Source organism: Microcebus murinus, chromosome 17, assembly GCF_040939455.1.
Source record: "Microcebus murinus isolate Inina chromosome 17, M.murinus_Inina_mat1.0, whole genome shotgun sequence".
NCBI lineage: Eukaryota > Metazoa > Chordata > Mammalia > Primates > Cheirogaleidae > Microcebus > Microcebus murinus.
This window is the reverse complement of record NC_134120.1, coordinates 39,301,369-39,445,547: the sequence shown is the minus strand read 5'-3', so window position 1 is coordinate 39,445,547 and position 144,179 is coordinate 39,301,369.

Below are 144,179 nucleotides of genomic sequence, written 5' to 3'. Positions count from 1 at the left end.
ATGTGTAGAAAAAGATATAACTGCAAATACTAAAAACAGCTAGAGATTGGCTACATTAATATTAGGAAAAGCAGATTTCCATACAAAGAGTTTTGGAGAGATAATGAGAAATATCTTATAGTAGTATTTTAATTTTTAAATATATTTTGTTTTTATCATATTTTCCCATTTCTTGGTAGAGTTATGTAAATAATTTTGACAGTTAAATGCTAGAGTCAGTGGACACCGAATATCATTTCTTATGTTATTTCAAAAAGAATAGAAATGAGCATACACATTTATTCTCTTTCATTACACAACAAGAGAAATAAAATCGATTTTATAAACATGTTTTTTTATATTTATAAACATGACAAGGATTGTCAACACTAATAAACAGGGAATATTTGGTCATTACTTTATTTCATTCCTGTGCAGTTATTCTATTTTTTCTTTGTCAACTTTTTATAATTATTATTTAAAAAATTAGGAGGTGTAAGTGTTTCTTTTTTATTTATTTGTTTTTAATATGGACAAATTATTATATATCATGCTGAAGTCAGGGCTTTCAGTGTACTCATCACCAGTATAGGGTACATTGTACTCCATGGGTAAATTTCTATCCCTCATCCTCCTCCCACCCTGCCCCCTTTTTAGTTTCCAGTGTCCATTACAACTCCTTATGTCCATATATATCCTTTGTTTAGCTCCCACTTATAAGTGAGGACATGTGGTATTTTAAAATATATTACAATACTATAAGTACCTAAACACGTCATTTAAATACATAACAGAAATTGGCCAAACTAAAGGGAGGAAAAAGCAAATCCACAATGAAAATGTCTTCCAGCAATTAAAAAACAAGTGAATAGAAATATCAGAAAAGATGTTGAATATCAACTTTCTTTTGATATTTGGAATTTCTGAAATATTTTGCCCAATATTTGCAGAATACAACTATTTTTAAGTGTAAATGAAACCTTCACCAAGTAGCATTAAATAACTAAATTTTTATAAAGTACATGCTCTGATCACAATGATATTAAATTAGAAAACAACAACAGTGATGATCTAGAAAAACTCTAAATATTTTTAAATTAAATAACACAAATCTAAGCAGACCACATTTTAAAGAAAAATAATAAAATAGTTCAAATCGAAATATAATTTTAAAAAATTACTAAAATGTGTAAAATGCAGCAAGAGTTGTTCTCAGGTAGAAATATTAGCTTTAAATGTATATATTAGAAAATGAGAAAATCTGAAATCCATATCTATGCTTTCACCTTAGAAATCTAAAAAATGAAGAACAAACTAAACCTAAAGCAAGCAGAAGAAAGGATATAATAATAATTAGAGAGGAAATAAATGAAATGAAAAACATAAAAACAAGAAATCAAAAAAGCAAAAGTTGATTTTTTTAAAAGATCAACAAAATTTACAAGTCTTTATCTAGATCAACTAAGAAAAGAAGATGGAAAACTCGGATCAACAACTGGGCAGTCTCACAATGTACATAATAACCTGGGTAAATCTCATAAAAATGTTGATTAAAAGAAGTTAGATACAAAATAAAAAATATAAAAGATATTAGATACACAATACATATTATGATTCCAACTATATATATATATTTTTTTTCCTTTCATAAAACTAAACTATTGTCTCAAAGATGCATGTTCAGGAGTTCTGTGGTCTAAATGCTTGCATCCCCCTCAAAATTCATATGCTGAAATTTTAAACCCAAAAGTGATGGTATTAGCAGATGGGGAAGTTTAAAAACTTTAAAGTCATGAGGGCTCCTTGAATGGGATCAATGCCCTTTTATAAAAGCCCCTTGAGAGCATGTTTGCCCTCCCACCACTGTGAGGTTACAGTGAGTAGATAAGATAACGGGCCCTCAGTAGACACTGAATCTTGAGGGTACCTTGATGGCCTTCCCAGACTCCAGAACTGAGAGAAAATAAATTTCTGTGTTTATAAGCCACATAGTCTGTAGAATTTTTGTTATAGCAGCCTAAATGCACTTAGACAAGAGGATAACTCTATAAGGAAATACAATGGAGAATAGTGGTTATCTGCATGGGAGGGAACAAGGAGTGACTAAGGATGGTGCCTGAGTGGCTGATAATGTTCTGTTGTTGTTTTGGCTTGTGGTTATATGGGTAATCTTTTTGTAAAAAAAAAAAAAAAATCACTGAGCTGTACATTTAAAAATGTTTTTATCTACATTTATCATATTTCACAATAAAAGACATTTAAAACAAAGTTAATGGTTCTTATTGAATAAATACAAGTGGTCGTCTAAAGTAAATACCCCTAAACAGACTCTACATTTGGAAAAACAATAAAAGTGTATATACATTGACTCCAAACATTAACCTCTTCAGATATAGCCACATTTACAATAACACCTTCAGCCCTAATGTCAACAAACATAAGGCATTTGATGAAAATTAAGACACATAAGTGGATATGTGTGCCAGTGTTGAGAACACATTCATGGTTTAATGCTATTTTCTAAACTAATTACTATAAAGCATTTGGCCATTTGGAAAATGCTTTAATAAATGAATTTTAACCAAAACTATAATTATGTAGATGTATTAACTGTAGTAAGGCGTGTATGTGTGTGTACATGTGAATAAATCATCTCTCAAAACCCCAACAAAGTCTAAAGAGCCAAAATCTGCTTCTTAATACTTTAGAGTTATGGGATGACAATTTAAAACAAATGAAAAAAAACTGTTTACATTAAAGGATAAACATGATTGATATTGCTGGAAATGTCTGAACATTAGCTGAGTGCATACCTTTCAGATCAGTATGGAAAGAAAACCAGATTAAGTGAATAAATCCTGTAATTCCCACACATTTTAATGTCTTTAGAGCTTCCAGATGTTGTATATTAGATATTATTATTGGTGTTTTATAGTCACTCTTCCTCAAACTTAAAATTTCAGAGAGGCCCAGGGACAGTGACTCATGTGTGTAGTCCCAGCTCCTCAGGAGGCTGAGGCAGGAGGATTGCTTGAGCCCAGGAGTTTGAGGTTGCTGTGTGCTGTGATGACACTACTGCACTCTAGTCCAGGCAACAGAGCAAGACCCTGTCTCAAAAAAAAAAAAAAAAAAAAAAAAAAAAAAAATCACAAGAGAATATGTAATCTTCCTTTAGAATTAAGGAAATAAAGGCTCATGGGGGAAAATTACCAAACCTGGATTCAGATACGTAAACTGGCAGGACAGAGCTTTGAATCTAAGTCTGTCTACTTCCAAAGGCTTTCTACTATCTATACCACTTTTATTATCATTCTCAATAGTAATTTTTTCATGTGTCTAGAAAAATAAAGATATATATATAAAATTATAGATTAGATATAGATATAGCTATATTTGAGGCATCTTTACCCTTTTAACTGAATACTATTTTGTAATTTTATAGAAAATAAAAATCCACATCAATCTACAAGATCCCAAATATGTACTCAAGTTGTTCTCCATCCAGAAATAATTTGAATAAAGAAGTATTTCTCTCCCTCTTGACTATCCAATGGAGCAAATTTACTTGCCCAGCTACATCAGAACAATTTGATGTTATTTTTTGTAGTAGTATCTTTATCATACTTCACTTGCATACTCAAAATCAATAGAGATTTGTGAGGCTTTATATCCATTCTAGTACCTCTACTTTAATGGTTGAATTGTCAATTGGGTAAATCACTCTTAGTTTTCACAAAGACAAAAGAAAAGAGTGTTTGCTCAAAAAGCTCACAGCCTCCCTTGTGGTTTTATGTAGATGCTCTGCAGAATATAATACCTGGAATGGAGAAAATTACAACTTATTTCTCAATGAGCTTCCTCTTTGTGAAAGAAGATGTCAATAGGAATGATCCATTCGGTGTTATTTTTTAAATCACTTTTCATAAAATCTAAGAAATGTACATCCAGATAGATCTCATGTGGTGTACCACAAGTCTTATGGTTCAGTTATACCTGAAAAATATTAATGACTATCATGATAGAAAATTCTCCAACTCACTGACTTATTTCTTACTTTAGTAAAGACTCGAAGTCATGCTCAAGAGTGTAGTAAGGGATAGCTTAGTTACGCTCTTTACTGATTGTCTTTCCATATATATTATAACGTGTTTATTATAGTAGGGGCAGTTTTCTTTTGTTCTAGTTGCTTGCCTAAATACCCTAAAGGTGACTCTGTCCTTCATAGCTCTTAGCTGAGGTGCCGTCCTGGGAAGTTTTATACATTGTTCCCTAACGTGGCCCCGGATACTCGCATCAAAAGAAATGACATTTGACTTAGGGGACCCAATCATAAATCCATTGTGCACCAAAGAAATGGTTGATGTGAGACCTTTTCCAGACAATTCTGATTCACTTGATGAGTCTGAATGAAAGATAAACTACATGACATTAGGAATAAAAACAGAAAGTCACTCAGAAAGAGAAAAAAAAAATGGAATTGACAGCTGAGCCACATTAACAGACAAATGTTAATGTTGGAATAAAGATATTAAAAAATTTGGACAATTCTACAATTAGAATATTGGTTAATTCATGAATTACTGCTAAGCTACCTGATCATTTAATAAATCCAAAAAGATATACTGGATTTCATGAGGTCTCTTCCCATAAATATATATGATCATGTCAGGTAATGTTCAGTGTGATGAAAGAATTGTCAAGGGTCGAGAGTGAGTAACTAGAAGGCTGAGGAGTGGACTACTTTTGATACAATGGCCAGGAAAGCCTCTCTGAGGAATAAGCACAAAGGCCTTGGGATTTGAAAGGGCTTCACATACATAAGGAACAATACAAGAAAGCAATTTGTCTAGAGAGCGATAATCAAGAGAGACAGTAATATCAATATCAAAGGAGTTTGAAGAGGTATTCAGAGGCTAAATAATTCTGAGTCCAGTAGTCCATGCTGATAGGTTTTTATTTTACTTTAAGAACAATGGGAAGCCACTGAAGGATTTTAAGGAGGAAAATGTAGTGAAAGCCTGTCTGGCTTCTATTTACATGCTTAAAGCATATTTCATATTTATGTAGCTTCATTTCTATACCTAAATTGGCAATATTTATAAATAATCCATGTGCAAAATAACTGTGGTATTATTCTCTAATTTATCGGGGTATCCATACAATTATTAGCTGGAAGAGGCTGAGAAATATCTCTGTTCAGGTTCTGGGAAGGATTGTTACTGTATTCAAAACAGCTTTTTGTTTTGTTTATTTTTAATTATTGTAGATTCACATTAGCTCTACGTATTTATGGTACACACATGATATTTTGATACAAATCTACAATGTGTAATAATCAAATCAGAGTAATTGGGGCATCTATAACCTCAAATATTTATCATTTCCTTGTGTTAGGAACACTTCAATTCCATGCTTTTACTTATTTTGAAATATATAATAAATTATTGTTAAATATAGTAGCACCATTGTGCTACTGAACACTAACTCTTATTTCTTCTAACTATATTTTAATTGACGTAAGCCAGGCACAGAAAGACAAATATCCCACTTGCATGTGGCAGCTAAAAAAAAAATGAACTCATGGAGATAGAGAGTAGAATGATGGTTAGCAAAGGCTGGGAGGAATAGTAAGAACGAGGATTAAAAGGGGATAGTTAATGGGTACAAAACTGCTTTTAACTTCCATTATTCTATGCCCAATCCTGTTCCTACCATGCCCACATTATTTTACTGGTCATATTCTTGCAAAGAGTCTGCTGGTGAAGAATTATCAATGTGTTTGTACATTTTCAAAGTTTGGTTGTTAAGTTTTAATCAATTTATTTATAATGCTTAAATATTTACTTTTCTATTTTCTTCGTAAAATTGTGAAATTGTGAAAATTTAGATATGAAATTTGTCTAACTCAAAAGCTTTGTTCTACTATCCTCTGCAAAATTTTGGTATGGAAAGCTTTACATATTAGATAAATTAAAATCATTCTGTCAACTCCAATCAAAACTTCTAGGAATTTTTATAATAATATGGAAAAATCATGTTTAAAGGTTGTCTAGATGAACAAGCAAACAAAGATTGCAAGAATAATTTAAAAAGTATATCATTCTAATGGAATTGAAAGAATATATCCCCACAAAAATTAATAATTAAAATATAGTTGAATATTTGTCAGATTCAGAGATGGGTAAGATGAAATGTTTTATTAATACAAGTAGCAAAAGAAGCCACAGTACAGAAGAATTGAAACAAACAAAATTTAATAACCATCCAACAAATATTTATTTATCAACATTTATATGTTGTTCTGAATGTTTTATATTCATCAAGAAATAAACTAGACAATGATCATTGCCTGTAAGGAACTTTGATTCTGGTAGGTGTGAAGAGAGATAATACTTAATGTACATATAATTATGTAAATTATTTAGCATTTTAGATAATGATAATTACTATAGAGAAAAAAGAAGAGAATGGTAAGGGGGTAAGTTATATCACAATACAAAGTAGTTAATGGTAGTTAAGCTTCAATGAATAAAAATGAGATTTGAGTTTGGAATGGACAAAATATATATTTAAAATGCTTAATATCAAAATTCAAATGAGCCTCTAGGAAAAGAAGTCATAAATAAGGCAGATACTTGGTTATTATAAAATAACATAATTCAAGAAGATGGAAGCTCTCAAAATATTTTCATAAATGTATACTGAAATAATGAATCTTTTAACCTATAAATTTGGCAAAGATTTAAAACTTGACAAAATGGACATTCAATACTCTGATATATTTTTTCACTCACTTGAAGGAAATGCACATTGTAACGTCTTTTCTGGCAAATAAGTAGTCATAATATGCCAACAGATTAAAAATATCAATTCTCTTTTACCAATAAAATAACTGATAGGAGTTTAATACTAAGAAAATAATCAAAGAGATTGTCAAAGGTTTATTTATATAGAGAATTGATTCAGTTTTAAGATAATAATAGAGGAAATCTGAAAATAATAAAAACCTCTAAGAGCAAAGAAGTAATAAAATATTTTTGGAATATAATTTCATTCTAACTTTCTGTAATTAACCACTACTTCAGGGATTCACTACCACCATCACTCTACTCTATTGCCATCATTGGATGATAGGTAATAATCCCCTGAGTTTTTTCTTCACATGTGTTTTGCAACAAACTCTTTGACCAATACATTCTCAACAGGGAGCCAGAGAGATTGTCACAAAATTAAATCCAACATACTCACACCCTTGCTTAAAATACTAGTAAGAGCTTTGCGTTGCTGTCCAATAAAGAACAAAGTTGTTAATACATCCTAGAGAATCCTTAATATATCCTATAATTCCTTTAAGGGTTGGGTCCTGACCAACTACTCAAACTTAATTTCACAACCATGTTTCCTCCTCCTCATCTGAATCTGATCATCCTCACTTTATTCCAGCTTCTTTAAAGTACTATACATATTCCTGTAACATGGTCTTTGCATATGCTGTTCACTCTGGCATGTAACAGGCACTCAAATACTTGGTGGTTGAAAAATGAACAAACTAATGAATGAATGACTGAAAAATGAATGGAAACTTTAGTGTCTGATTATAGTAGAATGCAATATAGAGAATGTAATCCCATATTTTAAACCATAATGTTTGGGATAATATAACTGACTACTCAAAAGAATATATCCAGTAATAAGAAGTAAATATCATGAGAAGTTATAGACATGTTGAAATAGATGATTCAATATGCACCAATTTACCAGGTAATTGGAATAAAATAATCAAGATTCAGGTATAGGTCTCTGTATGGAGATGTCAGGGTCCTCTGCTCTGATGGGACTATTTAACTTGTCAGCATTTAGCTCAAAAAGTCTTTTTTATTTATTGATTAAATTGAAAGCATTTTATTCAGTTATGGGGAAATAAAGCTGAAGAAGGCACATTTCTTGCCCTAATATATTTTAGTCTAATAATGAGGTTGTATCATAAAAACAATTTTAGAATATAGAAAATGAAGGCAGTACATGACTACAGCAACAAGGCTTCTGAAAAGAGAAACTGTTATAAAAATAGACATATAGAAATATGGATTTACTTTCCTGATTTAGGTATACTCATTTCACAGAAATCCTGCTGAATATAAGCAATTTCTACCATATGGGAAAAGCAAATTATAAAGACTGAATATATAGCCAGCCCTTCACTTGCTATGAAATGTCAAAAAGAAGTGATGTGATTTGATCATAGAATATATATATTTTTTTGCTTTCTCCATATATCTAGTCATTGGGGAGACTTTATTAAGTGTGGAATACAAAGGCAAATTGAAAGCTAAGAAGTACCAAAGAAATCCTCTCTGCTTTATGTCAGGAAACTTACTGATCCTTCTCCTGCAATGAATATTTTGACACATTTCAGGTGAAACTCTTGAAGTCTAGGACTGCAAATGAAGAAGAATGTGAAAATACCTTTAAGGCAAGATCAATCTATCATATATTTGACACCATTTTGTAACTATGCATCATTATCTGAAGCAATGATCTCAGGAAAAATCCATGGATCACTAAACTAGTCAGTAAATGTGAACAGATTCACAGAGACATGCTGAGTGACCTTGTGCCAACTGCTACGCCTCTCTGTGCCTCTGTCAGTCAGCTGTGAAAAGCCATTTCTACTAAATGACTCTGGAAATTCCTCCCAGCTCTAGTAAAGAATATTAAAAAAAAAAAAAGCTGACAGTAATGATTCAACAAACTAGAATAGCCTGTTTTTTTTTTTTTAAAAAAAAAACATCTAAGTAATTATTAAGACAGGAGTGGGAACCTGCAGCCTTAAAGCCACATGTGGCCTTCTAGGTCCTTAAATGTGGTCTTTTGACTGAATCCAAATTTTACTGAACAAATCCTTTTATTTTTATTAATACACTGTTGTTCATCTTTTATATTTTGATTTATTTTTAAAACAAATGTATTTAAAATGCTAAAGAATAAAATAAGTAAAGATGAAATAATCCTCCCAGATTGACCAGCATAATAAGAACATTAGTCAGCCATAAGGGTAAGTTGACAACTGCTATGCTCATGATTTAGTTCTAACTTCCCCTGCCAGACTGGCGTCACTACTGCATAAGGCTGGTTAGCAAGAGTTTATGGTGGTCAAGTCCCCCAGTCTATTGTCAGCTTTTGACAAGGGTGCACTATGTTCCTGTTTGAAGTGGAATTTGTGAATAGTCACACAGCTTGACAGTGCTTTTTAATTCTGTCTGCTTTTAATTCATGTCAAAGAAGACCAAGAGAATGCTGAAGGAAGAAAACAGATTTTTTAATGAGGATTGGGAATTGCAATATTATCTTGTTTCTGCTGAAGATAAGATGATTTGCTTGCTTTGTGATATTGGAATATCAACATTAGAGAAATTCAACGCTCATTAGCATTATAACACTCATAAGGACCGCAAATTTTAAATTAGAGGGGGAGGCGCAAAAGGTTGTGTTGCAGGAATTAAAAAATGAAAAGCAAAAGCAAAGGCAATTTTTTAAAGCACCAATAAGACCTGGAAATAAAGCCACTGAAGCAACTCATAAAGTAACTTACATACTCAGGAAAAAGGGAAAACCATTCAGTTATGTAGAAATTGTGAAAGAATGCATTGTCAAAGTTGTAGGATGTTGATCTTGTGTCACCTCACTTTGGATTGGTACTGACTGATTAACACTATGGTGCTCATAGTGTTAATTTCGGGAGTTGGAGGGGTAGTCCCACATCTGTGGGATGGGGTGAACATTGTGGCAGGGAAGGACATACCTCTAACCCTTGCTAGGGAGAGGCAAAGATATAAAATGTAACCAAAATGTTAAGAAAAAAAAAAAAAAAAACATTTGTCCTGTGTGCGGCAGGTGGGAGAGGGGAGGAGGGGATGGGTATATACATCCATAGTGAGTGTGATGCACTCCGTCTGGGATATGGACACGTTTGAAGCTCTGCCTCAAGGGCGGAGGGGAGATAAGAGCAATGTATGTAACTGTAACGATTATACCCCCATAATATTCTGAAAAAGAAAAGTTGTAGGATGCTTAGATCCTGATAACATTTCAAAGTACAAGCGATTGCCTATTTCAAGGAGAACCATAACTAATCTGCAGCATGAATTATCCTTCAACTTAGCAGAACAACTTCATGCAATTCTTCAAAAGGAAAATACATATTATTCAAAGACTTATGATGAATCAACTGATACTACTGACTCTTACAGGTTTTATAATTCATTCAGGTCATACAGAAGACTTTTCTTTGCTGCAAAGAGTTACTTGCTTTGGGCACTCTTGCAAACAATACAGAGAATAGATATCTTCAACAACTTTCAAGATAAATGTCATGAAGTTGGAAATTGGACTGAATTTGGTAAATTTAGTGAGTGTATTTACAGGCAGTGCACCTTCCATGACAGGAAAACTAGAAGGGTTTATTGTACAGATAAAAATAAATATTAACAGATCCAGATACTTATTTCTTTTCATTGTATCTTGCATCAACAAAATCTCTGTGCTAAAGTTTCTATTATAAGCAACACTTTGCAACAACTTCTAAGTATAGTTAACTATATTTGTACAAGTGCAACATGACATCATAACATCATCAGTTTTGTATTAATAACACTCATCTTTTGAATGATGAGGTATTCAGTGTGGATCTGCCATATCATTCTAAAGTGCGTTGGGTATTGCAGGGACAAGTGTGAACCAAAATTTTAGCTCTTTGAGAACAGATAGTTAAATATTATAAAGAAAAGAATCAGTGATGTGAATTATTGAAAGAAGATTTCTGTAGTAATGCAGCATTTATGTGTGATACCATGTCAAAGCAAAATGACTTGACTAATTCTTCGCAAGGTAAAACTAAGTCTACTTATAAATGTGGCCAAAAATCCAAGCAAAGATTATTGATGAGCACTGTGATATGTGCAAATAATTTGAGTAATATGCAGCTGTTATAGACTTATTAATTGTAGAATACAATGAAAGCTTCACTGACTTTTTTTTTTGAGACAGAGTCTCGCTTTGTTGCCCAGGCTAGAGTGAGTGCCGTGGCGTCAGTCTAAGTTCACAGCAACCTCAAACTCCTGGGCTCAAGCAATCCTCCTGCCTCAGCCTCATAAGTAGCTGGGACTACAAACATGTGCCACCACGCCCAGCTAAGTTTTTCTACATATATATTAGTTGGCCAATTAATTTCTTTCTATTTATAGTAGAGACCGGGTCTCGCTCTTCCTCAGGCTGGTTTCGAACTCCTGACCTCGAGCAATCCGCCTGCCTCGGCCTCCCAGAGTGCTAGGATTATAGGCTGAGTCACCGTGCCTGGCCCAGCTTCACTGACTTTGAGAATCATAATATCACACTCAGATTAGCATTTCAACCTCACCTAGTTGATATCATCCAGGCACCTAAAGAACTACAGATGGAATTGATTTAGCTCCCAATAAATGACACTAAAGTCATTGTTTGATGCTAAGAAAGATCCATTCGAAATATGGAAAAGTGCAGTAGAATACCCATGTCTTTGACAGCATACTTGAAAAATGCTTTCTTGCTTTTCAACCACTTATTGCTGCAAATCTACATTTTCCTACCTAACCCAAATCAAGACTCCCTTAAGGTCACAAATGACTGATACCCAGTTAGAAGATCAACTGAAACTTCAGACCTCCATGCTACAATTAAATATTCAAATGCTTTTCAACAAAAAGCATACACAACAAAGTCGTTAAAGGTTAGTTAACTTTAAAATTAACAAATAATTTTCATTTTTTGAGATTATTAAGTATGCAGTAGTTAGATTTTTACAAAATAATGTACATTTTAAGTCTAATTCAAGTTTCTTGAATGCTTCGTTATCTAATTATAGCTAAATTAATGTGCCATTCCAACATGAAAAGGTTCTCCATCCCTGAATTAAGACACAAAAAAATGTTATCTTAAAAATAAGAATACCAAGTAGATATTTTGCATAAGAAAATGGCTTCTTTGAAAAGCTAAGAGAATAAGAAATGTCATTTTAAAGTAATAAAGAAAACAGAAGAAATATTAATTCACTCACAGATAAAATCTACAATTGTTCCTATTTAATACCGGTTGTACATTACAATGATTTTTAGCAAACCAAACCTCCCTTTAACATATTAACATTGCAGAAAATACATAAAATCACTGAAAAAATTCTCATTTTCATGGGCAGGACCTGAGAATAAACACTGTCTCTTTAGATTAAGTCATTTAACTCACTCTTTATTAATATTTCAATGAAAATAGTTATTTTTTCCAGTTTATAAAATATGTCCACATATTTTGTTTTTCCCCACATATCTCAGTTTTACAGATGAAACTGAGACTCTAAGAAGGATAATGACTTGCCTACTTTCATTTGCTAAAAACTGGAAGAAATATAAATTAAGTTTAATCTTTTGATTATAAATCTACATTTTCTCTTCATAAGTGTCTCATGGTGTTAATATTTGCATTTCATAGAGGAAGATAGAAGTTTTATGTAATTAACATAGACAAAATAAACCAAATATATATCAATTGAATATTTCTTAAATAAGGAACTATTAACAACAGTAGGAACCTATCAAATTAATTCTAGTGCCCATTAAAAGGGGCAGGACTCTTCATCATGGGCAATGACCTCAGCCTTTGCTTTGCCACACACACACACACACACACACACACACACACACACGAGCTAGTCTCCTGTGTATCTTTGCTCTCCCTCCTGTAAAACACTACACCATGCTATTTGATCAGATTATAAGACATAATGTGTGACACTGTATCATTTTACTGACTATATCTGGAAACATGATTCAATGGGCCTGGCTGGTAAGATTTCCTTCTGTCAATGAATGAGGTGGGACAAGCCAGGAACAGCTTCGCGTGGTCCCTTCACCAATGAGGCATCCTGTGTCACACAGGCCAGCCTCTGTCTGGATGAAGTCACACAAAATGGTTGCCCAACTGACCTGAAACTACTAAAGTAGCTGTGTCTGCATTTGCATCTATTGAACACTAAGAGAAATACAATTTCTCTAAGAAGGGATTCTATTACCATTAATAGTATTTTTCACTGGTCTATTATGGGTTACACAGTTAGGGTTATATAGTTATGAGAATAGTGACAATTAATCAATCTGGTTATGAGTTAAGCACTGGAAGATTATCAGGGGATATTGTGCCAATAATGAGCTGAATGAGCATCTGTAATCTCAATACTCTGCATGTTAGGTGTCTCCCCCATACAACATGGTCAAATGGGGATATGATAATTTACCTGACCTAGCAAATGTGCCATGATATTGTGAGGATGCTGTGACACATAAAATATGAGATTGCTTTGAAAATCATTCTATGATATATACATCTACATGGATTAGTACTGCTTCTTTCCCAGAATTCTAAAAATGTTATTAAAATGTCAGAATGCAAGCACTACTACAATGTATGAACAGTCACACACTAAAAGTTCAATTGTGTTTTAAATCATAGTAGATGTCCACGCAATTCCAAGCAGAATGGGAATGTTAACAACTAAACACTTAGTACATAGCGATATCTGTGATCAACACTTTACATCAGTTATCTCTCTTGATCCTCGTCGTGATTCTATGAAAAATGTGCTGTTGTTATCTAAGTTCCATAAAGGAAAAAACTAGATCTTAGAAAGATTAAGCAATTTGTTAACTGTTACAGAATTAGAAAGTGCTGAAATGCTTTTGTGAGATTTCAGTATGTTTGACTCCATATTCTTAATGCTAATAATATTAATTCCTATAGAGATTAACCATAAAGTTTCTCAAAAAAATACATTACTGGGCCCGGTGGCTCACACCTGTAATCCTAGCAATTTGGGAGGCTGAGGGGAAAGATTCTTTGCTGCCAGGAGTTCGTGACCAGCCTGGGCAACATAGCAAGACTCTATCTCTAAAAAAGATTAAAATAATATTAGCTAGTTGTGTTGGCATGTGCCTATTGTCCCAGCTACTTGGAAGGCTGAGGCTGGGGGACGGCTTGAGCCCAGGAATTTAAGGCTACACAGTGAGCTATGATCACACCACTTCAGCCTGCACAACAAGGTGCAAAAGCAAAAATTTGTCTCTAAATAAATTAATAAATAAATAAAAATAAAAATACATTAAGTTCAGCATTGTAATTAGGAAAATATATTTCCTTTCTTTCTTTCTTCATACTTGATGGCCCTTGTTATTGGAATGTGGTTATCTCAAAGTTGTCAGGGTTCTTATTGTTTGAGACAGAATGAAGGAGTTAAAAGATTGAGAATCTGGGAGTTATAGAGCTTTGCTGATTTAAACCCCCAAAGTCATTTCTATGTTTTGGTCATCCTTTGCTTGTATTAATCCCAAGAATTTCCCTTGCTGCTTTCTTTCCCAATACTCCACTTGCTACCCAGTACGTAGGAATAAGATTTTTCTTCTTTCCTGATCTGTTGTAGAATAGCCACATACACATAGATTTTTCTAATCTACCTTTGTTTCCCACAAGACTTTTGGAAATTTTCACAGGGCTTAATAACAATGAGGAAAAGTGAAATAAGTGAGTTTTAATTATAGAAAGATTCTCCCAAAAGGAGACTACCAAAAATGTTTGCCTCTGGCATATATAGGAATGTAAATGACTCTCTGCATGCTAGTGGCTAATACTGAGCATGTGTACATATTTCACTTCTCAAGTGCATACATTCCAAAAGTATTAACAATTTAGAACTTCCATGACTAAGTGAAATAAACTGTAAAGTGTCTTTTAATGAAAAATATTTTTCTATGACATAAAAGAATCTTAATTCACAAACTCTTTGTACTGCTTACTCCCTGAACTCAGATGAATTAGTTGTTACATTGAGCACCTTTCACCAGTCCTAAATATCTAAAGCACTCATAAAGCGTAGTGGAGGTGCCTTCACCAGTTTTAGTGCATTTATTACTATTTTTGATATAGATATAATTTTGTAATAGTTTTTTCCATTTTTAATGTTGAGAAAATATGTATTTTTTCACTGTATAAATTATGAGTGACCTTTTGAAAGTATGACCTCTATACATTTTTTTCTAACTTGTGACCAATTAAATAAGATCAATAAATGGAAAATCAAAGATGATTTTTTTATTCTCCAAACTACTTGGAATTTTCATTATCTGGGGAATGAAAGAATTAAAATAGTATTTATTTCATATTTAATTTAGAAGCTAGTAATCATTGAGGATAAAAATATGTCATATTAATATAATCATATAATTAATATATTATTATTGTGTTGTATATACATTTATATTATATTTTAATACAATTAATATAATACATAAATATTATATATGGCATATAAATTATTTTTATATAAATCAATACATACATTTATGTAGAACATATATGGTGGATTGAGAAAATATTATACACATTTTACTTATTTCTCCATGTCCAATTGGATAGAATTTATTCTACTTTCTTTGGACATCTTCATGAGATCCCTAACAAATTACTGCTTTTCTCTGGTTCTCTTATTTTCATTTTAAATTTTTTAGAAAAGACTTAAATTAAGAAAATCATTATTAAAAGTCATTCTTTGACATTTTATACTTCATGGCAATTTAACAAGAAGGAGCAAACCTATTTAATCCCACTAATACTCTTTAAATCTAATATCTCTCAAATGCATTAATCCATTTAATTCTGTATTTAAAACTTAAAGTCACAAATCTACACATACAAGACATACATGATTTTTAGCTGACACTGCTTTGAGAAATATTGCTTCAAAATTATTAAATCTCCAGAAATAAAAGTAAATTTGTCCAGAATCACAGATAGGAAAAATCAAGGATATTTGTCTTTTGAGTTTTGAATTAGGTTACCATTGAACTTTCATAAATGCTTGATTTGGGGCCTCATTTTCTCAACTCATATTTTTCCTAGAAAATAAAATGTCATTGGCCTGTCACGTGAACAAAACACTGATCTTATACATCTAACCAAAAGCAGAAGATGGTAAGTGATATCATACCTTTCCATGTTTTCCTTTGGATATCATTAATCTACTTTCTTTGGGCATCTCTGTGAGATCTTTAACAAAGTGTGTCTTTTTCTCCTTTTCTTATGAATCATATAAAGTTTAAATAAATAAGTAGGTTTTTAAAAGTTATTTTGGGGGATTTGATGCTAAATTTCAGTAAGACAAGAAAGAGCACACTTATATGAGCAAATCTGACATTCACTGATTTTAAAATTAATTAAGGCAAATCTAATCTGAATTATTTACAAACAAGTCTAAGTCAAAATTTTAAAAAATATATTTTAAGTCATATTCACTGAAATTAGTAACAAATAACTTACTAACAAATTACAAGTAAAGGTATATCATTCAGACTGCTGTAATAATTAAGTAACTTAAAATGTCAGACTTAACTTTACATTAAATAAGACTATTAAAATGAATTTTTAAATTATTTGAAATCAATTTGCTTTCTTAGGCAGCCTAATCACCTTTCTTCACAAAATTATTTTCCTTTATAAACACAGCAATAGGTTAAAGATGCCACCAATGCTTTCCTAATTCTCCCCTGGAAGAATTCTCAGTGAAATGGTCATTCTGCTGGAGAAGAGCCTAAATGTGAGATGTACAGCTACACTGATGATAAGGTGCTACTGTAACAAATACCTAAAAATATGAAAGTGGCTTTGTAATGAGGCAGTGGGAGCAGGCTGGGAGAATTTTGAGAAGCATAAAAGCAAAAGCTTAGATTGCCTTGAACAGGCTGCAAAAAGAAATATGGATGCTAAAGTTCTTGCTAGTAAGGGCTCTGATGGAAGTGAGAAATACGTTATTGAAAAATTTAGGACATGAGATCCTTGTTGTATAGCTTCAGCATGCTTAGAAAAATTGTGCACTAAAGTTATTTGGACAGAAGAACTTGTAAACAATGAATATAAATATTTAGCTGAAAAGATTTTCAAAATTTTGAAGATGATGCTCATAGTAAAATGAGAAAGGTGGGTAACGAACAGAAAGGAAAACTGCTAAAAAGGTTCAAGAATTTGATGATTTGAGACATTCTCAATCTATACAGATGGCAAAAAAACCCCACCAAAATTAAGAGATTGCTTCAGAAAGTGTGACATAGAGAAAAAGCTGAGTGTGTAGCTATATATTTCGTTAGCCATCAGAAAGATCAATAGGTCAGAATACTCAGAGACAAAAGGCTCTTCAAACGCATTAACAGTGCGACTCATAGAGCCTCTCAATCAAATCAGAGACTCTCTAGGCTTTTAAAAGATATTGACCTTCACTCATTTCAGTGGAAACCAAGAGGAGAGAGGGGATTATCTCAGAAAGATCTGTGGAGCAGCCTTTTTCCAAAGGAGGGATCCCCTGTTGAGTCCATGAAAAACCCACAATTTCTTGAGAATTTTGTATCAGCAGAAACATGGCCAGATTACACTGAAAGGGACAGGAAGAATATGAAATAATGACTTCTGGACCATCAAATTTCTCCTGACAAGAAACAGTCTGATCAAACTGCAAACTTTCATCAAAAAGGAAGCATGAGTCAGGGGGTGGAACTGCAAGTTCAGAGAACAGAAATTAGAGCCATGTGGGTGGTATGAAAGCTGGGAGAACAGTTCTCTGGACTGTAAACTTGAAGGAGTTTGCCTGACTAGATTTCAAAATAGCTTTGGAGCAGTGATGCCTTTTCTTTTTGCATTTCTCTCCTCTTCAAAACAGAATATCTATAATTTTTATCTTACACCTGTTTCTCCATTGTGTGCTATTAAGTGTTGTGAGCAGATAATTTGCATTCGTTTCCTAGGCTTACAGATGCGAAGGAATTGTTACTGGAGCCTCATCTGCATCTCATTTATATTATTTAACTGATGAGCTTTCGTACCTTTGAACTGATGGAAATTAGAAAAAAATTGGGTGTTTGGAACAGACAAAATAAGGATGAGACTTTGAACTCTGAGGTCCAAAATGCTGTAATGTGATGTTTTGGGAACTTGTGAAGGGGTGAATATATATATTTTATTTGAGAGAGATGTGTGGATCATGAAAGTCCAGGGATAGCGTGTAGGAGGCAGAATTTTGGCTTCATGATCTTTGGTTACTGATATCATGTTCATGAATATGTTATACAGGGCAAAGGGGACTTCGCTGATGTAATTATGGTTATTATGTTAGTTTCCTAGATTACTGTAGCAAATGGTCACAAACTTAGTTGTCATAACAAATTACCACAATTTAGTGGCTTAAAACAATAGAAATTTATTCTCTCATAGTCCTGGAGTCTAGCTGCCTGAAATCAAGATTATGATAGGACCAAGGTTTCTCTGACCATTCTAGGGAAGAATCCTTTCTTCCCTTTTCCTAGGTTCTGGTGGTTGCTGGCAATCCTTGGTGTTCCTTGGCTTGCAACCGCATCTCTTCAATCTCTGCTTTGGTTGCCACATGCCTTCTTTTTTCTGTGCATGCCTGTGCTTCTTCTAGTTGTCTTATAAAGAGACCAGTTATATTGGATTTGGGGCCCACCGTAATTCAGTATGACTTCATCATAACTTTACTGATTATATCTCTAAAGACCTATTTTAGTCTGCTCAGGCTGCTATAACAAAATACATAGACAGGTGACTTAAACTAGAAATAATTAGTTCTCACAGTGTGGAGGTTGGAAGTTGAAGATCAAGGTGCCCAAAGATTTGGTTCCTAGTGAGGACCCACTTCCTAGCTTTCAGATGGCTTCCTATTTGCTGTATCCTCACAAGGCAAGAGATGGAGCTTTGGTCTGTTCTTCCTCTTAAAAGAATAGTAAACCCATCATCGGGACCTCACCCTCATGATTGCATCTAAACCTAATTATATCCTAATAGCCCTACCCCCAAATACGATTACATTGCGTTATAAGGGTTCAACGTATGAATTTCGGGACATATAAAAATTCAGTCCATAACAGAACCTATTTTCAAATAGGATTACATCCTATAGTTCTGGGTAGACATGAATTTTGGAGGGACAGTATCTAACCCAGTATAGTTACTAATCAGTTGACCTTAAAATACGGAGATTTTCCTGGATTATCTGGGTAGGTCCTGTGTAATCAGATAAACCTATGAAAGAAGAGCCCTCTCCAAGTTGAAGGTAGAGGAGCAAGTTAGAGATACGTAGCAGTAGGGAAAGTTAGAGAATTTTCAAGTGTCTTTGCTGGCTTAGGGACATACACATAAATATAATTGGGAAAAAAATGTGAACTGAATTTCAAAAGAAGAGAGATATGTAAAATCCTGAAAATCTTTTCTGAAGGTAATACAAAATATGAGTAGAAAATGAATTCCTATCTTTATATTTTTGATAGAAAAATCTTCCAATATTACTTGATATTATATTCACTTACTTAGCTCCATAGCTTAAATAATTGAATCTGGTTTTAGAAAGTACTAAATAATAGAAAAAAAAAAAGATCTTCAGTGGGTTGCCGAATGTCACCTTATCACAATATGCTTTCTATTTAACTCCACAGAAATTAAGGTTATAAGTAGAAAATGCTTTAAAATATTCTTAGCTAATAATTTTCATTTATTTGCAGAATTTTAAAGTAAAAAAAATCCTCATACATCCATTCTTTATATTTCTATAATCATTGTATTCTGAAATATTATAAAGGTAAGATTTAAATATTTATCAAACCTGGCATAATACAAAACTTTGAAACCACAGGACAAATTGAAAACTGCAGAGTTATTAATTAACCAGTAAAACTATTCATATTCCCCTTCACAATCCACCTACATTTCTTTTCTTTGTGTCAATACATGTAGAAATTTAAAATAAAATAGACAGCTGTAACATTCGTGGGTATTGTAGTGGATGCCATAAAGATCGAAAAATAGATACAACTAGAGCAAAGAAATCTGGATCATATTTTAAAAGCACAACATCCTAGCATTCCACTTCTATCCCTCCTTTGCTTAGCCCTGATATAATGGGAGTCTGCAGGATTCTACCAACTGTTTTCATTTATTTCAGCTCTGACTCCTCTCTGTCAGTGTATACATGGACTCCCCATCCTCCTCCACACGACTTCCTCACAAATCTTCCTCTTCAAATCCAAATCATCCCTTGAGCCCCAATTGTCCCTTTTAAAGACCTATTGGAAATCACTCTATAAAATATCTCATAGATATCTTAAAGTCAATATATCAAAAAGTGTTCACATCAGCTCTCTCTTGTCTCAATAGTGATCATTCCTTTTGGTGTCATATCTTTTTTTTTGTTAAAGTATCATCATTCAACCATTCAATAAATCTAAAAAGCAGAAATTATTATTGAATTATGATATTTAGTGAGATAGTTCTCTTCTTTGTTATCTACATAACCGATTCTTCCTTGGTATTTGCCAAATTAGAAATTTTATATTCAACTATTCCATTTATTAATTCCTTCAGTAAATACATATATATCAATTGCATATAAGTTTTAGGCACTGTTCTAGGTGCTGGAAATACAGTATTGTGAATTTATATTTAGGGGAAAAGAGAAAAATAAACTAACAATTCATCAACATAATTAAGATCTATAAAGTATCCAGAGATTCTTTTTTCATAGTATATTGTTAAGTATTTTATAAAATCTAGTTTAAAGGAGGTAACTACTATACTTTTTTGCAAAGGAGATGGTGCTTCCTATGAGAGAAAATATACTTTTCTTACAATCAGGAAGATGTTTCTGAAGAAATGATGAAGGACAATAATGATAAGGAGACTATAAAAAGATCTTTGATATGTATAAATTATATCATTTAAGAAAGGAGAGATAAGCAAGTTGCTTACACTTCCTGTAACTCAATTCCCTTATCTTTAAAAAATAGATATGTAGTAATAATAGCATTATTGTGATATCAAATAAATTGATGCAGACTAAGGGCATGAAAATGTGTGCCATGTATATAGTTACTTATTATCAATTTATTATCATTATTATTATATTACTACACTATGCATAAACGACACTATGCAGGGTATCATGAAAAATAAAAATGTATGTGTGTGTTTGTGTGTATAATCTCAGGGGCCCTCCTTCTCCAGGGTGAAAAGATTTACATATTCTTACATTCTTTAATGTTTCTTTGAGTTAGTCACAAGGGAGTTCTAATTAGTAACTAGAAAACCTTAGTCTTCATAGTCAGAACCATGATAATCTAAAAGCAGAGAATTCACAGATAATTCTAGAGAAATGCCTTTTTAAAATACTAAATTGATATTTCTAAGGTTTCAATTAAATCATATTGGCCAGAATGTGGTCTCTCTCTGTGTGTGTAAATACACCACACACACACACACACACACACACACACACATACACACACACATCTGGTATTACCTCCAATTGAGATAGGAACTTGGCCTAAGGCTCTCTTTTTAAATAATAGTTATGTTCCTGGCCTTTCCATCCATTGGTTCCTGCCCATTGTATTAAAGGACTGGATGCATTTATTTATAGCCATAATCTTTTCTTTGGATGATAGCTAAAGCTAATGGTGTATCATCGGTACAACCCTGGCAGTCTATCTTTTCTTATTCCTCAGGGTAGGTATCCCCTGTACCTCATCACTCTATTGGATCTCTGAACAGACATCATCCTTAAAATCCCATTTGTACCATTTGGATCAAGTCAGGAAGAGTAATAGCTCTAATCTTCTTGGAGTGATATTATTAATCTTGAGCAGGTGAGCTCCAAGGTACTTTCTCTAACCTATACATTCAGAAAGCAGAAGCTTTAGGGCTGTAATGAATAAAGCTAAAATGTAAGCCTGTAGCATGAGAGGAAATGATTGCAAGATTAAACTGTCCTTTAGGTTTGCACTTAAACCTTGTTTATTCTGCTAAATCAAGAGCTTTGAGAAAAACTAAAAAGAAATATTAAATGATTCCCTGTATGAAGAGATTCAGAATATTATTCTATTATTAATGTTATTTATTTTTTCTAACAGAGTCTGTATAAGAATCATAGCTAAGTAAATTTTAGCCTAATATTCTTAGAAAATTCCAATGGCTTTCTGAAGCCTTTTCCTTGTTCATACACGTTTCTGTAATTGACAAAATAAACGAATTCATTTACAAGTCAAAAAAATAAATAAATAAAAGTGAACATCTTTATTTTCCCTCTCCTCCATTCCATTCATAAACCACTTTCTTTATGATCTAATTCCATTTCTTCTACATACCATAGAAAGGAGTGTGTTCTCTTTCTGTTAAGCATACTTGGCACTTCACATAGTAGTCAATTTTCACCTTGCTAATGCCTCAAGTACTCTTTCTTTATTAGGCTGTGCTTATTACATAAAGATTTAATCCTCAAATTCTAGTTTTTATTTTTCCTAAATCCTATACCCATTCTCACTAAGAATCCTTTGTTTTCAACTACCTTTCAGTGATTCATGAAATAATATGAGGTTAGAACAAGTACAGAGATACAGGGTATTGTTGAAAATCTTTAGAAGTTTCAAAGTGCTTCTTTTGATCAAATTTATAAATATTTAAAACTCTTCAAAAACATAAAATTTTACCTAGCTGTTATTTTTTCAATTTAGGGAAACAGCACAGGGATTATTTTGCTTAGAGACAGAAATGCATTTGCATAGTGTTCCCATGACTTGCTAATCCTGCTATCAAGTTTTTAGAAGTTATTAGTCATGATAGTTCTGTGCATTTTATAAACTGTGAAAAATATCTTCAAAACGTACTTTGTTTGGCATGCAAATAGATGGATAGATATAAAAAAGGATAGATTTCAATATATTCCATGTGATAATAGTTGTAATGACCATGAGTGATTAAACTAGCTTCTGTGTACCCTAGTTTTCACATTTATAAAATAGATATAATAACATATACTTTAAAAAAACACTTTATGTGACACATTATATTGCCAGTATTGCTCTAAGTGCTTCACATTAATCTTCCTATCAACTATACCAGCACCATTTTACATATGAGGAAATGGAGGCATAGAGAAGTTAAGTAATTTTCTAAGGTTATATAGTTATCAAGTAGTAGAGTCAATATTCAAATTCAGAAAGTATGATTTCAAGTCCTAAGTGCTGAAGTATGACATTATGCTGCTTTTACTTTATCACATAATGTTTTTAGAAATAAAATGAATTACTTCACTAAACAGCACACACAATACTGAAAGGATATTTATAAGTATGAGCCACTATAATTCTGGTCATAATTACTGTAATATCTTACTTAACCAAGAGTTTTCTCATACCTACTCTGTGTCAGGCATTATGCTGCTCATTTTCACTATTATTATTATTATTATTTTGCTATTACTAGGTCTATTTTACAAAAAATAAAATGAAGGCTCTGAGGTGAAGGTGCTTTGGTTTGCTTAGGCAAAGTTTCTGAGGTCCTTTTAAAAAGTATATCTAGTGAACTTCATCTGTTTGTATTTATTGTATTATGTTTGGATTAATATCTACCAGGTTATATTGTGTCTCATAATTTGTTTCTTTTTTTCCTTCTTGTTATATCTTTATTTGGATTTATTATGGTTTATTCTCAAATAATTTCCTCCCTGCTGGTTTTAATATTATACATTTTATACTATTCTTTAAAAACTCGCTTTGAACTTTTATAATACATATTTTATGTAATAAAGCCTAAAGTTAGGAATATTTCTACCTTTTTTATGAAAACAGAGGATTTTACAACCAAGTTTTAATTAATTATGATATATACAGGGGAAAAAAGACAAATATTAAATCTTCAGCTCAATGTAACTTTTAGAAAGTGCACATATTCATGTAAGCAGGACCCAGAAGCCCCACCGTGAGTTCTAAATCCATTATTTTATTTTTAAATCAACATGTCAGTATTATTTTATAGCATTGGTAAAAATTGTTTAGGTGACAGCAATTTTTTCTTTGAATATTTGTATTCTCTAATTGCTATAAACTGTGTGTGGGAATTCCAATCAGAGAAATATGGTATATTTTCCTATTCTTTCATTTTTATCCTTCCTCTTTGACCTTTACAAATTCTCTATCTTATTATACTGTTAAAAATTAAAAATAATTTTTTAAGAAAGAAAATTTCTGATTCCCATAGAATTATAAAAAGAACACATCAAAGCATTAATAAGGTCATCAATAATTGTTAAAATTTAAATGACATTGAAAAGGGCATAATGATTACTGGGTGTGCTGTCTAGCAAACTTTCCCAATTATTGGCTCCTCTTATTGCCTTTCAGCTTTTTTATAACTCTGTAAATTGGTGAAAATTAAGAATGAAAATTATTTCACAGAAATGTGAACAGATTTGGGTGCGAATATATTATTTCCCTGTAAATATTGATCGATTTTACATCAATTATTGAGTCTTTTAGTACAATTCTGATTTTCCATGTGTACATGTGTTTAAATTCTCCTTTCAACTATTTTATTTTTATTTTAAAATTTTAATAATAAATCATATTAATGAGTTTCTAATATTAAGTTAACTTTCCCTTACTGAATTATCAAAGATGTTCACTGTGTTTTGAATTTTGTTTTATAAATTGCAGAATTAATTCTTCTAACATATATACAACAGAACAAAAGACCAGGAATAGTTGAAGCACTAAAGGAATAATAACAGTCTAAAAGGATTTTCTCTAGTAAAAAATAAAATGTTAATGTCATTTTAATGCAATATTAATGAAGACAGTATAATATTTGCATAGAGATGCTAATTCAGTAAAACATGAGAGTGAAAAAACAGAGGCATATATATGGACACAGAATACATCATAATTCAGTTGGAAAAATAGGCTGGATTAATTATTATTACTGGGAAATGTTTTTACTTACCTAAAATTTTATATTATTTACAGTATAAAATAAATTTCTAATGAATCACAGAAAATTAAATACAGATTTTTAGAAATTTAGAAAAGATTAAAGATTACATGAAAATATAACATTAAAGATTATAAAAAGGTAGATATCAATTTCTTTAAGTATATTAAAGAAATATATTTTTGAAATGTTGATAAATTGAATTAGATTAAAAACAAAACAAAATACCTTTATCAATGGAAACTAAGAAAATGAAAATGGAAGTCACAAAGGAGATTTTTGCAAAGGAATTTATCATGTAATATTTCTTAAGCTAACTAGTTGTTACATGGGTATTTACTTTGTTATTTTTTCTACATTATTTTATGATAAAAACAAAATATTTAAAGCATGCCAAAATTGCTTTATTTTCACATTGTAAGCATCTCTGATGTTAATTAATAAGCATGTTTCATTAATTTAAATATTATGACTTTCTTTTTCAGTGAGGTATATTTTCCTGATACCTCTTTGGGTAGTTTCCCAATATATCACAGAATCTTACTGTTCCCTCGGAAAATGATCGGATTGCTCTTCTGTTTGTACCACTGAGCAATGATTTCATGTATATTTTAATAAATAATAACATTTTTAAAAAAGCATGACTTTAACCTCTAATAACTAATATTTGGGATATGCATCTAAAAACCTATCTTTCACAGATAAAAATATCAACCATTACATTTGTTACATATGTGTGTGATAGGCATATTTGATATTTAAGATATATATGAAATGTACATATATGATATACATTTGCTATTTAGATATATGCCAGAAAAATAAACTTTTACATATTTAGTACTTATTTATATGTATTTCATTTGTGTGCAATTTATTATTTGTGTATTTTTATTGTCCATTGCTTTTTTATTGCTACATATTTGCACATATTTATAGAGTGCATGTGATATTTTGTTACATGCATAGATGTCTATTGCTTTTTATTTTTTAAAAATTGCATAAAATTATTGTAGCCTTTATGTGTTCTTTATGTTTATCTGAAGCATTTTTTTCATTGGATATTAAGACTTTAAGGCTTTCATCTTATAGATAGACTAATAGCACTCTCTTGCTTAACAATTGATAATAGACATGTATCAGGCATGTCTATTACTATATGTTTTCATATCAGCGCATATAAGTTTTTATTGGTAAGAAATTCATTTTTGGAAATTCCTTGATTAAATGTAATTTATTTTAGAAAAATTGGTTCCAGATCTAGATTCAAATATTTTTTCTTCCTTATTTTTTATGCTATAAAATGTCTTTGATTTTTAGTGTCCTCATTTTTAAAATGCAATATTAATAATATAGTTCCCCTATTGAATTCTTCATAAGAATCCAGTGAAATACACCATGAATAAGTACAAATTGATGGTCAATGTCGAAACAGTTTCAGGTGCAATACTGTGAACAAATTCCTTTATCATTCTTACGAATGAATGAAATCTGCATAAGATGGGGAATTTCTCATGCTTCAATTATAATAGTTCATTCTTTTATTTAAATAAATGGTTCAAAGGAAGATGGCATAATTAGTTTGAAAAGTTTAGTGACAGTTGTTTGTCAAGCAAACTCAGATTGTTCTCAATTTGAGAGGCAGATCAAACACAGATTGACAGGGTTGTGCTCAAATTTGCTAAAGGCTTGACAGTGGAAGACATTGTTTAATAACTCCGCATAGATTAGCAGACAGATTGCCATTGACATGGTGTGATTGCGTCTTTATTAGTTCTTTATTATGTTGAAGTTTAGTGTGATTTGGGGAAATACAAAGGCTATGTATAGCCACAGATTATCCCATCAAGGAAGTCAAACTGCTCTAAACTGTGGGATCATTAGAGTTACAAAGGGAAATGATATCAAAGAGACTATAGAGGTAGTATTTTTAAGATGTTTTTTCAAGAGATAAAAGGTCAATATAAGGGGTAATGCATATCAGCATGAACAAATTTAACTTAAAAAATGTATTTTCCATCTTAGACATTGTTCATTCAAGCATTGTTGTTGGCAACATGCTCATGTAAAATTAATAAAGAAAATAAAATATAAATTTACTAATAAAAGTGATGTAAATATAGATTTAAGGATATATTATAAGGTAGTTTCTTCATATTAATTCTATATGCAATATAGAATGCATATAGAATGCATATTGTGATCATAAAGGCTTACAAAACTGAAATATACAAACCTGGTGAGTGTTTCCTAACATGAGTGTTTCATTCACTGCTGACAGAAATGTGAAATGTATGTAAAACTTTAGACATATTCATTATCTAAATCCCATCTTTATTTAAAAAACAATTTCAAATTCAAAAGGTCTTAAAGTTATTAATATAATATTAATAAAAAAAAGCTGAAAACAACCTAAATGTCTACATGTGAGGGAAAGGTTATGACAATTTTTTGCATATATGTTTAAATATTATGCATCAATCAAATGCTTACAAAAGATTTTGAATAGCTAGAAAAAAAGTCCTAATATTACATAGAAAAAGATAAGAGTAATATAAAATCTTAATCATATATTTTCAAATATGTGGAAATAAAAATATAAAAATACAAAGAAAGGCTGACAATTTATTATGGGTGCTGTTGAAGTGAGCGCAAAAGGCTTGCCGCTTTTTGTAGAACATGAACAATTCTCAAATTTCCTTACATTTTTAGTTTTCCAAATTTATCATAATGAATAAAGAATAATAATCAGAAAAAATAAAAATTAAAAACAGCAACAACCAAAAAACACTACACCATTCTTGCTAATATCAAAGTATAGAGACCAAGATCCAAAACCAATAATCATTCTTGATTTCTCTCTTTCCTCGAAACTCCATTCCTAACCAAATAGTAACTTCTACAGTCTCTTTCTTAAGATAAAACCCTATTTCTAACAAAACAACTTTCTTTATCTCCCATGCCAATATTTTTTTTAATTTCAAAATATTAAGGGGGTACAATTGTTTTAGGTTACGTGAATTGCTTTTGTTTTTTTTTGTTTTTTTGTTTTTAATTTTTTTTTATTTTGGCATATTATGGGGGTACAGATTTTAAGGTTTCAATAAATGCCCATTTCTCCCCCGTGAATTGCTTTTGTAATGCTTGAGTCCGTGTTATAGGTGTGGCCATCACCCAATTAGTATTCATAGTACCCATTAGGTAGCCCATTAGGTAGGTTTTTTTTTTGCTTGCTTCTCCCCAACTTCAGCCTGGTTGATAACCATTGGGGTTTTGCCTCTGTGCACATGAATGTTCATCAGTTCGTTCCAAGTTAATAGTGAGTACATGTAGTGGTTTTTCTTTTTTTTCCCCAATTTTGAGATACTTCACTTAGGAGGATGGTCCCCAATTCCATTAATACAAAAGGTATTAGTTCATCATTTTTTATGGCAGAGTAGTGCTCCATGGTATACATAAAACACATTTTATTAATCCACTCATGATGTGCAGCAATAAACATTTGAGTGCAGGTGACTTTTTGATGAAAAGTCTTCTTTTCCTTTGGGAAAATACCCAGTAGTGGGATTGCTAGATCAAATGGTAGGTCTACTTTTAGTTCTTTGAAGAATCTCCATACTGTTTTCCATAGATGCTGTATTAATTTGCAGTGTATAAGTGTTCCTTTCTCTCTGCATCCATGCTAGCATCTATTGTTCTTGGACTTTTTAATAAAAGCCATTATAAGAGGGGTAAGGTGATATCTCATTGTGGTTTTAATTTACATTTCCCTAATGATTAGTGATGTTGAGCATTTTTTCATGTGTTTATTGGCCATATCTTTCTTCTTTTGAGAAACTTCTGTTCATGTCTTTTGCCCACTTTTTTAATATGGTTGTTTCCATGTTTTGGCGATTATGAATAAAGCTGCTATAAATATCCATATGCAAGCATTTGATGTTGTCAGTATTCTGGATTTTAGCTATCTTCTTAAGTGTGTGGGAGTATCTCATTGTTTTCATTTGCAAGTCCCTTATGACATAAGATGTATAGCAACTTCTTATATACTTATTTATCATCTACATATTTTTGATAAGGTATCTGTTAAGATTTTTGGCCCATTTTTTAATGATGTTTTTTATTTTCCTATTGTTGAGTTTTAAGAGTTCCTTTCATATTTTGGATGACAGTCCTTTATTAGATTTACTTTCTGCACATATATTTTTTCCAATCTGTGGTTTGTCTTTTCATTCTCTTGACAGTGTCTTTTGCAGAGCAGAAATGTTTAGTTTTAATAAAGTCCAGCTTATAAATTATTTCATTCATGGATATGTCTTTGGTGTGATATCTAAATAGTCATTACCAAATCCAAAGTGATCTAAATTTTCTATGTTATCTTCTAGCATGCCAGCCTTCTTTATATTCCTAATATACCATACCCTTTCCCACTTCAGTGCTGTCATATTCAATGTGGGCTGCTATGACAGCATAACATAAAATGGGGAGCTTATAAAATGGAAATTTATTTCTCCCAGTTATGGAGTCTGGGAAATCCAAGATGAAGGTACCAGCAGCAGATTTAGCATCTGGTGAGGGCCGACTCTTTCTGGTTCATAGATGCCATCATCTTCATCATCTTACTATGTCCTCAAATAGTGGAAGGGGCAAAAGGTGTCTCTCTGGCCTCTTTCATAGTTATTATTCTCATTCATAAGGCCTCTACCCTCATGACCTAACCATCTCCCTAAGGCTCCACTTCATAATGCCATCACCTTGGGAATTAGGATTTGAAAATATGAATTCAAGGAAAGGAGAGGATAGAAACATTCACACCAGAACAAATGCCATGTATCTTCTCTATTCAGAGCATTCCATCTTGTGACTAGATTATTGGGGCAGCCATAAGATTTCATCTCTCAGTTATCCAATCACAGGTAATCTAATTGACATAGGCCTCAGCTGCTTTTCTCTGAAATTTATTTCTGCATTTGCACTGAGGTCCATGCTTCCCACAGCCTGCTTCTAGCCAACAGGCGGACACAGCCAAGATATTAATAGTAAGGTAGGCTGCTCCCTCGGAGGTATGGTGATCATCTGATGGCTGATTTTGGTTCCAGAACTCTGCATTGCCTTGCTCAACTTTTCTTAGGCTGCAAGAGGATCAGAACATTTTCACTTTCAACCTTTCTTGACTTTGGGTCATGCTTGTGACCTTATTTTGATGGCCTTTCCAAGTTTACCAGGATTTGCCCTGTTTTCTTCCACAGACATTTCCCCTTGCACCCTTAATGCCATTGGGCATCTGATTTTGGGGGAATCTGGCACACTCGTCCTCTCCTTCATGTCTTAACTTTGGAAGAAATCTACCTAACACATAATTTCACTTTCTACAAAACTTATCCAACATATAAATTCATAATTACTGTGTCCAATTATCTTTTTATTTTCTGAAATAGCACTTTTAAATTACAATGTCCTATTTGTCTTATTTATATATTTATTTCTCCATTGTATTTTCCATTGCTAAAATTTTAGCTCTGTGAGATTAGGAATATTTTTGTCTCATTTACCAGTATATCCTTTTAGTATCTGAAACACAGTAGACACTCAATAATATTTGTTACATGCATTTATACTTAGCTTTGAAGTAATCTGTGACCAAGGCTATGAAATGGACTAATTGTAGTTAAAGCTTATTATTATGTAGCTGTTGATTAGAATAACAACATGTTCTTATCAATTTTGGTGTGGTACTCTCAACTTTTTTATGTCAACATAGAATCGATTGCATAGAATTAATACATAGGAGTACATGTGAATGCTCTGACAGTTTATAAGTCACCTCTACTAGATGGAGTTATAACATTGAAACAAAAATAAAAAATAAAAATGGGAATTCTATCAGTCTGAAATTTTCTAGCCTCCCTGAAGCATTTTATACTCATTACCATCACTACTTTCTCCTCTAGAAAAGTCCTTCTTTGGTTCTCATTGACTTCATACTTTCATGTGTTCATTTGTATAAACCTGATACATTCCTGGCTCCATTTTATCTTTCTAATGGGTGCATGTGATATACTGAAATTTGGGCTTAGGTATTACTTCTCTCTCAGTAAACTTATTCATTCTTATAGCTTCAACTATCAAACAGGTGAGTCCTACTTCTAAATTTTACTTCCTGTCAGATAAGGAAATTAAAAATATGCACACATATAAATATATAATAAATTAAGCATAAATATTTAATGTTTAATTTATATTACAATGCAAATAATTTTAAATAATATATTTATTTATACTTATATTATATATTAATGTATTAATACATTAATATATTAATTATATCAATATATTATATATTGATATATAATATAATATTTAAATAATTTTAAATGAACTATAACATTTAATAATATTTAAATATAAAATATATAAATATTTCACATTTATATTGTATAAGAAGCATGGACTTTATATTTATAAAGATTATAGTAAAAATTATGTTTACAACTCAGTAGTTATACAAATTTTTAAAACTTATTTAAAATCTTCTGGTTCTAGTTCTGTTAACTAAAATTTGGACTAATGAGACCTACCTCACTAAAATGATAGTTTCTGCCATGAGTTATAAGCTTATCAGTATGTTGCTGTTAATACTGTTAAAATAAATAGATTCTGGGAAACTCTCCCATTCTTTTACCAATATTTGCCTGCTGTATAAATTTAAATTGTTAGATTTTTACTTTTACAAGCCAAATAAATAATTGAAATAATTTATGATAAGTACATAAATGGCCAAATATATAGTGAATTAATTTGTTAATATAGTAAATATTTTCTTGTAATATAAAAATATTACAAAAAAGAATCTTAGTAAATATACTAATTTTAGGGTTTAGGGAAGAGAATCATTTAATACACTTAATGTAATTAGGAATTTATTTTCAACATTAATTTGTTCTCTGATGCCTCGTTTGGGGAATCCAGACTATTTTGAAACATAAGTCAAAATGCATCCAGATTTAGAAAAGATGCATATTTTTTAGCCTATTTTATATACTAAGAAGAGTTCCCATTCCTAGCTAAAGAATGAGGGTTCTCCTGAACCTAGTGCTTTACAGTATCTCTTTCCTAACAGCTTTATTCTATGTATTCTATTCTATGTATAGAAAAATACCTTCCTCATATGGCTTATTCCTGCTAATTGCTACTATATTATGCCAACTTTATAAAAGCTTCATTTATGCACCACCTTTAACCCCAGTGCCTGTGTAGTTTACATGTAATTATTAGCAGATTACCTCAGAAACCTTCATCCACAATCCATTCTCATAACTTCTGCCATTAATTTTTGTGAAGTTATAATCATTGCTCCCTTAAGCACCATTTTTATCATATCACTCAGGACTTTGAAGTAGATGCCTATATTACCTAATATAAAATCTAAAATTCTCACTCTACTCCACAAAGCTTTTCTGCTTTAATCACTTCCTTTGAAAGTTAAATAAACATACTTCTTCCAAGTATGCTAACCACTGTCCTTTGGCTTAAAGGATTACTGATCTTTACTACCAATATTTGCTTGTTCCTATTTTTAAATTTTATTTTTAAATATTTGTTTTTAATATATCACTCTTCCCTTTTTTCTTATTTTCATTCTTTCCTAAGCCTTCATTATAGATGTGAAATCATTACCTTTTTACTATTAAATAAAAATTTAATTTCAGAACAATCATTCATAGAATATTGAAAAATTACCTTTAATTATTAGTGGATAATAAATTGTGGCCTATTTAGCCATCATTATGAATATGACAAATACTTAAAACTGATAGTGAAAAAAGTAAAAGAAATGCAGCAGATTCAGCATTAAGTTTAGGGAAAAACTTCAAGACAATTTGTTAGGCTCACATGGTTTCATATTCTTTTGGAATACTAAAGGTGAGGAATTCTAAACTTAATCCCAATGTGCAATTTGATAATATGGCATTCAATTAATTGCATCAATTGCATTTTAATAAAGATTAAATATCAGGATTTAAGTGTATAATTTTTAAAAATTATTTTGCATTAAAACAAAAATACCACCCCACAAATTACAAAACAAAGTGATTAGAAAATATAGCTAAATAAATACTTAAGAAATAAAAGTGTTAAAATATGATTGGAAGAAAAGAGGTACAGTATTTGAATTTAGAAGTTAAGTATTGATGGAAGTCCATCTAAGTGATGGTGCACCTATATTGCCTGTAGACAGCATAAGGAAATGCATTGTGATATATATCTTTAATATTCTTTTTATTAAAGCATGAAACAATATTAAAAAAGTCAAATAGTTTCCTGGGAAAATGTATTCCCAGATTATTTTATGTGTAGACAGCCTTGTTACTTTTATCATTCCCTTTACAATAATAACCCTTTACTTGGAACCATAAAAGAAATATTCAAAACCACAAGGGAGAGAAAAATCTACAAGTTGCCATGTTTTAATTTAATATTTCTTTCACTTTCACGGGTTGATATTTTTAGACCCAGTTAGTGTGGTTACTGTGTATTTATTCTTAAAAATTTAGGAGTTAAATGACTTAGAAATTCTGTAGAAATAGATTTGAAGAAAATCTTTATAGGTAAACTATAATAAAATCTACTAAAATCAGATTTACTGCTAAAATATTACATTGACTTCTCATATATTGTGATAATTTGGGCCATTTTATTAAATGCACATTGTCAAATTAAACTTAATTTAAAAATTTCTCCTAGGACATGAGGCTAACAATTAAAACAGACAAAACAAATTTATTATCATTACCCACTATTACTTCTAAATATTCAGCTGTAGCATTTGCATTCTGATGATTTCATTTTCTTTCTTTTCATTTCCTAATTTTCTCCTATATTTAAGACTATCTCTTTAAGCACACACTTAAAATTGGTTTATTGTCCTGTTGTGTATATGAAAATATATTTTAATGTCAGCAAGCATAATAATTTGTTAAAGCCACTAAAGAATTTTGTTTTAATGCATCTTTATAGTTTGATTAACAATTTGAGTATCATTAGCATTTTCTTCCAAATGTTTTCAAAATCATCTAATGATACTTTCTTCCAGATGGTTTTATACAAAGCTATTATAGCAGTGTTTCAGCCTATGTTAAAATTCCTACAAGATAATAAATTTATTATAAAATTTCAGTGGTTTTGATATGTTTAGGACAAGATTTATACTGCATCCCTTGCTAAACAAAATAAAAAGAGAACAATTCCCATGGCAACAATTATGTCATAATTGTCTATTTCAATATTTCACTCTAACCTGTTTCATGATCTCTTCTGGTATCTACGTTAGAGGACATTTGTAAATATGTCATCATGATGAAGTTAGAGACATAAAATCTGGAGAAATTGAATAGAAATATTTCAATAATTGATGCCATCTTTATCCTTTTACCACAATTATAGCATTGAATATGTAATAAAGATATTCATTTCCTTCTTAATGCTAAATTCAGCAGAAAAACTTGTCTTCAATTGTTTCTTACCATATATAAGTAAGAACTGACTAGCCGAAAATATATGTTTGGATGTTTATGTCTGTAGTGTATGTCTATATGTATACATGTATATGTATATACGTGTCCATGGATACATATGTATATATTTGTATGTGAAAACATGGGGTATAGTTTGCTATTCAGCATCTAGAAAGTCAAATCTTATAGTTGATTAAAATTATATGATACTATGTAAAATAAAATCAGAAATTTAAATCCCTAGTCAAAAAATATATACAATATATGCCATAACCCAATAAGTATTACTTTTGATTTTCCATTAAATAATCAGAACTCGATTGTAAAATAAAATGAAAGGTGGCTAATTTTTTTTTTACATAACATATATGTGACATTTGTTTAAAAACATGTGGTAGTTATAGTAATTTGAAATAGTCAATTTCAGAAAAAGATTCCATTGTATTCTATCAGTGTTAAAAAAAATGTCTTACTCTCTGGTCTGTACTTTCTCAGATGTTTCATGGAATCAATTTTCTAAAAGAGCAAGACTTTTTTTCTAAATAGAATGTGAAGACTAAAACATTTCTTTGTGACTCTTCCATGAAAGCAAACGTTACTCATATATTCTTTCTTCATTTAGACACAGGTCCACAGTGTTCTACACAAACCCATTGTCCTATTTTCCTTTCTTTCCTTAGCATTGATTTTGATATTTGACTTTTCTTGTCAAGATAGATGTTCCTACTTCCAGTTAGCATCTCTTTGCATGACTTTGTACTGTTAACTCAGAAAATCATCTGGACAAATGTAGGTCTTTAAAGATTTGTTTCAGGTCATTTTCCTTTTGTTTTAATTTGCAACTTGTTCACTGTGAGTTATAGCTGGGACAGAGATTTGGCTATTGTCTCACTATAAAAAACTATATATTTACACATACATGTACATCTTTGACTATACTTTGGGGCACAACTGGCCTCAATGACTTCATTGTGGAAATTAGGAGCCAAATTGCCATTAGTAGATGATTTAGGCATCTGCCTACAAAACTCAAGCGAATTAATAGAAAAACTATTATAGATTTTTGCAAAAATTGGGAAAATGAATATAAAATAACTATGTAGTACTTTTAAGTTTCATGCATAAAGTAGCATCATATTTCTCTGTCTTTTTACATATTTCTATATTTTAAAATACATTGCAGAGAATTTCAAACATACAGATGTTAAATTAGACTAATTTAATGAATCCCTACCTGCATCAATTAAAGACTTCCTGTCTCATCTATATCCTCACATATACTTTTCTTATGTTATTCTGAAGCAGTTTATCCTATCATTTATGAACTTTTAGTATGTATTTCTAAATCAATACCTCCTTTAATTAGCATAACTGCAAATATTCTCATCACATCTAAGTAAATAATAATTCCTCAGTAGAACCAAATAGTCATTGTCAAATTCCCCTTATCTCAGAAATATTCAATACTAGAAAATATTTCAAATTCTCTTCTCTACAATTATTATAAATATTCATATTTAGCCTTTCTCTTCATTTTTAGATATATTTCCACATAAATCTGCTTGTTACTTAGATATTTTAATCCACAATTTAGTTTACATATTATAATTTAAGTAGTCAATATTTTAAAATAATTAACTATAATAGTCAATAGTATGTGAATAAAATTGTGGTAGGTATTTTGGGAAGTAGAGATAATCGAGTCATAGATTTTAGCCTGTAGGAAATCAAAATACACTTTTTATTAGTTTCTTTCAGTTATGTATGTGTGTGTGTGTGTGTGTGTGTGTGTGTGTGTGTATATATATATATATATATATATATATATATATATATGATGTGCTTATAATATTTGCAATTGCTTTATACGATTTAGGGCATGGTCCCCCATATGATTTTGAGTATACTGTCCTGATTCACACTACCTATGGCATCAATATAACTCCCTCTGAAACTACCTCCCAAGGTTTTTTGCTGCTCTTCATTCTAAAGTAATATACACAAAAATTTGTTTTTTCCTGGAGCTACAAATGTATTACTGTAATAGTATAGCACAGTCAAAAGTGGCATTCAGAGAAAGAAGATATTGATACACCTAGAGGTGTATATCTTGTGCTGAGCCTTGGAGCACTTAGGATTTGAAAATACTCTTCCTGTGGCGTCCAGTGTTATATTTTAGATGCAGAAAATTATCCTTTATAATGAGCTTTATATTCTGCTGTAGGCTGTAACTGATATAGTTCACACTCCTAAAGAGTTTGAATCACATTTTCTAAATGTATTTTTTCATATTTCCTAATATTGGTAAACCATCTATGAGATTTTTTTTCTTTCCATTTCTGTGGATATGAGAACTAGATTTTATTTTCATCAAATGTGCACTGATAACTGATAATATATAAGGCATTATATATTTTTTATGAAAGCTTTGTGTTACAATACCATTAGTGACATAGGAGATAAACTTTAAAAATATAATAACAGAGATCTGCATAATGAATGTTAAGAAACTTCTCACCAATCTGTGTGGCTGGATATAGTAAATTATTTGCCTAAGCTCATATAACTAATAATAATATAGAATAAATCTTAAATATTTGACTTCAAAATGTCATTTTCATGATATCAATTTTTTCATCCAAAGAGCATGCAAATAATTAGCTAAAAAGAAGTTAAAAATATTACAGAGGTAAGTAGAAAAGAACACAGAGAAAGTCACAGGTTAATCCTTGAGCCTTTCTATCTCATCTTCAATTGCCTCACCTCACTCCTTTGAGATCCAATCTTGACCCCATGAGTTTAATGATCATAATTAAGGAATATCTGGGTTGGTAGTTTTTTGAGAGATGAAAGCATTAGAATTCTTTGCAAGAGAGACAATAATTACTAGGCCGTTCAAAGGAGAGAGTTTAAAGGAGGCAATTTATAGTGTGTGCTATTGTGGGAAAGATTTAAAAAGAAGAGGACCCATAAATACATCCTTAGGAGACAAAAAGATAAAGCCTCAACAGAGAAATATACTAATTTTTCAGGCATAGTTATGAATTAGAGACTTTCAAGTTAATATATATCATATCATCTGGTAATAATATAGAAGAAGTAAATTGTTTAAAACATATTCTTATATTCCTGCTCTCACTGCAAATCTCCTGTTTTTCCTGTGGCAAAACTGTAATTCATGCTCTAGTGAATCTCTTTTCTAGCAACATTATTAATATATAGTGACTTTCACATGAAGAGCTAAAAATGTCTTTACAAATTTTACCATACTCATTCTCACATACCTCTAAGGCAGGTAAAAAGAAATACTGTCCTCATCAAAGGAATTGTCAAACTGGAACTTTATATTTAAATGTTACAGAGACCAAAAGGTTACGAACTTTTAATAGTATGGAAGATATCCAATTTGATTAATCCACTAATTACTTCTAATTTTATAATTTTGTATTGACTTTTTCATATCATCAAGCCTATAGAGTGATTCAAACTTTCTTCTAACTCTGTTTTCTTCCCCTCCTTTATTATATCTATTGATTTCATAACTTTTTTAGATCCCTATTACCTTGTCCATTCTTATGGCCACTAATCTCATAATCTCATGCCCAAATGGCCGTAGCAATCTTTTCACCAATGGATGTTGTGAGTCTTTAATTCAAATCTTATATCTTATACACATAGACAAATTAAATTTTCTCCAAAAACAGCACATTAAGAATTTTATGCTAACCTATTAGCTTATTTCCTCTGTTCCTAATCTACTTTTCCAGACACAATAGTGTCCCATTGTACATGTCTTTAAATTACAGTAGCTCTTCTAAGTGTAATGAAAAACAAAAAACAAGAAAAAAAGTAATTTAATAGCCCCGAATAAAGCCCTGATGAGTGACAATGATGGGGCGATTTACATATGCCCAATCCTCAGTGTTCTCAGTTTTATTGTGCTTCTCAAGGCAAATGTTTATCTCAATAGGAAATAAAATTCAAAAGTTTTAAGAAATACATTCCCTGTAATACATATCCCTTAAGTGCATACCAACCATTTTGGTAAATGTACAGTTGAATAAATAGTTATCTAGAATCATTTGTTTTAATAAAGCATTAATTTTAGAATACTTTTAGATTTACAGCTGGCTGGGCACAGTGACTCATGCCTGTAATACTAACACTCTGGGAGGCTGAGGTGGGAAGATGGCTTAAACTCAAGAGTTCAAGACCAGCCTGAGCAAGAGCGAGACCCATCTCTACTAAAAATAGAAAAATTAGCTGGGCATAGTGGTGTGTGCCTATAATCCCAGCGACTCAGGAGGCTGAGGCAGGAGGATAGCTTGAGCTCAGGAGTTTGACGTTGCTGTGAGCTAGCCCAAATGCCAGAGGAAGACTCCGGCTCAAAAATAGTCAAAGATTTACAGTGAAGTTGTGAAAATAATATAGGTTTTTCATATACCTGACATAACCCCCTCACAGTTTCTACTAATATTAACAATTTTGAGAACTCCCACCTAAAGCGAGGTTCCATTACACAGTGGCTAGCAACTCTCCCTATGAGGAAATGGAGGGGAGCTGGATGTAAGTAATTCCAGTGTGGCTTCCTCCATATACTTTTTAAACCTGGCATATGGCCTAATGCCTAGTTTTCTGACCCATAACCATGAGGTCCCTTGCATGGGAAACTTGTTTATATCTATGTCCTTGTGGCTCTTATCTAACTTGTGTCCAGTTTATGCCTGCCTGACCATTGCTCTGGCACCGAGAGCCCAACCTGTGTTTTCTCCTGATCTCCTGGGCAAATGTGGCCTGGGGTAGCCCCTGGTTCTTCAGATGAAATGTGCAAATTTAATACACCACCACAGTGAGAAACAAGCTCAAGGATTTTTACCTACAGATCCAGGGCAAGGAGGGCTAATGAGTCATGAGGGCCATCCTCAGTCCCCAACTGAGGGGGGAGGGGCAGGGGCAACTGGAAGTATACATAATGGAAAAGGATGTGGATCATTTTAAGTTAGTTGGCAAAACCCTGAATGATCTGTTTAATGGCAGAGGCAGGAAGGTGTGGAGTGGAATTGGCTAAGCAGGAGAGATATTTCTAAGTTCTTATCTTTGGCTACTGGCTTGAGCCATTTGGTTGTGGTATAAAACTGGAAACTATGTCAACGGTGACTGGGCTCCCTTCTGCTATGAGAAGGTTAAACTCTAATTAAAATGAATGCTCGGGCAAGACAAAATTATAAGAATTAACCACAATAACATCTTATAGTAGCATGGCATTTATGTCTCAATTAATGAACCAATATTGATACATTATTATTAATCAAAATCTATACTGTATTTAGATTTCCTTAGTTCTTACTCACGGTCCTCTTATTGGCCCAGAATCATACACAGAATAATATACTCAGTTGTCATGTCTCCTGGACTCCTCTTGGCTATTACACTTTAACAGATTTTCTTTGTTTTTGATGATCATGACAGTTTTGAAGAATGCTGGTCAGGTATTTTGTGTAATGTTCCTTATTTGACATTTGTCTCTTTTTGTCATAATTAGATTGGCACACACACAGTATCCATATGGGTAGGTATGAAGACCACAGAGGTAACATGCTATTTCCATTTCATCACATCAAGAGTAAATATTATCAATATGGCATCACTGTTGATGTTAATCTTGAACTGTGGAGGTAGTTTCTCAAGTTCTTCTACTTCACAGTCAACCTTTTTTCCCCTCCTTTCCCTATGGTACTGGATGAAAGATGTCAATATGCATAGCCAACACTTAAGGGGAGGAGATTTATTTTCTACCTCTAGGAGGGCAGGATATCTACATAAGCTATCTGGAATTTTCAGCATGAAAGATTTGCCTATTGATTTACTTGTTCAATCATTTATTCATAACCATATGGACTCCTAAACATTTATTTTATGCTTTGGGTTATAATCTAATACAATATAATCCAGTATAAGTAAGGGTAACTTTTGATATGCTATTTTTTTTCCAGACACAATAGCAATGGAAACCTAATCTTAGGACAAAACTCTGCTGTATTTCAAATTAATCATGTTGAAAATCTCACTTTAAGCCACACTAGTTAGTATATATTTGCCCAGAAATATAGTAAGAAAATATGTTGCTTTATAAGGAGAATATTATAGTTCAATTTAACCCCTTTTATTTTATTTACATATAAGTGAAAAATTACAGTCATAATATTTAAAAAGGTGGTAGTTTATACAAATAAAAAAATTAAAAAATATCTTTTGATTACATAAAAGGAACTATGATATATACACAATCATTCTAAAATCATAGCTCCAATCTTATAATATTTATTTGAAGTGATTCTCCAACTACAGTGTGCACAATTATTTCCTGAGTTCAGTGATAAATGTCCATTCCTGCCTCCCATCCTCAAAGACGTTGTTACAGAATATCAGAGGTGATCAGATATATACACTTTAACAAGCATTTCATGGAATTCAGATGACAATTTTCACCATGTCATATTTGAGTAGCACCCTTGTGGAAAATCTAGCTTCCCTCAGTACCTAATGCTCCATTTTTCTGCTGATGAAATATAACCCAAGACCCACATCTGCGTGTTAGAAGGTCAGGTAACTAGCCAGATACATGTGGCCATGTGACTAAATTTTCTGTCCTGAAATGGAAGTAGAAAAGAAATATGCAATTTTTTGTCAGCTCCTAAAAATGTGTCCCATTTCACAGTCTGGAACATGGTCATGCTGCCACACTTAACCAATCAGACCAAAATATATATGGTCATGTTAGCAAAAAAATATATATATATATGTATATATAGATCACCCTGCATATCTTGGACCGCTTGCATTCTTCTGACTACTTTGTAAAAGTTTCCGTACTTTTATCTTCTTTGTTACAGCAGCATAGCTTATATTTTAATAAAAATACTTTTAAGAAATTGTACCAACTCCTACTGATAGTCAAATAATACATATTTGTTAATACTTTAGTTTTAGATATGGTGACCACATGTACCAGTTTGTCCAAAACTGCTTGTTTTACGTGTCTAGTTGGACCTAATTATGGTTTGTGCCTTCCTTCACCTGAAAAAGTGTCATTGTTTAAATGATAAATTATATAACATACTAGTTTTAAGGGACTTGGCCTCTTTAATAATACATCAGAATTTGAAAAAGTTTCTATTGAAGATTAAATTCAGGTTCAGACATAGTCAAAATTATGGTGATTTTACAAATTTGATTAAGCACAAAGATAGAATATTCTACATTGTTATTGTATAATTATGTGCATGTAATTTTATAATCCATGTTTGATTAGAGGGTGAAAAGATAAGTAGGGAAAAATAAATCTAGAATGCTTTTTTTTTTATTTCTGTTTAAATCATTTCACAGCCTCTCCAATCTCCTCTGGCACCTAAAAATCAATGAGCCAGGAATTCTGCAGCCCATTGGCAAGTGCCTATCACTCTTCAGAATTTCTGAATAAGCGGAATGATTAATTCATTTAAATTTATTGCCCAGGAAATATCAAAGGTGGCAGATGCTTTTCTCAATAGTGATTTACATGGAGAAGAAAATGAACATCCTGGCCATCTTAATTAAGTGAATGCACCACTAAATCCGGACCCTTTCCTCTGCAATTTCCTGAAGGAACAAAAGTGCTTTTTCGCCTAGTTTTTTGTTGTTTGTTCCTTTTTGGTGGTATAAATTGTTGCCAGTACTTTTCCTTGCCTTTATAAGGTGGAAATCCCTAAAGATTGCTGCCTTGGAAACTGATTAATCTCTAGCCATTAAAGCTCTCTACTGACACTGCAGAAAAGCTGTCGGGATCTCTTCATTAGCCTTGAGATGGGAAGCTTTAGAAAAGCACAAGTAAACTTTGACTCTAACACCATCCTCACGGTATATTAACAAGACAGGATTTTATAGCAACTCAGGACTAATTTTTTCTTCATTCAGACACTGTTTAATCACAGCGATTCTGCAGGACTATATGTGCCTGCCTTAATAATACTCAAAACTGCTAATATAAGTGTGGTGTGGGGATACTATGCAATAGGAACTTGTTATGAGTAACTTCTTCCTACCACTTTTCTCAGCAATTGAAAGTGATGTGGTTTTAAGAATCAACCAAGTTGATTCATTCTTCTTTTTCTATAATTCATGCTCATTCTAACCTGAAGTAAGCTCTAGGATGTCCTGAAGAATTTTCATTTAAATCACTATATTTCAGCCTTTGTTTTTATATTATTTATATGATAATTAAAAAAAATATTTCCTTAGGATTAACTTCTTTCTTAAACTTGTAGTAGCAAGAGCCAGGGCTCTCATATAACTTGATGTATCCTACCAAGCTAAATTTGAAACATTGAAGCATTATTATAGGGCTCTATAATGCTTAAAATTCCATTTAAATAAAGCATATAAATATCGTATCCTATCCACTTAGCTATGTTTTTGCAAAATGTAATGCCATGAGATGTCTAAACACTGACAGACTGATATTTGATGAAATTTTCATGGGTTTATTCTACATGTATTATTGCCTCACGTCCCAACATCCACCTTTCCTATTCCTCTTAATATGTGAATTGGAGAAAGGACTGTAGCTTACACCCAGTTATTATTCTTTTTCCCAAATGTGAGATTCGCTCTTAACAAGGAGAAAGAAAAAGGATTGGCATAATAATTTAATTTCACTTCTCATTTCCAGTTCTCATTAGCCTTCTAGCCCTGATTTATTTTAAATCAAAATAAAACATGTCAGAATTTATTTTAGAGACTCTTTATATTTGCCTTAAAATTATTTTCTTCAATGAATTTCTATTTCTCAATTTGATTCTATGGTAAAGTGAGTACCAGAAAAATAAAAACTAGAAAATCATTAGAAGACATTTATGGTAAAAAACATATATATATCACTTGCATTTTAAAATAATTAAACATTTTATTGGGTACTTCCTAGTGCAAGGATGTGGAAATTTCTTGAACGGAGACCATTTGATGCAGCAAAATGTCTTAGAGAAGGGTGGGTGGTAAGCAGGGCTATTGATAGATAATAAGGAAAGACAAGTTGAAATTGGATTGTGGGTGACGTTTTTTCCTACAATAATGTGCCTGGATATAATTTGAATGAATATTCCAAATTGAGCAAGTTATAAATATTATTAAAGATGCAACATGTATTGCAAGATGTAAGAAATCTTAGAATTCACCTGATCCAAACTATCATACTCCAGAAGAATGGAAGGTAGATTAATTGATGAGCCCAATAATTCATAGCAAAGTTCTATTTCACATACAGCTCCTAACAGGGCAAATGTACAAAGTATATCAAATCAATATTTTAATTATCGGGAGGGTGGGAGGGAGGAGGTGGGGATGGGTGTATACAACCACAACGAGTAAGATGTGCAACATTTGGGGGGATGGACACGCTTAAAGCTCTTACTTGAGGAGGGGCATGGGCAATATAAGTAACCTTAACACTTGTACCCCCATAATATGCTAAAATAAAAAAAATAAAACAACAACAGCAACAACAAAAATATTTTAATTAAATATGTTTTTCACAAAACCTATTTTATCAAAGTCTCCTTCCTATTTCATATTTTTAGATGACACATTTTTTAATTGTGGTAAAATATGCATAACATGAAATTTACCACTTTAATCATTTTAAACTGTATAGTTTAGTGGCATAAAGCACATTCACATTGTTGTGCAACCATCACCACCATCCATCTCCAGATTTTTTTTTTTTTTTTATCTTCCCAAACGCAAACTCTTTACCCATTAAAAAATAACTCTGTTTTCACCTTCCCCCACACTCTGGCAACCACTATTGTATTTTCTGCTTCTATGAGTTTCCTACTCTAGGAACTTCATATAATTGCAATCATGCAGTATTGGTCTTTTTGTGTCTCATTATTTTAGTTAGCATAATGTCTCAAGATTCATCCATGTTTTAACTTGTTTCAGAGTGTTTGTTTTTTTTTTTTTTTTTTTTTTTTTTTTTAAGGACTCAATAGTGATTTTACATTGTATGAATATATCACTTTGGTTTATCCATTCATTGACCTAGGGACACCTGGGTTGCTTACATCTTTTGCCTATTGTAAATATTACTGCTATGAGCAAAACTATACAAATATCTGAGGGCTTGCTTTCAATTCTTCCCATCTCATTTTGTTCATTACCATCCTTGATGATTTTAGTCCATATGTTTCTCCAGACAGAAATATTCATCATAACTATCAACTTCATCATAACTATCAGCCCTGTGAAGACTGTCTTAAACACTGCAACAGAATCTTAGACTGCTACAAAGCTCACATCTTCAAGTGAATTCTCATCTGTCAGGACATGGTTCAAGGTCACTACTGGGGCCAATTTTTAGCAATTGGGCCACAACCTTGTGCCAGAAACTATGTGTGCCCCTCTTGTCACTGAGCATGTTGTCCTCTTCACCCATCAGGTAGTCAGTTAGCTATACCTTAATCACCATCTTATTGCTGTTTCCTTAGACTACTCTCAGTATCAGCATAATTCAGTTCTGCTAAGAAGCAGATGCAAATACAAGATAAGACAGCAAAGTATTCATTGAGAGAGAAAGCAGGAGAGCCAGGAAACCATAGTATATGATTGACAATTGTGAAAAGAAAGAGGAAGAAAAGAAAGTTGAATAAAAGGAGTTTCATATTGCATTATCAAGCCAAGAAATATTTGGCCAGGCCTAAGGGGTGTCTTCAAGTTGAAGCCAGCCATTGAAAGAGTTTCCTGTGTGAGTCTGTCTTTATACCCTTGTCATATATATGTATTCAGTGGGAGAAGGCCAAGGGAAGCTTAGTTTCCATGCAGCAGATAATTATGTCAGTTAATTATGCTCCTTATACAAGATGCATAAGTTATATATTTTCATGACTGTCACACTGTCTTTCATTGTATTGGCTTTCCTCCTGTATTTTAAAATAATAGCTTGCACATTCTTTTGAAGAGTAGCTTTCTCTCTTGTAACTCCGGGTTTAGCTCCCTAGAGCTCAAAACCAGAACTAGTATATAGTGAACCCATGTAACAGCATCTTTGTAGATGGGCTTTCACAGTGCTAGGATTATAGGTGTGAGCCACTGCTCTCAACCAGAATTAACTTTTTTACATAGAGATCTTATAGGCTACACTATCTGATAATAGTATATACTATTAGAATAAATGAAATTTGTTAATTTGTACTCAAAAATTAAGAAACATATTCCTGAGAATTTTATCTCTGAGGGTATATTAGAGTAGATACTCTCAAGAACTCTTCCAATTTGAGCAATTATTGCATGTACAGATAAATAAGGAATGACTTCTTAAATAAAAACAAAAATAATACTGGGAAGTATGCAGCATATCAAAGTAGTCTTTCAATCTGAAGTTTCTAATGATATTTGGTGACCTTGTGCATATACTTGAAAGACAATGGGCCTTAGGAAAGAGAAATAAAGTAAAATTGGATAACATAAATTAAAAAAAATCATTACAACTTTAAGTTCAAAGCTCTGACCCTTTTTTGTAAATATGAGCTAGACATCTGAAGTCAAAGTTCTGGAAAAAGCAAACAAACAAAAAAAATTATCTCAGCAGAAGCTTAAATTTAATGTTACAAGGGAAAAGAATGATTCTTAGTCACAAAATATTTAAAAAATAAGGCACCATGAGTTAGAACCGACAGAAGCAGACAACAGAATCTAACCTGTATATGCTCTAACCTATATATGCTTGTTTCCAAAATTATAAGACAGAAAAGAATCAACTATACTAAATATTATGATACATAAAATGAAATATGATAATATAAGTAATGTATATAATAATGTGAAAAATTATTGATCACATATGAGTCAAAACAGGATATGTTTTCTAGAAATTAAACTATAGTCATTGAAATTTAAGACTAAATGGAGAACAGAAATATCTAAAGACTGATTTAGTGAAATATAAGATAAAGAAGTTGTTGAAAATGAAATTCACAAAGAAGTGAAATATGTGAAAAAATGAACATATATGTAAAATATTGTGAGAAGCTTTAACATAAATTTAATCAGATATTTGAGAAGGAATAATATAATGAAAATGGATATGCAATTATCAGAAAGACAAGACCAAGAATTTGTTCTATCAAAACCACAAATTCTTAGATTGAGGAAGCCCAACAAATTTAGAATTGGATAAATAACTCCCTGTAGCATTTTTTGTATGATAAGTTTTGTTGCAAAAATTCCCTTAGCTTTGGTATGCTGAGAGTCCTTCACTCCTTTTCATTTCTGAAGGATGATTTAACTGGGTACAGTATTCTTCATTGATAATATTTTTCCTTCAGCACACTGAATATGTAATCCCACTCCTTCCTGGCCTATAATATTTCTGCTAAGAAAGGATGCTAATAAGACTTTTATATTAATATTGCAATTTTGGCACTTAAATCACTATATAATTAGTAAGAAGATTAAAAAAGGAAAATATTAAATATTAATAACAACTATTTGTTAAAAGATAAGCAACACAAAATGTAAATTCTAACATTAAAAATTCAAAATGTTTGAATGTGAATGTGGGAGTAGAAGAGAGCTAACATGTACAGGTTTGGTTTTCTTTATTTGTGATCCATGTTAAGTCAATATCTGTTACAAATATTTGTTATAAGATGTTTTTAGTAAGCCTCATGGTAACCACAAAGCATAATCCTGTAATATATGCACTAGAAATAAAAACAAAGAAATTAAAACATACTACCAGAGAAAAAATCATTTAACCACAAAGGAAGAGAGTAAGAGAGGAAGGAAAAAAGAAAGCAATTACACGACTAGAAAATAGCTAACAAAATGGCAATAGTAGGGCCTTACCTGTTAAAAATGACATTGACTTCTCCAATTAAGTGACATAGAGTGAATGAATAGATAAAAATACAAGACTCGACTATATGTTCCCTACAACAAACTCACTTTATCTATAGAAACACACAAACAAAAGTGAAGGGAAAGAAAACAATAATCCCTGCAAATGGAAACTAAAAAAGGAGCAGGAATAGCTATACTTAGATCAAATAAAATAGGCTTAAGTTTAAAACTGTAAAAAAAGACAAAGAAGGTCATTATATAATGATAAATAAGTCAATTCAGCAAGAAGATATAATAATAGTAAATACCTATACACTCAATATTAGAGAACTCAGGTACATAAAGCAAACATTGATAGATCTAAGGGGAGAAATCGATTAAAATACAGTAATAATAGGGGACTTCAACACACCAACCTTGGCATAGACAGATCATCTAGGCATAAAATCAGCAAAGAGCCATCAAACTTAACTTGCACTACAGAACAAATGGACCTAATCAATATTTACAGAACATTTCATTCAACAGCTTCAGAATACACATTATTCACCCTAGCACATGGATGATTCTCTGGATAGACCATATGTTAGGACAAAAAACAATTATCAACAAATTCAAAGAGGTCAAAATCATGTCTAGTATCTTTTCCACCCAATGGACTAAACTTAGAAATCGATAACAAGAGAGTCTTTGGAAACTATAAAAATATATGGCAATTAAGCAACATGCTCGTGAATAATCAAAGGATCACTGAATAAATTAAGAAAGAAATTTTAAAAAATGCTTTGAAACAAATGAAAATGGAAGTAAAAAATATCAGAACTCACAGGATACAGCAAAAGTGGTACTAAAAAGTTTATAAAAATAAATTGCCTACATCAAAAAAATCAAGACTTCAAATAAACAACTTAACCATGCACCTCAATGAATTATGCAAGAAAGAACACACTCAGCCCCAAATTAATAAAATTAAAAATCTAAGCAGAAATAAATAAAAGTGAAATTTAAATAATAAAAAATCCATAAATTGGTTTTTTGAAAAGATAAAATTGACAAACATTTAGCTAAGGCCTAATTATTATACTAAGAAAAATTATAAATGTTATTTGAGGCTTATCTAGTTTAATAGCAATTTTCTTATTATAGGTGATCATTGCCAAAATTCTACAGCCTCTTGACTTTCAGACGAAGTGTCAAGCTCATTTGATTATATAATTCTCCTGTTGATGTAGTTTTAAATTTATATATAAGATGATTTATTCACACTGATATGAAAAAATAAACATGGTAATAATTCTCATATTATACTTCAATTTATGTATTCTACTAAAGTTATACATCTCAGGACTTATTCTTTGCCTTTAATAAATTTTAACTCATGACATATCGGAATATTTTTACTTTGTGTACCGTGGATAAAGAAGAAAACTAGGGTCCTAAAGTCTCTACATACGTAGAAATCATGTAGAAATAGTCTATCTCATTTTTATCCAGTTGACATCCTCTAGGTGTATGGCAATAATATAGGTTAAGATGAAATGGAAAACATGTGTTAGCCTTTCTCACGGGTTTCATATTTGACTTCAATTATCAGAGTGGATTTTGCAGTCTAAGCTAAAGGTACAAACTCATTTCACATGGGCCACAGACAGTCATTGGGGTTAATGACTTTTTGTCATTACTAACCTGCCTCAAATCTGAACTGGTGACCTAGAAGCAAAAGACTGCCTATGTCATTATAGATCTTCCAATTGCTTTCTCTAGTTTATATTTTAAGTATTTTACTTAAATAAATTATTATAGCATCAAACTCTTGAAATTGTGTGATACCATTTTATAAACTCCTTACTCCAAGGTATAATTGTTGAGTATGTATCTATTATTAACACATACTATTTTCCAGAATTTTAAAAATATGTATTTCTGTGAATTTTCCCAGTGGTATTTGCAGATCCATTTAATCTTTTTAAGATGGTTCTACAGAATTATAATCACTGCTGTCTATAGCATACAGATAAATCCAGCACCTTCTTAAATAATACATAGGCTTCTGATTGTCTATAATTGACTTTTCCACTAGTGATTAAGACTGGTTTACTGCATTTTTAACTGTTCTGTGAAGCCAGTTCCTTCATCAGGTAAATATTATAGATGTAAATTGCATTTACTCTCACCAGTGCTGTTGGTAAAGTACAGCTAAGTTTCCCTCCGAGACTTCTCTCAAGTTAAAGGCACAATTTCTAAATGTAGAAATTTTCCAAAGGCAATAGAAATGGCTGTTTGGAATTGAGATTTTAATTTATTCATGAAAAAAAAAAGACTAATTTGAACAGAGATTACTTCAGACTTGAGAAACTCTGGCACTCTCTATTTTGTAATGTTTAGGAGGGAACAGACTAGGTGAGTACCTTATTGAATTAGTAGAGGCAAATCAAAGTTACCAAGTGCACATATAATTCTTTAAAATGCTTACTCAGGAATACTGCTTCTGTTCTTTCCACTCCTCCTTCTGCTTCTCCTCTTCCTCCTTCTGTGTACCATGGTGAGTAAAGTGAAATTACCCTCCTCTTTAGATTATTTGGAATAAACAACTCAGGAGAGAACAGTCATATTGTCATTGACTATGCATATAACAAATGAAACATAAATTTCCTAGATTCAGATGTTTACAGAAGTGTGCATGTGTGTGTGTGTATATGTGTGTGTTTGCACATAAATCCATGTGCTCCTAGATATTGGAGACAAAGAAAGGTGTTACTAGATATTGCAAGAATCCATGTCCTCAGTACCATGAATAAAAAGCACATGCTAAGAAATTGTAGGGAAAAAATATTCTTTCCATCCATAGACTAACTTCTCTCTAAAGCAAAAATATAATGTATTTCTAAGATTTAATGTTTCAGGTTTGCCTTCAAGATCATTAAGCTACTGCAACCTTTTGTAAAGTAATTTTAGATATGTACCATATGAACAATTCTGTACAAATGATACTTCTTGAAAATTCAGGGCCATTAAATCCTACGAAAATATTGACTCATAATAGGAAGGTTAGGAAGAGAAATTGTATCTTTGTGGTATAATCTCAAGTACAGATCTAACTCAGGAAAATTGCTAGAGTTATCTATACCAAAAACAAAAACAAAAATGAAAATCCCACAGAGTTCCCATAAAAATTAATAGATGCTTCCTAACTTGGTTTAATGATCTCATGGAGGAGAATGAACAAATCAAGAAACCACAGTCACAAGAGCAATAAAAAAATAAATGCTAATATCATGCTTGCATATGCATATCTATATTCTGATACACATTAAATGATAAAAGTGTGAGCTGGTGGCTCTATATACTTCATCTTTTGGTAGCAGTTTACATTTATATTCTCATCTTGCCTTAAAAAATATATATTTGAAATTTAAATCCAAGGGCCTCTATTGAAATTATAGCCAACCTACCCACTTTTGTGTATACTGTAGTATTTTAACAATGACAATTCTGTTTTATATATACAATGCCATAAAATATATACTGTGTGAAGTAAATTGTTGAAAGTCTTTTTAAGAATCTTGGTATGTAAAATGAACCTTGCCTTCATAAAGCAAAGAAAAGATATTCTGTTTTAGGCATGTATAGGAAAAAAAAATGGGAAGGCTCAAAAAAATTATAGCCTTATTTTACTTGGGCACCTCGTGGCTAAAGTTGATGGAAACAGAAAAGAATATCTTTGGCCTGGTGAAAATAATAAATATTTAATTAGGTTGAAGGGAAGCGGTAGCAATCAACATAGTAGACTGACAGTTGGGATTCTGTCAGAAGATTGTCAAGTGCTATATTACTCAAGAGTGACATGGAATCAGGAACTGAATGACAGTATTTGACAGAAATATAATTTCACAAGAAACATTTCTTTAAAGCTCTAATTAAGCATAATGGCCAGGAAAAGCAAGGATAACCTGCTGAGAAAAAGGGTGTGTGTGTTCTCATTTCACTTCATCTTTCTTTGGGATATTTAAGTAAACTAATAGTACTCTTTGAAATAAGTTGAATGTTTATATGTATTTTGCAAAAATCTTAAATTTATAGAATACTCAGCTAAAAATCTGCTAATGATCAATTGCTTTACAGTTCAATTGTGTAGCATAGTTGTTAAATTGATTAAATGTTTAAACTATAGCAAGGAAAGAAAGAGAGATTTATTGGAATCAAGCACGTTGTATTTTAAAAGCTTAGAATGTACATAATATAAAAGTGCTGCTAAAGACTACTGCTACCACTATTACTGCTAGGACTATTATTCTATCCTCATCGCAATAAACCACTGAGACTGGGATCATCTTCATTTTACAGAAACGGAAATGGAAGTCAGTGACAAGAAATGTGTATTATTGCTACATTCATTCATTGAGTTACATAATTTTTGTGCCTGAAATATCACTTGAAAAGTAATACTTTTACATGTTAAATGAAATAATCACTAGTGAGTTTCCAGAATATACTTAGAATGTTTCTTTCTTATGCCTGGAATTAGAAGATTTTTAAAGAACTATATACATGTTTTATGTTATTTTTAGTAATGTAAATATTTAGCTATGAATTTCTCTTAAACACAATGAATTAACATACATCATTTATTCAAATAAAAAACTTACTAAAAGAGAAAAACAATAAGAAGAAAAATAGAAGGAAATATTAATGAAGATAGTAACAGAAATGAATTCACTTATTAAATTCATTAAAGAATTGTTTCTTGGAGGAAAATCAATATAATGTTTATGAAAATAAGAAAAAAATGCAATTAGAAATATCAAAGGACAAATAAACCAAATATATTATGATGTACACATTAAATATGTACAGGTTTTTTATATCAATCATACCTTAATAAAGTGATTTAAACAAAATAAATACAAGAAACAAACAGAAGCAAAAGAAATGTTTAAAATTCTGAGACAGTGATCTGTCAAATTTTATAAAAATAGATTTGGCTACTTGAAAAAATAAATAGTTTGCTAAGGAATTATTCACCATAGTTTTACAAAATAGATAGAAGTCTAAAATCGATAAAATGTAATACTAAAAAGTACACAATCCCAAATAAAGCAGGGAAGAGAATCAAAGAGTTAATGAGCCAGTTAGAAAATAAATAGCAAGATTATTAAACAGTACATGTCACCAGCCACATTAATGTAAGTCTTCTAATCTTCAAAGAACAGGTCAAATAAAATTGGGTAAGAGAAAAATATTCCATCATAGTTGCCATAATGAATGTGTTTTAAATATAAAGAGATAGGTTAAAAACATCAGAGTTTAAAATTATATATATATATACTTACAAATATAATTTGGTATAAATGACTATTTTCTATAAATATATAAACCATATATATGAATGTAGTTGGAAACTTTAGCCATAAGAGTAAGTGTTGTCCTAGAAATGTTTAACAACTGACCCCTGAGTTAGGGGGTGGGAAAACCAGCAATCCCATTAATGTGGACACTGCCATTCTTAACAAAATAATAGCAAATTAAGGTGATTAATACATAATAATGTTAATAAATAATGGGCTTATCAAAGTCATGGGTTTGGTTTCACATTCAGAAACTAACCAATGTATTTATCCATCTTTTCAGAACAAAATATATATATACAGTGATCTAAATATTAATGAATGAAGAAAAATCATTTTAAGAAATGTATCACTCAGGCATGATGAAACCTACACACCCATATGAAACTAACCTCAGCAAACTAAAAATAGATAGGGACTTCCTCTATTTGATAAAAGGCTTCTATGAAAAAGAAAAATCTGTAGTCATCATTACACTTAATGCTAAAAGCATGAACATGTTATCTGTAATATCAGCAACAAAGCAAGGATATATGTTCTAACCACTTCTCTTCCCCATCGTAGTGGAGGCCATAGCCAGAGAAAGAATGCAAGAAAAAATCTGAAGACTAAAAGATTTGAAAGGAAAAAAGTAAAACTTTCTGTTTATAGATGATATGGAATATGCATAGAAATCCTAAGATACTAGAACTTGTAAATATGTTTCTAGATCATATCAATATATGGGCTGAAATACAAAAATAATTGTATTTCTGTACACTAGCAATAAATAATTTAAAATAAATTTAAAATTAGCTTATATAATAACTTGACCAACATGAGATACTTACAATCAGTTTAACAAAACATTTTCAAGAGCACTTAATTGAAATCTACAAAATTTACTGAGCTGTTTAATAAGACACAAATAAATGAACAAGTATATCAATTTTATACAATGGAAAGTTCTGTGTTGTTAAAGTGTTAATTCTATTACAATTGATCTATGGATTCAACAAGATTTCATTCAAAGTCCCAGCATACAGTTTTGTTAAAATTAATGTGATAACTTATGCAAAGAACTACAACTACTCAAAACAAATTTTAAAACAAAGAACAATGTTGGAGGACTTCTAAAATTATTTTGAAGAAATACTATAAAGTTATATTTATTAAGCAAATGATTTTGTATTAAGATGGACAGATCAGTGGAATACAGTAAAGAGCAGAGACATAGAATCAGGCATATGTTTTTAAATAATTTTGCAGAAGGCAGCAAGTTCATTCAATGGAGAAAGTGTTTTTCAACAAATAATGCTGGATGAACTGACATTTAACAAAAAAACAAAGCTTTGAGCATTACCTCACACCATACACAAAAATAGACTCCAATTAATCCATAGATCTAAACATAAAACATAAAAGCTAAAACTATAAATTCATTCCAGAGGGAAACTTTAAAGAAAGAAAGAGTTTGCTAATTCACAGTAGGTGAAGATTTCTTAGAAAGACATTAAAACACATGAAATACAAAGAAAAAAAACTGAATTGAATTTCATTAAACCTAAAAGTTTATGTTCTTTGAAAGACATCATTTATAAAATGAAAAGGCAGGTAACAGAATAGAAGAAAATACATTTTAAAGAGGCCTTGTATTTTAACTATTTAAAAAACTTTTTCAGCTTAATAAAAAGAACATTTTTTTTAAATAAGCAAAATATTTGAACAGAAATTAAGACATGTATTTGGCCAGCGAGCACATACAAAAGTGCTAAATATCAACAGACATCAAAGAAATCCAAATGAAACCACAATGATTTATCACTATGCATCAACTAGATTGGCTAAATTTAAAAGCCTGACAATAAGAAATTTTGACATGGTTATGAAGCAAGTAGAATCCTTAGATGTTGCTGGTAGGAATGTAAAACGTTACACCCAACTTGAAAAACGGTTTCACAATTTCTTATAAAGTCACAAATCTGCTTACTATTTGACCCCAACTATCCTTTCCTTGGCATCTACATAGCAAACTTAAAACCATATAAGTACGGACAATTGTGTAAAAGAACACTTGTAGAAACTTTATTCATAATAGTCAGGAATTGGAAACAACCTAAATGTCATCAACATATGAAAGGATAAAGAATTGTGGAATATGCATACAATACAATGCATTACATCAGTAAAATTACATAAACTACTGATGCACATAAAAATGCAGGTGGAGCACAAAAATATGCTCAAAAATGAAAGAAACTATGCAACAAAAAGATGGAAAACTATTTGTTTCCCTTTTTGGGATAGGGTATTCAAGAGTTAGAAAATTAATTCCTAGGGACAGAAAGCACATCAGTGAAAGCCTGAGGCTGAAAAATTGGGGGAAATTGAGATACAGAAAGCTTTTTGGAGTGATAGAAATATTTCTTTATTGTGGTGATGGTTACAAAAGAATAAGCCTTTGCTAAAATTTATAACAAATGAGTATATTCTACTATATCTAACTCAAATGGTTGTTTAAAAATTGATCATGTGTGTGGAGCAGTAGCCAATTTGGGGAGTGATGTCTTGAGTAGGTAAGAGGTGCTCAGATACAGTGAACAAGTGATGGGACTGGCTTTAGAAAGAAGCACACTTTATCTGCTATAAGCACGAAGATGTCAGGGTAAGTAGGTATGAGTTAAAATGGCACAACTATAAGATTTTAAAAATAACTCTATTTTATCATTGAAAGATGATAAGACCGACTTTGGTGGATGAATATAGGAAGATTGAGATAAAAGGATACAGAAGAAAGTGGAACTATTATTTAACAACCAAATATGCTACTTCGCACACGTGTGAGTTTAATGTTTAGTTTAGTTATTGTTTGTATTATTTGTTTGTTTTTATCAGGCAAGTAAACAGTGCAGAGAGAGAGGATTGGCTTTAGAAAGAAGCAGAATTTACTTATAAGAAAAATTGAGAATATAAGCATAGGAGTGATACTAATCATGAACTAATAACTATACCATCTAAACTAGCTGAGCAAGGAAATAGCATAAACAGGATGATTTGGACAGTAAAAATTCGTTAAGGTCAATAAATGGTGCATCTTATTGCAGTCACATTGGAAAATGGGCAACAGCAGTTTACAAATATAGGAGATGAAGCACAGTAGAATAATTGAATTTGGAAAAGATAAAAATGACAAGGTAAATTACAACCGTGATCTGTGGTCAGTGCAAAGTTGTGGCTCCCACATCAACAGGTTGGATAAACAAGAAACCTACCCTCTCTGTATCTATTTGTTTATCTTTCATCTTTCTCTGTCCCTCAGTATCATGATATTATAAGCCTAATAATTGTGCCTGCGTCTTAGTTCTGCTGTGAAGAATAAAAGAGACAGGGACTGTAGGGTACTTTTCACATTGTGAAGTGCCTTGCCAATCATTTGGAAAAGTTAATTGTATTTTTAATATTTTCTCTACACTATCCCACATTGTCTTCTTCCTTCTTATTATGATACCACCAGTACTAGTGATCTTAGATATTACGAGGGCAATTGTTACTATTTTCTGTCATAGTTCTGCTACTCTCATATTGCTTAAAATTTGGCAGGATTTCTACTGAATTTCGAGTATACTTCAATGTTCCAAAAATTGCATGCTAAACAAAGATTTCCTAGTGAATTATGTAGTGTCGTAATTACAGAAATGGTATTGCCTCAGTAATGATTTACCAGAATCTTACACATAAAACAGAACACATGTTTGGGAGAAAGTCAATGTATTCCTGTTGGTTTAGCACACTGCAATTGCTCATTTATTAGCACTGCCATATGTGCACTACATTCCTATAAGGAAAATTGTTTTCATAACTGAGAGGAAAACACCACATATTAATTAAGAATAAGTGATATGGATTAGACTATATTATACATTAATGATTTGTCACTCTTAACATAACAGTCATCAAATTATAACAGTATTAAGCAGTATTAAAGAAATATAAATGCACTGGACATATTTAGAGTATTGCGTAGTTTTTCCAAAGTTACCCTTTCAATTAAAGATTATAATGTAATGGGCACCTTTTGGGGTGACCTCTATTCATGAACTGGATGCTCAGTGATACATGTTGGCAGCATCAACATATTAGCCAAGGTATCAGCATAAAACAGAATGTATACTCAAAAGAATTTGTTACAAATTTAATAAGATAGGAAAGATTACTTAACATAGCAAATATGTAAGAAGGTATGGTCAGGAATAAGTAAACCAACAAAGGGTAGTGAGAGACAATAGCAGGGAGCCTTTAGAATCCATAGGTATAAAGTACCAAAGAAGGATCAAGCACCTCACCCAGTTGGAAAGTGTTGTTTTGAAAATGGGACTTCCAAACAGAAGCTATAACTGTGGAAACCTGCAGCAACTGGCAGAATTGTGTTGAGGTAGGTAAGGAAAAAAATGTTATAAAGCCCCTGAACTCTCTTTCCCACCACCCTCTGATCCCCTACCAATGTCTTCCATTGGCCAAATCCAACAAGAAGCCAGTATGTTAGACATTGCAGGAGGTGGATCCTATAGGTGTCACCTCTAGCAGAATGGAGCTAGCTAGAGAGGCAGAGGATGGTTCTTGGAGGAGAAACAAATGAACAAAACACATGAAGCCTATTTTAATATTTCATCAGTTGAAAGCAGTGTGCATAGAATTTTTCAGTGCAAGCCGGTACTGTTTTCACCTTTTATCTATGCTATCTTGGGAAGCGTGATATCAGTTTTGTTTGTTTGTTTGTTTTTTAGAGTGGATGCTTCTTCTTGCCCTGTCCTTTCTGTGCATGTGTATTTTTTTGTTTCAAAATATTAAAGCGGTACAAATGGGTTTGTGACATGGATACCATTTATAAGTCAGAGCTTTTAGTGTACCCATTACTCGAATAGCTTTCAGTATACCCAATAGGTAGGCTTTTAGCCCTCCCTTCCTCCTCCTTCCTCATTGATTTCGAATGACCTTTACATCTCTTTGTGCCCATGTGTGCCCATTAATTAGCTCCCAATTATTAGAGAGTAAAGGTGGTGTTTGTTTTACCATTCCTGAGATATTAACAAAAATGTGTATCTCAAATCTAATTTATAAATGACACTGCATGATAGTCATAGTTTAAGAAGAGTGGCTATGATAGAGGATGTCCATGATACAATATATTTAATTGTTACTCATTTATTAGGAGTTAATGGACTCACAAGATGCAAAGGGGAAGCAAGATTGAGGATTGGTAGAAGTGTGTCAGGGGAAGGCTAATGATTAATATAGTTCCAATGACTGAAAATATCTAAATAAGTATAAATTAAATACTTATCCAAAGTTTTTTTGTTTTGTTTTGTTTTTTTCTGAAAAAAGGTGTTATATACAATCAGTTGGGGAGGATGACCACCCTTTGGATGCTAATCTTCTACCTTCTTTCTGCAACATAGAATGTTGTTTACTCTGCTCACGTATCAAGGTAAGAGTAGTGTAAGACTGAAAGCCTTACATAGTCTGAGTAGCAGAGATTCCCCTAATCAAGTCCTCCATTTTGAGCCTCAATTTCTTCACAACCACAAGCAACCCTGTTCTTGGGAGTGGCACCACACAGAAAGGAAACCTGCTATCTGGACACACATCCCTGGAGTGCTATTATATAGTGTTTTGGCCAGCAATTCATTCTTTAAGAATAATTACTTAATATACATTTGAATTTTCTTTCTCTGTCCCTCATGATTTTTCCAGAATCACCATTGGACTATGTTATATATTATCAATACATTTGACTGTATATTAATTCCAGCCAAAGTAGTCATTTACCAGCCAAAGAAAGATATCTATGGACTGATATACATGGGATTCACAGGTTCAATTCCAACACAGATTTACAAATAAACTGATAGAATAAGTTATTGATAATTTTATATGTCATTATTGGAGATTACATTAAAAACTGAGTTATTATTTTTAAAATGAGGTACATGTTTATAACCAGTTACTGACGTATACAGTTGTGTCTTCCATAATCTACATATAAGTGTTCATGAATCATGGGGGATGGACATGCTTGAAGATCTGACTTGGATGGTGCAAAGGAAATATACATAACCTAAACATTTGTACCCCCATAATATGCTGGAATAAAAAAAAATAAATGAATGTTTGAGTATGCAGAGGAGTTCATTTAGCATGATACAGAGCTATAACTGACTGACTGCACAGGCAAGCTTAGGGATGTGATGACATTTAGGTGAGAATAAAACACTACCTAGGAAGAATTAATACTTTTCTAAAGTTTCTAAGTACAGCTGTGGTTAAGTTTCTCTGTAGAAGTTTGTGACTTAGTAAATTTATTTTCCAGATGCTTATATAACATGGAGAACACATTCTGACACAGAACTTAAAAAAACTAAAAACAACAAATATATATGCAATATATATAATTAATCAGCATTATCAACTCTAAAATTAATGAAAGAATTTATGTTGCACACAGCATTTGCTCCTGTAGAGCAAAAGAAAAGTTGTCCAGTCAAATCCTTTCACCTCCAAGAGTCTTCAGAGAAGAAGTCTTGGATCAATATCACTTGCAGCTACCAATTAATCCCAGCTTGATTAAAATTTAAAATATGGGAGAGAACACAGTTCTAGTGTGACATTAAAATCAATGTCTTTACTGATGTGAAAACAAGGAAAGTGAAGTTGGCATTATTTGCTCCTTCTTTAGACTTTTGTAGAGCATGATGAGAAGTTCTCTGTAAGTGCATTATCTTCTGTTATGTTCACATATGTCTCAAACATGTTCTCCTCAGAGGAAATAGATAGCTTACTGTCTGGAATACAGTTTACATTTTGAATAAGAAAATCAACTTTCAGATGAAAGGTTCAGAAAGTATTCAATATTCTGAGTGTTCTTATATGTATGCTTTATCAGCCTGGAAACAGAAGCCATGTGAAGGATTCAAAAGAGAGAATTAGAAGTTTCACATAGTTAATAGGGGATGTACTGACACATTTTACTTCTCTTGTGTTTTGACATATGTCTTCCTCTTCTCCCGTATAACTCCCATTTAATATTGTATACTCATGTGGCTACCTTCATGGTGGCAGAGGGAAACCTACCCTCTCTTCAAAGAGTGAATACACAAAGTCTCATCAGTCCTTGTATTCATCTCAGATCAGAACCTGCCCATCAGGTTGCAATGTGCCTCCTCAGGATTGGGTCAGGGTTCATTAGAGGTAAGGGAACTCGGCACTTTATGCCTGATGTGTTTGAGCTCATAGTTTTTCCTGCCATTGCTGGCTTCCTATGGTCTTCCATTGTCCTTTGTTATTGAACATTGAACTATAAACAGACATCAAAGGATTTAGATATAAATCCTTCTCCTATTATGTAACAGCAACATCACTTCTACCTAGGAACTTATGGGGATTGATCTCCTCAGCTAGAAGAGTGACTTTCTTTTTCTCTCCTATTGACTCAATGGTGTAAGGAGCTGCATACAGCCAGGTGGTCATTTTATCTTCCAATGTTAAGAGATCATTTTTGTGTTCTCTGCTGGAAGCATTTTGCCCTTGGGAACTTTAAAACAGCAAAGTCTGGTTTCAGAAATGGGAAGCCAAAATGACAGAGGGTCTTTTCCAGTTTGGCCCCTTGATCACGGAAAAAACAACACTTATGCTTGAAATAACAGATTATTTCTGTTTTTCTAGTTGGATTTAGGTGAGACACTGAGGATGCCCATTCCAACTACAGATTGAGAACTGGGAAAATAGCCACTAGATGGGAGTGTGTGCCCACTGGACCTACTATAAACGGGATTTGCACCAAAATTCCATTTATCAAATAATCTTAATGAGACTCCAATATAATCAGTGGAATATGGTGACTTTTCTTTTTTGTCTCTAGTGATTAGCAGAAATCCAGGGCCCCTGTTTCCTGATATCTCTGAATTTTGGATAACACATAAGGGCTAGAGTTTGCTAGGCTTGAAAGGACATTTTTATATACACTCCAGAATTTTTTGCTCAGGCTACCCTTCAATTATGGAGCTATGGGAGGGGGGAGACTGGGTAATTAATGGAAATTATTTATTTCTGAGAATTGTTGCAGAACCTGAGTCAGGTTCCTAATCACTAGACCTAGAGTATTTTCAATTATAAAGATAAATTACATTTTAGTAGCCTACACATCTCTTTCATTCCTAAGGAGTTCATAATCAGTTAGGCACTTCCAAATATGCCCAATTTCTATTCTGCAATTATAGCTTCTTTTTCTAATATGAAATGTTTTATCTGACTTTATCGGTTTATAATTTCAGAATTTTTCTTTAAACTAAATAATTACATTTTAATAGCCACATTTCCCACAACAACTCCATCCTTCAGAAAACAGTTACTTCTAGAACTACTCAAAGACAATTACTTATCATATATTTATGATTGAGTGCATCACTCAATGTGTTAGTAAATGGAGTGTCCCAATAGAGATAAATTCCTCTCATGGGATTGCTATGTAAGCAAAAATCAAACATCTCAACTTTATTGTAAGTAGGCCATTACTGAAAGATATTTTTAGTGAAACAGAAAATAAACTCTTAAAATCACTTCCTGCATGAGTTAGAACATTAAATCTGGTAACTTGGGGAAGTGCAGTCATATATATAAATGTGGCCCAATCCATTGTTATACTTCTTCTTTCTTAATCTACAGACTGGAGGTAGTGTACAGACCCATCCATCCATGTTTCCCTGACTCTGAATGACTAAAATTAATCATCAATTTTTTGAAGTATATGCCAGCTCCTCCTAGAGAAGAACTTAACAATTCTTGCCCTGAAATATGCCAGGATTCAACTCTAGTTATATACATACATGAAATGTAGAGTAGTTGGTGAATCTTTAAAATAATAAGTATCCTTTTTGCAAGACATCAATCCTAAAATAAAGTTATTACTGAGTCACTAATTAAGAGAAAGGCATTTTCTGCAGACAGGGGAGAGGGATTTTCTTCTACTAGGGAGTCTCTGGGATATCAAGGCATTTAATGTCTTCTGGTCTACTCAAATAATCTCATCTGAAATTTCAAGTCCTCACTGATTCCCAAACTTAACATAAAATACGTGTTGAGGTTGTGCACTCCTGTTATAATTCTGCAATCTATACAATTAGATTTGAGCTCTAATTCTTTACCATGTTACTCTGTGACACCAGAAATAATAGTTTTTCATAGTTTCCATAGATTTCTTGATCTCTTCTTGTTCACTGAGCCAGTATTTCAAAATCCTGAGGTAAGCATATTTGCCTTATAGATTTCCAGCTCATTCTAAAACAGCCATCCTATTACTCAGCACTGGGATCACCATTATGATGAAACCGTATAATTATTACACCCTCTACTTGATATACCAAAATCTTGCTTTCATCTTAAGCAATCTCAATTAATAATTTAAGTAATCTTGTTTTATAATGGGTATTCTGGAAAAGGACTCTGAACAGAGATGATGTGAAGGATATTTATTAAGGAGTGTCTTTGTACAGTTGTGGAAAGAGAAGAATAAAGGGATAGAGGAATGTTGTGAACAGTGAAGCAAGCCAAGTGCAGCTTTGCTTAACCATATATGGAGCTCCGGAGTTAGCATGACCATTCAGAATTGTTCAAATTGGACCAAGATGGCCAAGCCCTTATATATCCATTTTAATAAGTCACTGTATGTCAGCTGCCGATACTAATAGTGGAAGTAGTGTAACCTTTTGCACTATTGCACAACTCCCTGTAGCTAAAGCAATCCAGAATGGGGCTAAGAATTAAAAACTATTTTCCAACATATTTTCCAACAGTCTTACAAACTATTTTCCCCATAACAGCTGGGGCATACTCCATAGTATCCACCATATTGGATGGACTCTGGGACACACACTACAGTATCCACAATATTTGATGGACTCTGAGACACATACTATAGTATCCACCATATTGGATGGACTCTGGGACACACACTACAGTATCCACCATATTGGATGGACTCTGGGACACACACTATAGTATCCGCCATATTGGATGGGGTCTGGGACACACACTATAGTATCCACCATATTGGATGGGGTCTGGGACACATGATAGTATTCACTATATTGGATTTTCTACCTGAAAGTAGATAGACCATTACTGTGTTCACACCAAAACAAGTGAGAAATTCACTTTCAGGATTGCATCTTGAAGGTATGCTTCCAGGGACCTTTTGGTACTAAGAATGGTAATAATTTTGTGAGTTCTACCAGAAAAATGAGTTTTTAGTCACTCTATGGAGTGATTAATGAGTGATTAAAAAACTGTAAAGCAAACACAGGACTAGGAGACAATCTCACAGGTAATAACTAGACATTACAAATGCTCCTAGTTTGAAGAATAAAATGGAACAGGTCAGTTAGTAGAGTCTGGAAACCAATCTCATCCACTAGAAAATGAAACCATAGTCCTCTGCACTGGGAGCTGGAGGCACAAATAAAGTTGTCCCTCTGTATGTGGTACTTCCAGAGCTAAAGAGGGAGAAAAATACACCGATCTCTCCTACCATCCTTATTTTTAATCAAGTCAGTGGCCTCTCAAAAAGTCATTTGGCCTCTCACAAATTCCATCTAGGAGCCATACACTAGGTTAGTCTGGGAAACATACACTAAAGGCTTACTTCCCCTGCATACACAGAACAGCAAGGAATGGCTCTGAGGAACAATAAGGCAGGTACTAGCTAAAAGCACCCTAAGAATACCTAAGAGTATATATATACATGTTAAAGTTGACGATCAACTGTAAAAGCTTGGTTAAATAATTTAGGTATTTTACAATTCTGTAATATGTATGTGTGTGTATGCATTAAATATACATGCATGCCTTTCAGCTATTCTTTAAAAATTGGTTTCTCAATAGTGCATAAATAAAACTTCATCATTTCAAAACATAGCCAGCATTAATTAGAACACTATTGGAATTGTATGTTCCACTTGGGATATAAATGAAGAATTGGATTGAGTTCAGAAAAGGGATAACACAACATAACTAATGTTGATATGAGTTCTATAAAATGAGTCTGCATTACTGGATTTATATTAATATATAATGTAGAAATTAATAACTATGAAGATAGTGTATGGGAGTTAGCATAACAGCTCCTGTAATTTCATAGAGAATTCAAAGATAAAGAAGAGGCTTAAAATTATATAAACTAGCCACAAAAACATATGGCTTCCTGGTTTTAAAAAGGTAATCTGTGTGAGGCCCTGCCTTTAGTCAAGTAAAGTATTATTCTCACTTTAACAACGAAAGCAATGAGGCTCAAGACACTTAATATTAACTCAAGACTTTGCAGCTAGTAAGTAACAAAGGAGAAGAATACAGTTCTCATTCTTAAAGAACTGCTGTAAGTTTTAGTCATTTTCTTTAAATATAGTTTGTTTACAAATGTGATTTTCCCATGCCAAAAAATTATAAAAATAAACAGAATAAAGAACAATATGCAAAAATAAGGTTAAATCATCTGCCCAGTAATACACATGGATACCATTTTGGTAGACTTCCTTTCAGTTATTTTGACTATAAGTATTTTTTGTGTCTTGTTTCATAGTATAGGTACAACTTCATATCAGCTTTTACCATTAAGCACAACGTGATGAGCTTTGCCTGACTCAAGTCTCTCCTATGAGGCTGTCATGGTTGTGGATAAAAGCAATAGAGATCCATATGGTCACTTATCCAACTCAAACCTAAAACACCACACATCACTTGTATTCAGAGGGATTTGGCCCAAAACACTTCATATCAACAACTTTATTACAAGAGGGGCTGGGAAATGTAAGTGAACACATTAAACATTTGAGGAGCACTAAAAATTTCTACTACTACATGACATTCAGTTTTTGGCAATACTAATCCTGATCTTAACTAATATATATACATATATACGTGTGAGTGTATAAATATTATATATTACATATTTATTATATATATCAATAAATGGATAGTCTTATTTTAAAATATATATAATATATTTATATATAATATACATGTTATTAAAATTTTAGCTTCTGTGATATTCTTTTTTATTAAATTACCCACTTCCTCCCTTACTCTCCTAAACTCCATTCTTCCCAATCAGCTGAAGTACACATTTAAAAGTTATAAATCAGATCATGTCACTTCACTGTATCAAATAATCTCAAGACTTGTCATAGCACTTGAAAAACCCACCCTCTTTGTTTTCCAGGGTCAACAGGCATGATCTAGTGCCTCCCTGAAGATTGACATCATTTCATATTACTCTCCACTTTGCCTTCTATGCTGCAGCAGGGTTGACCTTTTTTCTCTTTTGATACACACTCTGCTAGCTACAGCCTTAAGGATTTGATACTAGTGTTTGTTTTTTTTTTTTTATTTGATATGTACCTCCTTTTGATCATTACATGGTGAGCTGTTTTGTGAAATATCAAACACAGAATACGTTCTCCTCCAAAACTTCCTTTATAACCAAACAAAATAATTCTGTATGGATAACCAGTCACTTACTATTGTATCACCTTATATGAATTTACTGGATACTTTTTTTTTATTATGATTATGATTTCAAAATACTACAGGGGCACAGATGTTTTGGTTACATGAATCGCTTTTGCCATGCTTCACTCAGGGTTGTAAGTGTGTCCCTCATCGAGACAGTGTTCTTGTATCCATTAGATAGGTTTCATCCATCCTCTCCTTCCCCTTTGCCCCAGCTGGTCTCCACTGAGATTTACTCCCCTCTGTGCATGTGTGCTCATAATTTAGTTCCAGTTTCATAGTGAGTACAGTGGTACTTGTTTCTGCATTCTTGAGATACTTCAATTAGGATAATGGTTTCCAATTTCATCCAAATTATTGCAAAAGGCCTTAATTCATCCTTCTTTATGGCTGAGTAGTATTCCATAGTACACATATACTACATTTTTTTACTCCACTCATGAATTGATGGGCACTTGGGTTGATTATATGTCTTTGCAATTGTGAATTGTTCTGCAATAAACATGAAAAAGCAGGTGTCTTTTTTATAAAATAACTTTTTTCCTTTGGGTAAATACCCGGTAATACGGTTACTGGATCAAATTGTAGGTCTATTTTTAGTTATTTGAGTAAACTCCATACTGTTTTCCATACAGGTGGTACTAATTTGAAGTCCCAAAAACAATCTATAAGCATTCCTTTCCCTCTGCATCCACACCATCTACTATTTTTAGACTTTTTAATAAAAGCCATTCTAACTGTAGTAAGGTGATATCTCATTGTGGTTTTAATTCGCATTTCCCAGACGATTAGTGACATTAAACATTTTTCATATGTTTATTGGCCATTAGTCTATCTTCTTTTGAAAAGTTTCTGTTCATGTCTTTTTTCCACCTTTTAATAGAACTGTTTGTTTTTTTCTTGTTGATTTGCTTGAGTTCTTTGTAGATTCTGGTTATTAGCCCTTTATCAGATGTATAGGTTGCAAATATTTTCTCCCATTCTGTAGGTTGTCTATTTGCTCTGTTGGCTATTTCCCGGGCTTTTTAATTTAATCAAGTTCTATTTATTTATTTTTGTCACTGCTGTGATTGTTGTTGGGGTATTCTTCATAAATTCTTTGCCTAGGATGATACCTATAAGAGTTTTTCCAACATTTTATTTTAGAATTCTTATAATTTCATGCCTTACATTTAAGTCTTTTATACCTATCTTGAATTAATTTTTATGAGTGGTGAGAGATATAGTTCCTGTTTCATTCTTCTGCATGTGGCTATGCAATTCTCCTAGCACCATTTATCGAATGGGGTTCTTTTCCCCTGTGTATTCTGTTATCTGCTTTGTCAGAGATTAGATCGCTGTACCTGGATGGTTTTATATCTGGGTTCGCTGTACTGTTCCATTGGTCTATGCCTCTCTTTTTGTGCCAATACCATGTTACTTTTAATACTATAGCATTGCAGTATAGTTTGAAGTCAGGTAATGTGATGCCTCCAGATTGGTTGTTTTTGCTTAAGATTGCTGTGACTATTCGGCTCTTTTCTGGCTCCACACAAAGCATAGAATTATTTTTTCTAGATCTGTGAAATATGATGTTGGCATTTTGATGGGGATTGCATTGAATCTGAAAATCACTTTGGGTAGTATGGGCAATTTAACAATGTCTATTCCTCGATCCATGAGCATGATGTGTTTTTCCATTTGTTTGTGTCATCTGTGAGTTCTTTCCTCAGAGATCTTTTACCTCCTTGGTTAAGTATATTCCTAGGTATTTTATTTTCTTTATGTCTACTGTGAATGGTATTGAGTCTTTGATTTGACCCTCAGCTTGACTCTTATTTGTGCATAGGAATGCTACAGATTTGTGTACATTGATGTTGTAAGTATGTGTGTGCTTATATTTATAAATATATTTGTAAACTATTGGAAATAATATAAAAGATACCATCAAGATTTGAATGGCAAAATATTTTCAACAAAAATGGTAATAGGACACTCAGAAATAAATCTAATATAGAAACATATCTAATCTGATTTTAAATCAAACTAAGTAGACCATGGCATAATTTTGAGCATTGTCTTTTTGGAGAAAAGAAATATGTTTCTCTTTTCTATTAATATATGCATCGATATAAATGAAACCCCCAAATATAGTCTTTTGAAGATTGTTTTTAAACAATAAAAACTTCCTAATGAAATCATGTTAGGTTTAATGATATTGTATTGAAAACATAATAAACAATAGTGCTCTATAGTAGGTAGGGTGTTCAAAATGACTTGCCCATTTACATGACATTACAAATGAAAGCTAATTGACACTTAGAAAATGACACTGCATAATCATTAAATATAGTCATAATTTCATTGGTATTTAATCCCAGACTAGTGTGTTGTGGACAATCTGGGTAATTTTTAAATTGAAGCGTAAGTATATAGTATTTAAAAAAATGCAAAATAATAAGGGCACAGTTGACCAGTTTGGGTTGCTACTTAAAATCTTCATTCCTCCCATATTTTTTTCCAGCACATGCTAAAAGAGCAGGCTGCCAAAGTCTAATGCAGAGTCATTCTCATCTGCTCATTTTATTTCTATTGCCAATTATACTTAATTATTGAAAACTTTTTTCAGGGTGTAATGGATGCTGAAATGTTAGTATGCTCATTAAACTGAAACTCTACATAGAGTAATAGATTCTGACAAGAACTGGTTTGTAATAGTTCTGAAATTTCAAGTATTCCTTACTCTATTAACTTCAAATTCATACTCCACAAAACATTTACTCAAAATTAATAAGTATTACTTTTTAAGCCAAAGAGTCCTCACAGAATGGCTTAAATGATATAAAAGGTAAGAATAATTTAAATTGTCTTGCATGAAGGACAATCAGACTGAATTTGCCCTTATATGAAAGCAGCAGACCTTTAGAAGGAAGCAAAATAGTTCACATCTTCCCTACTATAAAAGTCCGCCCTGCCCATATTCCAGTAAAATGGCATCAGCTAATAAAAGCTATGACAAATGATGAATACATACACAGAGCTTGCATCCTGGAGGGTAAAAATGTTATTGTGGATGTGAATGTACATGTTTGTCTCCACTTATAGTTAAAATCCAACAAAAATTTTTCCATCATTTCTTTGTTATGTGGCTTGCAGTTTGTATTAACCACAAGAGACATCTTGCACTTGGCCTTCAAATCTCATGCATCAGTGCCTCCAGCCAATCACACATAGCATTGTGTTTTAAGGTGATGGAAGACACTTCTGTTAAGTCCTTACAGGTTCCAGTTGTCCTAGTGGGCTTTGGTTTATCCTTGTTCTACTCATTCAGCTTTTCTTCCCAACTGTCAATCCTACTGACTAATAGTGACTTGAGGCACAATGTTATGTGCAGAATTTCCCACAATTGTTGAAAATTTGAGCACTGTAAAAAATTCCTCATGTGAAAAACTGAAAAACCATTAATAGTTTGGCTTCACTGTTCTAAATTTGGCTGATTCACTTGCCACTTTCCCTTTCTCTGGAAGCTACTAGAAGATATGCTGTACCAGAATGAGAGAGTAAAGGAGTAGAAGACATGAAATCTCTGTCTTAGTCTGTTTGGGATGCTATAACAAACATCATAAACTGTGATGCTTGTAAACAACATACATTTATTTCTCACAGTTCTGGAGTCTGAGAAGTCCAAGAAAATCGTGGGCAGATTCGGTGTCTGGTGAGAGCCCATTTCCTAGTTCCTAGAACAGTGCATTCTCATTGTGACTTCACATGGTAGAAGGAGAAAGCTAGCTCTCTGGGGTCCCTTTTATAAGGATACTAATCCCATTCATGAAAGCTCTGCCTTTATAATCCATTCACCATCATACTGGTCATTAGGTTTCATCATATGAATTTTGGGCAACACAAACATTCTTACTATAGCAATCCCCAAACTGGGATCCAGGGATAAGGGATTCCTTGATGTAGATGAAGTGAAATTCCAAAATTGTGGCTCTTTAGAATAACCAGATAGCAAGTAATGCAAACTGGAATGTAAGAGCAAAAAGCTATAATAGAAACAACTCCACTTATAAAGGAATCAGGTATATTCTTATGTTGTTGAGTGCATTTAAGGAAGGATTTTTTTTTTTTATTGACAGAAAGATCTGGAATTAATCAGTAATAAGTACAATTAGGAAGTTAGCCAAAAAATAAATTAAAACAAATGGGCAAAAATTAATTTATGTATCTTTTATATACCAAATATATCTCTAAAGTCTTAACCCATTCTAGCATCAACTCTAAGTGCAAAATCCTATCTAAATATAATCTACTATAATCTAAAAAGAAATCCCAAATATCATCTAATAAATCAAGGAAGTGAGGTATAGAGAGTTTTCAGGTATGATTAATCCTGAAGCAAAATTCCTTTCCACTGTAGACCTGTGAAACATAGAAAACAGGTTATCTGCTTTGATACAATAATGGGAAAGGCATAGAATAGATTCCTATTCTGAAAGGGAGAAAATGCAAGAGGTACTGGGCTATAGCTAATTTTCAATCAAGTAGAAAATATTCCAAGCAGAAAATATTCTTGATGCTCTGTCCTCTTGGCCCAGGCCTGTGGCTAAGGTCACTTTATTCATTGTTCCAATCTAGGAGTATGTCTTCTTCATTTTGTCCCATTATCTGTCCATTTCAGTCTGGGCTGGCAATGTTTCTGCTGTCATAAAATTTTCAAATACCTGTTAGAGTTATCTTCTATTCATGAGGGTCCAAGCCGTCGAATGAAAGAATTCTCCACAGGTCTTTCCTGAATAACTATATCTCTATTTCTGGTTTCTGTTGAGAAAGTTTATTGAAAATGAGTCTCATACTTACTTCTTTAGCAAAAGTTTGTTCAGCTACACACAGGGCTCTGTTTCCAGAGAATATCTGCATAGGCTGAGAATTTTCCAATCATCAAATGCTCATTTCTTGGCTCATGCCTGTAATCCCAGCACTCTGGGAGGCCAAGTTGGGAGGATTGCTTGAGGTCAAGAGTTCAAAACCAGCCTGAGCAAGAATGAGATCTCATCTCTACCAAAAAAAAAAAAAAATAGAAAAAAAAAAAATTAGCCAGGTGTGGTGGCATGTGCCTGCAGTCCCAGTTACCTGGGAGGCTGAGGCAGGAGGATCACTTGATTCCAGAATTGTGAGATTGCAGTGAGCTATGATGATGCCACTGTACTCTATCTCATACAACAGTGTGAGATGGTGTCTCAAAAAAAACAATTCTTCCAGCTGCTACCCATTATCCAATTCCAAAACAACTACATTTTTAGGTATTTCTTAGAGCAGCACCACAGATCCTGATACCAAAATTGGTATTGGTTGCATAGGGCTATTATGATACAATACCAAAAATTGGGTGGCTTAAATAACAGAAATTTATTATTTCGCAGTTCTGAAAGCCAGAGTCCAAACCAAGGTGTCAGCAGGACAATGTTCCCTTGAGTCCTCCCTTGCTTCCTAGCTTCCTGGTGGAAGTTATCAATCCTTGACATTTCTTAGCTTACAGCAGCATTACTCCAATCTCTGTCTTATTAATGTCATTCTTTGTGTGCAAATGTTCCTCTTCTTTTAAAGCATTAACTTCCATGTGAGTTGCATTGGACTCACACTAGTTTTGAGCCCAGAGCTTCCTGAAGGATATGTAACTCACACAGCTCTTTACCTTGGGAACTGCCTGGTGTGCAGGCCACTTAAGCTGCCATGCTGTAGCATGCATGTTACGTGATGAGTGGTCCCCTGGGCAAAACTCTGCAGTTGGTTGGTGAAAATCCTACTCGTGGTTCTTATCCTTACAATTAATATTGACAATTTAATTGCATATAACTTACAAGAAAATAAGAATAACACATTTTTCTTTAAATTAACAAGCATCATTTGTTTTTGAAGTTTTTATTCTATTTTCATAATAAAACACCTTGGCCCCTTTTTCTAGTGTGACAGTCAATATGTTAAGGACATCACTCATTTTGGATTAGGACTCATTCTAATCAATTTATCTTAACTTGATTACATCTGAAAAGACCCTATTTCAAAATAAGGTCACATTTATGGGTACTGGAGGTCAGGAGTTGAACATATCTTGTTTTGGTGGGGGAACAATTCAACCCATGACAGTGTTACAGTAAAAAAAAAAATCATTCAACTTAAATTGAAATACATCTGGATTGCAGTACCTCTCTGTGACTGTTTTTGTGCTTTGTCTTTGTTTAAATTGCATCCATGTGAAATACAACAGTAGAAGCAAGTACTTTCTAAAGACTCTTTATTTTTATCATTTGATACATCTCTATATCAAAAATTCCTTAAAACTAAAAATCTTTCTACAGAAACACAAAATCACAAAGATAGTGAAAATTAAGTCAACCATGATTCCATGTGTATGTCACATTTTGATTCAATCATGTGGTTTTCCCCAACATATATAAAGTTTTATTCTTGTTCTTTTGCTATAAAAAATTTAATCTTTAGTAAATGAAATCTTTAAGCATCTCTCCAATTTGAGTGAAACCTAGGTCTTTCATCTTGGGAGGTGGCGGGCACTCTGGAAATCAACCTTGACAACAGAAGATATACCAGTATATAAAATATTAATAGTTTTTAAGTCAAAGTCAGAACACATTGAATTATTTGATTATTCTTTGATTTTACAGGGCCTTTAAAACAGGTAATGAAAGTTACCAATGACTGATATATTTTTTATTCACAGAAGCACTAATTCCCAAAATAATGTAAAATATAGTTCTGTAGTTTGAAAATGAGAAGATTGAACATATAGATACGTTTATCTGTTTAATATAAGATTTTTACACTTTCAGGACTTAATTTATAAATTCTCCTGCAGTACATAAAGTTCACTCTCAGAGATGGACAAGTGTTATGTCTTCATTTTTTCCCTGTCTTTATCTTGTTCATTCTTTTCTTCTCATACAATTTAATTTCAGCTCCAAGTGTTTTCAGGCTCTTATTGCTCAGCCTTGTGTCCTGCTTAGTTAAAACTTTACATCAAGTTTATCTCTGCCTGTACTTTTTATACTAAGATGTCACATTTCACAGTATTTTGTTTTCCAGGCTTTTCATGATTGTGAAATTTTCCAGTTGATGCTATTACCTCTAAAAAAATAGAATATTCAGTAATAGTCTCTCTGCCTTAGCCTTTCTTTATACTTTTTTTTTTCATTGTGACTAAGTATACAAAGACTTGATACATTAAATTGATTATCCAACAAACTTTGTTTTATTAACTCCTATTTGCTAGGCATTGTCTTAAGAAATAGGAATATCAACATTTACTTTTTGCACATGTGCCATAAATGATAACAAATGCATAAAAATAAATGCATCAATGCATCCAGCACTTCACATCTTATTCTTTTCCTTTTCTTGATTGTTTCTTACATATTTCTTGTATAAGAAAATAATTAAATCATGCCTCTTTCAATGCTTTTGTACTTCTGGTTGTTATCTAACTATACTCTCCTTCTTGTAATTAGTTATTCTGGCTTTGAGGATTTAAAAATAAGAATATGAGATATTTCTATTAGAACATTTGCTCAAAATACGAAACCAAATAAAAAAAAATCATGCCTTTGAAATTTTTATTTGATATCCAACTGGAAAATATGAAATCTACTTTGCTCATATTTAAAAAGCACACTGTCAAAGGGTTATTTAAGTATATGGATGTCTCAAGAGAGACTGCTCTTAAGGCAATATTAGCCTCACTTTGAAAAGATCAGAAAACCATAGTTATCCCCTCATATTTAAATGACAGAGTTTTATATTCAAAAGTTTCCGATAGCATGGAATAAAACATTGAAAATTGTATTTTCTTTTTTTTTTTTAAAAGAAGTGTTCTATTAATCCTATGACTACTAACAAAAAATTAACATTTTTTTTCAACTTTAAATCCTCCAAATATTTTAAGAGTATTAAATTTAGTCTGCATATAAATTCTTTTCAACTTCAGGTCATTTGGTATGACATTATGAGACTGTGTCACAAAATTTTTCTTGTTAATCAAGAGGAGCCGAAAATATGAATATCTGAATGGCAGTAACTTATAATTTTTGATACAATCATTAGGGATGGGTGGTTGTATTTTTAGTAATCATAAGTTAAATCTTATATTAAAAATTATATCAAAAAATTTTTATAACTCATTCAATGACTTCAGAAAACTTCCTTAACTGTTTTTAAATATGTTGTTTATTGACTATGTCTATATAAGCCCATATAAATAGAAATGATTGAAAAAATATAGTTACCCTCCAACAGACTGGTGTAATGTTAGAAATTGGCCCTATACTTATATTTATTGAGACATATATAAAATTTATGTATAAATCAGATTCTTTCATTTTAAAAATGCATATTTGTTCATTAAAATAAATTGGTTCCTTTTTTCTCAGATCTACCATTTTATATTGTTTTATAACTAGTTCTATCAATGAGATCTATTTCTACAATTTTCACTTTTAAACTGTCTTATCTGGCATTGCAACATTCATTGTCAACTCTTTCAATGCTAATGTTTGATTTGAATCCAAACTCTCTGATAACTTTGAAGTCTTTTATTTGAATTATTTGGCCATTTATTTATTCAAATATTCAATATTTATTCAAGGTTACTAAATAGTATTTTTTTATTTCTTGAAACAAGTAAAATATATGAAGAAGTTACAGTCGGTTTACATATTTATATTTGCTTGTAAAATCAGTTATTGTTTGAAATAGGGCATAAGAAACAATTAATTGCAAAATTTTGTTAAACATTTATTAATAATTGGTTTTGACAATTTGAAATTTCTAGATTGGAAAAATTAGCTAGAAAAATTATGCTTGTAGATGTTTGTTCTGGAATTTTATAATATATATGTATATGTTTCCAAATGGGAAGAGAAGGAGATAGAGATCATGAAAGATTAACAAAAGATTTTTCTCTGAGGGGTGTGATTTTAAGAATGGTAGGATAAATGGAAAATGATGAATTAGTTGTAGTTTAGTGACAGATATGGTAATAAGTCTAGGCCAAGTTATGGAGAGTTTTAAAAATTCAAATGAATCACCTTGACCTGGTCTACTTTCCAATAGACAGACACTTTCTTCCATCACCTTTTCATTTGAGCTTATTTATTTGTATAAAAAATAAAGAAAAGAAAATTTGTCACCAAAATACATGGAAATAATTGAACCTCAGTAAAATCAATGAAGAGTAGGATAGAGGCATGGTCAATTGATGTTCAACACTAAACAAAAGATAAACTAAAGAAATATTTGATGCTGTAAACCAGGTTTCAGCAAACTTTTTTTTAAAGAGTCAAATAGCAAATACTTTAGGCTTTGTGGGCCATATGTTTTGTGCTGCTACTATTCAGCTCTACCACTGCAGCCATATATAATATTTCAATGAATCAGTATTGCTGTGTTCTAATAAAACTTTATTTAAAACAAACAAGAAACAAATGGCAGGCAGGATTTGGTCTGTAGACTACAGTTTACAGACTCCTGCTAATTATAGTTTAAAAGATTATGTATTCTTTGACAACTAATGCTCATTAAATTTTGCAAGACAAAAGTTACACTAGAAAGTTTGAAAGACTAGTCCTTCTTATAGATCTCAGTGGCATTTCTTCAAGCTCCAGAATATTTATACAAATGTGACTGAAAATTGATTCATATGATAATAATTACATTTAAACAATTGTTCTGAAAATTGGAGTTTACTTAGAAAAGATCTAGCCTTTCTACTAATTAGATAAGAAGATACCTGTGAGGTAGTATGCTATTTTCCATGTCATTGTGCTGAGATAGCATTCTACTTAAAAGTACTGAGTACCCTATGATTAAACACCTATCTGGTCACAAAACCACACATTTATTTAGGTTAATGAACATTCTATAGATGTAAAAGTGTGGAAAATATGAAACTGAAATTTTAAATCTTTAAATTGGATACAACCCCATTTGGTAATATGTTTTGAACACAAATTTAAAAGTAAACTCAAAAGAAAGTGATGTGGATCAATGATCTATTGGTACAGTTAGGGTCAGTAAATCATCTCTAAGCTCAGTGTCTTAAATCAATAAGTATTCATTTAGTTCACAAATCTGTAGTATGACAGTTTAGTGTGGGCTTATCTAGACTCCCTCATATGTCTGATGGTCAGCTGTGGATTGGCCTCATATGGGATCAATGTGGAGATTTGTCTCTTCTGTTTACCTCATTATTTAGCGGGCTATCACTGGGATTCTCTCATGGGGAAGGCAGAAGAACAAAAAAGCAGGTTGGGAGGCAAAGTTACATGATAAATGACATGAGCATAGGGAAAGGTAAAGAAGGGCATTGATGCAATCATTTTATCCCTTACTGTATTTCCATAGAAATGACATTTTGCAGTTTTTACAAACATTACTGTCAAAGTACACTGAGTAGCTTCAACTTTTGAGAGTCAATCTTTGAACTTATACTAAAATAACAATTTTCTGACCTGAATTGTAGGTTCAATAGAAAAACAAATCTAAAGTAATATGTTATTTCTAGTGAAAGGGATAATTAAATATGAACTTTAGAGATAAAAGAAATACATTTTAGAGTAAAGCATTCAATTTGATATTTTAAAGCAAAGATGCATTTTTTAGAATAAGTATGTTTTGCAGATCCAACTCTCTCAATTTTTGCTTTGAAATTCCTAATATTTGCAATAAAGGACTTTGTTTTAAAAGCTTTGCATGGACCAGTTAATTGATAACTCTCTGGTTAGAAACAAATATTCAAATGGTGTTTTAATAATTCTAATTATTTTTAAATTATTTAAGGGAAATATCTATGGTTTCTTATATTTATTTTCTTTTGAAGTGAGAATGAGTTTATAATTCATAGTAATCTTTATTTTTGTTTTGTTATTAATGTTGAAGGAAGTCAGATAAAAATAATGTTGGTATGTCTGAATGCTGCTCTAAAACTCAAGACACAATGTGCTGTGTGCATTCAAATTTATATTTGATCTCCTATGATGACAGCTAAAACAATCTGTTTTTGTCTGTACAGTAAGCACCTATGACTAAAGCACACATGGGATACATTTTCATGATGCCACATGAGGTTTTTAGACTTGCATCTGTCATTAAAGTCATTAGAAGATGAATTGCTAAAAAACTTTTGTTAGTCTCTGTCATTTTATCCCATATGAAACATACAAAAGAAGCAACAAACTGTTACTATTTTCTTCTTTCAATTAAATAGTCTTTATGTGGCTTACATTTGAGTCTGAAGCTGACAGATCTTATTCTTACAGGTAACAGCATTCCAATTTAACTCATTATACATGAATACTCACGTATACACTCTGCTGATTCAAAATTGCATGCCTTCAAACGTAAAACCTCTTTTATGTAAATGTCTAGTTTATAGATATTCATTCAAGGATTCCTAACAACTTCCAGTGTTTCCACTAGAATCAGAAGCACTTAACATTGGAATTCAAATTATTCTCTTTGTATACTTTAGTTTTAAAATGTCTGTGTAGATCAAATTTTAGATGCGTAACACAATATTTAACAATGAAACTACTAGTTTCACTTTAACGTCCATAGTAATTGGGTATATTACATTCTTTTCAGAGTCTAAATTACATTCTGAGAATATATGAGTTGTTAGTAGGGTACCGGTTATCTCATTAACCTTATGTTTTATTACATTATTTAGAATCTGACAGAGCTGCACTCAAATCCCTAACTATGTGACCTTAATATTTAAAGCTTCACTTTATTCATTGGTAAAGTGTAAACCTCACTGGTTAGATGAAGGAAATAATATGCATAAAGTACCTCATTTTATATCTGTCACAGAGCTAGCACTCAATGCATAGTGATTAATATTATTAATTATAATTTACTGTTATTATCATATGCTAATTCTAAAATTAATATAACCCTAGCTTCTTTGGAATGAAAAGGGACTTGTAGATATTGAGATGAAGAGGACAAAAGAGAAGATTATCAGAGAAATGTCTTCCCGATTTAGACTGCAACTTGTTCCATGTGACCTAAGCCACATAAATGATTAAATAAGTTTAGGGAATTTGCAGAAACTAATGTTGAGTATCAGTATGATGTTTTAGAAGAATTTAGGGTTTGAAGATGTTTTCTAAGTGTTTTAGATAATCTTCCCATGCAAAGAATAGTAAGTTTGTATTTCAAAATAAACTAGACGATTATAACAAGGCAAGAACAATTTGGAGAAAGCAAGTAATCCATTAGTGCCCTAGGGCTTAGCAAAATTGTAAGTGTCTGGTTTAATACCTCTCCTCGATATGGCTTATAAGGCATTCTATAATCTGTTTCTAAAATTCCTCTACAATCTCATCTTTTACTGCATTCTATTCATTATGCAAACAACTCAGTTACTATACTGTTTCTATGCATTCATTTATCTTTCTAAAATGATCACTTTCTGGTTTTCTCCCTGGCAAATACAAAGCCATGCTTAAAGACTGGGCTCAAATATCATCTTTTTAAAGTTTTGACCATATCTAAGAAGCAGAAATATTTCCTTGTATCTCCCATCATGTAACAAATTGCCTGTCAAATTTTACTATACCTGCTTATTTATGGATCTATTACCAGCTAGAATTCAGGTACTCTAATGTAAAGATTTTCATCATAATGTGTTTGTTAAATTTTGAGGTAAAAACATGTTTTATTGGTGAATGATTATTTTCCCATCAATGACTAATTTCATGACTGATAACTGGTTCAGCTGAAAATGTTACTAGCTTCAATAGTCTAAGAGATATTAGGAGTAAAGTCAAGTTACCATAACCTTGCCAGGTTGTTTAGGTTCAAAGCATTCAACAAAGTATAGGTAATGGTTACAAATAAAGCAGTATATCAGAACGATAATAGGCAGTTTTGATTGTCACATAGCAGTACTATTTTAAGGAGTTGAGATAAGAGGCAAGTTATGTTTAATAATTATTGGCTTAAGTGAATTAAACACTGAAACATTTTTTTGTCTAATGAGATTAGGGGATGTTAGATCCCTGGACTACATTTCAGGCATTTGCTGGCATTATCTTACTTTAATATCTATTTAGCACCCACTCTATACCAACCACCTTGTGCTCTCTGAACATGGCCTTTTTTCCTGATGGTAGAGTTTCCAACAGATAAGAATATAACAAAGGGGAAATGAATCATGGAAATCCTGCCATTTCCAACCTTTCTTCTTAAAAAAAAAAAAAAGAAAAAACAGCTTTACTGATACACATTGACATGCAGTAGATTCCATATATTTATAGTGTAAAATTTGGTAAGTTTTGACAATCGCATATGCCCATGAAGCCATCACCACAATCAAGATAATAAATATTTCCATCATTTCCAAAAGTTTCAATATATCCTTTTGTAATCCTCATCTTTTCTGCCTCTGCTGCTCACTTTCCCCCATCTGTAGGCATTGAAGATTGGCTTTTTGTCACTATAGATTACTTTGCATTGTCTAGAGTTTTATATGAATGTAATCGTACTTTATGAAATTTTGTGTAGCCTCTATCACTGAGTGTAATTATTATGAGATCATCCATGTTCTGGTACAATGAAGTTCTTGTCCTTCATTTTACTTATACACATATTATAAACCACACAATGCATTATATTTTTGTTTAAATGATCAAATATACTTTAAAGATATTTCATTAATAAGAAAAACATACATATTTACTGAGGTAGTTTCCATTTCTTGGACTTCCTGTTCCATCATGTACCATTTTTGTTTTGTATAAATCATTTTTTACATATTTCTTACATGTGGGGCTTCTTTGAATATTTGTATACCTTCTTTTAAAAAGCCTTTATTTTGTTCCCAAATTTAAAATATATGTTTGCTAGGTATAGAATTATAATTTATGTCTTCTTTTATGTCGGAACTTTAATATGTCACCCCATTGCCTTCTTGTTTACGTTGTTTCTGACAAGAAATAAGTTGTAATCCTTGAATCTCTTTTTTTGAAATTAGCACAGCATATCTTTCTTATTCCTTTCTTGCTATTTTTAAGACTTTTTTTCTTTATCATATGTTTGGACAATTGTAAGATGCAATGTTGTGTTTTTCTTCATGTTCCTGTGGTGATAGTTAAGCTTCCTAACTCTGTAGATAATTGCTTTTATCAATTCCAAAATTTTTCAGACATTACTCTTATAATAAGCTTTTTGTTCTCTCCCTTTGAAGACTCCAATTGCACATATGTTAAGTGATTTGAAGTTGTCCACAGCTCATTGGTGCTGTTTCATTATTTGTTGATTCTATTTTTTGTGTGTTGTGTATTTTTTATCTTTAAATTCACCATTATTTCTGTAATGAAAGAATTTCATTCAACACAGTTTTCATTTCAGACATTGTTGTTTTCAGCTTTACAAGTTTGATTGGGTCATTTTTATAACTTCCATATCTCTGCTTACCTTACTGAACATCTGGACACAGTTGAAAGAACTATTTCAATGCCCTTGTCTGCTAATTTAGTATCTGTATTATTTCTTGGTTAGGTTTAGTTGTTTGATTTTTCTCTTTGTATGAGGTCACTTTTTTCTTTCTTTCTTTTTTTTTTTTTTTTTTTTTTTTTTTACTTCTTCTCACACCTACTAATCTTTGATTAGGTACCAGACATTGTGAATTTTACATTGTTGGGGGCTGAATATTTTTGGACTCATAAATATTCATAAGCTTTATTCTTGGATGCAGCTAAATTAGTTAGATACAGTGTGATCCTTTTCTTTTTTACTCTTAAGATTTCCTATTTGGGATCAGTGTAGCACTTAGTCCAAGGTGAATTATTTCCCACTCTTGAGGCAATACCCTTCTGAGAACTCTACCCAATATCCTTTGAATTATAATGTTTTCCAGATTGGAAATATTCTTGGAACATGCACATCTCAGATAGTTTTTTTCTCAGTTTCAGGTATTTTACACATGTGCATATGTTAATCAGTACTCAGATGAACATTCAAGAGGTCCCTTTTCAACTTTTGAGTTCTCTGTGCAACTCTCGTCTTTCTGGTTTTCTATCATGCAAGTTCTAGTGAGCTTTGTTGCCTCATATTTTCAGCTGTTTCATCAATCCAGTTGTCCACAGAATTCTACATTGTTTTCCTCACAAAATACTACAGCCTAGAAATACTCCCAAGCCAGTAAACTGGGAGAATTATACGTTTAATTTCATTTGTTTCCTATCTGTCAGGAATTACTGTCCCTCATTGCCAGATTCCCAGTGTCTTGAAAACCATTATTTCAAATATGTGTGTGTGGTGTATGTGTGTCTGTGTGTGTGTGGGGGGGTGTGATGATTTTTTAACTGAGAGTTTGAGGGAGGGATAAGTCTAATTCTTGTTACTTCATTTTGGCTGGAAGAAGAAGTCCAATCACAACCCTTAAACTAGCTCATTATTGGCATATTCAAAGTTCAACTGTTCTTACCAGTTTCAGACTATTCTTACCAGTTCTATTGTCAGCAATAATTCAGACTTTATTAGCTTCTCTCAAATCTAGGCTTTACCTCTCTTTTTTTGTTTGTTTGTTTTGGTACTAACTTTTGGAATAATTGACTAATTTTCCTTTTTCTGGACTAATAATTAGGGCACTCAAATTTTACTTAAAATTATCTCTCCAATTCTTTCCATGCCTGTCTACCTCAGATGTTTTTGCTCTACTCAAGTGCCCAGAGCTGCTATGATTACTGAGCACCATGATTCCGCTGAGGAATGTTTGCACATATCCATTCCACTATTTAAATTTCCTGATAGGGAGTAACAAAAACCAAAAAACAAAAACCTCATATCCAATGGCTGGCTCCTCCTATCCAACAAAGATATTTTAGGCTAATGAATAGTTGGTTTTTTGTTTTGTTGTTGTTTATCCATAATTATATACCATGTTCAGTTATCATTCAATAAGACACGGCTCATGTTACTGAAGACTTTTGATTGCACCCAACATAGGAGCATCCAGATACATAAAGCAAACCCTGTTTGATCTAAATAGCATGATAAACAGTAATGCCATAGTAGCTGGGGATTTCAACATCCCACTGACTGAATTGGACATATCCTCCAAACAAAAACTAAGCAAAGAAATAATGGACTTAAACAGAGCTCTACAACAAATGTGTCTAACTGACATCTACAGAACATTCCACCAATTACAGGTGAATATACATTCTTCTCATCAGTTCATGGGACTTTCTCCCAAATTGATCACATCCTAGGCCACAAATCAGACCTCAAAAAATTAAAAAGAATAGAAATTGTACCATGTATCTTTTCAGACAACAGTGGTATAAAAACCAGAGATCAATTCCAACAGAAACACTCATCGCTTTGCAAAGTCATGGAAATTAAACAATCTATTGCTGAATGACTACCAGATCAAGGAAGTGATCCAGATAGAAATCAAAAAATTCTTTGAATTAAATGAAAATGGAGACACAAATTATCAAAATCTGTGGGATACAGCAAAAGCATCCCTGAGAGGAAAACTAATAGCATTAAATGTTCACATCCAAAAGATAGAAAGCTCACAAACTAATACACCATCTCAAGGAACTGGGAAAGGAAAAGCAAATTAATTCTAAACCTAGCAGAAGAAAGGAAATAACTAAGATCAGATCAGAACCAAATGAAATTGAGAATAAAAGGACTATACAGAAGAACAATAAAACCAAAAGCTGGTTTTTCAAAAAGATAAACAAAATCAATAGCCCTCTGGCTAGGTTGACAAGACCTAGAAAGGAAAGGACTTCAATAAAGTCTATCATAAATGAAAAAGGAGAAGTCACTACAGACATCATGGAAATACAAAACATTATCTTTGAATACAATAAAAATCTATATACCCCAAAACTATAAAATGTGGAGGAAATGGACATCACACAACCTCCCTAAGCTCAATCAAGAGGAAATAGAATCCCCGAACAGACCAATATCAAGCATAAAAATTGGAGCAGCAATAAAAAGTCTTCCAAAAAAAAAATGTCCTGGACCAGATGGATTCACACCTGAACTTGACCAAACCAGCAAAGAAGAAATAATACCTATACTGCAGAAATTATTCTAAAACATGAAGGATGGTATCTTTGTCAACACATTCTGTGAAGCCAATATCACCTTGATATCAAAGCCAGAAAAGGATACAACAACAACAAAAAGAAAACTACAGACCAATATCCCTCATTAATATAGAGGCAAAAATCCTCAACAAAATCTTAGCAAACCAAATCCAACAGCACATCAAAAAAATAATTCATCATGACCAAGTGGGCTTTATCCCAAAGATGCATGGCTGGTTCAACATAACCAAATCTAAAAATGTAATTCGCCACATAAATAAAAGCAAGAACAAAGACCATATGATCCTCTCAATAGATGCAGAAAAAGCATGTGATAATACTCAACAGGCTTTTATGATAAAAACCCTTAACAAAATAGGCATAGAAGGACATTCCTTAAAGTTATTAAGGCCATATACAACAAATCCACTGCCAATATCATATTGAAGGAGGGAAAAATTGAAAGCATTCTCACTTAGAACTAGAACCAGACAAGGCTGCCCATTATCTCCACTTCTATTCAACATAGGGCTGGAAGTCCTTGCCAGACCAATCAGATAACAGAAGGGAATTGAGGGTGTTTGAATGAGGGCAGAAGATGTCAAACTCTCACTCTTTGCTGATGATATGCTATTATATCTAGAAAATCCCAAGGATTCAAGCAAGAGATTCCTGGAATCGATAAACAAGGTTAGTAAAGTCTCAGGATACAAAATTAATGCACACAAATGAGTGACATTCATATACGCCAATAACAATGAAGTCAAAAATCAAATCAAAGATGCAACACCTTTCACAACAGTATCAAAGAAAACTAAAATTTAGGAATATATTTAATAAAATAGGTGAGACATATTTATAGGGAGAACTACAAAACACTGAGAAAATAAATTGAATAAATTGTAGAGCATGTACACAGAAGGAAATCACTACCATGCTCATGGATTGGTAGAATCAATGTTGTTAAAATGTCCATTTTACCTAATTCTACATAATTAGTGCAATCTCTATTAAAATTCCAACATCCTTCTTTAGAGATTTAGCAAAAATAATTCTACACTTCATCTGGAACCAAAGAAGACTGTGTATAGCCAAAGCAGTCTTAAACAAAAAGAACAAACTGGGAGGGATCAGCCTGTCAGATTTCAAACTTTACTACAAGGCTATCGTAACCAAAATAGCATGGTACTGACACAAGAACAGAAATATAGACTTTTAGAATAGAATGAAGATCCCAGATATAAAACCATCCTCATATTGCCATCAATCTTTGACAAAGCATACAAAAGTACACATTGGGGAAAATAATCTCTATTCAATAAGTGTTGCTGGAAAAACTGGATATCTACATGCCGAAGATTGAAATGGAATCCCCATTTCTCATCTCTCACAAAAATCAACTCATGATCAATAATGGACTTAAACTTAAGACACAAAACCTTAAGAATTCTGGAAGAAAATGTAGAGAAGACACTTTTAGACATCAGTCTAGGTAAAGAATTTATGAAGAAGATCCCCAAAGCAATCACAGAAGCAACAAAAATAAACAAATAGGACCTCATCAAATTAAAAAGCTTCTGCACAGCTAAGGAAACTATCAGTAGAGTGAATAGACAACCTACTGAATGGGAGAAAATATTTACTTTCTACACATTCGATAAAGGACTGATAACAAGAATCTATATAAAACTTAAGAAAATCAACAAGAAAAAAATCAAACAACCCCATCAATAAATGGATAAAGGACATGAACAGAAACTTTTCAAAAGAAGATTGATGGCCAGCAAATATATAAAAAAAGTGCTCAACATCTCTAATCATTAGGGAAATGCAAATCCAAACTACAATGAGATATCACCTAACTCCAGTGAGAATGGCCTCTATCAAAAATTCCCAAAATAACAAATTCTGGCATGGATATAGAGAGATTGGAACACTCTTATAGTGATGGTGGGACTGCAAATTAGTACATCCCCTGTGGAATGTAATCTGGAGATACCTCAAAGAGCTAAAAATAGAAATACCATTTAATCCAGCAATCCCACTACTAGGCATCTATCAAATGGACAAAAAGACATTCTGTAATAAAGACATCTTGTACTCAAATGTTTATAGCAGTACAATTTACAATTGCAAAGATGTGAAAACAACCCAAGTGCTCATCAATACATAAGTTAATTAATAAAATGTGGTATATGTATACCATGGAATACTATTCAACTACAAAAATAATGGTGACCTATCACCTCTTATATTATCCTGGATAGAGATTAAGTCCATCTTTCAAAGTGAGGTATCAAGGATGGAAAAACATGTATCACATGTACTCACCATCAAATTGGTACTAGCCAATCAACACTAAAGTGCTCACATGACAATAATGATATTCATTGGGTGCCAGTCACGTAGGGGGATTAGAAAAGGTGTGTGGGGTGGGTAAACCCATAGCTAATGGAAACAGGGCATGCTGTATGAGGGAAGTACACACTTGTAGCACTGGCTTGGGTAAGGCAAATGTATTTCATGTAACCAAAATGTTTGTACCTCCATAATATCCTGAATTAAAAAAAAATAAAATAAAATAAAGACTTTTGATCCTTTTTTCAAATGTTGAATCTATAATAGCTAAAGTATGAAGAATTTGTCATGCTATATTAAATGTATTAAAGGGATAAAATTTAAACATTCAAATACAGAACTAGTTTTCCTCTTTAATTGCTTATCTCTCAGATTTTTTGTTCCTCATAAATTAGAATTTAAAGTAGGAATAAGATAATATTATTGTAACTCCTGAGTTAGGATGCTGAGGTACTTAACATATGTGAATGCTGAATCTTATGGTTTCTCTTTGGACAAGAGCTATCCCTGTACCAAAATTCAGCAGAGAACGTATATTAGATAATATCAGTATTTACTGATCATGTGCTCTAACCTTGACATATATCTAGGTAGTTTACTTGTTTTTAATTTACACATTCATCTTGATAGCCATTTAGTAGTTCTCATTTTACTGATGAGAAGGTTTAGAATCATTATGTATTCAAAAAATGCTTATTGAATGCCTACCAAATTCTAGACACTGTGTTAGGAATTAGAAAATTTAGGTAGTCTAATAGAATTTACATAGTGTTTAAGTAATTCCTAAATTTGAACCCATATTTATTTGTCCTCAAATGATATATCTTTTCTACTAGATTAGGGATTAGAAAAGCTTTTCTGTAAAGGCCCACATCATCAGTACTTTAATCTTTGTAAGCAATGGCTACTCTCACAATTATTTACCTCTGACATTGTAACATAAACAGAGCCAGAAATAATATATAAACAAATGAATGCAAACTTTTACCAATAAAACTTTATTTCAACAAAACAAAACAAAAACTTTGGTGAGCTGTATTTGGCCCATGACCTATTGTTTGCCAAGGACTACACTTGAACAAACTGTAAAATTATAATTTTCAAATGGATATAAAGGGACAAGGTAACTCATATAAATATTTGGAACCATCCCTGCTAAGAATATTTTGAATAAGTCAAAAGGGTTTGTCTTGTAGTAGTTTGTAAAGTAAAAGCCTGTGAGTAATAATAATCCCTTTCTCATAAATCTATTATTTTTTCTCTTGATTTTATTTTTAAAATATTTACTTTGATATAGCTATACTTTTACATTAGCTTATGAAGATATAAGTAAAATATATATATATATAAATAAAATATATATCTTAGACAAGAACCCATTCAATGATGATAAAATATACGATTATTACAAAACACCAAAGAAAGCTTTGGGAGTGGATAGAGTAAAAAATTTACTATATTTAGGAAGTTACTTTAAGATCTACCCTACTCCTTACTACTCACAAAAATTCTTTATTGCCATATCTTGCTCCTAGCCTGACTTATTGAATATTCAATTTAGTATGTTTCAAATTTTCAAAAATGATTTGAGAAAAGTATTTAGCTTATAGACAGTTTTAATTTCCCTAAATTATTTTTAAATGAAAGCCTATCTAGATCTCTTGTTATATTTATCTTTACCCACACTGCATTTAAAAGATTAAGTGTTTTATTAATATATATTTTTTAAAAAATATTTGAAGTTCACTCTGTTGATCAAAACTTTACACAGAAATGTAAAACTACATATTCACTATCCAAAAAGGAAACAGAGAAAACAATCCCTCAATAACAGTAACATCAAAAAGAATAAAATACTTAGGAATAAATGTAACCAATAATGTGAAACATTTGTATACTGAAAAGTATAACAACATTGATGAAAGAACATAAAGACACAGGCAAATGGAAAGATATTCTATGCTTATGGATTTGGAATAATTAATATGATTAAATATCAATGGTTTACTCTGAATGACCTTGTAATTACACTAGGGGTATTAAGACCAAGTTTCATATGAGAAATAAGAGAGAAGGTGGGAAGAAGTTGAGATTCATTTCTTTATTCATTCATTTACCACTCTTTTAATACTAGGAGAATCTAGATTTTTTTTTTCTTGCTAATCACATTGATATAGTAGATAGGGGGCAATTTCTAAAGAGGACCACTTCAGTGACAGAGTCTTAAACAGGCTTTCAGAGTGGAATCTGGGTACAAATGAATAAACAGAGTTTTGATGGAAGCAGACAAATTTCATCCATATTATAAAAAGAAAATGGTTCCATAGCAGTATGGCATAGCAATCCAGAATACAGATCACAGTTATGTTACTGTATAGCCAGTACAGATGACTTAGTTTTGTCATATGCAAAATGATACTAAAAATAGCAACTATGTCGCAAGTTGGTTGTGGAGATTACACAAGTCCTGGAATATGGCTTGATGCAAAGCTAAAAACAAATACAACATAGTACTTAACAAATGCAACAAAAGTTGTTTTTATTATTATTTCTAACATGCGGGAAGTCCCTTGTGAAACTAGTATCATAGAATAATTGGGCAATTGTGAGGGTTTAAGTTTAGTTTTTAGATATTAAAAGAGGCCAATTACTATATTGGAGGCCAATATTACTATATTTATCAACATTCTCTACCATCATTTAGTTATAGATGTATAGATGCTGAATGGGTGACTAGTTTTTTTGTTTTTTTTTATAATCTGCATTTTTGCTTTCCCAGGTAAAGAACTTACTGGGTTTTATGCAAGATAGCCATTAGAAATCCTGGACAATGTAATATAAGATAGAAATTTAACATATTTATGCAATAACTTATAGAGAAAAAATGGTAGGGTTTTAAAATTAAAGGTATTAATCAAGTGACAGAATTGCCAGTATGAATGTATATGACCTAAATGAATATAATGTAGTCAGAGATTGGAATACCAAAAGCTAAGAAATTTTGGAAGGGTAAAATTATTATAGAAGGTAGGACCATGGGGAGGAGCGTGACTGTGGGAATAGATGGTTGCAGGTAAGAAGGATGACAATCAGAGGAAAAAGTGCTGAATAGATATGAAAATGAATTGAAATATCCATGAATAATGATAAGACAAAATAGTGAAAAAATAGTGATGTGGGTTCTAGAAGCAACAATAAATGAGGGGAAGGGGGCTCATAGGGAATCTTAACAATAACAGCACCAAGAAAGGGTAGCAGTGGATAAACATGATGATATCAGTGTCAAAGTAAGTTGATATTTCTGAAGAAAAGTGTTTTGTAAATATAGTTTCACCAACATTAGAGAGAGACATAATTTTGGAGACAAGATAGAAACATTGCTTATAGAAATGAAAAAAATAACCAATACCTTAACTAATAACTAGATTAACTTAAGGCTGGGCCACCTAAATATTGAAATAAATTTATTACTTTTCTTAGAAGTTTAGGTTATAGTGGCCTAGATAAGAGTCATATAAGCTCTGTTACGAAGATTAGCATAAATACAGAAGAGAGAAGAAATCATTCACCCAAAGTCTCCATAATATTTTTCTACAAACCAGAAGACTTCTAATAGTAAAATATGGCATTAAAATAAATAAAATTAGTATGGTTTTTGTAATAGAATACCAGGTTTCAACACCAAAGATGTCAGGGTGAGAGTCTGCCCTCAGTTCTTTGTGTGTTCTTGGCCAAAAATGACCAGACACACAAAAGTGTCAAACGCAGACTATAATCATAGTCCTCTGACTCCTTTCTTGGAAAAAATCACCAGCAAGGCCAATAACAGGGCACTGACCTCAGGCAGGGAGCAGTTTCACAAGAGCAACTCTATTGTAGAACAAAACAGATCTGTCTCCACCAGTAGAGAGAGACAGACCAACTCATTCTCTGATTGACCCACTCACTTCCTTCTGACTTCTTATGTCATTTCCTTTTATTAGCACCATCTGGAAGACAGCTCTTGGGAGGTGTAGGATGTCATCAAATGATCAATAGGTGTCCTCAAAATTGCATCTATGTATAGGAGCTCCCTCTAAGAAAGCCCACCTTGAGGGGAGGTGGTGAACTGCAATGCGGATTGAAACTAATGGCATATTAATTACCCTTAGGTTGCTTTAGGTCACTTTTAAAGTCATATTATGCCTGGGCTAGGGAATTCCTAGATTGATAAAGCATTCCCTCCTTCCCCAAGTGTAGCAGTTGCTTAGGATAGGATTAAGGGTGGAGCAGCACCAAAATGGAGTGCCTGCCCTTATCCTTCTTCCCAGGTGAAGCAATTCATTGAAATAGCACCAAAATGTAATCAGTATTTTTTGACCATTGATTTCATATGTTGGATCTTTAAAAAAAATTCTATTTGAAAACTCTACCCAAAATCAATCTTTTTTTCTAAATTAAACATGTAGTTTTATATAATTTAAAAAGATGTTTTTGGATAGAGTTTTTTAAATATAATACCCCTAAATGATAGTTGCTTTAATTTCTGGCAGACTAAAAAAACTTCAACACTTTATTTTAACTTATTGAATTGGGTTAAAAAATAAAACCACCATTAATGTTAAATATATTTAGAAACATCCTGATGACAACAATGTAAAGCTTTCTTCATTTAACTGTTTCCAACTAACAACAACAATGTGCTAGGTAATCTATAATATCACATTATTTTAAGCCATTTAGTGAGCTGAGATTTAGTGAACTAACACCAAGAAAGTGACAAGCCTCTCCTCGGAGAGATGAAACCCATACTGTGTTTATATTTGGTAGAGCAGCAGGAAGAAATGGTTTAAAATTCCAGGAAACCCAAACATAAAAGAGCCACCTGCAGATTCTTTCCTATAGGCCTCCACTGAGTGCCTACAAAATATTTAGTGGCAGGGAAGGGATACTGAAAATGCTCCCTTTGAAGAACTGGTCCTGCTGTGATGTAAGGCAGGAGTAGATGTTCAGGGGAAAAAAAAAAAAAAAAAAAACTTTCCATATTCAATTCCTAACACTAAGAATGAGGCAATGACTGCCTACCACTGGAGGCATGGCTGCAGAGTTGAAACAAATCCCCTGAGTTGTAGATCTGCTGAGTTTGCAGTATTCTGAAGCCAGAATGGAAGAGCTCAAAGAAAGAATCCAGATATTCCCAACTGAATATCTGGTCAATTGAATATCTGGTCAATATTGAACTGAGTCAATATTCATCTATGCTGTGGGAATGGCAAGAGATAGCAGAAATTCAATACCTGGTAAAAAGTACAATGACTCTGATGAAGACTAGGAATTGGGCAAGAGACCTGTGACAAAACCTCCACACACTCAGATTATAATCCCTGCTTTAATATTCTATTATCCTGTCCTCAAAAGTTATGAAGCCTATTGCGTTTCAATGTAGAGAAAACAAATAAATCCAAACTCAAAATAACTAATGACTACCCTGACTCAACAAAACACACTAATGGCTTGACAGAAAAGTGTAAATGTACCTTTATCTGTGCATAAATATATCTCTGCCTGTAGTGTTCTTTTACTGCAATGTTTGGCATTCAATAAAAATTACAAGACACAATGTGACCCATCATCATGAAAAAATAAAAATAATAACAAAGGGCTCAGATGCCTAAGATGTTGGAACTGTTCCACAAATGTTTTAATATTTTGATTACATATTTACTTTTATTTTGAAGCTCATCGCTATTAAAAGGGTTTACTATAAATAAAAAGTATTACCAAGAAGAAAAAGAATATATAATTATATATTATGTCATGAAATAAATGTTGAAAAAAAGCTCCAGTGAATATTTTGATTATTCTCTATATGCTAAAATATATGACTTCTCTGCCTCTGTTTTTCGTAAGTATTTTATGTATATAAAACACATAATTTCCTCCTGACTTAGTGATTGGTGACTTTGAAACTTGTGTATCTCTCAGATCATGGCAGACACCCTGGCAGAGCTGGCCTGTATACCAAGAAGTCAGCAGGAGCAGCAACATAGAGTGTTTCTCCCACCACCATTAGAAATGGGAGAAAGTAAGCTCTTCCTAGATGCTCCTGTCTGAGCACACATTCTTTTATCAGAAACCACCCCACATGCTTTCCTATAATGGAGGGCTGTTAGTTTCACTGAAGCTGAGAATAACTGTGTAATGAAAGAGAAATGGTTTATCACTGGTAGTCTCTCTGGGTTTACCAATGATTAAGGTGAGAACTCAATTGATTATACATACATCTCACACAATACTAGGCAAGATCATGCCAGAAGCTGGAAATATTATTGTGATAACTCATGTAAAGTAGAAACTAACATCAATCATTTAACTTACAAAAACAGAAATTTCATAAATGTCAACTTCATGCAAAGTAGGAATCTACAAATACTGTCCAGACTTATGTTATTGAAATTAAAATAATATTTTATTTAAACTAAAAATCTAAAACTAATGCAAAATCATACTAGATATCAGGTAATAAACCTGGGTAGTTCCAGGCTAACCAAACTAACAATTATGCTAATAACCCTCATATTTAGGGGTATAGATATGAACTTATAAGGAAATCAGCCACATTATACAATAATGAAATAAAGTGTCACCATGTATTATTTTTCATTAGAAGATATAAATTTATTGGATAAATCATAAAACCCAGGTAATGAGTTATACATATCTATTTTTAAAATATAACCTGTATGACATAATAAATACAAGCAAATATACAGATTCTACAGAAGGACTGTGAAGAACTTAAACACAATAAGTGAATCTTGGAATGTGAAAAATATATACTGAGGCTAGAATCATAAAAAAAAAAACTTGACTACTATATACATAGGTTCCAAATTATAAATGAACAATATGACATTTTTAGATGTCTTCCCATGACATAGTACAGAACTCAGCTGAAATCTTGGAGGGCAAGCATGTCTGTCTCTAATGCATCTATTTTCAAGCTTACATGATAAGGTAATCCTATAAGAAATTATAATACTTATAAGAAACTATATATTGTTGGTATAGAAAAGCCAACAGTACTGACTATATTTTGTAATAACAATTTACTGTTTATTTGGGGAAGAATTGCTAATCTATTTCCAAAGGAAACCCTAAAACAGGGAAATCATAAGTTCCCCTTAATTTGTGTAAGATTGACCTTTCTTTTATTCTGAGTCCTCTGATACCAGTTTCCAGGCTCCCTGTCATTTTAAAATTAGATGAATAAAATATCCTGGTTTCATTGGTAAAGAGAACACAAAGAATTGTTGTTAAAACACAGACTCAGGACATGGGATGGCAAAAACTATGCTATCCTCAGATTAGACAAGGAATTTATTCAGAGAACATAAAACTGCAACAATTCAGAAAAGAAATAAATAGCAATTTTGGACTCATTCTAATTCAACTAGATGTATTTCTGGTAAGAATTACATGTAATATATATGTAATTCACATACTGCATGTATATATATGTACTATATAATCTATGCTTTATGATATATATTCCTTTGACATAGTTTAAAGCATTAGGAATTCAGAAACATACCAAACCATGATATTTGAGAGGAGAAACAGTATCATTTAGCTCATTATAATTGAATTGTGAGACTATCTAGAAAAACAGTAACATGTATGTATGTATCAGCAAGGCACAGTCTACCCTCAGAGAACATGAGTTAGCCTAAAAAGGACATCTGAGTATCTGAGTGGTGAAACATATGCGAGAAACTCACTAAGATTGTTTTGCATATAAACTTGTAAAAACATGTCTATTTCCACAGACATTTTCAATTTTTGTTATTGCAAACAAAGATCTTCTCATTTAGATATGTCGATCAACCTATCAAATTAAGTAAGGAATGACAGAATCATTTTCACTGTTAGAAAGTCTGATTAATTGACTTTATAATGTTCATATATTTTTAGTTTTATAGCTATTTTAGTAGTTAAATATAATTATCGCATAATTAGCTTATATAGCACAACTTTATATGAACACAGAATAATATGCCTGATGGCTAAAGAATAGTCAAGAATAGTATAATTTCTTCCTGAAAGGAATATAATATTTATACAGTCCATGTGCATATAACATATGTCAAACAAAAATCAAATTACAACAATTATTTGATGATTTCCTGTTTGAATATTGGTAATTCCACTTATAAACTATGTGACATTATTTAAACTTACTGGAATTTTTCAAAACAAAGGAAGAGTCTGATTCTAATGCTGCATAGATGGAAATCTGCTTCTAGCTCTTAAAATATATTTTTCCCTAGATTTTGTTCAATAATATTTCAAAAGCTTAAAACAACACTCAGCCAGAGAATCTTCTGAAATTAATATGTAGTATAAGCCATCTAATATTAAAACACTCAAAATTAATATAATAAAATTTTGACAGTTTCACATAATCAGAATCAACCTTAAAGTGTATGCTTTAAATTGACAATTTTGTTCATGAAAATGTGTAAAACTTAGCAAATGGCTGTGGAGAACAGGCATGATGTGAACCCTGTGTGGGAAGAAAGAAGGAAAGAAGAATAGTGATATGCCATCTGCTCTCTCAATTTACCTGTTATCCTAATTTTCTGAGGGGAAAGGTCCTGATCTTAGTAAAAGAGCAGGCATGCTCGCTTCATTACAGGAAGAAAGAGTAGGTGTTTGGGAGTGATTATAATTGGGGCTCCTATTCTGCTCAGGGGAGGAATGAAGTTTGAAAATAGAAAAATAAAAAGGTGGGAGCTACTATTGAACGGGGTGGATTGTTGTGAGTGTAGATTGGGTAAGGAACCATTGTAATTTGCTTAATTAAAGTGAATGTGGGAGCATGGACACTGTGGCACAGGGTGACTGGCTTGGCTTGCCCAGGTCCAGGCTTCAGGGGCCCGGCTAGACCCTTAGGACATGCAGGTGCCCAGAGGACAGCAGTGTGAGGTTTACCAGGGAGTGGCTTGTACCACTCTGCTCTGAGCCTTCTTTGACCTGGGTTTAGATGGCTCCAGCAAAGAAAGGTGACAAGAAGGGCTGTCTATCTTCAATGAAGTGGTGAACAGAGAGCATGCTATGAACATTCACAAGTGCATTCATGAATGGGCTCCAAGGAAAGTACGCCTGGGGCAATTAAAGAAAATGGGAACACTAGGTGTGCACATTGACATCAGGTTCAACAAAGCTGTCTGGGCCAAAAGTTTAAGGAATGTCTTTGTCAGAGAACTAATAAAAATGAAGATTCACCAAACAAATTCTACACATTGGTTACCTATGTACCTGTCACTACTATAAAAAAAGAAAAACAGAAAAGAAAGAAACAATAGTTTAAGATAGTTGATTAAACATGTACATCTATCTTTGCTGTCTCTTAAAATGCTATTCAAGTTACAATACAGAGATATATATTTAACAGACATAAATAAATTAGGACAGAGTTCAAATAAGGTAAAAAAAAATAGCAACACAAATTTGGAAGCTGAAATGCAGATGGAAAGTAACTTATTTAGAAACTCCAAAGAAAGTCAAAACAAGCGGTATGATACCTGGGGATTAACACAATAAAATATTCACCAATAAAATATTCAAAAGGATAATGAACTGGTATCACCAGAAAATAAGAAAGATCATTTGATAAGGCTTTAATTTCTCATTTTTCTCTATTCCACACAGCCAGGCAACTAGGCCTCTCAGGAGCTGGGAGAATTCAGGCTGCCAAACAGGTATCCTACAGTCAAGAGATTGGAAGAGTACTTGCTGGGTAGTTTGATTAGTCCGGAGAGAAATTCTAGACAAAGAAAGGTTTTCCTAAAATTATGCACCTAAAACACTGGAAAGTATATATTTGGCAAGTACCACCAACATACTTAGAACTTCAAATCATATTTTCAGTCTTTTATTCATGACCACACAAACAACAATATCTGAGGAAAGTCAATAACATGGAATGTAAAGATCAACACAAACAGAAAGGAGACAATTTTTTAAAAGCAGAAACTATAAAAGGAAAATATATTTCAAAGAAAACAACTATTAATAGAAGCTATGCAAATATTAAGGGAACAAAATAGCTCCAGAAGATACAAGCTGATAGCATAATTGCAGTATATAGAAAATTTGGAAAAAAATAATGCTCTTACATAAAGGAAAGCAAAAGGACAAAAAAAAAAAAAAAAGACAGGAGATTAAATGTAAACAATATTACAGACCTAGTCTAAGGCGTGCAAAATCCAGACTAGAATTCCAAACAAATAGTGTGAATAGGGAAGGGGCATTATTTATGGTATACTAACCCCATAATACTCTGAAAAAAAAATAGTTAACATAGAAAAAAAAGAATTGAATGTGCCTATTACATATTCAGAAAAATGGAAAAAATTAGTGAAAAAAATCCTACAACAAAGTACATCTGTGAGAAAGTTCAGAACACTGGGCAAAAAAAAAAGAAAAACACAATCACCTGGAGAAAAAAAATAACAAATAATACACAGAAGATCAATAGTTGGCATGGCTTCGATTTCCAAATAGTCTTGGAAACAAGAAGAAAATCCAGCAAAGCCTACAAAAATACTAGTAATGCATAATTTGAAAAATCAAGTTATTTATCCAAGAAGTGATCATGAGTCAAATATGTGCTTGTGGAAAACATTTTCTCAGAGGCCTACTGGAGGATGTCTTCCACTGTAGGAAGGAAGTAAACCAGGTATAACTCATGAGATATCAAGAAAACAAATACTTTGAAACAGGATAGAGGTCTAGGAAATCTTGGAGAACTGGTGAGAAGAAATCCCAAGAGAGCCACTTTGCTCCATGTGTAGATGGCAGTACTCCCAGGGTGTCACATGAGAGTCACATGTCATTACTTTCTCCTTTGCCTTTATGAACTATTTTAAATTTGATGAAGTTGCCAGAAAATATGCTTCATCAAACCAAAGTAATAAACCAAGAAAAACTGGAAGACATGAGATGCAGGAACCTGACAATCCAATCTGGGGAACAGTAAGAAACTTTTAGTATGCTGCCAAAAAAAGTTTCAAGATTATTATTTTTCATAAGACCAAGAGAATAACCAACCTTGAAAGTAGAATTTTAGGAGGAATATCACCAAGTAAAACTTGAAAATTTATACTTATTAAAAATTAAGGAATTGTGGAAAGAACCAGCAATTAGTACAGAGGGAATTCAGATAATTACATTTTGGGTTGTTTCCACATCTTTGCAATTGTGAATCATGCTGCTATAAACATTCCAGTGCAGATATCTTTATTATAGAATGTCTTTTTTTCCTTTATATAGATGCCTAGTAGTAGGATTGCTGGATTAAATGGTATTTCTATTTTTAGCTCTTTGAGGTATGTATACCATGGAATACTACTCAACTACAAAAGACAATGGTGATTTAGCACCTCCTATATTATCCTGGATAGAGATTGAACCCACATGTACTAGCCATCAAATTGGTACTAACTGACCAACACTAAGGTGTTCACATGGTAGTAATACTCATTTGGTGCTGGTCGGGGTTGTGATGGGGGGTAAACCCACAACTAATGGAAACGAAATGCAGTGTATAGGGAAGGGACATGCTTGTAGCCTTGGCGTGGGCAGGGCAAACACATTACATGTAACCAAAATGTTTGTGGCCCCATAATATCCTGAATAAATTTTAAAAATATATAATTAATTTTTTAAAAAAAGGAGTGAATATCTTCAGGAAACATTGAGAATTTGGGACAGTAGTTCAATAAAATATTCAGCTGTACATTATGTTCATAGGCATATGGTTTAGACATCGATATTGAGTTAAAACATTATGACTATATTGGGGGGAGAGAGGAACTAGAGGGAATGGCGGTATGAGCTACTCATCCCTCATAATGGCACGTCAACATACAATATCTAAAATTGATACCTGAAAAGATATAAGCATATCATTTAGAGATATTTTGCAATTGGCACAAGGAAAATCTAAAAGAATTTGCTTTGGCAGGGGAGGCTGAGGAGAATAAGGAAGGTTGGGGCTAGAAAATAAGCTATTTCTTTTTTTTTATTTCAGAATATTATGGGAGTACCAAAGTTTTGGTTACATGAATTGCTTTTGTACAGTTTGAATCAAAGTTATAAGTGTGTCCATCACCTATGAAGTGTGCTTTGTACCTGTAGGTGCTGTAGGTGTGAATTTACCTATCTCGTCCTCCCCCTAATCTGCTTGATTGCCATTAAGTTTTACTACCACATGTGCACGTGGGCGTTGATCTATTAATTCCAATTTAATAGTGAATGCATGTGGTGTTTTTTTTTCCATTTTTGCGATATTTCACTTAGAAGGATGGTCTCCAGATCCATCCAGGTTGTTACAAAACATATTAATTCACCATTTTTATGTCTGAGTAGTACTCCATTGTGTAAATATGCCACATTTTATTAATCTACTCATGTATTGATGGGCACATGGGTTGACTCCACATCTTTGCAATTGTGAATTGTGCTGCAATAAAGATTTCAGTACAAGTGTCTTTTTGATAAAACGACTTTTTATCCTTTCGGTAAATACCCAATAATGGCATTCCTGGATCAAATGGTAGGTCTCCTGTTAGTTCTTTGAGGCATCTCCATACTATTTTCAACAAAGCTTGTACTAGTTTGCTGTTCCATCAATACTGCATAAGTGTTCCTTTCTTTCTGCATCCATGCCAGCAACTGTTTTGGGACTTTTGGATAAAAGCCATTCTCACTGGAGTTAGGTAATATCTCATGGTGGTTTTGATTTGCATTTCTCTATTAAATAGACACTTTGAGCATGTTTTCATATGTTTATTGGCCATTTGTCTATCTTCTTTTGAGAAGCTGCTGTTGGTGTCTTTTGCACACTTTTTAATGGGGTTGTTTGATTTTTTATTTTTTCTTACTGATTTGCTTGAGTTCTTTATACATCATGGTTATTAGCCCTTTATCGGATGCGTAGCATGCAAATATTAACTTCCATTCCGTAGGATGTCTATTTGCTCTAGTGATAGTTTCCTTGGCTGTGCAGAAGCTTTTTAATTTAATCAGATTTCATGTATATATTTTTGTTGTTGTTGTGATAGTCTCTGGGGTCTCCTTCACAAATTTGCCTAGGCCAGTATCTGTAAGAGTTTTTTAACATTTTCTTCTAGAATTCTTATAGTTTCATGCCTTAGGTTTAAGTCTTATACACTGTGAATTAATTTTTGTGTGTGGTGATAGGTGCTGATCGTGTTTCAGTCTTATATACGTGAATGTACAAGAATAGAGACAGAAATTTTATACAATTTTCCCAGCCCCATTTATTGACTAGTGATTCTTTTCTCCAGTGTATGTTTTTGTCTGCTTTGTCAAAGATCAGATGGTGGTGATTGGAGGATGGTTTTATATCTGAGTTCTCTGTTCTGATCCATTGGTCTATGATTCTTTGTTCTTGGGCCAGTACCATGATCTTTTGGTTACTATAAACTTGTAGTATAGCTTGAAGTCTGCTAAAGTGATGCCACTTGATTTGTTCTTTTTGCTTAAGGTTGCTGTGGCTATTCAGAGATTTTTTCTGGTTCCATGTGAAGCGTAGTTTTTTTTTGTTTTGTTTTTGTTTTTAGACAAGAGTCTCACTCTGTTACCCTTAATAGAGTGTAGTGGTGTCCTCATAGCTCACAGCAACCTCAAACTCTTGGACTCAAGCAATCCTGCCTCAGCCTCCCAAGTAGCTATGACTATAAGCATGCACCAACGGTCCCTGGCTAATTTTTCTATTTTTTTAGTAGAGATGGGTTCTCACTCTTGCTAAGGCTGGTCTTGAGCTCCTTAGCTCAGGCAATCTTCCTGTCTCAGCCTCCCAGAATTCTAGGATTACCGGTGTGAGCCACCTGTAGCTACTGTGAAAGCTACATAGTAGTTTATTGAGTCTTTGATTTGATTCTAAGCTTGACTGTTGTTGGTGTATAGGAATACTGCTAATTTATATACACTGATTTTGTAACCTGAGAACTTGCTGGATTTATTTATCAATTCTAGGAGTCTCTTGGCAGAATCTTTGGGATTTTCTACATATAAGATCATATCATCAGCAAAGAGTGATAGTTTGACCTCTTCTGCCCCCATTTGGATGCCTTTGATTTCCTTCCCTTGTCTGATTGCTCTGGCTAGGACTTCCAGCACTATATTGAAAAGAAGTGGTGACAGTGAGCAGCTTTGTCTGGTTCCAGTTCTAAGCAGGAATGCTTTCAATTTTTCCCCATTCAGTATGATGTTGGCTATGGGTTTATCCTATATGGCTTTTATAATTTATGGATGTTCCATATATGCATATTCTATTAAGCATTCTTATCATAAAAGGGTGCTGAATTTGTCAAACGGTTTTTTTTAACTATCGAGATGTTGACGCACCCTTGCATCTCTGGGATAAAGCCCAGTTGGTTGTGTTGTTTTTTTGTTTGTTTGTTTGTTTTGTTTTTTTATATGCAGCTGAATTTGATGTGCCAGGATTTTATTGAGAATTTTTCTATCTCTATTCATAAGGGATGTTGATCCCTTCTCTATGTTATGAAATAATTTCTGCAGTGTAGGTACCAGTTCTTCTTTGTAGGTCTGCTACAATTCAGCTATGAAACCATATGGCCCCGGATGTTTTTTGTTGGGAGATTTTTATTGCTGCTTCAATTTAGTTAGTTGATATTGGTCTGTCAGGAGTTCTGTTTCTTCCTGATTGAGCCGAGGGAAGTTGTGTGTTTCCAATAATTTGTCCATATTCTCAATGCTCTTACGTTTATGTACATAGAGATTTTTGTAGTATTCAGAGATAATATTTCATATTCCTGTGGCATCAGTTTTAATATCTCCTTTTCATTTTGATTGAACTTATTAAGGTCCTTTCTTTTCTGTTTCAGGTTAATTTAGCAAGAGTTCTATCAATTTCATTTATCTTTTCATAGAGCCAACTTTCGTTTCATTAATCTTCTCTATAATTTTTTTTGTTATTGATTTCATTTAGTTCTGCTCTGACATTAGTTATTTATTTTCTTCTGCTGAGTTTGGGACTGCTTATTTCTTCCTTTTCACATTCCTTGAGATGATTCATTAGATTATTCATTTGTGATCTTTCTGTCTTTTTGATGTAGGCATTTAAAACTATGGATGCTCCTCTTAGGACTGCTTTTGCCAAATTCCATAGATTTTGGCAACTTATGTTCCATTTGTCATTTAATTTGAAGAATCTTTTGATTTCCATCTTAACTTCCTCCTTGACCCAATAATTAAGCAGTAGTTTGTTTAATTGCCATTACTTTGTGTAGAATTGAGTGTTTCTGTTGGAATTGCTTTCTAAATTTATTCCACTGTGGGCTGAGAAGATACATGGTATAATTTCTATTATTTAAAATTTGTTGAGACATGTTTTGTGGCCTATTGTGTAATCAATCTTAGAGAATATTCTATGAGCTCATGAGAAGAACATATATTCAGCATTTTGGGGGTGGAATGTCTATAAATATCTGTTAAGCCCATTTTTTCTAGAGTCCCATTTAAATCCATTGTTTTTGGTTTATTTTCTGCTTGGAAAATCTGTCCTATTCTGTGAATGGGTGTTGAAGTCCCTGGTTATCATGAAGTTGCTGTTTATCATTTTGTTTTGATCAAGTGGGGTTTGCTTTATGAATCTGGGCGCACCTGTGTTAGATGCATAAATATTTATGATTGTTATGTCTTCTTGTTGAATTGTTGCCTTCACCATTATATAATGAAAATCATCTTTCTTTACTTTTATTGATTTGAAGTCTAATTATCTGATATTAGAATGGCTATACCAGCTTTCTTTTGGTTTTCATTTGCACGAAATGTTGTTTTCTATCCCTTCACCTTGAGTCTGAATGAGTCCTTGTGTGTTAGATGTGTTTCCTGGAGACAGCTGATACTTAGCTAGTATTTTTTTTTTTTTTTTTTTTATCCATCAGCCAGTATAAATCTCTTGAGTGGGGAGTTCTAACCATTCACATTTATTGAAAAGATTGATAAATGGGGTGGATTTTTGTTCTTACTACTGAGTAGTACTTTATTGCTTTTTTGTACCTCTTGTGCCATTGTGAAATCTGGTCTCTGATCTTTAGTTTTTGAGTGATTTTATACTGTTGGGTGTCTATTGTGCTGATCCATGTATAATGCAGTTCTGAGTACTTCCTGAAGAGCAGGTCTGATCTCGATAAGCCATTTCTTAAATAAAGATTAGCATACTATTCAACTTTTAACACAATGGGCATTGTTTTGTTGATATGATTAAATAAAATTTAAACAGGTTAATATGACTTTGTGTTATTTGCAAATTGGGAAAAGCCTGAATAAAGTTTTTTAAATTGACAACACAAGATAGGAAAACAATTGGCACAGATTTCATCATATTTAAATAATTCTGAGTTGAAATTTGTTTCATTAAATGTTTAAAATCATGCTCTCAAAATTTGATTTAAATCACTGTGGGATCCCTTTAGTTTGGTTAAATATATATATAAATATATATATGTATATATGTGTGTTTATATACTTACATGAACACACACACATACATATATATATGATATATGTATAAACTCAACTCAATTTTTTTTATCCAGTTACATCTTAAATGTCTTCTAGTTATGTATATCTATAAGGTCAAAATCAGCATATATGACATTAAAGTCAACATACCAACTATCAATTCAGATCTAATTCTTCTTACCATTATTATTTTACAGTTATAAATATCCAAATTTGTTAAAATATTTTATTTTTTATTTATATAAATATTTCATATTTCTTGATAAGAACTCACATCATCACTTCTATTAATTTTGAGCCATAGTTCCTATTAATTTTGAGCCTAATTTTTCAACTTTTAATTTTGGAGTCCTTCCATCTTTCTAATAAATTCTCATTTCTTTTATGTGAGGAAGACTCTACTGCTGTTTCTTCTTCTTCTTTTTATTCCCAATGAAAGAACTTTTGTTTTGTCCTGACAGAGCAGAGTTAATAAATATCTTCAGATCCAGTTTGTTTATTTCAAAGACATGCTCTACATTATTAATACATAAACAGTAAAGATCAAAATTCTTAGCATATCGTGTTATATGCTGTAGTATCTGATCTTAACTTATCTCTTAGATTTCTTTGTATCCAGTTCCTTGTATGTTATGGAATACTTATAATCCACTGAAGACATAGTATCTAGTGATACATTCATGTCTTATCTCATGCTTTCCTATGTGTATGTGTATATATACATGTACGTATGAAAATACATACACACACACACACCTATATATATATATATATATATATATATATATATATATATGTATATGAATTGAATTTGGTAATGCAGTGTTTTAGGACAACATTATATATAGGCACATGATTTTAAATTTGGATATGAACTTTAAAAATGATTACTGTATTGGGGGATATATATATATATATATATATATATATCCCCCAATGTACTGTCCTACAACAGTGTATTGCCAAATTCAATTCTTATTTTGGACTCAAGGTTAACTTCCCCACAATGTCTTCAACAATTAAAAAATAAGAATTTCTATGAATTGGTAATGTTTATCTATGCCTGTAATATGTATTTTCTTAGTCTGGGTTGATTATAGTTATTCCTACTTGAATATTTTTACCTCAGAATGGGGATAATACCTATATCATTTTTATCCCCTGCCATCATTGCCATAATGCATTACACATAGAAGAGACTAAATGAATAGTCTCTTGAATTGAACATTGAAATTATATAACCATACTAAATTTAGTTGTTTCTTTCCTTCTTATGAAATATGTATTATTAATAAAAATTACTATTATTACAAGTAGAAAAAAACTCATGCTAATAGTGATTATTTTCATAGTTCATAGTTCTGTCAATAAAATTTGAAGTAAAAGAATTGCTTCCCGCGGGTCTCTAGTAAGCCAGAACATGTAATGTATATAATATTAATAATAAAATGTAATAATGATTCAGAAACAATATCAAAGTGAGGAAATAGTAGTTTATGTTCACATTCCAAAATTAAGAAATGCTATTATGTGACATTAAAATATATAAAATATACTTTTTTACAAAATCAATCACAAACTGTTCAAATTATTGCTTTTAAGTTTTGCACTAGTTTATTCTGACATGTTTTTGTATAGTTCTTTAGTACATACATCAGGGTTTATGGGAAGGGAAATACGTTTCTGAGTAGTATATTTTACAGAAGATTGAAGAATGCTTAAAGGATAAATTATAATTTGAAAAAATTGTAGAAACTTTTAATTTGCAAAGAATTCTTACAAAACTTTTCATGTGGAAGACACTGCGGGGCTCATCCAATTAAACCCCCTTCCCTTACTGACTGAGGCCCTGAAGAGAAAAGTAAATGATTCTATCATTCTCTTAGGGAACTATCAGATTCCTCTTTCTCTTTGAGACTGAGTTTATGACTATTCCTGATATCAACTGAATGTGTTGGCCTACATGAAGAGAAATAAACACTTCAGTAATAAAGGAAAGGGAATGGTAAGTAGTTTGAGACAGCATGGTAAACTCTTGTTCATGTTTGGATGGAAATAGTAACAGAGGAAAAGTAGTGTATACCACAAAGGAATCTCCCCTCACTTCTTGCTGTTGCTGCTGTTGTTTTATAGGGTAACAGCACAATCATGTGGGTTTTAATTTTAAAGCAAAATAGTTCTAGTCTCTGTATTTGCCCAATAAATAGCTAATGCCAATTTAGAGAGAAAAGAAATAAAAAGGTCACTGAGAGGAGAAATTTGAAAATAAAATGTTTTAGAAAAGAGACAAAGGTAGTTAGAATTTAAGGAATATTGATGTCTTTGAATTTTTGGTAGGGTTTAAATACACTTGGCCATTATCACTTAAAAGGACTGTTGTTCATAGAAACAGCCTATGTCTCATATGACTGTGGGTGAGTCTTGATGCTGTGCTTTGCCAGACAGTATTTAATGTACTTCTTCCTAAGTTTTGAACAAAATATATTTATTTAACATGAAGCAAAATCCATCACTTACTACTTGACAAACTTTGTTACTTCAATAGCTGGTCAAACACACAAGTGAAATGCTATGATGTAGTGTCAGTGTAGGGCTCAAAAGTCCTAAAAACTTGACTCTTCTTTTATAATCAGTTATAGAAAAGCAGCTCAACTTCTTGTACAATACTAGCATTTTATTTCTTTTGATCAATAAATGAAATACTTGTGTCTCCCATGGAAAGTTCAAACCAAGAACTCACTGGCATAAATAATATTAGCCATGGTCTATTAACTTTTTTGTATCATATGACTGAAATTTCCCCTATTGCAATTAGTATTTTTAAATATGCTCAAAGTATTTCCAAGATACCATGAAACATTCCAAGATGTTCTTTGAAAAAAAAAAAAAAAGGATTATCTTTGAATATATCTTAGAAAAAATTAACATATGTTTAAAGAATTTTCTTTTATAATTTCTGACAATATTTTTTTTCCATTTTTAAAGACAGTATTTGGCCAGGCACGGTGGCTCACACTTGTAATCCTAGCACTCTGGGAGGCTGAGGCGGGCAGATTGCTCGAGGTCAGGAGTTCAAAATCAGCCTGAGCAAAAGTGAGACCCTGTCTCTACTATAAATAGAAATCAATTGCTCAACTAATATATATAGAAAAGTTAGCCGGGCATGGTGGTGCATGCTTGTAGTCCTAGCTACTCGGGAGGCTGAGGCAGTAGGATCTTTTGAGCCCAGGAGTTTGAGGTTGCTGTGAACTAGGCTGACACCATGGCACTCACTACTGTAACCTGGTGAGACTGTGTCTCAAAAAAAAAAAAAAAAAAAAAGACCGAGAGTATGATAGTATTTTAACTGGCTTTTTGACAATTTAAATAATAAAAGAGAAATTCAGCTATAAAGTGCTACAATAAAAAGCAGTAATTCAAGGGGTTCAGGGAAGCTGAAAAATATGATACAACATTCAGTTTTATGATTAGTAATTATGTACCCTACAAAAGTCTGTTTTGGGCCCTCTAGAGGATTTATACAAAAATAAAGTAGTTTTGAACAACTGTAGAGAAAAATTCCTTGGTGAGAATGAATCCAGATCTAAAATAGTATCATATTTTTTGCAAGTCTTCTGTCTACAATCAACCAATGTCAGTCTGTGTTGTCATTGGTTTAAAATTGACATTGATTTTAAATTATTAAAAAGGCTCCTAGAAGAAAATTTTACATTTGTGGCCAAGCAAATGAAATCTGTAATTATAATAATGACACAAGAATTTGATGCTAGAAAAGGAGAACAACATCATCTCCTTTCCCTAAGTTTATATAATTCTCATGGTCTCATTTGCCTTATCTAATAACAACAAAGCAACTTTAAAAGAATATTAATAAAACTAATAAATGAATGACTGAATGAATTGTTTCTGGAATACAAAATTTGTATGTTCTGATTCTATAGTATCTTCAAATTATCCTTTTCCCCAGATCTTTCATCTCAGTAAATATGAGATGAAAGATCTCATATGACTTGGTTGCTCAAGTCAAACACTGACTGATTATTGATTGTTACTCATATACTGCTCATTGGATCCACTGGAAATCATATCGTTACTCTTTTTCATTAAGTCAGATGTAGTTGTTTCTTACCACTTCTTATTTTTTTTTTTTTTTTCAATCTGAGTTAGGGCAACAGCCTCCCAAATGGGCTGAGAGCTTTTTACTCCTACTTTCTGCAGTCTATTCTCCAGAAAGTTTCTTTGAAAATGCCAATTACATCAAATTACTTTCCTGCTCAAAACTGTCAATTTTTTCTCTTCAAACTTAAAATCAAATTAAATTGCTTACTATGGCTTAAAGGGCATGTGTGATCTGCCCTTGGGTCACTCTTCCTTTCCATCTACTGTCGCTCACTCTTCTTTCTTTCTGTGTTCCAGCCACACTGACATTCTCAGGGCCTTTGTGATTGCTATTTCCTTTGCCTGGAAATTCATCCATATTCACATCTCTCTCTCTCTCTCTCTCTCTCTCTCTCTCTCCACTCCCCTACTTCCTTAGTCAAATGTTCCCTTGACCAAATCCACCTCATCGCTTTCTGTCCTGTTAACATCTATTTCACTGTTTTTGCCTATTTGTGTTTTAAAGATATTTATACTGATGAACTAGCTAGGCTAATAACTGTGGTGCAGGTTTAGCATAGAATGGAGGCAGCCTGTTCTAGTCTTCTTTGTCAGTGAGATCTGTCCCTTACATTAATAATTAAAATAATTCTTATATGTAAATAAAAATGTAAACACAAAATATTGACTGGGAAATCAGAAAAAGGTAGGAAGTAGAACATCAATAAACAAATAAAATTGCATTCTATATTTTGAATTGGTTGTGTTTTTATTTTCCTTCATTTGAAAGCCAAATCTGGTTTGGATCCATGGGTAGCTGTGAACATTAGAAGCAGGATCCCTGGGTTCTAATCCTAGCTTTCAATTTTATTATCTATTTATTTAAGACAGTTATGCTATCCTTCAATACCTCTGATTTCTCATTCATAAAATTGAACTTAGGATTCCAAAGTAAATAGAACCTGACTGAAAGAGTTTTTATGTGAAGTAAATTTTCAAATCACTTAGAGTAGTGTCTTCCAAATACTAAGCACTCAATAAATGTTAACCATAATGTATCATTCCCAGTGGTGGAGGCAGTAGGAGCAATAATAGTAGTAGTAAAAGGAGAGAAGAAGAAAATATTTACTTAAATACAGGGAAGCATATTGAATTAGCAAAATCAGGGAGGCAATAGGGTGAGCAAAACAACTAAAAAAGATAAACTCTTATTTTAGATTTCTGTGGCTGCAATTAACAAATTACCAACAATTTGGTGTCTTAAAGCAATGCACATTTATTATCTTACAGTTCTGAAAGCCAGAAATCTGAAATAAGTTTTACTCAACAAAAGTCGAGGTGTTAGTTGGGCTTAGTCCTTCTCAGTTCTGTAGGGAAGACTCTGTCCCTTGCTGCTTCCAGCTTCTGGAGGCTACCCGCATTCCTGGGCTTTATGTCACATTGTCCCAATCTGTATTCTGTCATTGCATTGCCTTCTCATTGTCTGTAGTCAGATCTCCTACTGCCCCCTCTTATAACAGCAAACTGTATTATGTTTACGATACAATCACATGGATCTTTAACTCAATCACAGGTACAAAGTTCTTTTTACCATATAAGGTAACTTTCACAGGGGTTAGCATGTGATTATCATTAGAGGTCAACAGCTCTCTTACTTAGTTTCTCCCAATTAACGTTTTTATTTTTGAAACTTCAATAAGCGTGAGTCAAAGTGAATCAAGGGTTTGTTGTTGTTGTTGCTGTTATTTTTCTGACATTGAAAAAGATAGGAATCAGAAAGTTGGGGTGTTTATTATCAGTATAAAAAATAGTGAAACCCTTTATAACACATCTTTTATTTGTCAAATTTTTCACTTCTATAATTTTATGAAGGATTAGTAAATGTCATAATAAAATGTCAAACGTATATATCCACAGTTAAGTGGAAATAATGATTCAGTTTTTCTTGCATGAGATAAAGTAGTAAACTAGATTTATAGGAGCTATTAAAGAAATTAAGCAAAGTAATATTTATTTCTAACATTGAATATAAATGAAAATATTTGAAAATTTTTCCAGATTCTCTAATTTGCTTAGAGCTCACTGGCTATTCAGATGTTTTATGATTGTCATCCTGAATGTTTTATGTTCGTTCACGTGTATTTGCATTAAATTGATGCAAGTGTGTGTGTCTGATATTTTTGTGTGAGAATTTTAATGTGAATTTTTTGTCAGTTACAAACTTTATATACATATGCATAATTTCATCTGTATTTTTAAATTTTAAATTTTTGCAGTTTATCATGTTAATTATAATTATTGAATATCAGTACATAATGACCGTTCCTTTCCTAAGATACATTTTGGTTCATAAAGTTTTAATGAAATAAAAATTTTAGTATCATTTCTTTTTATCCATCAGTTTTGTTATTTCATCAATAGCAGTTTACTTTAAGAGAGAAAAGTCTAAAATTCTAGTAGTCTCATACTAATGATTATTTCCTTGTTACTATCATTATCAAGTATGTTATTACAAAAATATTTGCAATTTTTGGCTAATTTTTTTCTCAGTGATATTTGAGTTTCTTCTGAAAGTAGAAAAGAAAAGGGAAATGATCTCTATAATTTTGTCCTATGTCTTAAAACTTGGACAATAATTAATTCTCTAGTGAGCATTGAATAGATTGAATTTAAAGTCAAATATCAAATAAGCCATGAATTATAATTTTAGTATCTAGTATTTAGAATTAAATTTTAGTATCTTACAAAAAACACAACTCGTTCAAAGGACACTGATTTTTAAACCACATTTGAGGATCTATTTTAATTTTTTTCTAACTTTGAGGTTCTTTGAGGTTTCTGAATATAAGGAATAATAAGCCACAATTTGAGCATTTTTTTCATTGTAGACCATAATGATCCAAATATCATTTTATTATTTATGGTGCTGATTATCATTTTTTAAAAATCCAAAATAAAAAAATGTCTTTGCTATAAGAGCATAAGAAAGTGTGAATCCTTTGACATAGATTCTTTATATATTCATTAATTCAATTGGATTTGGCAATGATGATGTGTGAAAAGAACAGTGAATATCTAATGAGAATAAAATATATTGAAAACTAGGCTATGCTATGTGCTAGGTTTGCAAGCCTGGGAGAAATGACTTAAGGCCAGTTTCTTTGTAATTAAAATGTGATTTAAAAAACTTATTCAATAATTGTTTAAAGAATTAAATGAAATAATCATAAAATCCCCAAGTACAGTGATTAAGACACAGTGAGTCTCAGTTTAATATTTTCCTGCATTATTATTTATACCAGCTTTTACTTTCTTTTTCGTGTCCTTAGAAGGACATTAACCATAATGAGAAAGACAAACAAAAAAAGTAAAAGATCTTATGTATTGCTTTCAAGAAGTTTATAACTTATTTGGAGAGATAATAAAATTATATGTAAATAATTTATGTGAGCTTCAGTATTGTCAACAAGTAAAATAAGGATGTCAATTATTGTATGGTGTTGCAGATTGGTGTATATATATTAACAATGATATGAAAACTGAAATTAAACTTTTGTGAAAAATAGTGATAAATGAAGTATGCAGCTAGGCATCTAATCAATGTTGTGTTATGGTAATGATTGTAGTAGTAACTATAGCAGCTGCAGTAATTATAACAAATGTCTATATACATACATTCATATATATATGCATGAGTGGGGGGCTGTGTGTGTATATTCAGTGCCAACCACTTATCAGAGTGCTTTCCACATAGAGAATAAATAATTTCATCCTAACAACATCTTATGAGATAGTTTCTCTTATTATCCTCATTTTACAAATGTGAAATTAAGTCATGTAACTAGAGTTAAATATTGAATGGTTGAATTGGAATCCAAACCTTGTGTAGTATGTGCATGAAGAAGTGTTTTTCTAAATAGTATTATGCTTGATACATGACATTTGTTCTTGACTATCCTTTTGGAACCCTTTTTTCTCAATCCTCAGTAAATTCAATTTAAGAGGTAAATATCTAGAAGGCAAATGCAGGTAAATGCCTACATGTTATTGCTTCAAAGCATTTTTCCAAACCCTAGTGTAGTTCCTGAGGAGCTATGCTAAAATTCCTGAACTCATAACTGCTTCAGATATGAGTCCTAAGTAGCTTCTTTCTATAATATTTCTGACCTTAGATACACATGCAAACAGATAAAGGGGCATAGAAAGAGGTTTGCATCATAAGCACATGTTTTAAAATAGCTCCTCTTTAACAGCTTTAAGATAACATTTTGACATGATAGGTATGAAGATTCTGATGAGAAAACATGAGAGAAAAGGCAGTAAGGAATGTATAACTGAATCAGTGTTCAAGACCAAATTGTGTAGACAGCAGTCAGAGAAGACATCTTTTTTATGTATGTTCCTCCATCAACTGCCAGCTGACTCCCTGCCTATAAACCATTCTAAGTAGATGGGAGGTTACTGAATCTTCCTAGTTATTGAACTATCCCACTTGCTATAAAATTGGGCAGTTTCGTGTTTATTTGGCCCTGGGAAATAATCAATGGTTCCTTAACATCCCAAAATGTTTTAAGTCAAGAGAAATATATGAATGTAAGAAACAGATTATCACAGGTCTAAAATATATCACTTTATGCTAAAATTGAGAAATTAACTAGAAAATCTGAGGTGGAGAGTTCCTAGAAGGTAAAGAATGTGTCATTAATTTTTTGTTTTCCTAGAGTTCTGCAAAGTTCAGTTATTATTCTTGATTACAAGGCTATAATTAATGCGATATTATTTTTTATTTTATGCTGTTAGTGTAAAAAAATTCATTTGCCACATTGATTTTGGTCACAAAAATCAGTTTCTTAAACATGAGTGCAATTTGAAATATATTTATAAGCAAATATTCCTGTGTAATTAGAATGCAATAATACTCTAAGAATTTAAAATCCTATTAAAATTTATACTGTACCTTAATCAAGTTTATATTTTTAATCACCGATATTTTTAAAGAGCATTTGGCCTCTTTCTGTGAGATATGCTGTAGACATGTTGCCTTTAAAGAATTTTACATTCAATATTTGTTGTTGTCAAAAATTCCAAAAATTGCACTCATACCAAAACAGGGCTTAGTAACATAACATTGCAGATATGTTTATTCACTTACCATAATAAATAAGAAGTTGATTAATTTTTGATTGTAGTAAATTGGATTGTGTGCTTACATAGTTTGTGATACTAAAATAAGCTCTAAAGAATATGAAAATAGGCTCAATCTGGCCAGACTATATGTTAGTCTCAGCAAATAATGAATATCACACAATAGTGGCTACCTCTTAAAGAAACCATGCTATGTTTAGCATAGTTTGTTGTCTTTGACACATAATTAACTTTCTAAGATTCTGAGATTTTCCACCTAAGTTTAAAACTTACAATCAAATGATGTCACATAGAAGTTATTTAAAATATTAATTTTAAAAAAGGAAAAATTAGATTTTAATTTGAGTGATATTCATACCTCTTAAATTACATTTTATATTTATTTATCAATCTATCTATCTTTGGCCAGATGAGACTTGCAAACCTAAAGTCAGAAAACTTAATTTCAAATTACTGCTGCACCAATTAATTGTAGTGGAGTTTTTCTCAAATTCATTTCTGAACATTAATTGTACAATCAGCATTTTAATGTCTCTAGTGCCTATCCTACTCAATTGTCTGCAGCTCAAAATGTGTTATAACAAATTATATTTATAGTGATGACATCAATAGGGATACTTATGTAAAGTTTCTGTTAATGCACTGAATATTTTATTTTCAATGAATATAATAATGTTATAAATCAGTACAAATCTACATTTATGATGTAGTCATAATTGCTGGGATTTAAATCAGTCATACAGCTGTGTATGACTAGATTATTGTATATCTATACAACAATTGTGTCACCTGGTTTAAAATAACATTTCTGATCCTTAGTTTTATCAACTAAAAAAAGATGGCATCTATTATATAATATTATTGTGAGTACTAAAGAAAAATAGCATAAAATTGCTCACCTCATGGTAAAAACGCAAAGCATTTAAGGTATGAAAATTGTGATTATAGGTAATTCATACAAGTTGTAACATTGAGAATAATATAAAAATTTCCTGTGAAATAAGAATTTTCCCTATTTTCAAAAGAATTGGCAGAAAAATAGCAAAATAAAAATAACAAAATAAGTGTAAAATTTTTTTTTAAATTATGTGATATTTCAAAGAAATATTTTTTATTTGATTTTATGCTCATTTCAGAATGTAAGAAAATGTTTTACAAAAATAATTTACTACAATTTACTTCAGCAGTTATGCCCAGAACCTTCTGCTATTGTAAATGTCTAGAGCTTCTTTGAAATTATAGTCTAAGTCTGTATGTAATAATTCTTGGCTATAATTTTATTTGCAAATTTTATGAGTTATGAATTAACTTATAACTTGTTATAGATGCAAGGGTGTAACAACACACAATCTATACAGTCAGTCATATTTATAGAGCAGAGTGAGCCCATAAAAATAATAACATGCCTAATTTCAGCCTTTTTGTAATTATTCTTCCCTGTGCCTTGAGCAGTCTTCCTTGATATATGCATTGATTCATTCTCATAATACCATCAATGTCTTCTCTCTCTCCTCAGAGGGATCTTTGATTACATTATCTAATAGCACCCTATAACTTTATAATATCAACTGTTTTTCTTCACAGAACCTATCTGATATATATATATATATATATATATATATATATAATTTTTTTATTCTCCTGAGACTACATAGAAGATACATCAAAACAGGGTCTTTGTCTATTTTGTCTACTTTGATGTCACCAGCAGATGAAAAATAGAATCTGACACATACATACCTTTCATTCAATAACTATTACTTGAATGAATGAATATAGTAGATAAATGATTAAACACTAAAATAGATGTTAAAATATGAGGTAGTATGGGAGATCGGGTAAGATACTCTGAATAAATAGCTTAATTTATATAGAAACATAATTTATTTCCTCAAGATTATACAATCAGTAGGGTGTAAATCCAGGAAGGGAAGACTTATGTATACAATTCACCAAACTCCACTATTGAATGATTTTGCCTACAAAAGCTAATTTACTTAATTTCAACTTTTCAATAGCTTGGAGAATTATTGTGGAGACAATTTATGTTGAATGTATATAAATTTGACACATATTGATAAAATTTATGTTTTCGAATTCTGGTTTAAGGAAAACAACTCCAAGGCACATCAAAATCAAATTGCTTGAGAGGAGTAATAAATAGAAAAATCATAAAGATAGCTGGAGCAAAACATGAAGTATACACTGTTTTATAGAGATAAGAATGAGAGCAGCCTATTAACCAAACACTGTGCAACCCAGAAGACAATGCGGTGAATTTTTTAAAGCGCTGAAAGAAAAATACTGTCAACCTAGAATTCTATGCATAAGTAAATTGAAGTCCTTTTTCAGACAAACGAAAGCTGATAGAATTCATAACTAGCAGACATGCACTACAAAAAATGTTAAAGGATTTCTCTTCAGAAAGTAATTTTAAAACTGAAACCAAAAATGGGCAGTTCTTTGTTTCATTTTTAAAATCTCTTTAAGAAGTAAGAGGAACTTCTGAGGAGCTAAAGACAAAGGCAGCTGCCTAGGTCCCATCTCCTAGGGAACCCCCCCGCCCCCACCAAACAAAATAATCATTAAAAAAAAAGAAAGAAAGAAAACTGCCAAGATACAACAATCTTGGCATAATTGAAAAATGACCAAACATCAAATTAACTGTGAGCTTAAAAAAATCTAGGGCACAATTTCTCATGCTGTTTTCCCACCTTACCCAACTGTAGGAAGGCAAAAGGAGAGAGCTAGTCATGAGCTTAAGGTTGATTTAAACCACTGCAAAATGGCAAAATCTATTAGAATTCTAAAAATACTGATAAAATGCCTGGTTGATCAGACCATGGACTACAGGAGACGGATTTAAGACTATTTGCACTTTCAAGGAGTAGTTATCAAAAGGAATTCATCCTGTGGAAGAAAAAAAGGTAAAAAGAAAGGCAGAAATATCTTTTGGCAATTGTGGGGAGGTGAGGAGGAAAAGAAGTACAAAGGGAATATTCAGGGTCCTATAAGATATTCATCAGCTACAGAGATAGTAGGTATCATTGTCTTGTTCCTGATCTTAATGGACATGCCACTGTAGTTGCTCCATTGGGTTTGAGACTAAAATATATTATCCTGCCTCACTGTTGGAAGGATAGAAGAGCTAGCAATAGGTCTAAGTTTTATCTAAAACCATTCATAGCTGAAATGGCAAAGTATACTGTAATTCTTAAAATACTAAAAACATGTCCTGATTATTAGACCATGGGCTACAGAAGGAGAGAGAACAAGAAAAAGGAAGAGAGAAAGAGAATACAGGAAAACTACAGACATATATTTCTCATGAATTTAGATATAAAGTTAGTTAACAAAATGTTACAAGAATCTGGAAATATATTAAAGGAATAACACATTATGAACAAGTGTTGTTTATCCAAGATATGAAAGGTAGTTTTAACATTTGAAAACTAAGCAGTGAAGTCTCCATATCAACAGCTAAATAAAAACCTCTTATCATCTATCTATCTGCCTAAATATCTATTTTCAATATTATAATCACTATACATTTAGAAAAAGTATTTGACAAAACTTAATATAGCATTCATGATTAAAAACAAAACTTGTCAAATGAGAAAATGTGAGAAATTATTTAGCCAGATAACATGCATCTGCAAAAACCAGTAGCTAATATTATTTCCAGTGTTGAAAGACTACATCCACCCCACTCCCTAAATTAGAAACAAGTCAAACATATTCATTCTCCCCACTTCTATTCAACATTCATGGGAAGTCATACCCAGTGCAATAAGAAAATAATATGAAATAAATGCATATCAGGTTTATAAATTTCTACATAAATGACTCCTAAGATCTCATTTGGATTTTATTTCATTTACATATGAGGTATTTCATGTTTATTGAGATATTGTAAATTTTCTCTTATCAATGCTGTGCATGTAGTAATGCTAGGGTCTTAGAATAGCTTAAACAATTTTGAAAAAAACAAGTACAAATTTGGAGGATGCACACAATTGATTTCAAAATGTACTGTATGGTTAAAGCATTCAAACAATGTAACATTAGCATAAGAATAGACATTAGGATTATGGAACAGAATGTAGAGTCAAAAATGCTTCGGCATATACAATTGATTTTCAAGAAAAGTTCCAAGTTAATTCAATCTTTTTAACAAATGATGTTGGACAATTGGAAATCCATACCTAAAAACAAAATGTACCTTTACCCTACCCTCAAACCATATTTAAAAAATTAGATTAGCCTGGTTAATAAAACTAAATGTAAAACATAAAACAATAAACTTTATAAGTAAATATCAGAGAAAATGTTTGTCCTTAGGTTAGGTAAAGATTTCTTACATTTCACCATACCCAGAAAATAACAGTGAAAACACTGTCAAGTACATCTTTACCAAAATTTTTTAAAATTGACACATTAATAGACACTATTGAGGCCAGGATGAGTGTGGCTCACACCTATAATCCTAGCACTTTGGGAGGCAGAGGAAGGAAGATAATGTTAATAGAAGCTTTATTCATAATTGCCAAAAAGTGGTAGCAACCCAAATGCCCATTAACTTGTATATGGTAAACAAATTCTGGTAAATTCACACAATTGTGTACTTTTAGCAATAACTAGACTTATGCATATAATAATAAGCATCAAACTCAAAAATTCAATGCTAAATTAAAGAATTATGGCATAAAAAGTAAATTCTGTATCATCCAATTTATATGTCAATCTAGAAGAAATAAATTATATCAAGGTTACCAGAAATTGGAGCAAGGGAAGAGAACTGACTGCAATGTGGCATGAGGGATCTTTTGGGAGTGCTGAAAATGTATCATGTCTTGATTGTAGTAGTGGTTGCATGATTCCACACATTTGTTAAAACCATCAGACTGTACAGGTCAGGTATAAACAATAATTTTAACTGTATACAAATTATTACTTTGTAAACCTGACTAGTAAAATGTAAAAAAAAAAAAAAAAAAAAAAAAAAAAAGGTGAAAAAAAATAAACGAAGAAGATTCCATTCAAAATAAACCTGAAGAAGCTATATTAATATCAGATAATGTGCACTTTAGAAAAAGAAGTATGGCCAGGAACAAAGAGGATAATTTTGTAATGATAAGGCCATCAATTCATCAAGAGGACAAGAAAAAAGAAAATCCTAAGTAAATAGGAACATAATAAGAGAATTTCAAAGAGCCTTAAGCAAAAACTTAACTGAAAGGAGAAACATACTAATTCATAAGTATAGTTAAGGATACCAATGTTTTTTTCTCAGTTATTGATAATTTACTATCTATTGGTAAAATTAATAGACAAATAATCAGTAAGAATATACTAGACTTGAACAGCATTATCCATCAACTTTACCTAATTGACATTCTACTTAACAAGAGGAGAATACACATTATTTTCAAGTGTCCATCAACCTTCATCAATGTAGAAGTGATTTTTAAAAATTTTCCAATTATTTGAGAAAGTTTTTGTAGGTATTTTGTTGTTAGTGATTTTTAATATATTTCAATTTTTGTCAGAGTACACACTCTATAAGCTTGAAATCTTTAGAAATTTAGTAAGACTCATTTTATGGCCCAGCATTTGTTTTGTATTAGTGAATATTTTAAGTGTACTTAAAAATGTTTATTTTGCTGATTGGCCTTTAATGGTGTTGATCAGCTCCTCTATATCTTTCACTATTATTTTTTTCGTAGCAATTCTGTCTGAACTGAGTGGCTTATTAAAATCTCCACTTATGACTGTGGCTTTTCTCTAATTATCCATTAATTTTGTCAGTTTTCCATCATTATTGAAGGATATTTTCACAGGACATAGTTTTATAATTTGGCATGATTTTTTTACCTCCAGGACTTAAAAGTAGAGTCCCATCATGTTTTGGTCTCCCTTGTTTTTGGACAAGAAGTAAGCCAACATTTATGTTATTGTTATTTATTCTATAGTCAAATTGTCCTTATTCCTCTAGTTGCTTTCAAGACATTTCTCTTTACCTTAGGTTTTTAGCAAATGTTTATAAGATGCCTAAATGTGACTTACTTTGTATTTATCCTCCTTAGTGCTTACAAACCCTTGATATGCAAGTAGATACATGTTTTTCACAAAATTTAGGAAATTTTCAATATTTTTCAAATGATTTTCTGTTCAATTTTCTTTCTACTGTCTTTTAAAATCCCAAACAAAAATCAGTTAGACCCCTTTGTTTGGTCTTACAGCCATTGAAACACTTGTTTATTTTTTCAAAAATCCTTTGTCTTTCTGTTCCTGAGATCAGATAATTCTGTTGTTTTCTATTCAAGTCCATTAACTCTTTCTGCTGCCATCTAAGATCTGCTCTTAAGTCAATGAGTGCAATTTCTCATTTCATGTATTATATTTTAATTCCTAGAATTACCACATGGTCCTGTATTTATACTTTCCATTTCCATCCACAAAGTATTCATCTCTTTCTTTACCCATTATTTCAATCTTTTCCTGTCGATTTTATATGTATATGAAACCTCTACTCTTTTTTTTTAGACTGCTAGATGTGGCTTTTTTATTAGGAAATGTGAAGTTTCCTTCACGTAGATGCAGTTCAGTGATCAGACAAGGATTTATCCAGAGTATATAATGCAGATTTGGAAGCACTCTCTGTGTTCCTATATCACAGTGAAAACTGGATTTTCCCTCAGGGGAAAGATTTATAAAGGCAAATCTTACTCAGTACAGATCCATTTCTTTTAGCATTCACTCTCCTTCAATTTCTGTCTTTTCCCATGACTCTTTAAGTCTCTCTTTAACCTTCAGGCAGTTATTTATATATATATTTTCCTTAGTATATATTAGCCATCTGTGAGCAAGCTAATCAAGAAAGTTATCCCACCATTTCTGAATTAAATGCAGACTATAGCAGCTTTGAGTAATCAATTAAAAATGTTCTAGATTTTTGAAAGTGCAGGTTAAATGATGATGGGACACAGTTTGCTCAAATGGATGCTCTATAAATAGTCCATTGGAGAATGCTGCTGCTTGTCACTAAGTATTTTATAAGATTTTTCATAGCTTTTGGCCTGTCTAGATGTTAGTAACATCCAGTAAGTACCAGAGCAGATTTAAACATTTCTGCTTGGGAAAAAAAAAAAATCAATGAGTAAATTATATGTTAGAGCAGAATGAAAGCCAAAATTGTTGTGTTATGGAGTCCTCATAGTGGATTTTTGAAAGTACAACTGTAGCAGAATTTATGCCCTATAAAGTGATGAGTCAGTAAATAATTATATTCATTAGGATTCAATATTTGGCCTTCAGAATGGAGGTCATGGACAGCACATAGAAACATTTTTGTTTATATTGTTTGGGTACAACTAGGAAATTAATAACATACTGTAACTTGGTATCTATTGTTCAGTAGATGTGATGGGAGATCCTTTTGAAGTATTTTCTTGTGGAGCACAAAGGAGGAATAAAATGTGCAGATGACAATTATGCATCCATCAAGTACAACATGAGATATTTTCATGTACATTGTGTGCTTATACACATATTGTATATACCCATTCTGTGTTTATTTCCATAAATATTTTTTGTATTACAGATAAGAAATCCAATAGCTGTTGAGGTCAACTAGGTGTCCCATGTTACAGTTTGTGGGTGGTAAAACTAAAATTTAAATCAAGAGACATTAACCTATAGATCTTTTCACTTTCACTGCTATATGCACAATGGCCTCTTTTTGCAGAGGCTATGTGTTTGAATATGAGTATCCCTTCTCAGGAAAGCCATGCAAAAACTTGAATATAATAAACTGCCTTAAGTTTAAGATGGCAAAAGATTGAAGAATATTATAGCATATGGTTCATAGTTGGTCTTACCGGTTGAGAATGTACGGTCCATAGAGGGGTGGCTGAAAGCAAAGTTTTAAAAGGGCCACAATGTATTTTAATATTTAGTTGTGCTCAGGATTATATGTATATTTAGTAATTTCAGGTTTTTCCTCAATTTTCTCTGAGTTTTCCCACCATCATATTTTGTACAGATCTATTTTGCTCAGAGCTTTCTTTTTTTTAAATATCTTTTCAATACTTTGATGAATTCAATCACTATATTCCTACAAGAAGACTTCATTAGATAGTCCATCTGCAGTTGGCATTGCTGTGTTAAAGTGATAAATAATAATGTTTGAAGAACTTATTTTGCGTATATATCATGACAAAGGTATAGTTAGTTATTATGCTTACATTCTATGATCCACTAAGATAACAAGACTATAACTTGTGGAGCTTAACTCCGGCTGTTAATTAAAACATTAAACACTTAATAGGTACTCCATCATTTCCTGATTTTAATTATAGCATATTCTGTAGTAGTTCAATGTTTCAGTCATTGAACCATACTTCTTTCTCACTTTTGATATTAAGTCCATCAAACTATATCCCCTCAATTTATTTATGTTCCAGTAATTTGATTGTGATAAGGTTTGTGACTGAATTTTAAAATAACTTTGTAGAACAAGAGATTTTACTTTCTTTGAAACATGTTCTAAGGAACAAAATCAATAATACAACTACAATCTATTAAATTAATATTGGGTCTCTTTTCTGATATTCCAGTCACTATTTATCATAATTTTATTACTTTCCCATGTCCTCAAAGATTTATATAACTGACTGCCAAAACTGCAGCATTTAGGAAAGTATTTTTTTCTTTTTCTTTTTGCATTTGGCTCCAGGATATCTCAAGTTCCTAAGTTTATTTCATTTGTGACTTTTGAAAGCTAGCAGTCAAGTCATGTCTTTTTAGCATGAGACTCCAAGGAATTGAACAGATAAAGAACTGAAAGAAAAAGTTGAAAAGAGTCAAAAGCAAGCAGGACTAGAAGGGGAGACAAGCAGCCTAGAAACAGCAGAAAGCACAGCTTCAAAGTAAAATATGTGGGATCTCACGGTACACATAGATATCAAAAGAAAAACAAAGGGCAACATTTTGATATTCACCTAACCTTCAAAAGGAAACCCCCAGAGAAACTGGAAAAAGTATTTTAAACAGTGTCTACCTCTGAGATTGAATTTGTTGAAAAGATGTAGATTGAGATGAATAATAACTTTCAGAATGCCATTGCATTCTAGACTATATGGGGAAATAGTGTTTTATATACTCAATGCCATATCCCTAAAGGAAACTGTGATTTGGAGGATATTGAAGCAAAGACTTTTAAATGAGAAGGAGTGTAGTATTTCTTCATATTATGTAAAAATGCACCTATTGTTGCAATGAGTTGTGTTTAATTTATGTTAACTAAAACTGTGCTTCCATTTACATACATTTTATGAAACTTTGTTTTATGAAACTAATTAATCCCATCATAAGTTACTGTTCCCTTTAGTGTTACTTGAGATTTCTTAAGTTTCGAGATGTTTAAACCAATTTTCAGACCAAATCTCCATACCTGATAGATTCTAATCTCAATATATATTACACTGTAATTTATGTTTTAAAAGATAAGGCACTCCTCAGATGTTGATGGAAATATTGTGTTTTTATTTGAATGATATTCTAATATAGTTTTAATTTATAATTTATTTACATAATTTTATATGGACAAGGATTTGAGTAGTTGAGTCTGAGTACAACAAAATCCATGGGTAATTTATATTGATCAGGAATCAGATGGAATGATAGTTTATCTCTGTGGAAAGATACAGAATTTGTTGTGAATCAAATAACTTCTTTCAAGTGGAATATCCCTTGTCTTATAAATAGAGTCAAATGGTTATAAAGCAGTGCATCATTTAGAATAAAATTGGATACATTTCACATTACATGGTTTTTTTCTGATGCAGTGAGTTTCCTGACCAAAAGAATATGTATTATGAAAGAAACCAATTAATGGCAAGATCAAAACCTTTAGTATTTTTCTAATTAAATAGAATTTTAATTGAGATCACAATATTGATTAACAGAGGTGCTTTTTATAGATGGTTACATATCTTCCTCTTCCAGCCTGGAAATCATTCAGGGTAATTAAGCAAAAATGGATTCCACTGTGTTTTTTAAATAATAAAACATATCCATCTCTGCCTAGCCAAGATGGATTTACCTGCTACCTGTAACAACCAAAAAATGGACAGAATGTGTGGTTTTCAAGACATCAGGCATTAGACTAGACATCGGGAAATGAAAAAAAGTCCTCCCTAGGAAATGGAAATCAAACAAAATAAGCCCTAAAATTAATCATATCCTTTAGAGGTTTTCTAGCCACTGATACTGGGAGAGTAATGACAGATGGGGCTGGGTAGACCTGTTAGGTTTAGGAGATGGAGCAAAGAGACCATAGAAACAAAGACAACAAGAATAAAATGGACAGAGTCCCTGAAAGAAAAGAGCTGCACCAGCAGAAAACTTCAGAGGCTTGAAGGTAGCTCCCCTGAATATTTAGCTGAATACTACACAGTGCACACTGTGGGTAAAAACCCCAAGGCACAGAAAAGAACCATCTTAGAGGAACAGAGGGAAAAATCTCCTGTGCTCCTATTAGGCCTATTTCTCTTGCACAGGCAGGAAACCTCATGATTTGCAAAGGGCATTGAAGAGTAATCAGAAGGGTCTACTGTAGTGAGGATAATTATCCAGAGACTGAGCTATGATATCATCTAATAAATCTGAAAAACAATATGTGCAAGGACCAGTTTTCAAATAAATGAACCAGGCAAAGCTCAAGAATAGTATTAGGGATACAAAAAAATATCCAACAAAGTATGGATAATATTTGTTGTCCAAACAAAAAGATCAAGCATTCTAAAGAAGCAGAAAAATGCAAGCATAATGATAAAAAAATTAATCAAAACAAACCCATATTTTTAAATATGTTCAGTAATTTGTTTGTTAACAAACAAGGAGAATGATAAGACAGAAGGCCAATATAGAAGATCTTTGATACTAGGTCGACAAACTGCCCTGTTCACCTAGGATTCAGGTTTCATTGTTAAAAACAGTCTTGGGCAAACTGGGACAAATTATTTACCCAATTCAATCCTCAATCAGATATCCATTATGATGACATCCACTCTATCTATATGAGAAAAAATTATACAGAAAAGAACAAGGTCAGGTAAATGTATATTTTAGTTAACTAATCTGAATTTCAACCCTCAATTTAAATGTTAATAAGGGAGCTGATAAGAAGAGTCATATTTGCATAGATAACACACAAATGCAAGTAGCTTGGCCTACTCTTCCTGGTCTACTTGAGGACCTTCTAGGTTCAATTTTGGCATTCCCAAAGCATGAGTCCATTTCAAGAAAAGGCATGCGGAGTTGTAGATCATTTCAACCACAGTGGGGTAAGAATTCCAATAAAATTGGTACTTCTATAAGTAATTACCCTACAGAGTTGAATGCTTTTTCTCTGTTTCTGCACACCTTTTTGCAATGTCATTGCCTAGTCATTGCAAATGTGTCTCTGACCTACAGTGTTTCCCTGAAAATAAGACCTACTCATAAAATAAGCCCTAGCAGGATTTCTAAGCATTTGCGCAATATAAGCCGTACCCCCAAAATAAGACCTAGTGATGGTTGTGGCTACTCAGCATATCTGCACAACTCATGCATTTCATGGCAGAGGGTAAAGAAGATGAGCAGCCCTTCTCATCTGCCCCATCATGACAGCTACTATCCCAGGGGTGACCGGAAAGGTGCGGGCAGCCCCACCAACAAGGTTGGCTCCCCCTGTCAGGTCCCGGCCGTCCTGTGCATGCTGCAAGCTGAGGCTTTGAGGGAAAAATAACACATCCCCTGAAAATAAGCCCTAGGGTGTCTTCTTGAGGAAAAATAAATATAAGACCCTGTCTTTTTTTCGGAGAAACATGGTACATCAATGTTCCTTCTCCTTTGAACAAAGAGGTAGATGAAAAAGGGAGGAAAACTTCACCATCTCCCATATCTACAGACCTGTAGTTTTCTTATCAAATTGATAGTACAAGTTACCAAACAACTGATTTTTCCCCCCAGTGCCTACCATATTAATGTATAACTGAGAAATATGTGAAAAATTAAGTAAAGAGAATCTGCTTTGTTTGTTCTTTCTAAAATTGATAGTTCTGTTAGCACAAAAACAACAGTAAAAACATCAGTTACAGGAATCCCAGACTATGACAGACCTTTCCCTTGAAAACAAGTATTGAACCCTTTCAGTGAGGCATGTTCCTTCAAAGAAAAACACAAAAAACAAAAACCTTGCCCCAGTCTCTAAAAAAGTAGTTAGAAGAGAAGGTTAAAAAAAAAAAAAAGGTCAGTAACATCCTGTTACTTCTGTATCTTTATAGGGCCTACTTTAAAATAAAAACTAACTAAATAAATAAATAAAATAAATCCTTTCTCAATTCCATGAAACAAAGATATGATTCATGGAAAGGGATATTTGTTCCAAACCTCTATAGAGAATTCCTTGGAATATTAGCAGTTAGAAATGAAATCTGTGAGATTGATTTGCAAATGTTATTATTGCTAGTTAGTGTCTATTTATAGAAATAGATATTCTCACACTTGAGAGATCAGAGACAACTTACCCTCCTCTATTATCTGTATTTCTTATCTGACAAAATGAAAACTGCAAACATTACTGTTGTAGTGTTTCCCTTTCCAAAGTAGACTGGCTATTCTAATTAGTAAAAATTTATGATTGGATGCCAAGAAAATTACTAACACAGAAATAATATCCCGCTACTCATTATAGACTATAAGAATATTTGCTCAACTAGTTTTTCTTTATTTTGAGTGCTGAATAGTATTTCTATTTTGAGTGCAATAACATTGGTAACTCAATAACCTGTTATATCAGAAGTTGTCAAACAGTTCTTTTAAAATCCTAAGAATGCTTCAAACATAAAGACCTATACTAATGCAGCATAAAAGGAATAGTTATTATTTTTTTCAAAGTTTAATCCATAAAATAAAATAATTAAGAGTACTTATAATAATACATTCACGACCTCAAAAATGATCACAATTCTCTTTAAGAAAATTGTAAAAAAAAAAAAAAATCCTCCACCTCCTTATTCTCTTCTTAGTAAGATCTGCTAATCATTTATATTAGCATCAAGATAAATTTAAAATTAGTTTTATATATTATTGTTTTCTGTTTTGTTAATTAGTAATATTACAAAAGAGTTGTTTTCTATTATGTTTTATTACTGCATTTTAGATTAAGTAATGCTTTGGGAGATAAACTGAGATCATGAATACTCTTAATAACATTAACACTATTGGGAAATATTTTCTATTTTCTAATATCTACTTTTTAAAAACTTCAGGGAAAAATCATAAAAGTTTGTAACTAGGTAATATGTGGAAGATATTGACAAAAAAGAATTATTATGGCAGCATTTAAAAAAAAAAACCTGCTTACCTAACAATTAACAGCATAATTGTTCTTACGTTCAGATGAACCCAATCACTCCTCCTTGTCTAGGTATTATTTCATTTCACAAACTTCTGAAAGAAAAATAGAAGAGTGAGATTACATAAACCTTTAAAAAGGAACAAGAACTATATGAATTTTCCTGGATAATTAATTTAATCATGAATATATAAAATGATGAAACATCTTAGTTTCATGCATATACAGTGCAAACTACATAGCAAGGTTATGTTATTTCCTAAACTTTTCTCCTCATTAGGAACCAGAAAGAACTCTTACAGCATGTGGCTAAGATAAGTCTCTACCATAGATTAGTTTGTATTCCTCTTCATATGGGTCTGTTTATATTCTCTTTGGCTCTCAATATTTGTCTGCCAAATTTTCTTCCCTGGGATTGAATTAGGGCATTGTTAGTAAAGACATCTGGTTTCAGATTTGAGTTCAATCAATTACCAGCTGTGTGATCTTCAGTAAAATATTTAATCCCTCTCGGCTTTAATGGATAATATGTCTCTCTTAGATTTCTATGGTAAAGATTAAGAGAAGAATTTACTCTAAATTTCCTTGATGGTTATAAGCTTCTTTTGCCACACCTCCAAGATTTACCTACTTATTTTCGCAACATTTTCTGAAATATATTGACTGCTTGTTTGTATGTTCCCTGCATGTCTGCTTAGTACTGCAGCTCTCCCTGTCTATACTTTGTAAGCTCTTTTTCTTCTCATAACACTTGGGAGGAACTCAGGGAATGTTTCATGCCATTTTGTATGGACATAAATAATTTGTTATGGGGAACTACACTGAAAAATGTCCCTCTTTTGAAACAGTAATGCAGTGGCAATGAACACAATGGATATAATATGGATATAGACACGTTAATTTGTTTTTGTTTATCAGCATCACAGAAGCTGATTATGTACCAAACTTGGTACTCTGAACAATAATAGCATTTCTGTAATGGATTTTATGTGTTTCAAAGCCTTTCATGTTTGAACTAACATCTTTATATAAACAAGGAAGATGTGATGCATCTTGTGATGTGATGCAAGATGTGATGCAACAGATGAAACTGTCTTGAGCCAGCTAATACTGAAACTGAAACAAAGAATACAAATACTTGACTCTTAAGCACAAATACATTTTTTTAAAGATTCAATGTCACATGAAAAGTTGAAAAATCAAGTTTGTGCTCCTTCCCACAAGATAGATAAACTAGATCACAGTGAGTGGAAGATGAGAATAAAATGAGTACATGGTTGAGCATGACTTTGCAAAGCTACCAGATTCTGCGAGATCACATTCTGCTCTTCTACAGCACTGTGGACCTGTGTAGAAGTTGAGTCAACATTACCATTACCAGCTGTTAATAAAAATACATTAATGTCTATTATGGAGTGACTCTTACCAATGGATTATTCTATTTAGAAACACCTCTGCCCCATTGAGTCAGTTCTACCTCACGGAGACAACCCCTAGCACAGATATAATCAGTACCCTCCCTCTAGCAAAATGGAAGATATGCCCTCCTTAAGGAGCAAGTTTAGCATATATGTCCCAGCTGAGTCATCAGAGCAGTGTGACAGCCAGCCCCTTTATACACCCCAAACCCTTCACAGACGATCTCAATTACTTTGCAAATCTCTTCTCATGAGGTAGCATTCATTCTGATCACACTTTAATGTAGGAGTCTCTGAGAAAAGGCGTTGCTCTTTAACTTTTCCATGTGGTTTTCAACACATTATTTATGCAAAATAACCTGAGTTAGTTCAATGGAATTTCCTGAGACATATTTCTTCTATATCATCATGACCCCACACCTTTGTTCTGCTCTTTGGCATTTCTGATTCCTTTTTATTAATTTACAGTAGATGACAAAGTTTGATATCCCAAACTTGGTGTAGGTCCCCAGTAAACATTCAGTCCTTTGTCCTATTTTTTGTTTCAATATCTTCTGTTTTACTTCTGAAACCTCATTATTTCACTAGTATATATTTGATCTTGATTTAATGACAAAACAAAATCAAAATTTGGGTATAATCAATAGGATTTTCTGGCATATAGTAGTTATTAGTAAATATTGAATGCAAAAATTAGGAAATAAATGTTTAATGTAACATAATTAATTTGTGGTAAGCCAAAATTATTAACAAACCTTCCATACTTCTAGTCATAGGTCATAAGTACTTTCTACTAGGTTATAAAGTAATAATGAATAAATAAATAATAAATTACAATTACTTGATTAAATCCTAGAACATGCATTCACAATCACCATCATCTACAATAGGCCAACTAGCTCTAGAGTAATCAAATCTTTATGGAAAGTGGTGACAAAGGGGAATTTTTGTGTTTCCTTTCCTCTCTCTTTATGCATCAAATTGCATTCCAACATGAAAGTAAACACTTAAGACAAAAAATTTATTTGTCAAGCTCTTTCCAGCTCGTTCTTTCGTTCTTTCTTTCTTTCTTTCTTTCTTTCTTTCTTTCTTTCTTTCTTTCTTTCTTTCTTTCTTTCTCTTTTCTTTCTTTCTATATGAAATGCTTAATTTGACAACTAAATTGCACTCAAGTTCTCTCTTATGTACTACCTAATGAGTGGTGTGGACCATACTGTTCTATGGTATCATATGTCAAATTTCGACCTCATTTATAAATGGAGAATTTTAAGACATGTTTTACTGAAATTGGAGATAAAAAGTATTATGACCAAATCCTTCAAACAGCGTTAAAGATACAAATTTTAAGAAATCTCATAAATGGCAGATTTGGATTGATTTTTTTTAATGTTCAATTACCCCTTAAGTGAAGACAGACTGCCAAAACGTGCCCTTAATTTTCTTGTTTTGTCCTGGTTTATTTCTAATTCTTTGGATTGATGAGTGGGGCATTTTGAATTCTTAAAAGAAAGCATGTATTTATTTATATACTATAAAATATAAATCAATATTTTCTGCATTTAGTAGCCATGCTTATTATATAACAGTCTAAATTTAAAGAAGGATCTCTTTATCTCCTCCATTCCATAATCCTATTCTGTACCCTATCTGCTATTCCCTACCTATCCCTTATAATACAAAAAATACATAGCTGGCTAAAGCTTTTTTCTATTGTCTTTCTTAAGACAGATTTTCTTCCTTTACATTCATTTTTTGCTCTTCATCTTGTTTCTGGTATCTATCTGTGTGATTTACAAGTCCCAAACAAATAACCATATGTGCCTACAATACCTACATGCCAAACTAACAACCACAGCTCGACCACAACAACAACTGTCACATCCAGCCCATCTAGTCCATCTAGGCTGAGATATTTCAGAATGCTTATTGTGCTATTCCTACCAGATATTTTACCAATTATAAATCTCATTCAAGGAAATGATATCTGCATACAATATTACTTTATTTATTTAATTAAAATAAAATCGACTCCAAGCCCCCCTTCCACTAAATTGGAAGAAATTTAACCTCAGTCATCACCTGGGCTTCCCTAACTTGTACTTCTCTAGGGTCATACACAAACGAAGTAAGCTTTACACAGAGCCTGGAAGGTAGTACAAGAAGGGAGAAGTATGTTCATCTCTATTCTATTGTGTTCTCTCATCATGGAATTTTGTCATTTTTTTCAAGAACTTCATAATACTCTGTATAGTTTCCAGTGTGCTAGAATCCACAAACTTGTGTGCTCTGGGGATAGAATAATCTAAGACTATGACGTTGTTCCTATTATTGCTATCAACAGTATAATGGTTTCAGTCTTTGGGAAAACAGCAGCAAGAAAGTAAATATGCTTTTCCAAATACATGTATATTTTTTCATATTTGTTTTCTTTTTGCCCTTGTTAATTTCAAATGTTTCTAATAAAATATGCTTGAAGGTTTTGAAATACTGTGTGCCAAAATGTGAGCAGACTACCTACAGAATGGGAGAAAATTTTCGTATCCTACACATTTGATAAGGGGCTGATAACTAGAATATACTTAGAACTCACGAAAAACAGCAAGAAAAAATCAAACAACCTTATCAAAAAGTGGGCAAAGGACATGAACAGAAACTTTTCTAAAGAAGACAGAAGAATGGCCAACAAACATATGAAAAAAGGCTCAACATCTCTAATCATCAGGGAAATGCAAATCAAAACCACAATGAGATATCACTTAACTCCAGTGAGAATGGCCTTTATCAGAAAGTCCCCAAACAACAAATGCTGGTGTGGATGCAGGGAGATAGGAACACTCCTACACTGCTGGTGGGATTGCAAACTAGTTCAACCTCTTTTGAAAGCAATATGGAGATATCTTAAAGCGATACAAGTGGATCTACCATTTGATCCAGCAATCCCATTACTGGGCATCTACCTAAAAGATCCAATGACACTCTACAAAAAAGACACCTGCACTTGAATGTTTATAGCAGCACAATTCATAATTGCAAGGATGTGGAAACAGCCCAAGTGCCCATCAATCCAAGAGTGGATTAATAAAATATGGTATATGTATACCATGGAGTACTATTCAGCTCTAAGAAACAATGGTGATATAGCACATCTTCTATTTTCCTGGTTAGAGCTGGAACCCATACTACTAAGTGAAGTATCCCAAGAATGGAAAAATAAGCACCACATATACTCACCAGCAAACTGGTATTAACTGAGCAGCACCTAAGTGGACACATAGGAACTACAGTAATTGCACGTGGGAAGGGGAGGGGGGCATGTATATACATACATAATGAGTGAAGTGTGCACCATCTGGGGGATGGTCACACTGGAAACTCAGACTTGTGGGAGGTGGGGAGGAAAGGGCATTATTTGAAACCTTAAAATTTGTACCCCCATAATATGCTGAAATTAAAAAAAAATGTGAGTAGTGGTATAGTGAGCAAAATGTCATTGGGTCCCACTTTATAGTTATAGTGAAATAACTCATTAGACTAACCTACTTCTTTGCTGATTACAATTATAAACTCAGAACCCAAAATTAAAGACAAAACAAAATGAAATCTCTTTACCTTGGGATCCACATGAAGTATTTTTCAAGTTGCATATAATTCATGCACAGAAAACAATATAAAACCCCAAATTTTTCATTAAATTATAAAGGATAATTTTCTTTTTGAATCTTTTATTTTACTTTTTTAATAAAACATTGTGGCCCCAAGAAGTGCTGGTCTCAAGTCACCCATGGGGTGCCCAAGCTGGATCAATGTCTATCCACCTGGGGATTTGTCCTGTCTCCTGGAGTCACCAGGCAAGCAGCACCTGGGAGGGCTGGCGGGTAGGGAGCTCACAGTTTGTGTACCCCTTAGTCCATGATAGTGCCCCCAAAAGAAAGGTCTTGCTCATTGCAGATGCCTCCAAGGGGTGGCTAAATTGTCTCTCTCAGCGGCCACAGGTAAGGGAGGAGAAAGGGAGAATGAGGCAATATGGTGCCTGCCAATTGGCTTGAGTCTGCAGGCGAGAGGTGCCCAGAGGGAGCTGGGAGCCTGGTGCCCTATCCGCAATAGACTCAAGAGTCACTGGTGTCAGCCATCTCTGGGCTGGTGTTAGCAGGTCTCTCCAACCACTCAAGAGCCCACCCACAGTTTGAGATGCAAAGGAAGAGAAATTTAATCACTCCACCTACCCTTGTCACTGGTCTCCAAGCCTCTCGGGGCCTTTTTGCTTCCAGTTCTACTCCACAACTTCTTCCCTTGAAGTCTCCTATAGTTTCAGTAACCCTTCCTTCTGACCCTCATCCAATGAATCTATGTTTGTCTGTCTGTTTATTTATTTATTTTGTTTCCACTTTTTTCTAAAATTTATCTTTCTTAAAAGCCACTCTGGCTGGCGGTTTTTCTCCTCTGCCATCTTGCCCCTCCCTTGGGGAAAAGAATCATATAAGGGGGAAAAGAATTCTTATTCAATAAATGGAGCTGGGAAAATTGGATAGCCACATGTAGAAAACTGAAACAGGATCCACACCTTTCACCTCTCACAAAAATCAACTCACGGTGGATAACACAGTGGATAACTTAAACCTAAGGCATGAAATTATAAGAATTGTAGAAGAAAATGTTGGAAAAACTCTTATAGACATTGATTCAGGCAAAGAATTATGAAGAAGACCCAAGAGGCAATCAAAGAAACAACAAAAATAAATAAATAGGATCTGATCAAATTAAAAAACTTCTGCACAGCCAAGGAAACTGTCATTAGCTTAAACAGACAACCTACAGAATGGGAGAAAATATTCATTTGTTCACATTTGATAAAGGGCTGATAACTAGAATCTATACAGACCTCGGGAAAATCAGTAAGAAAAAATCAAACAACTCTATCAAAAAATGGACAAAGGACATGAACAGAAACTTTTCAAAAGAAGACAGACAAAAGGCCAACAGACATATGAAAAAATGCTCAACATCTCTAATCATCAGGGAAATGCAAAGGAAAAACACAATGAAATATCATTTAACTCCAGTGAGAATAGCTTTTATCAAAAAGTCCCAAAACAATAAATATTAGTGTGGATGCAGAGAGAGAGGAATACTCATACACTGCTGGTGGGACTGCAAACTAATTACAACCTCTGTGGAAAGTAATATGGAGATACCTCAATGAGATACACATAGAACTACCATTTAATCCAGCAATCTCATTACTGGTCATCTATCTAAAAAAACAAATGACATTCTATAAAAAAGACATATGCACTACAATGTTTATAGCAGCATAATTCACAATTGCAAAGATGTGGAAACAACCCAAGTGCCCATCAATACATGAGAGGATTAATAAAATGTGGTAAAGTATACCATGGAGTTCTACTCAGCCACAAAAAACAATGGTGATCTAGCACCTCTTGTATTATCTGGGATAGAGATGGAACCCATTCTTTGAAGTGAAGTATCATAAGAATGGAAAAACAAGTGCCACATGTACTCCCCATCAAATTGGTATTAACTGATCAACACTTAAGTGCACATATAGTAATAGTACTCATTGAGTATTGGGCAAATGGAGGAGAGCACGGCATGGGTATATTCACACTTCATGGGTGTGGTATGCACTGTCTGGGGGATGGACATACTTGAAGCTCTGACTTGGGTGGTGCAAAGCAATATGTAACCTAAACATTTGTACTCCCATAATATACCAAAATTAAAAAAAATTAAAAAAACAAAAAAACATTGTGGCCCCAAGGGGGAAAAAAAATTTCTAGTGTGGCGATCAATGTGTTAAGGATGACACAGTGAGTTAAGAATGCATAGTGTATTCTCTAGATCAACTATTATATAAAAACAGAAAGAGATAAAACTTAGCCAGTAGAAGGGAAAGAATGACATACTGAAATATATTAGATTGACCCAAAAAAAGATGGAAAGAAAAAAGCAAAGAACAAAAGAAAAATTGAGAACAATTAGAAGATGGTAAAAAAAAATCCAATTATATCAATATAACTTAAATGGATAAAAATATCCAAATAAAATTTATTTTATTTTTTAAAACAAGACAGAAAAGCTTAACTTGAATACAAAAGGCTAACTACAGATATATTTTAAATATAAATATGTAGACAGGTTGAAAATTAAAGAATGGAAAATTATGTGTCATGGAAACATTAAACATAATGTGTGTGGGTGTATATGTATTCAAAACTTCATTCATCATGGCCTTTAAATACATGCAATTTACTTTATGTAAATGATCAAATACTCCAGAAGTGTTTTATGAAAATGTTCTGTGGCAAGTCCCTGACACTGGTATTTCTTAAAATTTCCAGGGTGACTCTTATGGGCAGCCAGGATTGAGACTTATAAATGAGAGATCTCTAAAGTATCCTCCAGCAATAGATTTCAATAGCTCTGATGACAAATGGCCTGACAATAAATTCCATGACAATGATAAAAATATTACCCCTCAATAGCCAGAGCATTGTTATAATTTTTAATAATTTACAGTAAATGTTTTCTAATTATGAGAGAATTACTTAGGTTCTAAAACATATTTTTCTGTTATTAGTTTTGACTGTGTTTTAACTTTTGCAAATAGCCCTTAAACATATAAAAACATGGTAATCATTACTTACTATAAGTAATAAGCAAACTAAATTGAAATAGCAATTCTCAAATATTTAATAAGAATAAAACCTAAAACTTTGAATATATAAACTCTTGGCTTGGAAATATTAAAAACATACTCTCATATAGTGCTGGCTAAAATGCAAAATGATGTAATACCATGGAAGTTAATTTGTTAGTATATTACAAAGTTATATATGTATTTATCACATTTAGAAGCTAAAGAATATATCTTAAGAATACAAAATAATGGATGCCAAACTTTAGTCATAATGGTATTATTCTTAGTTTTTATTTATTTATTATATAGTTTTATAAATTTCAGAATATTATGAGGATATAAATGTTTTGATTACATAAATTGGCTATGCACCACCAAATCCAGAGCTACAAGCATGCCCATTCCCAAGACAGCGCACACCATACCTGGTAAGTGGAAGTTTACCATCCTCTTCTCCCCCCCACCTTCCTGACACCCGATGAATGTTACTTCCACATGGGCACATAGGTTTTGCTTGATTAGTACCAACTTAATTGTGATTACATGTGGTGTTTATTTTGCCATTCTTGTGATACTTCACTTAGAAGAATGGTCTCCAGCTCCATTCAGGAAAATATAAGAGATAGTTCACCTTTTTAATGACTGAGTAGTATTCCATGTTACACACATATCACATTTTATTGATCCTCTCATGTATTCATGGGCACTTACGTTGTTTCCACATATTTGCAATTGTGAATTGTGGTGTTATAAACACTTGCATGCAGGTGTCTTTTTTTATAGAAAGTCTTTTTTATCTTTGGATAAATACCCAGTAGTTGGATTGCTGGATCAAATGGTAATTCTACTTTTAGTTCTTTGAGGTATCTCCCTAATACTTTCCATAGATGTTGAACTCGCTTGCCATCCCACCAACTATGTATGAATGTTCCTATCTCTCTGCATCCACAGAAACATTTGCTGTTTGGGGAATTTTTGATTAAAGCCATTATCATTGGAGTTAAGTGACATCTCATTGGAGTTTTGATTTGCTTTTCAGTCATGATTAGAAATGTTGCATATTTTTTTATGTTTGTTAGCCACTAATCTATATTTTTTGAAAAGTATCTTTTCATATCCTTTGCCCACGTTTTAATGGGGTTGTTTCTCTAGGCTCAATCAGGAAGAAATAAAATTCCTAAACATACCAATATAAAGTACCAAAGTTGAATCAGCAATAAAATATCTTCCAAAAAAATAAGTCCCTGACCAGATGGTTTCACACCAGAATTCTTCAAAGAAGAATTGTCGACCTACAAAGAAGAACTGGTACCTATCCTGCAGAAATTATTTCACAATTTGGAGAAGAAAAGAAGCCTCTCCAACCTGTTTTACTAAGTCAAAATCACTTTGCTACCAAATCCAGAAAAGGATTTAATAATAACAACAAAAAAAACTATAGACCAATATTACTTATGAATACAGATGCAAAAATTATCAATAAAATCCTAGCAAACCAAATTCAGCTGCTCATCAAAAAAATAATACATTACAACCAAGTGATCTTCATCCCAGAGATGCAAGCATGGTTCAAAATACACAAATCTATGAATGTAATTCACCACATAAATAGAAGTGAAAAGAAAGACCATGTGATCTTCTCAATAGAAAAGAAAAAGCATTTGACAACATTCAGTTGCCAAATTCTTTTTAAGTTAAGAACCCTTAACAAAATAGGTATAGACTTACCTCTATATTATAAAATCCATATAGAACAAACCCATAGCCAACATCATACTGAATGGAGAAAAATGTAAAGCATTCTTTTTTAGAATGCGAATCAGACAATGTTGCCCTCTATCACCACTTCTATTCAACATAGTGCTGGAGTTCTAGCCAGAGCAATCAGAAAAGAGAAGTGGGGGCAGGAGAGGTCAAAATGGGGGCAGGAGAGGTCAAACAGTTGGTCTTTGCTGACGATATGATCTTATATCTAGAAAACTCCAAAGATTCTGCCATGAGACTGCTGGAATTGATAAATAAATTCAGCAAAGTCTCAGGGTTACAGAATCAATGTACAAAAACCAGTGGCATTCATATAAGCCAACAATATTCAAACTGAGTACCAAATCAAAGACTCAATAGCTTTCACAACAGCAACAAAGAAAAGAAAATACCTAGGAATAGATTTAATGAAGGAGATGAAAGACTTCTACAGGGAGAACTAAGAAACATTGAGGAAGGTAATAACAGAGGATGTAAACAGATGGAAAACCATATCATGCTCATGGATCAGCAGAAGCAACATTGTTAATATGTCTATACTACCCAAGTGATACAGATTCAATGCAATACCTCTTAAAATACCAACATGATTTTTCTCAGATCTTGGAAAAATAATTCTATGCTTTGTTTGGAACCAGAGAAGACCTTAGATAGCCAAAGCAACCTTAAGCAAAAAGAACAAAGTGGGAGGCATCAGTTTACCAGACTTCAAGCTATACTACCAAGCCTATAGTTACCAAAACAGCATGGGACTGGCTACAAAACAGAGACACAGACTAATGGAACAGGGCTGAGAATCCAGATATAAAGCCATCCTTATATTGTCATCTGATCTTTGGCAAAGCAGACAAAACATACACTGGGGGATAGAATCCCTATTCAATAAATGGTGCTGATAAAATTGAATAGCCACATGTAGAAGACTGAAACAGGATGTGTGCCTCTCACCTCTTATAAAAATCAACTCATGATTGATGACAGACTTAAATCTATGGCATTAAACTATAAGAATTATAGAAGAAAATGTTGGAAAAACTCTTATAGACATTGGCCTAGGCAAAGAATTTATGAAGAAGACCCCAAAGACAATCACAGCAACAACAAAAATAAATAAATTGAACCTGATCAAATTAAAAAGTTTCTGCACAGCCAAAGAAACTGTCATTAGAGCAAACAGACAACCTACAGAATGGGAGAAAATATTTGTATATTATATATCTGATAAAGGGCTGATAACTAGAATCTATATAGAACTCAGGAAAATCAGCAAGAAAAATTCAAACAACTCCATTAAAAAGTGGGCAAAGAACATAAACAAAAACTTTTCAAGAAAAGATATTACATTTACATTAACAATTTGGAGATTATCTGTGTCTATTTATATGTGATAACTGAATACAATATGACATACTCATGCCATAAATTACTACGTATAACTAAAATAATGAGTAAGGTCCTTTGTATTATTATGGAATATCTTAAGAGTATATTGTTTCATTAAAAAACCTTAGGAGCAGTGTGTTATATATATTTTGCCAGTTTTTGTGTTTGTGGATACACACATATTTATGATATTACAGTATAGATATAAGATAGTCAGTATAATATAAAATGGTAATTTATATAGTTTTTTCACATATCATTTCATATATTGTATATTTTATATTTGTAATATTTATTATATTCCATGGTTTAGATATAAATTATTTGTATCTATATGTGTGTGTGTATATATGTATATATTCTTATCCAAATCCATAGCAAGAGCTACATCCATATCCACATATGTATCTGTATATATTTATACTGAAATTGGCAAGTTTCAGTAGTAATATTCACACCTATCTAAAGATTTTGGTTTCACTAAAGGCACCTAGGGGTCTTTGGAGTCATGTCTGATTCCAGGTCAATAGCAGATGTATTTTGTTAGGCCAGAAAGAAAAAAAACACAACTATAAGAAAGAAAATCCACCAGCTACTTTGAAAGAATTTTTCACTAGCTCAGTTTGAGACCATTTGAAACAAAAATAAAAGGGATTGACAATTTTAATACTTTGAATACATAATAAAGTCATGAATCCATAGTTACCACCTCTAAATGACAGGGGGCAAATAACTTAAGTGCTATCAAATAAGTGGCAATCAAAATGAATTTTCCATTTTTCTGAAAATTTATGATCAAAGAGAGTAAATTAATCACTCATTCTTTCTTTCTAGAAGAATTGCAGCACTCTCTAGTTGGTGGCAGAAATCACTATGTGTTCATGTTTTATGTGTATAAAAAGGGTAAATTTTTATTGAGCAACATTTCAGAATAATGTCATTCTGTGCTTGATTTTTAATAGTTATTTTGTTCAAGTCAGTTTTTGTACACAGGATGTTGATTTCTTTTGGCATCTCATCATCAATGATCATAAAATATGGGAAAATATTATCAGGCTAAATACATATTGCAAACAAATTTCTGGAAAGCTTTTTCCTTAGCAGAGTCATTTTCTCAGAAATGGTAATATGGTATTGATCTTCATTGTATTACTATCTTAATTCTGTTTTCCACATTCATGAGTGTTAGACTTTACTGATGAAGCATTTAAAAATATATTTGTGTACTAAGTGGTGATATAGTAATACAGCTCCAGGAAGATAATACATTATTTAATTTTTAATTCAAAATTAATGATAAAGAAATTATTTCTAACCATTTTTATAGGTTTTTTTTTTAATTTGAGTAAACTTTTACTTTTTACTGAGAAAATATTATATTCTCAAACATAAGACCACTGCCTCTTGGGGAAGTAATGCATTTCAGCCTCTCACATCCAATGTGAACATCATTATACAGAATGTATACATAGAAGTATCTCAAAAACATTAAAATTAAATGTTCCCCCAAATATATAATAAACAATAGTTAAATATAAAGAAACCAAGTATGCTATGGCACTGGCATAAAAACAGACACAAAGACCAATGGCATAGAAAGAATATAGAGCCTAGAAATAAATCCATACATTTAAAGTCAATCTAGTTTTGACAGAGATGGGTTCCAAAACATACAATTGGGAAAGGACAGTCTCTTCAATAAATGTTGCTGGGAAAAATGGATGTACACATAGAGAAAAATGAAATTAAATGTTCATCTCACACCATACGAAATAAATTCTATATAAAATGGGCTAATGTCTTAAACATAATATTTGAAACTATAGGACCACTGGAGAAAACATGGAGAAAAAACCCCATGACATTGGTTTCGGAGATAATTTTTTGAATAGGACACCCCACAGCACAGGTGACAAAAGCAAAAATGTATGAAAAAGATATTGCATCAAACTGAAAATATCCTGCACAGCAAAGGAAGTAATCAACATAGTGAAGAGACAACCTATAAATGGAAGAATATATCTGCAAATCAAACATCTGATAAGGGGTTAATATACAAAATATACAAGGAACTCAAACAACCAAATGTTAATAAAATAAAAAGCTTGATTTTAAAAAAGGTTACTTTTTCTCAAGTGTTGCAGACAAAAGTTGATGTAGTTAATGCAGTACGGTGGAAGAGAACAGCTTTATTTCCCCTTTAGCTTTGGAAACACCAGAGGGTGGTGTGGGTAAAGACTGCCTGGAATGGAGGACACCTTTAAGCACAAGCCCTCAGCAAATGAACCACTCCTATCCCTCCCCCCACTTCTTTGGAAGAGATGAAGGTGATATGCCAAACTTCCACTTTACTTTAGAAGGGAAGCCAGTACTGGCCATCATTAAACTAACTTAAAGCTTTTAGTGGTTTGCTTAGTACTTTCAGGACATACAAATAGGAATCTTTGTGATTTATAAAGCTTCCCTACAGTCTAGAAGCTGTGGGAAAAAGTGGGTATGTTGGGAGAAGTGAGGTTTTATATTTTGCAGGCATGGGTGCTTAGCTAAGTACTGGAAATGCAAGTGGATGGAGAAATGGTCAAAACAACAGTAGGACCATACCCAGAACCATGAATAGATGACAGGAAGGCATGCTGCTCAATGAATGTGTGGTGGAGGAGGGAGGCAGCTGGAGTGGTAGAGTATGCTGGAATCTAGTTAAAACACCTGGATCCCAAACCTTCGTAGTTCGTTTCATCAAGCAATTCCCTTGCTCTTTGCATGCCTTGGTTTCTTCGTCTCTAAATTGAGGGACTTGTACTAGGTGACTTTTTTCTAGTACTCTCCAGTTCTAAAAATCTTTTAAATAGCATAATTTAAAAAAGGCAAAGTGGAAGTGAATTTAATTGTAATACTTTCAGTCATAGCAGCATATTACTGTGTTTGAAATACTGGTAACAACTGTAGGGTAGCATTCTATGGTACTAGTGTTTATTAATATATTGATGAGCTTCTAAGCACCACACCAGACATACAGATTCGTTGCTTTTATAAGGGCATATTTTATGGCCTTGAAATGGATCCAGATATATACATTTTCTCAATTATCTTAGGTCACTATATGGAAGGGTATATGTCAGTTATAATTGGATAGTGCTATTATAGATAGGTAGATTTTTCTGGAAAAACAGGGAAGTACTTGAAGGAGAGTTAGAACTGTTCTATATAAACCTAATAATGGTAACAAAGGACTTAGGCGGGAATTTATTAGAGATGAGTGAAGTGCTGAGGAGCAGAAGTGGAGTTCAAGTTCAGAGGTAGTATTGCGAAAATCTAATGGGTAAAGTGACCTGAACATGGGAATAAAACTCAAGGGAAAAGGCCTGCAGAAGTAGACAGAAAAATACACTAGAAATATTAAGGGGAGAGAAGTTGCAATACTGGGAGACAGCGTGCAAGAAAGCAAGCCAGGAATCTGCTCATGTGCTAGGCCCAGCTGTTACACCTGTACCTCCTTGGACAGCCTTTCCACCATTCTATAACTCAGGTTCCTTGTCTACATATAGAAAACTCATAATTACTCTACCTACCTCACAGGGGTGTTGTGAAGGTGCTTTTAGATGTGTAAGTTGCTGTCATGTAACCATAAGGAAGGAGACCCAAGAGCACATGAGTGCAGCTGACTGTAAGGGATGCCTAAGAAGGAGGATGAATAGAAAATGGCATTGCTGATAACGATTGTGATACAGTGGTAGGATTAACTCTGCCTCCTCAAGATCATGATGTAAATGTGGTGCTGTGTATACCAACCCCCTACCACCTTTGGCTTATGTTCAGTAATTTAATCCTGGTGTGGACAAATAAAGTTTTTCCTTGTAAAAAAAAAAAAAAGAAAGAAATGGGTAAAATATCTGAATAGATGTTTCTCAAAAGAAGAAAGAAGACAAACAAATGGCCATCAGTTATATGAAAAATACTCAACATCACTAATCATCACATAAATGTAAATTAAAATGACAAGGAGACATCAACTCACACTCGGTAAAGTGCGATAACACTTTTAAAAAGATAAATGTTGGTGAAGATGTGGAGAAAAGAGAACTCGTGTACTGTTGCTGGAAGTGTAAATTAGTAAAGCCATTATGGAAAACAGTATGGAGGGTCCTCAAAAAATTAAAAATGCAACTGCCTTATGACCCTGCAATCCCATATCCAAATATATGAAATCATAATGTTGTTAAAATGTCTGCACTGTCATGTTTGTTGCTACATTATTCACAATTGCCAAGATATGGAATCAATCTGTGTCTGTCAATTAATGAATGGATAAAGAAAATGTAGTAAATATATACAATAGAATAATGCTCAGTATTCTATTTTTAAAAGGAGGAAATCCTATCCTTTGCAACAATATGAATTAACCTGGAGAATAGTAGGTTAAGTGAAATAAGCCAGGCAATCAAAAATACAGAATGATCTCACTTAAGTGTGGAATCTAAAAAAATGGAACTCATAGAAAGAGTGTAAAATGGTGGTTACCAGAGGCTAGGGAAAGGGGGGATGGGGAAATGTTGCTAAATGGACTCAAAATTTTAGTTAGACAGTAGGAATAAGTTCAATAAATCATGGTGATTATTGTTAATAACAATATAATATATACTTGAAAATTACTAAGAGATCAGATTTTGTGTTCTCATTACCAAAAAATATGTGAAGTAATGAATATGTTAAATAGCTTAATTTAGCCATTTCACAAGGTATACATATATCAAAATGTCATGTTATACATTATAATTAATGTAATTTATACTGACCAATTAAAATAAATTAAACAGTCAAGAAATTAGAAATAAATTAGAATATTTAGCTTTAAAAAGAAGCAAAAAAAACCCCTAAGTATGTTATTCTGAGATGTAGCAAGTGTATTTGTACATAAATAATGAGTAAAATTGCAACTCATAAAATAACAATAATGAATAAATTATAAATAAATAATAAAAATAATATTAAGTAAATTACTAATGGTTATAAAAGGATTTAAAAATTGGTAGTATATTTATGCTTCAAACTTCTAGACTCTTTAATAAAGATAAATTATATCTGACTTACTTTTTAAAATCCCATGACTATATGCTTTATTATTATTTTTATTAATAACATTAATTTATATTATTAATTTTAGTATTATTAATTTTATGAATGATATATGGAGATATATAAATTACATAAAATAAACTGCACACATTTAAAGAGTATAATTTGATATATATTTTGATATATGAATATAGCCGTGAAAATCATAAATCATATAAAAAATAATAAAAATCATAAACATGTGGAATACCAACCACAAAGGTTTCTTAGATTCCTGTTGTTTCCCCCCTCACCAATCCTCCCATCACTCTCCTTATTCTCAGGCAATTACTCATTTGCTTTCCGTCACTATAGATTAGTTTGCAATCTCTAGCATTTCACATAAATAGAATGACACAGCATTGTATATACTTTAGTTTCTTTCACTCAGCATAATTATTTTGAAATTCATCCATATAGTATTGAGTAGCAGTAGTTCATGGTTCATTCCTTTTCATTAAATAGTATTCCATTGTACTATGCATGTACGTACATGTGGTTGTTCACAGATTGAGGCTATTCTGAATACAGCTGATATAATCAGTGTAGTGGATCTGTATAGTTTCCATATATACAGATGCATCCATTTGGCTTGAGTGAATATCTAGAAGGTGACTGGTGTGCTCATAAAGAGGGGAAATTTGAATCCAGAGAGAGACAAGCTCAAGAGGCAGGACACCATGCAAACATGGAAGCAGAGATCAAGTTGATGCACCTAGAAGCCAAGGAACACTGAAGATTGTCAGCAAGCCTTGAGAAGCTGAGAGAAAGGAATGGAACTAATTCTCACATCCCATCTTCTTCTAACTCAGATCTGTGAGACAAATTTTGATTGTTCTAAGAACTACGTTTGTGGTACTTTGTTATGGCAGCCCTAGCAAACTAATATAGCTAACGAGTTGCTACAAAGCTAGACATTTCAGGTCTATATACAATAAAAGCTACAGTTTTAATGCATAATCCTACATTTAGAAATCAGTAGACATTCAATTTGTAATTGTAGTTACATTGACTTTATTATGATGTCCAATTCTTCATAATTCATTATAAGGTATACTCTGACCCTCTGTTCTTCATAATTCTTTATTAGTAATGTGATGCTTACCTCTGACAGTATATCTAGCATATATGTTTTGTCACTTCCTTCATCACTCCTTGGTAAGGTTAAATTAAGTTCATTTTATACATAATTATTTCTCATTTTGCATTATTTTATAGTTTTAGATTTTCCATAAATTTGCATTACAGTGTTGATTTTTCTTCAAGCTGTTCTCAATTTTCTATATAACCAAAGCAGTATGCATAATAAAGTAATAATTAATATTAAGATAACATGAAATAAACATTTTAAAAGAATATTAGTTTTGGGTGAATAGGCTTTGAAAATATTACCAGTGATATATATTTAAAGTAGATTCTTGATTAGTTAGGTGTAAGAATTCTTCATCATCATAAAAACAGTTTTACAAACAGCTGATTAGTTTTAATAGCTTATTTTTCTAAGTGTTTTACAATTTAAGAGTTACTCTTTAGTTGTCATTTTAGATTTCCCCAATTAGATTTCCCATCTTTTCTAATTTATAATTGGCATGTGGTGCTTAATAATTTAAAGCTCTGATTAAAAATTTTTTGGCATGGTGCAATATATATATTATAAATATCTATCCAAATTTTTAAAGTATATTTTTTTTATTCTTATAAGTTAAACCTGGGCCAAAAGAAATGGTCCCGTCTTCCCAAATAACATTTCCAACATAAGATTAACATGTTTCACCAAGCCCAGTATACATAATTCAAGTTCATTATGAGGCAACTATTGGAAAGTATATGTAGAACTGTTAAATTGTTAGAAACAGGTTTTAGTTTGTTCCAAACTTTGGAGACAAACCAAAGTCAACTGGATGTTTCTTTTATCTGTCATTGTCAATAGCAACATTTGAATGGAAGTTAATTAAATCTCCTTGAATGTCAAGTATGCATGTAACATATTTTTCCATGCATTTATAGAAGAAAACATATGTCCTTTTGTAAATGTATTCTGGTTTGGTCTTCAGCGTTTCAACCTGCAAATGACGAATTTCAGCTCTTCTCTCTATAACAGGATTAACCATTTTACATAATTTTTTTTTTTTTTTTTTTTTTGAGACAGAGTCTCACTTTGTTGTCCAGGCTAGAGTGAGTGCCGTGGCGTCAGCCTAGCTCACAGCAACCTCAAACTCCTGGACTCGAGTGATCCTTCTGCCTCAGCCTCCCGAGTAGCTGGGACTACAGGCATGTGCCACTATGCCCGGCTAATTTTTTTTAATATATATATATATCAGTTGGCCAATTAATTTCTTTCTGTTTATAGTAGAGACGGGGTCTCGCTCTTGCTCAGGCTGGTTTTGAACTCCTGACCTTGAGCAATCCGCCCGCCTCGGCCTCCATTTTACATAATTTTTAAATCTCACCATAGACAGTATCATGCCCAAATTACCCAATTGTTTTCGTAAGCAGATACAATCCTGTACCTCAGTACTATTAAGTATATGCTATATAGTTGTTGAATAGCTATTTGTTGTGTAGTGATAAAGGGAAGGGCTTGTGACAAGTCTTAGGTATATTTTGTTGGAACAGGATTTCATTCCCAAGCATCCAATTTCAAATTCTTTACCAATTCCTTCCTAATTTGTTACTATTGATTTATCCTGTATCATGCTATGTTTCCATCATATTTGCAACTGAATTACATCTTTCTGAATATTGACCCATGGCACAGTTTATTTTTCAATATATCTGTACTGTAAGAGTTTATAATTCCAGTACTGGTTTCTACTTGGTAAAGCAATATTTATTAAGTCCCTTTTACTTTGATAATGACCCTCTTTTAATAATAGGAAAGTTCTTTGTGTACAAGTAGAATTGAATCATATCACATTATTAGTGGTAATATTAAGAGACAGAGGCCGGGCGCTGTGGCTCACGCCTGTAATCCTAGCTCTTGGGAGGCCGAGGCGGGCGGATTGCTCAAGGTCAGGAGTTCAAAACCAGCCTGAGCGAGACCCCGTCTCTACTATAAATAGAAAGAAATTAATTGGCCAACTGATATATATATAAAAAATTAGCCGGGCATGGTGGCGCATGCCTGTAGTCCCAGCTACCCGGGAGGCTGAGGCAGAAGGATCACTCGAGCCCAGGAGTTTGAGGTTGCTGTGAGCTAGGCTGACGCCACGGCACTCACTCTAGCCCGGGCAACAAAGTGAGACTCTGTCTCAAAAAAAAAAAAAAAAAAAAAAAAAAAAAAAAAGAGACAGAGCTGTTTAATTATCTGAGGGACTTTATCTATAGGGACTGGAGATTGCTGTGTTTAAATAGAGTCATTTCTATGGAATATTATATTTTAGGTCTTTTGAAAAAAATAGACTGAAAATTTGGGCTAGAATATTTTCCATTCATCTTCAGTTTTATTAAACCAAACCTTAGTGTCAAGGTTTTCTTTTTCCCTCTACATTTTGTTCTAGAATTTTGTTCTTGGCAATGATTTTTTTTGGATATGATATCAAAAGCACAAACAACAAAAGAAAAAAATAAATAAGTGGGATTACATTAAACTAAGAAGCTTCTTTGCAACTAAGGAAGCAATCAAAATGAAAAGGTAACCTATAGAATAGGAGGAAATAATGGCAAATCATATACCTCGTAATTCATAAAATATATCGGAAATTATTCCAATTCAATAACAATAAACAAAAGAAAACAAAAAAACTAGTACAAAAATGGGCAAATGGCCTGAAAAGACATTTATCCAAAGAAGACATAGAAATGACCAAAAGTGTATGGAAAAGTGATCAACATCAATAATCATCAGAGCAATGCAATCCAAACCCTCAATGAGATATACCCTCATACATGTTAAAATAACTATTATTAAAAATTTGAAGGATAAGTGTTAGTGAGGTTGTGAGAAACCTTGCATACTGTTGATGGGAATGAAAATTGATGTAGCTTTTATGGAAAACAGTATGCAGAGTCTTCAGTAAATTAAAACTAGAATTAC